Source organism: Mchenga conophoros, linkage group LG1, assembly GCF_057382185.1.
Source record: "Mchenga conophoros isolate Kocher_MC1m ecotype Shallow Benthic linkage group LG1, M_conophoros_male_GT1.1, whole genome shotgun sequence".
Taxonomy (NCBI): Eukaryota; Metazoa; Chordata; class Actinopteri; order Cichliformes; family Cichlidae; genus Mchenga; species Mchenga conophoros.
The window spans coordinates 21,578,763-21,721,456 of NC_140526.1; the positions used below are offsets into that span (position 1 = coordinate 21,578,763).

Consider the following 142,694-nt stretch of genomic DNA (forward strand, 5'->3'; position numbering starts at 1 on the left):
AAAATGTAAACAAACTCTTTCGCGCCATATCAAAGAGGTGTTTTTCTTTAAAGGCTTCGGCCATGTGCCTTGTGGGATTTTGAGTTTCAAGACAGTCCGTTCACATCTAACAACGGCACAACGCCTCGCTTGTTCACTACGCTTCCCAGAATCCATGTCTTCCGGCGAGTACGCGAAGGGGTCAGCGATTGGTTGGAATCAGGTTCAAACCCAACGGCTGCACGCCTTATATGGTCATGTAAGCTCTGCGTTTTCATTCCGGTTTTTTATGCAAATGTATTCTAATGACCAGCTGTATGCAGTTGTAGTAAGAGCATGCGCAGTGCGGGAAAGGAACACGGCGAAGATTCAAAGTTTTTGTTCGGTAAGTGCAGTCTTATGTCTCTTCCACTGATATTACATTTATGAGATTTTATTTATTCGTTATGTACGTGAAGAGTAGCCGTAATGTGGTGCAGTGGTGACCTGACGTGTGCTTTTCCATATGTCACGCGCCAAACGTTTAAGACTAACAGTCTCGACAATGGGGATAACGTGGAAGTGAACGAGAGCGTGGCGTGGTGCTGGTAGCGAAGTAGGCTAGCTGGAATGCTAAGGGCTAACAACAATGAACCATATTTGGCGCTCTAGCGGGCAAAAGTTTGAATTTAAAGGGAAGGATGTGTTCGTTGCAACTTTTTGCATTTTGTTAAAATTTCAGTGACATTCACTAAATGCAATGAGTTGATAAGTATGACTTATTTAGAGATGCGCATTTTAACGAATAGCACGGTAGCTTTTTGTTTGTTCACTTCAGAAAGCGCCGCTTACAGCCCGCTTTTTGTTTCGGATTCCCAGCGCACACCAATCTCCTGATAAACAACGTGTAATCGCTCGCAATCTCACTTTGTTAACGTTTGCTAGATAGTAAAATATATAATCCATGCAGTGATGTTTGGAAAAGTGGTATTAATGCCTGCTACCGAGTGTAAAACGCTGCTCGTGTGACGTCCCCACGTTAACCGAGCTGTGCTTGAAAGTTTAAGATCCCGACTCGGACCCGCATCCGCGTGGATGATCCTCAGATCTTCTTTATGTGATAAGACGATCGATAACATGGCGATATAGCGTGCGTTTAGTGTTCGTGCTGTCTTGTTTTTGTTTTGTTTTTTTGGTGTTCCCGTGACTTGACTTTAAATTCCTCAACGTTACGGCTTTAGCCAAATGTAGTTGGGCATTTTCAGATGTTTGCGCACTATTAGTTTTATGTTTCGATTAGTTTAAAAAAAGTGATTTCTTGCAGGATTTATTATAATTGTGAGGTTGTGGACGGGTTTTCCTAGATCTGTATGTGTGCGCGTGTAGGGACCGCCCCCTTTTAGCAGTAGAAAGCACAACTGTCTGCAGACATCCACGGTGCTTAGAAAAGGTGGGACTGGGACAATTACCGATCGTGTGCTCATATTTTTATTCCTCCTTCCGTTTTCAGGATTTTAACCCTAACACCGACCAAGAAATAGACTATGTTTGGCTTTCACAAGTCAAAGATCTACAGGAGTAACGAAGGCTGTTGCATCTGCAAGACCAAGTCCTCCAGTTCTCGATTCACAGACAGCAGTCGATATGAGGAGACATTCAGGCTGTGTTTTGGGTAAGAGCTCGCATTTATTCATATTGAATTATCTGTGCATTCGTTTTTTGAGTTTTTTTTTTTCTTTTTTGCATACTTTATTAATGACTCATGTATTTTATTTTTTTTTTATGTGTGTGTGTATATATATATATATTTTTTTTTTTGTGTATTTTTTTCTTTCTTTGAAGGCTCTCTGAGGATCGTGTTGGAGACATCTGCAACGCCTGTGTCTTACTGGTGAAAAGGTGGAAAAAGCTGCCTCTTGGCTCCAAAAAAAATTGGAACCATGTAAGTTATATCCACTTATTGGTACTGTTAGTGCATATTTGTCCCATTCAATGGACTGCTGACTTGTTGTGTCTAACCTAATTCAGGTGGTGGATGCAAGAGCAGGTCCAGGCTTTAAGGTGACAAAACCCAAGAAGATAAAAAATGGAGATGGGAAGAAGAAAAGCAAGCTAAAGAAGCTGCACAAGTTCAAGAGACAGAGTGAGTCATTTTAAAAACATTAAACCGTGATCTATTCTTAGTAATCTTGACAGATGCAGAATACATTTTTCTTAGCCCTCAAACAACTGATTTTAAACACTTTAGCTGCAGCTCATTCTCACTGTCCATCAGTCTTGGGTTTGTTATGTTTGTCTTCTCTGGCTAATTAAAAGCAACTGCTAGCATCATCTGGTGGCTGTTTGGGTTAGGGCACGCTGTTTAGCTTCAGGCTCATCTCAGGGCTGAAAGTTAATTAGAATTAATTGCCAATTTGGGTGCTGGATAAATGTCATTCACTGATCAAATTTTATTTAAAAACTAATAATAATATAATCATGTGTAACTGTGTAGTAGGACAAAAAAAGCAAATTCATTCCTCTAAAATCCAAAAAGTGATGACTTGCTGTCAAAAACAGTCATTGAACCATGAAGTGTAAAAGTTTTGATCAGTTTTAGAAATGGTGGCTAACTTTCTGCTAAATAAGTGATCGGTTAAATTACTGTCTTAAAATATTTAGAATTCAACAGAACCTTACCAAACAAATGTAAATATGATAATATTTAATATATTCCCTTTTCCTAAGCAGACTCTGATGCACACAGCACGACCTCCAGCGTGTCTCCTGCCCAGTCTCCCAGTTACAGCAACCAGTCAGATGATGGCTCAGACATAGAGTCCAAGCAAAGACGCTCAGCTCCCTCTATCTTCTCCTTCTTGGACCGTTCCTACTGGAAAAGGCAAGCTACTCGTTGACTACACTGAAGAAAAAAAATTTATATCTTTTTCAAAACGGAAAAAAAGATTAAGCATTGTTTAAGTAACTTTTCACCTTTTAACTTTTTAGACAAAAGGTGTGCTGTGGGATTGTCTACAAGGGTCGGTTTGGAGAGGTGATTATTGATCCCCGGCTTTTCAAGCCCTGCTGCAGTTCCAAAAAACAGAAGACACTGACATCGCCCACGCAAGTGGCCACACACTTGCCGGACACACAACACCCAGAAGACATAAAAGAAACCTGGTGAATGCTATTGTTGTTGTTGAATTTCCCTGTTGGGGTTATCCATGGCATCCACCTGGATTTGTCTCCAGTGGTAGACCTCTCATTTCTGCTCCTCCTCTTTCCCATAGACAGTTATGTAGACCTTTTTTCCTTTGTAATATTCCTTTTTATATAGGTATTTTTTAAGATTTTTTGTAAAGAATTGATTTTTCTTACTTTCCTTCCTTTTTATTTTTTTATAGAAAGCACAAATGGGGAAAAAAAACCTTAAGGGCATTAGTGTTATTTATAGGATGAGGAGACAAATTTTGCTAAAGCTCTGCTTTTGACTCTGGATTATAATTTTTGTTTTTATGACATGATCATCCTTCTGTAAATACTTTGTCACCTTTTTTATACATATCAGGATTGTTTTGTTTTTCATTAGTTGTCAAATTGTGTGTAAATGAAAGACACCAGCTTTTTTGTGAGTGGCGTGACTTCAACATTTTGCTATGTTTTGTCTATTAGTGCAAATGAATCTTTGAATTTTTGTTTTATTTTTTATTTTTAATACAAAAATGGCTTTTTCCTGACACCGGGGATCACTAGTATAACTGTTCTTTATCGATTTAATGATCTTTTAATATGTGTATATAGATGAGAACACGTAATCTTTGGACATGTATACAGCTTTAGCATGCCACAAGTTTGAAACACTCCATTTTAAATTTGTTCAGCAGTGTGTGCACATTAACTGATAGATGTGGTTCGACCATGCATGCAGTACATCCCTGTTTGTTGCTTTTTGATTTTGTTTTTTAGTGGATTTTGTAAATACAATATTTTGGCTGTTGGAACATCGAAACTTTTTTTTTTTAAACAATAACAGGAATAGAAAACCACTACGTCTGTTTAAAAAAAGAAAATGCTTTTGTGTGTCCCAACATTGTTAAAACATGTACTTTAACAACAAGAAGAAAAGAACGGGCTTTTTTACCACATGTTCACATTGTTCACATCTCTTTGATCATATACATTTCTCTAAACACAACAGTGAGCAGCAACATTCCTCCTCCTGTGTGATTCATCTTTTGAAGTTGCTTTACATTTTAGCTCCCATTATCACCATTCAAAAAAATTGCTTTTAATGAAATGTGTTTGTCATGGCTGCGACTGTCAAAGTTCAAACTATGCAGACGTTTTGAATGTGAGAAGTGCTCTGGGGCCGTCCGTCGCTTTTGCTACTTCAGGTGTAAAGCGATGGATCCTTGCTCAACCAAAATTGGCTTGTGAAAAGCATCCATTATTTTAGCAATAATGTTGCATTTTTTTTCTAATTGTCCTAAGTCATTGTCTCACAATCATTCTTGTCTTTGTCATGTCAAAAATAATGCTCAGATTGCAGTTTTTTGCCATACTGTCTCAAATTAATACTGCAGTGATAACGGTTGCTTTTTTTTTGTTTTTTTTACATAATTATAAGTGGTCTCAAACTAAAAGAATTGACAGGCAATGCTCTGTAAAGTTGCTTAATATATTATCTTCTGCGGCAGGGTTGTTAAATGCTGAACATGTTTATGATTCTTATTAAAAGGAGAAATGCTGCTTCCTTTTAAGCTGGAAAATAAGCTTTTTTTTTTTTTGTCCTTAGGGAGTTGCCATATTTTTTAAGAGGTACATTTTGGGATATCAGATGTGCCTTAAAGAATTATTTGATCTTTCCGTTATGGTTCTTATGTAATTTATGTTTATTTATTACAAAAACTTTTGTAACTGAAATTTTTAGATAATTGGTGTAGAGCCTTTCAGAAAATTTGTGCGCTTCCTTTGAACATGCAATGTATGTTTTGTTTTGTTTTTTTATACTGTACCACAAAGTAGTTCTGTATTACAATAAAAAAAAAATAGAAAAAAAAATAGCGGCCTGTCATATTTTTCTGCACCAGCAGGTGGTGGAAAAGAGCTACATTAACGCTGATGGAGCTTTTGGTCCCTTTGCTGTTTGCAGGGGTTAAAGGTGTTCCTGTTTATTGGCTAGATTGGGATTTCACTTATATTGCACAACTGGAGTTGCATTTTGATAATTGAACCTAAGTCACAGTAGGGAAAACTGCGGCTGTAAAAATCAGTATGGTGCAATCTTAGCAAATTCTACCATCGTTAGCTTATTTGTCCGATGGTAAAAGCTCATAAATGCATGTAAACGTCGATACTAAGCTAACAGCCCTGCTGAAGCAAGTGTACGTACTCCACTCTTACTCAGGTCTGTAGCTTTCACAACAACGCCTGACTTTAAAGTTAACTATTTATTTGACTGGTAAACAAGGCGTCTTTCGTGTAGCGATTATCAATTAGAACTAAAATCGTTCGTTGCCTAGCAACCACGCTTTTTTAATTAACGTTCGCTTCCAGGAGTAGCTAGTTAGCTAATATTTAGCTTAATGCACTCGTAGTATATATACACACAGTAGTGCACGTAAAACATTACAACGGCAGTGAAAAAAGCCTGTAAGTATTTTAAAACTTAAGTCAACTTAAAGTTTAAACAAGACTTGGTGTGTCCCTAACAAAAACGCATATGGCAACACAGAGTTTCCCCGGTGACATCTGGTTTGCTATCTGACATGTAAACTCTTATGTTATGTCATATATTTTATATTACATATGTAAAAATTGAGAGAACTTAATATGCAGCTGAGTCCACACTGGAAGCGATTCAAACCGATAAGGCCACTAGAGATCATTGAAAGGCAAAGACATTAAGCGACTCCGGGCGAAACACCGAAGTGGGTGGGACTTCGGGACAAACATTTTTTATTTCAAATCCCAGGCGAGCAGTAAGGCGACTACTGATGAGAATGTAGAATATTGTTGATTGACACATGACCTTGTAGCATATTTACCACTAGGTTACCTCTAACCAGAGCCCATGAGTAAGTAATTCCAACTGCTCTGCCTCTAGCGTATTTATTAGAGGGTTACCGAGGCAACCGGCGCCTGGAACGACCACAGGTCGTCATTTTCGAAACGATGCCCTACGAGTAAATCGCTTTCAGCTAAGCAACAGTCACTGTCGACTGTCGCTCGCCTCCGTGCTACCATACACAGACACCAAACGCTGTTTAGACTTTAAAGCCACTCAAAGGAGCTTGTAAATTAGCATTTACCATAACACTTCCGGGCATTTCTTTTTTTCAAAATAGAAGCCTCTGCAGCGCGCTGCCGTTGTGATGCTTGTTACACACACTTGACGCTTCCGCTTTTCTTTGGCTTCCCTCTATTGACTCAACCCTGCTTCAAAAGCGTTTTTTCCATTCTCACGTGCTCGCGCGCGCACGCACGCTCTTATTCTCACTCACTCACTCCTTTCTCTTCTCAAAAGCGCCTTGTGAAGCGGATTGACAGGCTAGAATGAAAATGAGGCGGACGCTCGCTCGCGACTTCAGTGCGTACGCGTCCTTTTGAGAAAGACCTCTAAAGTTGGATCATATCACCATGGGAGCTGTTTGGGCTGCAAGGGACTTTTGTTTGTTTTTGCTCCTGTTAAATAGTCGCCAAAGCGCAGCGCTTCCAGAGTTTCGAGGTGGGACTGTAGTGAGTGTGTGTGTGTTGTCTTTTGCAGTCGTGGAGACTTTACGCACGCTTTTCCCAGGAGTGCGCTCCATGTCGTTTCACCAGCAGCGACTTTTAGCATTTTCTCCTAATTCCTAACAACTTTGTATTATAGGAAAAAACAGCACTGCCGTGGCAGGTTGCGCGCTCTGTGTACATAAACGTTTCCAAAAAGTTTTGTTTTTTGGCATGTTGTTAACATTCAGGTTTTCACAGGACTCCCCCCCCCCCCCCCCCCCCCCATTTCGACTCATACTCTTTTATTTCGTTTTTATCAGTTAAATCTGAATTTTCCGGCTTCATTCTCACAAATATGTCGCCTTTTTGTTAATTTTCTAACGTGTTTTTGATGATAATGCATTCCTGTAGATCCATGCGCAGAGGGAAGTGATGGCTGTCACATTGACGCTATTTGTCAAACGACCCAAGACTCTTATAAGTGCACGTGTAAAGCAGGTTTTAAAGGCGATGGAAAACAGTGTGAAGGTAAGCATTGTGTAAATGTTTAGCCACAGATTTCTTTTCTTCCTGTTGCAGCCACACCTTGTTCTAATTGTTCAGAGCCTAAGATGTTTTAGCATTTTTAGCTTTTTCTCCCCACCCCAACCTTTATGTGTTGTTTGTTTCTCAGATATTGATGAATGTGACCTGGAGTACAATGGGGGTTGTGTGCATGAGTGCAACAACACACCAGGCAATTATCGCTGCACTTGTTATGATGGGTTTCATTTGGCACATGATGGACATAACTGTCTAGGTAAGATTAGCTTTAAACTAAATAAGCAATCTTTCATGGTAGACAGGGAGCTTGTGTCCTCAGCTGTGTAAACTCATGCTTTATAAAACGCTGAAGACGGTCTGTGTTGGTTTATGTAAGTGAATACCTCCCACCTGAAGCATTGTAAGTTGTTTACTCGTGTGATCGATTCACTGTCCTGTAGATGTGGATGAATGCCAGTTCAACAACGGTGGGTGCCAGCACACTTGTGTCAACACAATGGGCAGCTACGAGTGCCGCTGCAAAGAGGGCTTCTTCCTCAGCGACAACCAGCACACGTGCATCCACCGCTCTGTTGGTGAGTATATGTAACACAAAGTTTGAAATAGTCGCTAACTCATCTACAAAAGATTGTGTGTTTGTGGATGCCTGTGTATTGTGTAAAACTAGTAAAAAAGAAAGAGAGAGAAAGATGTGGCAGATTCTCCAAGAGACTGATGACACAATGAGGGGTGACAGGTTCAAGCTGGCTCCTGTCACTGAGCTTTCATCTGAAACAGCAACATGCTGTGGGAAAAAGGATCTCTGTGTCCCTCAGAACAAAATAAGTCAATAACTGCAACACTCTGGTCTATGCGGTCTGTGTCACAGATTAGTCTGAAGCGCCTTTGTTTCGTCTCCTTCACTGAAGTCGACTCAAATGTGACTACTTTCCACTCCATCGGGTCTTGACAACCCTTTTATATCCCAGTGGACCTATCCGCTCAGCTGTGACCCGTCCATATAAATGCTGCTACAAATCACCATTGAATATGTTGTTTTGTTTTTTGTTGTTTGGAGGTTTTTTTGGGGAATGAACTTTAGATTCTTGTTCCCTCTGTAGATGTGCTAAGAATAACGCAGCAGTGGATGTTTTTGGCTTGTGTAGGGGCGTGAGAACAATCAGTGTCTTTCAAGTTTCCAGACTAATCTCTCAGTATGTGCGCCTTTGTGTGTAGCTGGTCAGTCACTGTAGGAGAGTTTCATTGTGTACCTCTCTCCCTCTTTCTATCCAGAGGGCCTCAACTGTATGAATAAGGAGCACGGCTGCGCCCACATCTGCAAGGAGACATCCAAAGGGGGTGTGGCCTGTGAGTGCCGTCCAGGCTTTGAGCTGGCCAAGAACCAGAGAGACTGCATCTGTACGTGCACGCTAACACTCGCAAGTGCATCGGGCTTCTTATGTTGAACTGATTATTTGCATTAGTAGTTGCATGTTGTTTACCTTACAGTGACTTGTAACCATGGCAATGGAGGCTGCCAGCACATCTGCGAGGACACTGAGAACGGCTCCATATGCAGGTGTCACAGCAGGTACACTCTGCAGCCTGACAGGAGCTCATGTGTAGGTAAGCAGGCTGACACTGAGGTGAGACGAGGAATGCAAAACAGTGAGCACGATGTTGTAGTGAAAGAAATGCTGGGATACACATCATTTTTTTTTATGATTGATATGTTATTGAATTTTGGAGGAAGAGAGGACAGTATATGCCCGTGCATACAAACTGTATATACGTTGTTGTTGTTTTTTAAAAAAGCATGCTTAGGATCAGGTGAGCAGGTGGTAGGTGTACATGCATAAAAAGGAGGTGAGACAAAAATTTATCTCCATGAGCTGTTAATATGGTGAAGATATCTTTGTCATTCCAATCCTGCCTGGTAAAGATAATGTTTCCCACTCCATAGCCAGCCATCCAGCAAGCACATTAGACCACTCTGTCATCTAAAACACATCACATCAAATATCCTCTACTATCTTTAATGTCCTCACATCATTTTCCAACCAGCGTGCAAGGTTGCTAAGTGACATTGCAACATTTTTCCAAAGATGCCAAATAATAAGCCCATCCTAATGGTTCAGCCTTAAAAAAATATGGCGTTTTGAAAGCAGTCATACTCTAAGTGTCAACTGACCCAATAATAAAATAACGCTGTAGGCTAGATGAACTTTTTTTATGACTTAATTGGAGTCATGCTTTCAAATCTAGATGATGTTTACAGCATTTTAAAGCTTTAACAAAGAAACACAAAACATGTATACAATGTTTTAACCTGATGATAATTGTTTTTACATACATATATATACTCATTTATGTTCAGTATGTAGCAAAATGGATCTAGATTTCAGCCCAGGGTGGGCGAAGTCCAGGAGCTGCCTACACTATTTTTTTTTTTCTTCTTGCGTTACGAGGAGGCTACCCTTACGAATGGATGAAATTAGAGGATCCCTCTTTCTCTCTATCAGTTCTCCTGTTAGGCAGCGTGCATTTTTCCACACAGCAGTTGTAAAGGATAAGGATCAGCCGTCAGATAGCGTGTAATATCTCTCCTTCCAAGCCAGCTGTGTGTGTGAGGTCTGGGCGTGTCACTGCGACGTTGTCTCCGTGATTCACTTTTCTGATCTGCCGTGTTATCTGACACACACCAAGCCACCACAAGCTGAACATCTCAAGTGTCAAAACACATCTGCGCCCTGATGGCTGGCATAAACACTCACTGAGGATAACAGTAAAGCATTACTCTGGTTTTGTGTGTCACAGAGCGAGATGAAGCCACCACAGAGTCCTTGGACCACAATGCCACGTCCTTTACAGAGGTGGACAAGCGGGTCAAACGAAGGCTGTTAATGGGTAATAATAAGACTCCCCCAGTTTTGAATTTGTGTGGGTTTTTTTGGGTTTTTTGGTTGTTGTTTTTTTACGTGTGAAGCTTCCAGGAAGCCCTCAGGAGTGGGGAGAGGAGTTTATTTCTAGCAAACTGATACATTCCTCAGTCTTTTGAGCAAACTGTGAAATGGCTGCATGCTCACTTTCTCACCGCCGATCTCACTTGAAATATACACGTATGTGACAGTGTGGTACATTTCACATTTTCCTTCCATTTGGAAAGGAAAGCATGTGAATCTTTTCTTCTATGTTGAGTATTCATCAGTTGTGTGATTCTGTGTCACTCAATACATGTAAAACATTGTGTGATTGGTACTTTATTAGGTATGCAGTCTCATCCGGTGAGACTGTACGGGTCAGCCCTAATCCAAACATCTCAGTGACGTTAGACGCACAATATTGTTAAATTCTGCACGTTAATTTAACCTTTTAAATCAGTGGACGAAATTGTTTAAAGGGTACTTTACAGGAAATCGTTTTATTCTGCTAAGTTCTAGTATTTTGTCACAAATGGAAAGCACAGCATTCCCCACTAGGAGAAAGGTCTTTTGCATGCAGTGATAAGACGTGTTGCATTTTTAGAAACTTGCGCCGTGAACAATGGCGGCTGCGACTGCACCTGCAAAGACACATCCACCGGCGTGCGCTGCAGCTGCCCCGCTGGCTTCACGCTTCAGCCAGATGGGAAGACGTGCAAAGGTCAGACTGCCGTCTTCACAACGAGGGATAGTATCTTAATACGCTAACAAACCTGCATGTGAAAATGTGTTCTTAGAATCTCACTTGTTTCACCCGCAGATATCGATGAATGTGAGGTCAACAACGGCGGCTGCGATCACTCCTGCAAGAACACCATCGGCAGCTTTGAGTGCAACTGCAGAAAAGGTTTTAAGCTGCTGACAGACGAACGCTCCTGTCAAGGTAGACGTGGCTCCTGAACTGCAGGAGCAGTAACAGGAACTTGCATGAACGAGATAATGATGACATTTACAACATCTCTCTCTTGTTTCCTTTTTTTTTTTTTTTTTTTTTTTTTTTAATCACTGAGTGAATTTAGATTTTTCTTTTTTACAAAAAGAAAATTAGGATCATGTTGAATTTTTCTGAGTTTTTCAGACTTCTACATCATTAGTGTGATTTTATTCAACTTGAATTACTTGACAATTATTTCATGGTTCAGGCTTTAAAGAGTTGAATACATCAGGGAGCATGTAAACCCTTTTTCTGGGGTTTACTTTTGTTTACCTTTTTTTGCATCAGAGTTTGGCATGATTGATGACAATGATTTCTTTTTTAGAAGTCGTTTCTATGAAAAGCTAGTATTTTTGCTTTTGTTTTTTTAATCTGCTGTAGTGTAATGTACCTGTCGCACTTCACTGAGTAGGAAAATGGTCGTCATTAGATGGGGAAATTCCTGCTGGCGAAGATTGTAACTGACTGCCCTGCTATTATGTCATCTGCCTGATTTTGATTACAGATATAGACGAATGCTTCTTCGAGCGCACATGTGATCACACCTGTGTGAACTCCCCGGGTGGTTTTCAGTGTCTGTGCAACAAAGGCTATACCATGTATGGACTGGCCCACTGTGGAGGTGAGACTAAGTTGGGTGGAGGGCACTACACATAACAAGTTCAGCATAACACACAAGTGCTTGATGCATTTAAATGTTTTATTTGATTAAGCACATAGATGTGAGTGGTTGCTCACTGGCGTTTTTGGAAATCGATCTCTGAAATGATAAAGAGTAACTTTTTTTCCCCATTTTTTTTTTTTTTTTTCCCCATCCCAGATATAAATGAATGCAGTGTGAACAATGCCGGTTGCGAGCATGGCTGTGAGAACACCGTGGGTGGATTTGAATGCTTTTGCCGTCCCGGCTATAAGCTACATTGGAACAAAAAGGACTGCATCGGTAGGTTAGCACCTGTCTCTGAATGACAAGCAGGTCTGTTATTGTCACGTCTCAATGGAAATTGTGCAGTGATGAAGTGTGACAGCAAACACCTTTGTGGACAAAAACAGGAGATACTTTGAGTTGTTCTTTATTTATTTATTTGTTTACTCTTTAATTTTCTTGTGCTTGAGTAATCCATCCAAAATGCTACAAAGCTGTCAGGATTTTGGACTTTCTGTGCTTCTTCATCTTCATGTGCATCTTCCTCCTTCCTGCTTTTGAACATGTTTGAGTTTTGTTGTGGTTTTTATCTAGCGGCTGAGGGTTTATCACCTGCACAGCCCCCATCTAAACCTACTTTGAACTGTAGCAAGCAGGAGGGAGGGGATCGCTGCTTTCTGACCTGCCAGTCTCAAGTACACATCAGCAGCGGTGAGTTGGTTGAGCCAGATCTCTGTATAGTGTGAGCTGCGATAAACCGGTGTGTTGGTTTAATAACTGAGCAATTTTTTGGCTACGTTATATATCATCTGTCATGCAATCAGTCTTTATTTGTATGGACATCTTTCATGCAAGTTCGTGCAGTTCACAGCGCTTCACAGATGACTAACCAGTAGATAATGAGAACAAAGAGTGATAAAGCAAAGCAAATAATATGCAATAATATGTGATATATATAATAAATTAAAAAGAGAACAAAAACATTAAGAAATAGACGATAAAATGACCTATAAATAGATTAGAAGCACCTAAAAAAAAAATTGAGAAAGATATGACATTAAAGATAAAAAAATAATGAAATGAAATACTAATAAACTAAGAATATCCAAATAAAATAAAGCTGCATAAAAAGACAGCATGTATGTGGAATATACATTAATGGTCTTATCATTGGGTGGTGCTGTGGTCAGCACTGTCGCCTCACAGTGAGTTCTCTCTGGGTACTCTGGCTTCTTCCCACAGTCCAAGAACATGCATGGGTACATCTCTCTGTGTTGGCCCTGCGATAGGCTGATGACCTGTCCAAGGTGTACCGCAGCTCTCACCCTATGACAGCTGGGATAGGTTCCCTGAATTAGATAAATTGATGGTTTGTCTCTTTCATAGTTTATTTTTATCATATTGCCCTCTTCAGTTTACTTGTTGACTCTCTGCGGACCCCAAGAAAAGTACTTGTTGCTGTGGTAACAGCTAACTGGGGGTGTGAATAAAATTTTTTTAACAAGAGCTACTTGCTGATATGAAGCAGATGGCTGGTGTTGGGCTGTCAGAGTGAAGCAGCTGCAAAACATGTCAACTAATCCAGCAGGATTAGCACTGCTACAAGTCCCACATTTAAATCAGGATATTTTGACAATTGCAGGTTCACAGGTTAGTTAGAGAGAGATAAAAAGGACCAGGGTGGATTGGTGAAGAAGCTTATGATACATCAAGGATGCTTTTTGTATATTATGTCTTCAAACAGCACAATTCAGTCAGGTGGAAGTGCAACTAGTCAGTAAGCTCAACAGTTGTAGATTTAATTGAGTGAAAAGTCTGTTGACGGACTTCATGTTCATACATGCTGCCTGTCTTTTGTCTTAGTTGTTTTTTTGGCCCTTACTTTTGTCAGTGTCGGTCCCTGTGTCACGGCCTCGTGTGTTTTCAGGGACGGAGGATTCCTACACAGTGACCTGTGGAATGCCTCTGCCCTGCTTGGCTGACGCACAAAAGAACAACAGTGGCTCATATTGCTTAGGCAAGTACAGGACATCGCAGATTTACATCTTTTTTTTTCCGCTCTGCCAAAGAAAACAGTAACACAGGAACAGGTAGGTCACGCTTTACTTGTCTTCACTTGATAACGATATTTTCTGTCCCCCTGTCGTGCAGGTCGAGAAACGGCCAGCCTTGCCCGCATTAAGACAACGGCCACTTTTAAGTCTGGCACCGCAAGGTGCAACTTAAAACGAAGTCAGGAGAAACTCAGGGAGAGCCTAAACTCAGCGCGCTCAGGTACAGCGCCACGCCGACTCAAAGCACAAGACTTAGAGTTATATCGTCTTTATGTTGCTGGTTAAAAAACATTTTGGGTTTACCGAAAACTGCCAACATCTAAAGACTCTGAAGCAGACCTTAAAGATGCTTCAAAGAAAACCAAAAACCAAGAGCAAATGTGAAAGAAATTTGTGGGGAAAGTGATGTGGTTTTGAGTGTCTTCCACATCTCAGCACAGCACTTTGTCTGCCAGTGACAGGGAGGATGTAATTGGCCACAGGATGCCTTTCAGTTGTGTGTGACCTAGCTATCAATCAAACACGATTCTGATTGTAGGATTATTTTGCTTCTACAAAAGGGGCTCAGCATGGTACATCCCTCACAGACACTGAAAGGAAACCAACATCTCATTGCCATTGCATCCCCTTTGTTCTATTAGCTTTTCACTGTGCATGACCAAAGATTATTGTATGTGATTAATGTTTCCTGTCTGTTAACAACTGTGCAATTTTTCTCTTTGTTGTGCTTGCTGGGGGTTTGTTGTGTCCCATGTTCACAGAAAGGAAGTTTCTCTTCACTGAAAATGTCCAGTTCAGCTACGTGAGCCTGCGCTGCACCTCATCCGGACAGAGAATGCGTAGCCGCCATGGCAGGAAGGCCGGCGAGGAGGACGGCTCCTCAATCACTGCTGAGTTTGAGCTGGATGTGAACCTAGAGGAGGTAACAGGTTGGTCTCTCTGTGGTTTCTGCTTGGCTGCCCGCCTGTCTATCTGCGACCTGTGATTATGATTCTTAAATCTGTCTTTCGCCGCTCTGTTTGTCACTAAACAAACCAAGCTGTGTAAAAGTATCTCCTGTTTTGACTTGGCTCTGGTGATGGGCTCTAGATTTGGGGCAAAGGGTGTTTTTGTTTAATTTCCTTGATTTCTGCGTTAGCGGTGTGAAGTAAGCTTATGGGAATCTAGGCATGAAATCGTAGGTTATTGCAGGTGAACAATAGGAAATCTTGCTTTGGAAACTCTTGCAGTATCGAGTGCTTTTCTCAGCAGAGGGTTGTGACGTGAACTGCGCACGCCGCCGTTCAGAGAAGAGGCTCAGGAAGACCATCAGGACCCTGCGGAAGTCCATCAACCGGGAGCAGTTCCACCTCCACTTTGCCGGAGCAGACTACAATCTATCCAGGAGTCCGAGCCAGCTGGCAGAGCTGCCAGGACACTGCATAGCAGGACAGATGCTCTTGGGCAGAAAATGTGGTGAGTTGAGTTTATGTGTGTAGTGTTTATTCACTGTAGAAATCCTGTTAACGAGCAGAGCACAAACAGTTAATCCAGGCAAAACTTCTACTGGAAACGTTAATGCTTTTCATCTTTCCCACCGCTTTGTTTTTTGAGGCAGCAGCACTTGTGAGCATACCCCATACACACAGTAGACCCATAGTCATGGCTTTAAGTAATTGAATTGGCCCAAGCCAGTGAGATATATTTAGACAGGCGGGTTTAATGATTGGATTTGGAGCAGGTGTGGGCCAGATGAATGCCATATTTGGTTTGCAGACATTCTGTAATGAGCAAGTTGGAGGGGGAAAGCGAGCTTGTGTGGAAGAACAGAGAAGCTGTTGTTGGCCCTCCAAGCTGCGAGATCTTCCAGCATCTCCATGGGATAAAAGTGTAACGTTAGGGCTGATGGCAGGTCTCCTGCTGCCTCTTGCTTGAATTTTATATACAACCTGCGCTGGAGAAAAATGCTCTTTAAATAGGGCTGTCGATGGTGGAGAGCTCAAGGCAGGCTTGTGTTTTCTCTGGCGGCTGCAACTGTATGCCCCTATTTTCAGGCCTCACAATGTGTTGGCTGCGTGCTGGACATCTTCTCAGTATCAGCGAGGGGAAACTGGTGCCTTTCCTCCTAAATTGTGATGTCTAAATATTTATTCAGGCAGTATGCGCTTTGTTCAATATATGCGTCAGTGTTGAGGATGTTTTAACTTAATGTAGGCCCAGATCTTTATCCCCAGATCTCAGGAATATGGCTGATGGCCAAAAACATGTGTCAAACTATAGCCGCTCTGTAGTTTCATGAGATAATGTCTGTTGAGGGAAAGTCATAAGTTTTGCTTTCCATTCATCTCCCTGTAATTTTTTTTTCTTTGGTCTCATCATTAACATTTAAGCTACGTCTGCTGTTAAGCTTTCCTGACATGATTTATTTCACATCTTAAGTGTCTTTATTCCTTCCGTCCCCCGCTTTGCTTTCAGGTCAACATTAGGCAGTCTATTGGTTGTGGCAAGGGTGTAGACATGTAATTTGGGAGAGGAGGGAAAAAGGAGAGGGGGGCTCTGAAAGGCATTCTTCTTAACCTCCAGCTCTTTAAAGGAGCTATATTTTTCCCTCCTCCCCCATCTTTTGCTCTGGCTTAGTTTGGAGTGCAGTTTAGTCCTTTTCAATTTGCCCACTCCATTGAAAACCCCATTTGAAGCTCATTCTCACTCCTTGAGAAGAACACAGTCTTCTGTGGATTTGAAGAAAACACTGTGCACAGTTTAAAGCGTGGCAGCTCCTCCTCCTCTGTGCTGTGTTTGGGTTATTGGTTGAAGTAACGTTTATATTCCGGGACATTGGTTCAGTTTAAATAACTTGTGATGTTAGCTTATTAATAACATGATCATTTTGAGTCTAAAATTTATTTCAACTCTACATTATTTATGTGCAGGAAAACAACCAAAGCATACATAAGAGGCTTCATGTGAACGTGTCCACGGGTCCACATGTTCTCACATCCATGTGAGTGTCGCAGTGAACTTGTTTGTGTGTTTGTTTTAACGTTGGAGATGTTTAGGAAGTGCTGTTGATTCAAGCTGGCACTTTAAGTGCTGTCCCCCCCCCCACTACCCTTGCACCCCAGCTGGGGGCCACTTTGCATGACCCCTAGCCACTAAACTGCTAAAGAGAATTGACTTCACCCACACCATGGGAATCAATTAGCATCAGCTGTTTGGGCCCCTGCTTGATGGGCGCGAGCAGTGATTGGACCAAGTAGAATGGGGGGATTCAGAAACCTGACCTCTTTTATTGGGTTCAGCTCCTTACTACTGTGATACCATAGTGTTTTCCTATGTCATCAAGTAGGCAAAAACCAGGGACTTGAATAGAGGTGAAAGGTCTTTTAAACCTCTTTGGGGCCATCAATTCGAGAACTCTATAGAACCGTTCTTTGCATTTGAAAGACTTCAAGTTTTTCTTTCTTTCCTCTTTTTCACTCTCACTGTCTCTTCCCTCACAGCTTCCCTCTGTCAAATAAAAGCTGTTAGAGGACAATGCAGTGATGGCTCCTTGTGGTCTTTTAGAATAAACAAAAGGCTTCAAAAATGAGCTGCTCTTGATAGAATTACATTTTCTTTCTCCCAACGAAAACCTAACAGTCTACAGAGCCACGTATAATGGATCTGTGTGAAAGCTTTTGTGTGTCGAGCTCTCTCTGATATTGGTTGTTTTCTTTCAGCCCGGTTGAAGGCTACATATGAGGCACGTTTTGCTCGAAAGTCTCAGGAGTTTAATTGATTTATTCTTGTGTGAGCTCAGCTTTAGTTTTCAAGTGAAGTTCTTACGGCTATCAGACAGACACAGTAATTGCCAAATTAATTACAGGCATCAGTCTGAATGGGAGGAACCAAAGCAAAACAGTGTTTTAGCCCCTTTAATCAAGTGTTTGCGCTTTTATACGATAAAAGGGAAGCTCTCCCTTTGATTTGCGGCTGTGATTGCTTTTAAAAGAGCTGAGGGTGCTTACGTTGGCATTTAAAGTTCCTCTCTGATGCACAGCCATGTTGTGTCAAGTATTAAGACAGGTGTAGGTGTGGATGCAGTAAAGGCAGCACTGGGAGAGGCTGTTGTTCTTTTGTCCCCATGATTTTGTTTTTGCATGGCTGTTTTAGGTTGGTTTGCAAATGTACTTTAATGGCATTTGGACTTTTAATGTGTGTGTTTCATGCAGTCCAAAGCAAATAAAATTCATAACTTCAGATCAGTTTATTTGTATAGCTCATTTAGGCACAGCAAACACTGAACAAAGTGCAAAACAATCATGTAAAACAGATCAATAAAGATAAATGTTAAACAGACAAATAAAAGTTGACTTAAAGGGAATAACCAACAATAAGGGAATGTAATTGAAAAGCAAAAGTTTACAAGAAGACACAGTTAAAATGAGACTTGAACCTGAAACCTGCAATAGTTACACTGTGTTAATGTAATGCACAAGCATTTTCATAGCTGACATCTTATCATACAGTTGTAGCTAAGATAAATGTACTTATCTCTCCTTTAGGCATCATGTAGGTTATCCTTTGTTAGTATCAAGCCGTACTCTGTTTAGTGACACAAATCTGACATTTGAATCCAGTGGGCATATTTCACAAACATTTTACGAACATGCTCTTCTACTGTTTTCTATTTGAAGACTCTAGAACTTTATATAGGCATCACAACAGCATCACTACTTTACATGATGCAGTCCTGATATGTTACCTGCACGTTGTTCACATCTGATTGTGTGGTGCCATATAAAGATGGCCTGTAACCATACAGCCTAATGCACCACTCTCTGGTACAATAATCTACACTGAGCTCAGTGATACCTTTAAGATGGCAGGAAAACGCTGTCAACAGATAGATAATTGTTCAGGCTCAGCTGCCTTCTTAAAGCTGGCGCTCACTGCTCTTTACTGTGTTTATCCAGTTCAAGTATTTACATGATCCTCTTTGATTACACTTGAGAGGCAGCTGTGATCTGGGTTTCTTTAATGGTCTCATCATTCACTGTAGCTGCGGTGTTTATTGTGTACATCTACGCTGTGGTTAGGACTGCTTGATTGTGTGTAACCACGGGGCAATCTGCTATATTTGTTGATTCATGTCTGCTTATCGCATTGTTCTTTTTTTACCCACACACTCTTATGGTGTGGTTATTTGTCCATGAGCGCCACCTGACCTGATCTGTCTACTAAATTGACTTTAATTACAAGTTCAAACGTTAACGTCTGTTTTGGATGGCTTATCTTTAAGTGTTTGTTTTTAGTTTTTGCGGAAATGTTCCATCATCCTCAAACAGTTACATTTGTTTGTAATTGACTCTATATCACAGAATTACTGTCTGAAAAATATTTCTGTGTGTTTAGTATTCAAAAAATATGACTTTTCCCCCTCAACTTAGCATAGCACAAAGATAAAACTGTCAGCACATGCTTAGCAACTCTTTGGAGAAACTTTGTAGGCCGACATTTGCTTTATGTGCACTAGAGACGGGCATGCAACAGTGTCTCGCTACAAGTATGTCACAGAACGGCTAAACTTTAATCTTTCTTGATGTCCTTTTCCATCTGTGTCTTAGTGAGCTGCGGTGTTGGGACCTACTACGATGGCGATCAGGGACGGTGTTTGTCGTGTCCAGCTGGAACGTATCAGGACGAGGAGGGACAGATGTCCTGTGAGGTGTGTCCTACACCTCAAGGAAGAGAAGTCTCCAAAGTGGTGGGAGCTCGAAACATTTCAGAGTGTGGAGGTAAAACACCATATTTTAACATTTAAAAAACATCAAACAATAAAATTTTATAGTGTATTATAAACTGGTTTGTCTTAATTCTTTATGATGTGTCCTTTAAACATACTTTACTGCAGGCAACTTGACATTTAATGTCTTGTGTGTTGACTTTGTATGTGTTGAAATCCTGGAGATGTCACAAGACAGGAACCTACCACGAGGGCTATTTTAAGTGCTTTGGAAGATTTCTGAGTGTCTGTCTGTGGACAGATTTTGATCATGTGCTATCAAAACTTTACAGGTGCCAAGTTTCAAATTAAAGACAGGTTCAGAAATCTGTGTTTTCCAAGTTTTCACAGATTGACTGATCCTACAGCCAAATGTTAATGCTAATTTTTAATTTTACAAGCAGTTAAAATGGTCAAATCAACTCACCCAAGCACCCATACAGTGCTTTTATCTGTAGCTAAGCACTTTCTAACATTCACACACACTCAATTCTGTATGTTACCCAAGAATGCTTCAGCATGCAGGCAGGAGTCGAGGATTGTTTCACCAACTTTCTGATTGGTAGATGACCTGCTCTACCACCTGAGCCAGTATTAATCTGGTTTGTGCAAAAACTAGTCACCTTTAGGGCTCAGAAAGCAGGTCACAAATAAATAAATAGTAAATTCTCTTTTTTACTTTATGGTGACATGTAAATGCCAAGCAACTGTCAAACGTAAAGCCCAGGGGCCAGAATCAGCCTGCCAAAGACTGACCCACTGCGCAGCTTTGGAGAGTGTGAAGGAAGGGATGAATTTTAGACTTTTAACTGCATTTAAAAAAAAAATGTTTTTCAGCTTTCCCTACTGACACAGACCCCTCTCATAGCCAGTCTTACTGCACCAAATTAAAAAACAAATAAATAAACAATGAAAAAAGAGATTGTGTGTTATTTAACTACCTACTAAAAAATGTATGATATTTTATAGATATTTATATCAAATAAATAATCCAAAAAAAGCAACAGCCGCAGAAAATTAAATATAAAGTTGTGAAGGTACAAAGGAAGCAGTGGTGCCTCGATAAAGATCTCGTTGGCAGTTGTTTTGCTTTGTGTAAATCTGAAGAAGCTTGAATATGAATTAACTTCTTTCAGTCCTGAATAAAAAGCTCAAGGAGCCACCATGTTTTGTTCTCCTCCTGTGCTGTTATCAGAGTCACATCTCGCCTGACAGACTAAACAAGACGAGCTATCACACATCCACTTTGTACTAGTCACCCAGGAGTTACACGCAGTGAGAGGTGGAGATGTAACACAGCATTTTTTCCATTAGTATTTTCTTAAGTTTTGCTAAATAAAAGTAAAGCAAAGTTGTTGTTGTTGTTTTTTTGTTTTTTTTTTAAGTGGACAGAGCATTTCCTGCTTCTAACAGTGTGAACTGACCCTGCGTGTGTGTGTGTGTGTGTGTGTGTGTGTGTGTGTGTGTGTTTTTGTGTGTGTGTGTGTGTGTTCAGGTCAGTGTTCCCCTGGTCAGCACTCCCACGATGGCTTCATCCCCTGCCAGCTCTGTCCACCTGGAACGTACCAACCAGAGGTGGGGCGCACCTCCTGCTTCCCCTGTGGAGGGGACCTGGGCACCCGGCGCATCGGGGCTGTCTCATTTCAGGAGTGTGAGACCAAAGGTATGAAAGATTTTAGTTATGTCACTGGATATAAAACCTAATAACGTCTGCCTGGTATATTTTAGCTTTCGCTTTAGTTTAGCTTTAATATAAACGAAGGGTTTAAATGGTTCTTTTGGAGCCGAGAACGTTTATGAAAGCCTGCCAGACTTGTGAAATAAAGTGAACCATCTGTTGTTTTGGGGATTTGAAGTCTTTTTTTTTTTGTGACTTCAAAACACTGTGTAGCATTTGCAGGTGTTGATAGGGACTCTGCTGCCCTCTGCAGCTGTTGTATGGTTTTTACCAAGCACAGAGAGTTTCCGTTCTAACTCAAGCGCAGAGTTTTTTGTTGTTGTGTTTTGTTTTTTTTATGTATAACGTTTTAACTGAAGATTTTTCAGGTATAATGTAGGATACGATTTTTTTGTACCCCGAATGTTGGTGGCATTAAATCAGCTAACAGCTCTCTATCGCTGGCCTTTGCTCCTGCAGTGCAGTGCTCTCCAGGACATTACTACAACACCAGCACACACCGCTGCATTCGCTGCCCAATGGGCACATATCAAGGGGATTTTGGTCAGAACTACTGTGTCACCTGCCCTGGAAACACCACCACCGACTATGATGGTTCCACTAACATCATGCAGTGCAAAAGTATGTATATCTGTAGGGGGTGGGGCAGGGTTTTAGTTTCCAATATTAGAATTCCATTTGAGATATTTTTAATTTTTGTGTCACTTACAGACCGACGATGTGGAGGAGAGCTCGGGGATTTTACAGGTTACATCGAATCTCCCAACTACCCGGGAAACTATCCTGCGAATATCGAGTGCACTTGGATCATTAACCCTCCCCCCAAACGCAGGATCCTTATTGTTGTCCCTGAAATCTACCTGCCTATTGAGGATGAATGTGGAGACTACTTGGTGATGAGAAAAAGCGGTGAGTTCTACTGTGTTTGTGCCATTTAACTAACAAATAAAATATAACACAGGGGTTTTAGGTTGGATTTGCTTTGGTTTGGGCTCAAGTTACGATTATGATCCTTTTTTTAAAACGCTATAATCCTCAGAAGTTATGAAAACAAGTGTCTGCTTACAATATAGTCTGTGTGTACAGAGCAGGATGAATCGGCACAGTGGTAGAAAAACATCTCTTAATGTCATAAGAGTGGTTTTCATATTCATCAGTAGTTACGTATTAAGGCCTTTCCTCTGTGCTTCTCACAGCTCTCCCCAACTCTGTGACGACCTACGAGACGTGTCAGACGTACGAACGTCCCATTGCCTTCACCTCCCGCTCCAAGAGGCTTTGGATACAGTTCAGGTCCAATGAGGGAAACAGCGGCAAAGGCTTCCAGGTTCCATATGTGACATATGATGGTGAGATGGTTTGTCTTGGAAATAAGATTAATACTGTAATTCCATGTAAGTTCACAACCTGGTCCCACCAAACCAGCGCACACTATATTGTGTCTCTCATTTTTCCAATATAAATGATTGAAATCCTCATTTTCATTCAGCATTTATCTTTCAGAAGCAGAGCAAAGTGTTTTCATTTCATTCATGCAGCATTTGGCCTGGCAGGAATCTTTTTCTTTTTTTCTTTTTTTTAATGGCCCAGAAGAGACGATGTGTGCTGGGTGCCATTACGACCCATAGTTATTTGAAATTGGTACATGGTGTCCTCCCTGAGGATTATCAGAAACAACTTGGAAAAAGATGTCTGTGGGTTTTTGTCCCTTGTTTTTGGGGGGTGGGGTGTAACGAATACTGTGTGCCTCATTCGTTTAAGAGGAAAAAAAAAAATCTGCCCCTGCCTGTAGAAACTGCGGTTTCCATTAAGTCTTCTGTAGGGTTCTACATTTGTTTTATTGTTTGTTTGTTTTTTGAACAATCCCTTTTAAATTTGATGAATTGAGAAAGAATAAACCGATGATACCTCTGAATATTGTTTAAATCTAGTTTGTTTTTTCTTACTAAGCTATTTATGAACGTTATTTGTTTCAGAGGACTACCAAGAGTTGATAGAAGACATCGTCAGAGATGGAAGATTATATGCTTCAGAGCATCACCAGGAAATACTTAAGGTATCAGGATTTTATAATTATATTATACAAATGTTTAACAGGGAGCACTGTGGTCTCCAGCCTGAGTAGGTCTAAAATACCTAAAACCTTTAGTGTAAGCTGTATATATTTACATTTATCCATTACTTTCATCTTTTAAAGCATTGCATTCCTGACTTACTAACCTGCTCATTAAGAGTTTTAGCTGTTTTATCTCATGGGCTATTTTCAGCTGACCATTTAGACTTTATTTGACAAAGATCAGCTGGCCAGTTTTGACTCCTCACTGTGTTAGTGGTTTGGCTCCAGTGACCATGTAGCACCCTCTTTTGGGAACAAGTAGAAATACAGAGTACCGCTCACATGAACCCATAAGAGCCCCGACCCATTTTATTGTCAAGAAAACTGTGAGAGAGTAAGTGTTGAAACTTTAATAGGAACTTCCCTCTGTGTGTAAAGGGACAGTGACACCTGTGTCACTGTGGTTTCCTATGTGTAAAAATTACATACTGTAAGTCTGTGAAGGTTCTCAGTCATCCAGGTCATCGTAGTCTAAGGAGCTTGGAAAGAAAAGCATCTGGACTTCTTTAAGTTGCTTGAAGACGTTTCACCTCTCATCCGAGAAGCTTCTTCAGTTCTAAGGTCAAATGGTGGAGAGTCCCAGATATAAACCTAGTGGGAGTAACCCCCTAAAGAGGGACAAAGGACCCCCTGATGATCCTCTACTTAATCACATGTCCAAAATGTGAACATTTTGGACAGAGAGGACAGACGGTTTGAATAGAGGAGTGAAAGAAGCCATCTATGTCCACTGTGAGCGACCATCTTTGAACAGAGGCGCTGGTTTACGACACCAACTCTCTGCCATCTATAATCCAGTTTTGAGATTCCTTCCCAGACACCTTAACGCCCACTCACACCCTGGGCCATCTGACCTCAGGAAATCACATGAAAGGGTGGGGCCAGGTTTCACAATGAGCTCCCCCGAAACCGTGGCTGATTGTTACCTACACCCATTTTCACACCTTGGCTCATGTGATTAGGTAGAGGATCATCGGGGGGGTCCTTTGTCCCTCTTTGGGGGGAAACTCCCACTAGGTTTATATCTGGGACTCTCCACCATTTGACCCTTAGAACTGAAGAAACTTCTCGGATGAGAGGTGAAACGTCTTCAAGCAACTTAAAGAAGTCCAGGCGCTTTTCTTTCCAAGCTCCTTAGACTACATACTGTAAGGAATTCTTTTGGATAACACACTTCTTTTTTTTTTTTCCCCCCCTCAGGACAAGAAGCTCATGAAGGCACTGTTTGACGTGCTGGCTCACCCACAAAACTTCTTCAATTATACAGCGCAAGACTCGAGAGAAATGTTCCCCAAATCCTTCATTCGCTTCCTGCGGTCCAAAGTCCTGAGGTTCCTTCGTCCTTAAAAAAATAAATAAAAAGTTGCCACAAGGTTCCAGGATTTTTTCATAATAAGCTTAAATTAGAAACTGGACCCTCTTATGTGTTTTATCAATTGACCCCTGCGCATTCTAAGGTTACGTGTTGGACAAGAGGACCGCACCTGATGAAACGATCCCAATGGAAAAGTGAAATTTTTAACTGAGGAAGTGGTACAAACCACAGATCTATATGGGCTTCCTCGGAGAGGAATTAGGAGATCTCATTTGGAAAATACTTCTAACAGCAGATGAATGACATTATACGGCCCTTTAAATTTTAAAGTTGGGATTTAAATTCCAAATTGGGTATTGGAATGTTGAGAAATACTGTGCATGGCGGCATTATGGGACTCTTTAATTGCATTTGGATGAAAAACAAATATGATAGACGAACAGATATATGCTGAATGTCAGTAACACTGTATATAGGTTTAGGTTTAACATTTAGTTTTTTAACATGGCCTGCACAGGTAGGCATGAAATACTGACAGAAATACTGCAAAAATGTCAGGAACAAATAGCGCACACAAGTTTTCTTGGGGAAATTAGCACTGCAAAAGAAGTAGCCCTGCCACAAAAGCAATTATTCTGATGAATGTCTTGTATATGATGTAAAAAGTTTTAGGTGAAACGCTAATGTTTTGTAGCAGCTACATACACTTTAATGGTATAGCATGGCTGCGTTTGCTGTTGGCTCACGTATTTGGTCTTCTAAGGTGTCTGGATGAGCACTGCTGTTCTTTAAACAATACTTTTCCTTTCCAAAACTAGTCACAAGACAATGACTGCTTCAGCTAGGTCACTAGCAACCAAAGACAACGAATTACTCTGCAGAGAAACGGAACAATTTGTGATGCCATGAATACATGAAAAGTTCTGTAAAATAGAAGTAAACTATATTTACCTCTCCTAGATGAAACAAGTATGTATATTTTTATGATTTTGTACATCGAATGTGCTGTAAATAAAGACCGGAAACTGATTTCCACCACTTTCAACCACTTTTTCTCATTTCTGTACAAGTTCATGTGTTTGTATATGTTTAACACCTCCAGAGGAATAATAAAGTTGGTCTTTATTAAGTATTATTATTATTATTATTGAGTTAGTAGGTAGAACTTTTGAGATAAAATGCTTGCAAGAAAAAAACATGATTATTTTATCAAAAATGATATGGAGACAGGGATAAACTAGAGTAATTAGAGTAACAAGGTTGCACATAATTTGGATTTATCTTGGATAATAAAAGATGTTTCATCACTGAAAAAAAACCCCCAATCTTCCATAGTTATAAAGGCCATTTTACAGTTGCAGGACATTTTCTATCAACCCCATGAATTCGAAAAGAATCTATATGAAAAAAGTGGTTCGAAAATATTTATAATGAAAAATAGTTCTTGAGCACAAGTGTAAATGCTAAAAAAGATAAAATTATAAAGAAATTATAAAAATAAATGGTCGATTTGTTTATTTATCTTAGCGTTTTAATTGAGTTGAGATTTTATGTATATAGCGCCAAAACACAATGCACTTTAGAATGTAAGGTAAGTAATGATAATACCTACAATGATAATATAATAATTGTCTTCCAAGAAGAATGACCCGCCTGGTGTTCCCCGGACCAGAGTTTGATACACCTGCTCTTTACCAGCTTGTCTAACCGAAGGGTGCGTTCGATTTATCTTCACGTGACGTGGCGGAGCAGGGGGGTGGCTTACTGGGCTTAAGCCCGGGTTGTTTTTTCAGAAGCCCGGGGTCTTTTGGAGTGTAATTTTTTCATAGTTAGATGCCTGGCTGACAACTGTATAAAGCAAAAAACTACACACAATATTCGAAGCACATAGTGCACACTGTGGGAATTTACAACTGTGCATAAATCCCCCCTAATATTGGTATGATCCGAGCTCAGGCACTAAGCGGGGCGGGGCAGCTGCTGCCTACGAGTGCGCTGTTGGAGAAACGGAGCTAGGCAGACAGAGGAGAACTGAAGTATAACCAGGTACCAAAGCAAATCATTCGTACTGTACAAATAATGTAAATATGACGGTGTATCACGAAAGATTGATATCAAACTGATCACTTGAAGAGAAAGTAACGTAATATGGACCCATATTACGTTACTTTCTCTTCAAGTGAATCAACAAATGGCGAAATGAAAAGCCGAACAACAACAATGCTGTTTCTTTAGAGAGTCTTAGCTTACATGTGTGTTTATTTCATATTTTCAGTTGTTACCCTCCATGGCTAAATAAATCGGATTCAGTAATGTACTGATATACAAGAATGGACATAAGGAGCTTCTTTCAAAGAAAAAACTCTGGTAGTATTTTATATATTATGCTTTGTATGTTGTTCAGTATATTTCTATGCAAAACAAGAGGAATTTCAATACACAGCAGTATATTCACAGTTGAAACCAGATATTTACATACACTTTATGGAAAACACAAGAACATTTTTTTTTACTGTACAACGTCAATTTAGAGTAACCTTTTGAATTAGTTAAATGTCAGAATAAAGAGAGACAGAGCTGTCTATTTTTTATCACTTTCATCAAATTTAGGATTACATATACACTAAGTTTATTGTTAATTAATAAGAAAACTCCAGACATTCCATTCTGAGCTGAAGAAGCTTCTGATAGGTTAGTAGAGTCCATGTGAGTAAATTGGTGGCACAGCTGTGGATGCATATAAGGCAAAACACAGAGCCTGTTTCTTTGAAATGGGAAAATCCAGAGATGTCAACCAAAACACCAGGAAAAGAACTGTGGAGCTCCATAAGTGTGGCTCAAGTTTGAATACAATTTGGTGCCATTTACAATTAAGAAATACAGATAGTTTCTCTCTTTACTCTTAAAGTTAACAAATATGTTTTTTATATTTATCAATCTAAAAAAATAAACATTTAGTCTGATTTGTCTGTTACAATTAAAAAAGTGTTTGTGTTTTGATCTGAAGAGTGTGTGTAAATATCTGGTTTCAACTGTATATTTGATGATTGTCAGCACAAAGAGGGAGAGAGAGGAACAGAGAGGGAGATGGAGAATGAGGACAGAACAGAGATGGAACAAGAGCAGGTGAGACACATGTTAGTCAAATGGTTGTTTACCAAAAGTATCACTGTATCATAGGTACTCATGTATCTCGTACCTAGTGTTTCTTTTTAGGTTTACTATTTTTCAAATTCTACATTTATTAAGTTATGCAGGCTTGTTTGCACAACAAGGCTAAATAATTATATAAAAAATCCCACATGCATACTACCCTTTAGGGCTAAGCCCCCGGGTGTTTCAAATGTCTGGCTCCGCCTCTGTTCACGTCCTTAGCAGTTCAGTTTACTTTTATTGTTTTTTTTTTGTTTGTTTGTTTTTTTTGTAGAAATATAACCCAATTAATTGAAAGTAACTGGTTTAAATGTTGGATAATATTTCGAACAACCTTTGATGGGCGACAAACAAGCAGCTATTTGGCATTATCTGAAATGTCCCGCCCGCCGGACATCGTTTATTATGTCTTTAACCAAGCACAGCCCGCTCAGTACTGTGTGCGGAAGACAACCGCCATTTCCGGAAATTACAAGTCAGCTGCTAGGAAGCTGACGATTGTTGCTGTTTAGTTAGCTTGATGGCTAATCTTGTCAGTTGTTAGGGTTTGCTTCACACTGCTGGAGCTGTTCGTGGAAACATTTGGACCTGTGTTGTTAACGAGCTGCACTCCTGTAAACATGAAGTGGGTGTTTTTTCTCGAGGCTCTCCTCCTGGCTTGTTTTGTGCTGCTGAGCCAAGTGACAGCGAAGGTAAGGCTGACGTTAGCAGACTTAGCTAGTTATGTGGAGGAAATGGTGATGATGGCTGGATGAAATGAAATGCCTTTTTCTTTCAATCTCCTCTAAACGATGACTTGTCGCTGTGGGTTTGACAGTTGGATGTCAGAAAAGTTAACTAATGCGCGAATGTGGCTGCTATGTTTGCTGCTTGATGGTGAGGATGTAGAACAGAAAAAAGAGGCTATTTATCCCGAAGTTGGCAAGTTCCTGTGTTAACAGCGGCCAAAACATTAAACATAAAGCTGGATAAAATAAATTACGACAGGACGAAAGGGGTCAGTAAAGTAGGAGCACAGTTAAATAGAGAAAAGTGAAGGAGTTAAGTATCTAAATAAAATAATGACACTCCATCTAAAAAAAAAAAAGTGAGTAAAAACCAAAGATGCAGGTATTGTCACGTGACTGTACTGAATGCGTGTGACATCTGTAACCTGTATCGACATAACTATAATAATCAGTGTTATGGTTGAGTAAGCAGGTTCAACAAACTGTGTCTGACCATAAAGTCCAAGTTGATTACCTCTCACACGGGCAACTCTTGAGTTTTAAGTTCGAGAAAGCCAGAGTTCAGCTGCCTGAGTTTGTTCACCCCAGAGTTTAATTGCTTCAATGCAGGCTCTCCATTTGAATCCATCTATCTTAAAAACAGCATCGCGGCATTTTATTCAGCATCGTCCACTCAGTCATCATTTACTCAGATTTACTTTTCATTAACAGATCAATCCTAACAAACACACTCCTGGTTTTACTAATTTGATGGCTGATAGAAGCTGTTATTAAATGAAAATTAAAAAAATTAAAAAGAGACAAGCAACATCCTTCTGCCATGTTATGGGTGTTGATGTTGTATAGTCTGTCCATCAGAGGGCACTAAACATCTTCCCTGTTGGCAACACTGATTGAAACGGCACAAACACAACAATCAGCTAATCTGAGCAGAGCTGGGCAGAATGTAAACGAGTAAATTAATAACCACACGAAAAAATGTTAATGAATCTGTTTATGTTTTCTTTGTCTGAAAGAAAAGGAAATAATCCGATATATCAGAATGTCAGATTATTAAATGAACAAATATAAATATTGGGCTTAAATATCCTCTAAGTTTATTTTGGGATGATGTAAAGTGTAAAGTGTAAAGTGTTTAGTTAGTCCCCATAGGGAAATAGTTCCTCTGCATTTAACCTATTCACCCAGTGAAGCAGTGGGCAGCCACCAGTGCAGCGCCCGGGGACCAGTGTGTAGGGACGGTACCTTGCTCAGGGGTACCTCAGGGTAGCCGTTCAGTGGAGTCGAACCCCCGACCTTCCGATCATGGGGCCACCACTCTACCTACTGAGCTATCCCTGCCCGATTATTATGATTTGCATAATAATGAATTAATTGCATAATTGCATACTAATGAAATGTGTAGGCTTTTGTGTACCATATATTGTGCAAATGTGTTTGACAAACAAAAAAATGAACATTTGCCGTCTCTGTTGCAGAATTCAGAGGACATCCGCTGTAAATGCATCTGTCCGCCGTACCGAGAAGTCGAGGGTCAAATCTACAAACAAAATGTCTCTCTTAAGGACTGGTATGCTAACAAATCCGTCGCTGTGTTTCTCTCAATGATGCAAGTTGTCCTTGGTCTGTTTAGCTGAAAAGCTGAAAGCTTGTTAATTTTAATGTTTCGTCAGCAACTGTCTCCACGTGGTTGATCCCATGCCAGTGGACGGGAAAGATGTGGAGGCGTACTGTTTACGCTGTGAGTGTAAATATGAAGAGAGGAGCTCGGGGACCATTAAGGTAAATTCAAGTTAGATCAAAGAGTCGTGGTTGTTTTTTCTTTGCTGTGACGCAGGGCTGTATCTAATGATTGAGTTTTAGTTTTATAGTCTTATTGTACTTTTATTGTGACGCCTCTCTTTTGTCTAAAGCAAAATGCAAAAATGAAAAACAGCCAGCCTATCATGTGACTCATGCTGTGTGTGACTTAATGGATTATTGTTCAGCTTAGAGGACATCTGATTGTTTCAGTGACTTTTTTTTTCTTTCTTCTAAACCAGGAAACGAGCAATCCCACAGTAATTGTTTCTTATTTTCAGTTTACCATCATAATGTACCTGTCCATTTTGGGTCTGCTGCTGCTCTACATGGTCTACCTGACTCTCCTGGAGCCCATGTTGAAGAGGCGCCTGTTTGGGCACTCGCAGCTTATACAGAGCGACGATGATGTTGGGGTATGTGGTCCCTTTAATTTTACAGCACTCCACCTGAGAGCATTGTTGTATAGTTTCTTTTCACTGCTGCTGCGCCACTCTTCTGCTCCTTTTATGAGGATTTTTATGTGGACCCATTGGCCGAAATGTCACATGGGAGTCATCCTTTGTAGGTAAACTTTAAAAGTTTACAAGTGCCTCTGTTAATTTTCAAACCCTTTTTTGGTGCTGTGCTGTGCTGAAAATGCCTCAAGTGAATCTGATCGCATGTTTCAAGCAAAGACTGGAGAACACGGTAGTTACTACAATCGCAGGCAAACACGGGAGCAGGGAGGATCTAAAACAAGCTGTAACTACCTTCTGTTCACAACATAGTTAAAAGAAAGCTGATGACAGCTGCTACATTACTGATGGTGAAATCGTGATTATTTATAAGAACATGGGTATGACAAAGATCTGGGACAGGAAGTGTGGTTGTGGTGCAGTGGGTGAGAACACAACCTATGATGTGAAAAAGTAGTGGTGAAGCTTTAGGTTTCCTGCTGCTGCAGATTCACGTGAAAATAATTTAATTTGTGAAATATGAGTTGACCCTTACTGTAACATACTCACAGGAAATGCAGTGTATGGGTCAGTAAGCTTAGCACTTACTGCTATCGTTCATCAGGACGAGCTGATGCTCATTTTCTGCATTTTTTCCACTGTGGAAACGATTAAAATGAACGAAGAGCTTCACTCGGCAGGAAGGAAACGAATTCCTCAGAGAGATGACCAACTCCTGTCAATATTCCCAGCTGTTTACCAACTGATACCACAGGAGACATAAAATCAGATCAGAGTTATTCACAAATTGATGGAAACAGGCTGATTATGTTGTTATTTTTAAATAAGATAAAGATATTTTGGTTTTAGTCGTCCTCACCATCAAAATCTGTGAGCTCAAACATTGTCTGATGCCACCAGGTGTCACCTAATTGACATGACTGAAAGGATTCCCACTTTAACGTGTCAGTTTTCAAAGTCAAACATTGGTCTGTTTATTACATTTGTTCATGCTGCTCGCTTGCTGCACAGTGAACAATCAGCCTGAGTTTGTGTTTTCATTAATCTGTACTTTTTAAAAGCCAGAACACACTCATATGCAGTATCAAGTAGGAGAAAGAAACAAAAAGGAAACAGTTCAGTAGATTCCTGACTTCTTGCTGTTTTCTCTTTTTAATTATTTAATAAAAAGGCACTGTGAAAATGCTCAAATTTCTTCGTAAGAGCAGACAGTTTGGTTGTTTTAATTTAATTTCCAGTCTGAAAGACTGTTTAGAGAAAAAAGCAGTGACTACCTTTGACTGTGGGAGGTGGGTGCAAAGCAGTCTCACTGTGTTTCACTGGCAAAGTTTAGGCAAGAAGAATTGTGGTGTTTGTCTTATACTGTACAAAAAGCTAATGCTGCCACTAAAAGTTTAAGATTTGTCAGTATATTGTTTTTCTGGTGAATAAGCTGACAACAAACAGCTGAGGTGCTGCGTTGTCTTGTTTATCCCAAAGCTTGTAGTCAAAATTCAGACCACATGTTTCTCCTGTGCTCTAACATGAATTAGATGAAGAAAAAAAAAAATTTGCAAGCAAAACCAATAAAAGCGGAAGGACTCCTGCAACATTAATTATAGAGGAAATGGTGGGCTTGTAATGTTTAGTGCTCGATACAGAGAGACTGTCTGACTAAAGCTCTTGCTTTTAGTCAGACAGGGCTTTCCCTTTCCCATCCTCACAACATAATCCCATAGCCATTTTTTACTTAAATAATATCCAGTAAAGAAGATTATTATAGTTGACTAAAACTAAACTAACATCTGGATACATTTTAGCTAACTACACTAGACTTTTTAAAAGAAAAAAAGATTTTGTGAACTCTGAAAACTAAAATAAAGTTTTAGTAAATTATAAAGTTTTAGGGTTTAGTTTTAGTGTTTGTTAGTTTAGTAAAATTTCATTACAACTTGCCTTATGAGGCGTTTATGGACATGTTTATTGGGACTCATGGTGTCTTACAAGACTGTTAATTAACTTCTTTCCAAAAGTTTTGTTTTACTTGTACTGATTTTCTAAATCTTGCCTCTGACACATTGCCGCCATGCAACAATTTAAAAGCCTTAAACTAGCAGTGAAACTTATAAAACGAAACATTTTCAAACAATAAAAACCAAAACTGAAATCAGAAAATCCACTCTGGACACCAACAGAAACCAAACTGAATTAAAAACAATCAAAATAAAGTAAATGTGAAAGGAAACTAGAAAATACAAAGCTATAACAACACTCCACCGGAGACTAGGCTTTTGTTAATTTAAATGATTCTCACTGCTAACCCGGCTTGAGCAGCTGTCAGCATACATACATCCCAAACAGAACAGAGGACATCTACATGTGTGTTAACTGTGTTGTTTTTATTAGTTGTTGTTGTTTTCAAGACGGTCATTAAAATGTACATTTGAGTCTTAAAAAGAACTACCGAGACGCTCGTGTTTGACGTACATCAGACTTTTTAATCTCACTGTGTTAACTTTGCTTTCAGGACCAGCAGCCGTTCGCCAACGCTCACAACGTGCTGTCCCGGTCACACTCTCGATCCAACGTCCTGAACAAAGTGGAGCATGCCCAGCAGCGCTGGAGGAGGCAGGTCCAGGAACAGAGGAAATCTGTGTTTGACCGCCATGTTGTTCTCAGTTAAAAACCGTGATTAAGTAAATGGTGGAGCAAAAAAACAACAATAACAGAAAAACACTGTGACAGACGCCCTCCAATTATATCGCTTCGTTTCTCTCATTTCTGAATCAAATCTAAACGTGTGTGGTGCATCAGAGGTGGACATAGGTAAGAAATCATTCCCGGCTCTGGTTTAGTCTGCAGGCAACACACGAGGTTACTCTGAATTAATTTCTTGCACAGTTTAAATACACAGACCTAAAACACAATTTATTCTTTGACTAATGAATCTGAGCTAAGAGTCCTCTTAGTCCAAAGAAGTCTGATTACACTTGATTTCTGAACAAAACATCCAGATGTTGGTCATAACTGGCTGTTACCTTGTTGGCATTTAGCGGGGTCGATAGTTTCCACCCTAAAACAAACACGATCACTGCTCTCACCATGGGAGCAAAAAGGAAAAAAAAAATCATGTAAAATACTCCTGCTTTAAAAATGCATGTTTTATAAATAAATCTTTTCTAAATGTGTTTACGATCCTTCCTTCCTACCATGATTATTAATGTCTCATAACTGGTGTGAAATTAATCATTTTAATGAACTGAATTAAATTTGGTAACTGAACAAGTAGTTTCCCTGAACCTTGTTGCAGAAATCAATGTGATTTCCTCTCGATGTCATAATGAACTTACAGTAGCTGTGCTATTGGTTATCGGCTGTTAGTGGCCCTTTAAAATCTGTGCCCTCTCCAACTGCCTAAATGTAGCGTCACGTCTTTTGGTTTAGCAGGTTTTTTGGGGGTTTTAAACGCTTGGTCAAACAACAGGCAGGGTTTCTGTGACAGAATTTATTTTGTGTATAGTTTGTGTGAGTACATGGGCAGAGTGGATGAACTGCCATCGCTGGGAGACATTTGAAAGTGTTCTTAACTATTGTATATGTGGTACCTTTAACTTTGAAATAAAGTTCTGTAATATTTCTGATTCTTGCACTTGTAATCTGTTCGTTACATTGGTCCCAGGTCAGCCCTGAGAAAACACGTTTAACTACTAGTTTGTTGTCATTTATTACGATTTATATATTTGGGGGTTTTTTGTTTTTGTTTTTTTGAGCTGACTGATATGCTGCAGAGGTCCCAGGACAAAGATAAAATACCAACTTACTTTAGAACAAAGACGATCATTGTATCTACACCAGAATCCTGCCCGGGTTCAGGTCATGTTTGTCACATGTTAATCACAAAAGAGCCACAAAAAAGCAGGAACCATATGAGGCTCCTCATCATTTTAGCTTTTATTTCAACATACGTGTTAATAAACAATACAACTGGTAACCAAGTCATCACAAAGAGGGGGCGTTTGTAGATATGAGGTTGGAGGAAAGCTTGATTTAGGGCTTTGGTGATGGCATAAATTGATGCAGAGCTGACGCGGAAGCATAATTCTCATGTAACCCTGTAACACTGGTACTTATAACACCCAACAGCATCAGATGACAGCATGGATAGGACCAAGAGAAGTTTTTATTCATATATATATGTATATATGTATCTATATCAACTGACTGAGTATGTTTACATCAGGTACTTTATTTTAGTTATGCAACTTGTGCACTATTAAGCTGCCTGATTTGGATTACAGGTTTTGCTCAAGTAAAACGTCTTAATAATAGCTCAGCCCCCCGCCCCCGACTTCTCAAAACACAAAATTATGTTTAGATGTTGTAAGAGGGTGTGAATCATGTCAGATTTTCTACACCAGATTTCTGCACTGATTTTTGGTTGTGATTAAATATTCAGATTTCCTGTAGCCCCCCCCCCCCCCCCCCCCCCCCCCCCCTCCGCGAGCTTTGTTCTTGGTCTCCTGTGGCAAAAACGAGGCAAGAATCCTGGAAACACCCCGGTCTCAAAGTTAGTTGGGAAGCCTCCCTTCAGTGACAGCGTGTATACGATTTTTCTAAACTCTGACAATCACTTTAAATCGTTTAAATCCACAAGTCAACCAAACTAAGAAAAACAATAGATAAAAAAAAAAAGGAGAAACCTTTCTGCTTGAATGCATTTCTGGGAACCGTGGAGACAAACATCTCCCAAACTTTGACATGTTAGTAATCCAGCCTTAAATACCTCGTTTTTTTTTTTTAAAGTGTTCTTTTGTCTGGTGCTTTTCTGGCTTAGTAAATCTCTGTTTTCATAACTTGTCCTCTCTGTGTTGGCAACAGTTTTTCTACCAATGGAAAAATACTAATTTGGGATTCAGCTTGGTCAATAAAAAAAACTCGACAGGCATTTTCTTCTTCTTCTTTTACTTCTCATCTTGACATAGTAACCCATTAAGTTACCGTGTCATGATGAAAATTTGGATTTCGCAGAGAAAAGTCCCATACAAGCATTCAAACCAGTTAAATTGCAGATGTTTGATAACTCCAACCATCTTCTTTTCATTTAACTCAGTGATTTCCATACAGCTACGTCATCGTTTCCTGTGCAGTCCGCTTTTCCTTTTTTCCCTTCTCTCTCTGCATGCAGTTCTACCGAGAAGACTATTTTCCCCAGTAAAAAAAAAAAAAAGCAGTTTTCAAGCTGCACACATACACACACACACACAGAGAGAGAGAGCGACACGGGCTCTGTGCAAGAATGGATCAGTGACCTAACTGAGCTCCAAGAAAGACAGTCAGGTAGGCTTTGTTTCTTTGTTTTACCTCCTTAAATGTTCTTTGTATAGAAATCTAACCAAACTTTCCTTTTTTAAAAGTAAGCTGTAGTTTTTGCAGCAGATTTAGAGAGTTTCTGTGAAGAAAAACAGCTGACCGGAACGATACCTTAGTCATTTTTGATATAATTAAGGTGTGTGACTCAAAAAAAAGTTCGCAGATAGTGATTTAGATCGATGTCAGATGATAACTTCAGTGTTTAATGTTTATGTGGGAAAGTAGCTCTTCTCAGTTTTACTGTTGCACTTGCATCGACGAGCCTACAGGGGTCGCCTCAGACTTTGAATTTGATCCAGTGCAGAATCGATGGCTTTTACATCCATCTGTGTTTATTTTATTTCATGCCCCAACAAGCTCCCGTTCAATTTTTTAAATGACTTTCCCAGGTATTTGTCAAACCTGTCCCTACTAATACACACACACACACACACACACACACACACACACACAGTCATGTTTCCATATCTCCACAATACATTACACTGACTTACATTCATTTTGCTGTTGTTACCTCAAGCCAAGTCTTCTTAAAATGCCAGATCCTCGGAATGAGATGGTTATGTCAACATAAATATTATATGTATATACATATGTGCATACTCAGTATATGAAATGTTACCCCGTATCGCTGCATTCAAGGTTTCTGATTCAGTTCGGACTGATGTTGTGGCTGCTGTGTGGTCAGAAGCTGAAATGCCATGAGATAAAGGAATGTCCTTGTACTAAACTGTTCTGCTTGCTGCTCCGCCAGCACATCATGTTGTGAAAGCTGCAGCTATTCAGAGCATTTTTAGAAACAATAACATCTTATTGTTACTTTGACTGAGAGAACAAGAAAAGTTTTGTGCTTCGGTTAAACATCCCCCCCTCGATAATCAAAGAGTGATCATGGTTACTCATAGACTGCAATCCCCCTTTTCCCCTTGAAGCAGGGATGTGAAACTCATTTTACATGCGTCCCATTTTGATCTTGTGCTGAGACCTTTACACCGACACCAGGTGTTTAACTAAGCATTTAATCCCTGTGATATCTTGATATAAAATAAAAATAAAATAAATAAGTGCATTTCTACATGATCAATGTGTAAAATTAAGACAATTACTAAGACACTGCCCAGATTGTCTTGTAGTTTTTGTTGATTGATGAATTTTGTTTTCAACTGAAATTTCTATAGTAGACAGTAAACAGCAACTTTTCTGTCATTTAATTGTTTAAATGTGTCTTAACTACTTATTAAAGGGCGAATGGCTGTGGGGGATGTCTTTCAGAAATAAAACCTTTAAAAATACAGTTAAAAGAAAAAATATTTATGCCCTCTTTCATATTTTCCAAAACCGCTCAGTGGGCCGGATTACAGTTTTTCCTGGGCCAATTCTTGCCCCCAAACCTCATGTTTGACACCCCTTTCTTAAAGGGTCTTCTATAACACAGAACCAGCTGATAACTGTTATTTACTGTAACCCTCAAGGTGGCTGATACTACCTAGCTTTTCTAAGGTGAACGATGGACTGATCCTAACAGCCACAGTACCATTTGGCCTTTTTTGCATTCAAACATGTGCGAATACAAAGAAAAGTAAGTGAGAGTCTCTTGAGAGTGATGTCAGATACAGTTAAAAGAGACACTTCCAGCCCATTTCTTCACTTCTTTCGAAGTGAAGAGGCTGTGTCAACTCGACAAGTTGCATCTTCTCCCTCTGTGCTGTCAGGCTGCATCTCAGGGTGTTGAAAAGACACGTCAACTTAATCGGGAAGTTAAAGAGCTGCCTTGGGTCCTTTTCTGAAACTCAATATGGTGTTTATTACACTATTTAGGGGATAATTGTGCTGTGACTTTGACTTCTTGTCCTCTCTTCTCATTGAAACTTCAGGAAGGAAAAAGAAAGGCTTAGTAATGATTTTCTCTCTGGCGTGTCAGTGGCCAAAGTCTCACAGAGATGAGGCGTAATCGTATCTGTTGTTCATGTTGGATGAGATTACTGCTTATTCCCTCATGAGTGCAGCTCCAGGAGGTGTGTAACGAATGAATACGATGTCTGCTGTCAGAGCTCTGTGGTTAGTCCCGAAACTGAAGTTGAAGGGATTCACATAAAGTTTTAGAAATCTGTCTTAATTGGGATTCCTTTCCTGTCTGGTAAAATTTCATGTATGCTCGTGAGTCTGTGCTTTGATGCTCCCGTGTCCTGTGAGAAGAGGATGTGGCTTTTAATGAGAAGTCCAGATGCCACTGTGATCAGTGGAACAATGAATTCCACATTATGTTGTGGTGAAAATAAAAAAAAAATCCCACAAAAAGCTGTTAGTGCCTAAGTCTTTTGTGCTGAAAATGTGCGGATTTGAAGTGTTTTCAGGAAGGACGATCTTTATGAGACCTTGAAAGGATTTGACGGGGTCTCTGTAAGAAAAGCTGCACAGTCACTGATCTGTAGGCTTCCTGCTGACTTCATGTAATGAACCGCGATCACGGATGTCTGAGTTTTGTGACTTCCTCTCTCTTCCCAGGCTTGTGGGATGATAAGACACCCCAAGAGACTGAAAGGAGAATGTTTATGGGTGCTCCTTCAGTGTTTGGGGCAGAAATGTACAGACAGATAACCATGGATGACAAAGGGAACTCTCTTGTGAAATAGTTGGAAACGGTTTTCTCTGAACTTCCATCAACTTCTGCCAAAAGAACAAAACATATATTAGAAATTCCTTTATTTGTGTCCAGTGCAAACCTTTTTTAATTGGATGCGAGACCTCACCATAACACCGCACTACAGGCTGAAATGAGTGTGTCTTTCACTTGTTTATAAATGACTGATGTAACTTTTACTGATGTAACACCTGGCTTTAAAAAAAAATAAATCACTGCCCTTAGGCTTAAAGCATCACCCGTGAGTCTGATTTGGTGTCTCCTGCCAGGTCTCTCCTCTGTTACACCTGGAACCACACCCACAAGTGATGACATGGGATCTTGGAGTGCACCTGCGTATCTGTGCAACAAGGTTAAAGGTAGAGGTCAGGAATGAAACAGATTTTCAGGGATTCTTAGTCATCTTTTTTGCTTTTAAGTGAACATTACAAAGTGATATCACGCTATACTCTTACTTCACTTGCAATAGGTATTCTGAATGGGGGTTTTCTTTAGAAAAGCACAGTTGTTTTCATCATGAGGTGGTCAGAGATGGATGATTAATAGAATCAGTCATCACAAATCTGATGATTTTTTTATAGGTCTGCGTAGGGTTGAAAAAACACCCAAATTTTAGTAAACTGTAACTGTTCTGCATATGGTGCTACTCAATAAATAAAGCTCATTAACTTAAAAGTTGAATTTATCATGTTACTGTAACTAAAAACTGTTGTTCTGATTAATAGAAGCAGTAACTTTGGTTAGCTGAGTGTCTGAAGGGGGGACACGATGGTGAGAAGGTCCCAGACCAGAGTCCAGTCTGGGGGCCTTTCTGTGTGATGTTCCCATGGGAACAGCTACTCCAGTTTCCTTTAACAGTCCAAAGTCACGCATGGAGTTAGGTTAACTGGTGATTCTAAGTTGGCTGTAGCTGTAAGTGTGAGTAGTTGTCTGTCTCTTTGTGGTAGACTGGTTATCCAGGGTGCACATCCTGCATCTCGCCCTACGGCGGCCGGGATAGGCTCCAGGGCCTCCTGCAACTCAGAATTTGATAAGCTGAAGAACAAGATGGGTGGATCTGTGCATTTCCTTTTAATGTGAAGGTGACTAAAAAGAGATGATTTTTGTTCCAAGTCTCATTTCTTGCACATCGTTTCCTCCACCCTGGGGTGTACTCTCCCTTCAGGGAACAGCACAGTCCTGGTGCACAGCTGGCTTTAGAGGACACCGCTGGAGTCTCTAGTTTGAGGAACAGACGCTTGGCAGTTTTTATTAAACAGGACCTGTAAGAACCAGATTGTGCTTTGAGTCATCACGAAGCATTTTGAGCTAAAAGTTAGAAAAGGTGCCTTAAAAATAACGTGTTTGACTGACTTTGAATGCACTCTGGTGAAGCTGCTGGAGGACAAATGAATAACATGAGGAGTCTTCATGTGTGTACGCACTTTAATGGTGAACATGTCATAAGGGATCTTTTTCTATCATTAATGAAACGCTATTATACGGCCAACATGCATTTGCACATGTGGGCAACACTCGGTCAGTGTTTCCCATTCACTTTGGACATATGAATGGCATCTTTGTGTGTGCTGTGGAGCATTTTTCAGCATGACAATGCCCAGCAGCCAGCTCTGGCAGCGCGGATTCGTCCCATCAGCAGCCCTCGGCTCCTGAATATTCATCCACGCTCCTCAACTCGTCCTGACAATAAACAAGAGGCCAGAGGCTTGAATGCCTGGGTGGGGAGGGGAGGAGGGCAAAGGGGCAGAAGGAAGGGAGGCGGAGGGGGGGGGGCAAATCCCGGCAAAAGTGGGGGGCAAACAACCCGTTTCCAAGGTAACAAGCCCAGCCTCTGTACTCTGCAGCAGTCTGTGAGAGAAAGGAGAGGGGAGGCAGGAGGGCTTTTTCCTTTTTTCCTCCTTTTCTTTTTTTCTGGTCGGTTTTAGTTGGAAAGACATGAGTCGCAGTTTATTGAGAAGGGCAGGTATCCGGCAGAGCCAGCCAAAGTTTTTCACCGTGTAGACGAACGGGATCTGTGCGTCGCAAAGGGATTATAATCTCAAAATACCAGCAGCCATGGATGTGAGGGGAAACTCGGAGGTAAAAGCCGTCTGCTTTTTTTTTTTTAAACAAACAAAAATTTCCCGACGAGCTACGGCAGGAAGTTTAATTTGTCACAAAGCAGCTAGTGGGACAAAGCAGGGGTGGAAAATAACTTTTTAAAAAGTTGCAAGGTGCGTTAAAGTGTCTCCATGTGACCATATTTGGTCAATGGCATGCTGAACGATGAAGTGCAGTCATCGGCAGACTGCTTTGCTTTCACCCCCCCGACAGCTGACCCTTTGAATGAAGAAAAATGTCCCAGCGGATGCAGGCAGTAACTCTGCGGGCTTTGTAATTAGTTATTATCGGTCAAACATCCCTAAAGTCAAACCAGCAGATAAGTAAGAAAACAGCACAAGACTCCAGATCACACGACTCTGAACTGAGCACCCTGTGTCCTTTTTCCTGCTGGAGTTCAGGCTTATGGTGAGGGGGGTGACTTCTGTTGTTTTGGCCAGGGAAGGGTAAAAACCCAAATACTTTTTAAAACATGCATTCTGCGTATTTTAACCTTTACACTCTTGTGCATGTGCAGTTTTATCTGTTAACGCTTTTTGCGCCACACATTTGGAGATCATTTGCATTTCGTGTGATGTAGCAGTCCTTAAAAAGTATCATTAATCACACCTCTGTGGGTTAAAATGATCATGTACGTGTTTTCAGCTCTACTTCTTAGTTTGGAGCCTTTAATTTAACTTCTTCTGACCTGGCTTTGGCGCAGATGCAGGTCCAGGGTTGGTTTATTTTTTTATTTTTTTGTGATTCTCTGAAACATGTGCATTTACTTACTTGGATAAAGGGGGAAAATCTGGCCCATGTATCACAATTGTTTCAGGCAATTTAAACTTCTAAAAGCACCTTTTTTTTTTAGAACAACGCTGGGAAAAGAGTGTTTTCACTACACTGAGGTTTGTGTAGGTTAAGTATGGAGAGCTGTGTGGCTGTCTTTCTTGAATGTTTTGGTTCCTGAATATGAGTTTTCTTAACAGATTACAGCCTAAATCCTTATGATCTTATCTCACTCACCATAATGCAAACCCTATGGCTGTGAGCGGTTTTCTTTAAGCTTTCTTTTTCCTCCCTTAAAAAAGCCTTTCCATTGTGCAGATCAAACAATGACCTTCCCCTCTCACTGGATGGGACTGTCAACACAAAGCTATTGAGGAAGTTCTTCTCTGTTCTCCATTCACTCTAACAGGAGTGCGTCTAGCCTAAACGGGCCGTTGTTCACTCAACATCACAATCAAGAGTTGTTTTTGTCTTCAAGATAGGTTCATTGGGATTTACTGAGAATCGTGAGGGTCTGAGGTTGTAGTTTTCCTCACCGTCATGCTAAAGCGATCCTCAACCACATTTCTTCAGATCTGGGGGGTGTATTTCTCCAACATGCGGTTTTGACAGATTTCCTAGTCATAAATCTGCAGATCACAAGACCATCTCCCTTAGCTTCCCTCAAACAGCCACAGAAGTCACAAAGCTTCTTTTGAAAGCAAGCTTTTCATTGCCTTTCATGAAAGCATTTAATCTTATGTGACTATATCTACGCAGAAAGGAGACATATGATGCCGGTGCCTTTGGCTCGCCTGTGACTGTTTTAACCAATTCAGCTCTCACATTCACGTGGCTTAAAAACACAGCAGATGTCACACCTGTGGAGAGAGCACAGAACAATAAGGTGTGTGTTTCTTTCTAGGATTATAAACACTGATCTCATCGATCTGCTGTCACTCAGCTAAGAAACTATATTAACCTTGCTTTCCGCCGTGGGATTTTAGTTCATTGAAGGTCATGCTATGCTGACTTAATATTAACTTTCAGGCATACAGTATTACCCACTGATTTAGGTCTAAGGCACACTCTTAGTCATACTGTTTGTCACCATGCTGCGGCCTCAACATACAAACTAGATTTATTGGCATCCCAATGTTTTACTTTAGTACATTTTACTTCCACCTTCTATCCTTGATATGAGTGTTTGAGAGCCTGCCTGACCTCTCATTAGCTCATGAAGTAAAGCAAAACATATCACTTTCTTTCTGTACTGGACAATAACCCGTGAATTGTGATGGATCATGAGTGGGATGAGCTGCTATATCACTGGTGTTCTGGTTTTCACAAGCGCTGGTGTTAGGTTGATCAGTACCTCATATGATGCTCTATTCATGGTGCTTTGTTAGTAGACTACATTCACAGCAGCAGTTCTGTTGTCAAAAATTTGTCTGGCTAACACTGATTGCAAGACCTTCAGAGCTGCCAGCTATGGACCTCTTTTACAGCGTAACGTAGTGACACTCACCGTTCCATGTGCCAAACCAAAGATGCCATCGTGATTCATTTATATTAGTCGTCTTTCCTCTGGGGCTGCCCAGAATTGCACAGTGTAAAACTGCCTTAAGCTTAATCCCTTTTGCATTTACCAAAAGAAATCTACGACTGGTGTGTCTTAAGGTTTACTAGGAAGTTTCTCAAGCTCTCTCCAGCTGCAGTGCCAACACGACTACACTTCCTCTCACCCACTCACAGTGCCTCTGGTTCAATAGTGCTTTTTTCTTTTTTCTCATTAAAGATGACAAGTGCAGGATTTCCACAAAGCTTTAGAAAGACTTTGGTTACAGCCTTTTTCTGTTTGTCTTTTAATAAAAATCCAAAATATTTTTCAAGCTATTTCATGTGAAGTAAAAATTAAGCCTCAAGCTACTGTGTAACTTGACCTCTATATGTAACCGTTTATAAGCGCCCCCCTGGGCTGTATAGTTAATGGGTCGTAATGTTTTAATAGGATTTTGCATGCCATGTCAGGGTAACAAAACATCATCATGTAGACGTTATCATGCCGTAAGACGTCCTGACTATATTTATTCGAGGGGCTACATTTGTCATGTATAGTTGCGTGCTGAGATACGAGCAGCGCTCGGGTTGGATGTCTGGAGTACACACACTCTCAGCTGTGTTTTCATTTCTTAAACACTTGTCACAACCTGTTGATACTCAGAATAAATGGTGCAAGCGCTGCATTTACAAAGCCTCCTTATAAAGTAGACAGCCTATAATCTTTAATGAATTGCTAGTGAATTTGGCTCGGAGCATAATTTTCCCAGTGCCATTAATCAGCACATATTGACTTGAGTTTCCAGATTATTGAACTCAAAACAGCTAAAGCCGAGGAACGTCTTTATCTGTCTCAGTCATCACATGCGTAATGACTCCCCTAATGAGATCACGTCCAGTTATATTAATTAACTCACTGGCTACTTTAAGTCAAGAGTGCTAATGCCAGTGTAATCAATGGGAGCCCAGTTGTTTTCTTCAGGATTTGTTCATCAGCGAAGCCTAAAAAAAGGGGGTAATTTGATCCACATATTTTAAGTGCTCCACAAACAGCTCATATTTGTTCTGTTTCTAACTAAAACTGTGCGGTGAAGTTCGGGGAAACATCACATTTATGGCCAAAAGAATCCAGTGCCAGCTGTTCTTAAGTTTTTATAACTAGTGATGGGAAAAGAAAGTGTATGAACAGTGGAAACTGGGTTATGAATGAGTGGTCATGCTGCTGGCCCTCGTCCAACATGGGAGAAAATAAAGAAATCCATATAGCTTGTTATGAACTGTTTCATGTAAGAACTGCTTTCTTTTGGCTGTCTGTTAGTAATTGGGTAACATTACGGTTCAGCCGAGGATGGGCGGCTGATTAGTGATTAGTGTCACGCTGTCAGTAGACTGAGTCTCCCGTGGTGGGCAGATGAACATTTGCTCACGCAGAGTGATAGTCTCGGTCGGTGTGTATTGGTAAAAAACAAGGTTTGTGGATTTATTGAGCAACAGGGCTGTGATTTCTGGAAAGAGACACTGCTGCAGAATATTTTAAATGCACTTTTTTGGTTCTTTGAGTACTACAAGGAAAGAACCCTTGAAGTTATACATCTCTACAGCTGAGATCTCCAAAACTGCGCAACACCGTGAAACAGTCTTTAGAAAAATGAGATTTCTAGACTCGACTGTTCCTTTAATTTGCATAAAACTGATAGATTCTGAGAAATGACTCATAGGAGAACAAATGAACCACGCAGGTATTAGTAAAGCTAATCTCTTTCTCTGTTTACTTAAGCTTTAAGAATTTGGCAAACAAGAGCACATTTTGTGTCCTTGGAAAAGTCAAAGACTTTTCTGTTGGAGGTCAGCTTTGTGACAGATTCACCCCACCCCCCCCACCTCCCCGCTGCAGCTCAGATGGACATAAGCCTGTTTTCCACATGCCTGCCTCTGCAGCTGTGCATGCTCATATCTAGGTTATACAGAAGGGGTTTTCATCTTTTCCACAAGGAGAAAATATGCCATGATTGCCCTGAAAAAAAAAAACAGAGATAAAAAAAGAAGTATTGGTTCCACCTGGACAATCGAGCTACAGTGGCAGCATGGCAAAACATGTGGTAGTGTAATTATATAGGTATGGGTATGTGCAACTGCCAGTAGCACTGACCTTGGTGGGTTTCTTTTACATAGACAGATAGAGGCCGTTAGAGTCTCAAATGGGTCTCCAGAGAGTCTCACTATGAACACAATGCACATATATACTTCAGGTTTTCAGTTTCAGATGGGAATTTTTGCTTTCCCATCATGGTTGGCTTATAAAATGCCTAAAAACAATCTTTACATGTAGTGAAAATGATTTTATGTGTATTCATCCTGTTGAATATCAAATCCTGGGTGCCCTTCTGAAAATATGTATCTGTACCTCAACTCCCACGCTGCTCTGCTGACATGATTCGGCTCAAATTGGCTCAACGGACTTTGTCCGCTGGGGACAAAACTGGTCTTTCAGGAGGTACTGAAACAATGGTGTGGATCAGTGTGTGGGCTTTTGCACTCATGTCTGCCAGCAAGTTGTGACGTCTGGAAAGAGTTGAGAATTCGCAGAGATTTTCACCCTTCCTTTCCCCATTTGTTTTTGGCTGCCTGTGAGCTCTGCAGTGGTTTGAAAAACCTTGAAGTCAGGTTGCTGATCAGCAGAAATAGAGAACCGGGTCAACCAGAAAAGCAGAGAAACAAGAGGCAGGCAGCTCTGTTTATGAAAGCTGTTGTGTCTGCTGCTTCTGATGCATATTTTTAAAGTTTGCCAGTCTTGATAATAACATGAAAATGTTACGTAAAGTTAAGCGGTTCCGTGAAGATTGCTCTTAGCCAGGTGCGTATTTGTGTAGCCTTACACTGAATGAGAACAAAGGTTTTGGCTTTGACTCCAGGTGTTTCTGCCCCTCTGCTGTGCTTCCTTTCACCCTCTGAGAACAGACTTTAATATTTTGAATGCAGCCAAGGTCTGACGGATAATGCAAATATTAGCACATTCCTGCAAGTTGCGGGGAGAACTATGTATCAGATAATATGTCAAAAGTGACAGTGCCAAGGACATGTGGACTCTCTTTAAAAGACACACACACACATAGACTACAGACTGATAAAAGACTTACTTTTTAACCATCTCTCCCTCTCAAGGACACACTGAGCACAAAGAGCTCTTTTATTCCAGGCCAAACAGTCTAATGGAGACACTGTCATGGTCCCATTTCATCAATATGCTCCTGTTGCTGGGGGAACATATGCGTCATTGATATGTAATCGCATAATACTTCTGGACATGAACATGACAGAACCAGGAAAAACCCTGAAATGGCAAAGCTAGCTAATTAAGACGATGGTGTTGAATATCCAAAAGTGACACGTTGGCTTACAGGATTTGTTTTTATGCCAGAGGCAAAAACAGCCAGATAGTTTTTAATCTCTGCGTTGAGGTTGAAGTAAAGGGATTAAGAAGTAGCGCTTAAAAAAGAAAATAAGGAAGAAAAACTTTTAGCTGACTAAGTCTGGATGTTTTGCTAAGCTAAGATTTGAAAGAAGAGGAAACAGGCCAGTTGCTTGGAAATGCGGATATGTGTTAGTCGACATGGTTAGGCGAGACAATAGTGTAAATAAAGGATGGATGTGCTAGCGGCATTTTGGGTGTAGACAAAATGCCAAACTCATAGGACTTGTTTTTTTAAGCAGGACGTGACCATATATAGGATGAACCTGGGGAGTTAGCTTACACTAGCCTAACTAGCTAGAAGAGTGCATTGTGGTTCAGTGTGTTGTAAAACAGGATGATAAGTTGGCTAGCGACAAACAGACAAAATGTATTGGTCACAGAAACCAAACAATGTGACTTTGAGTGCACTGGGTGTTGTTAGTTTCAGGGTGTTGATCTTCAAAAATGGCTGATCACACCAAGAAGCAAACTCACCCACAACAGGCCCATGGGAATACTCTTCACCATAAAGAAGACTTACAGTCATCGTATCATCTGCATATTGGGAATCCAGATGTGGCCGGATTGAATTAAAAGATGAAGAAAAGTCAGTAAATAGGAGCAGAGCATGGGCTTTGGCCCTTTCCAGACGACGATACAGGAAATTTATTCAACCACGGCTTCATCTTCAACGCCCCTACAAGGCCTGTATGCAAATTGCAGTGGATCATTATGCTCCATCTCCTGCAGAATCTCCTTTCTGTTGAGCTTTTCAAAAGACTTCATCACTAGAGATGTTAAAGTCCAGTCCCTGAACTTTTATTAGTCTTATTAAATTTAAATAATTTTCCACCCATGTTTACTTGGTTTAAGTTGGCATTTCAAACCTAATTGAGGCCTAATATTAAATTAAAAAAAACAAAACAAAAAATGACGCTGTAATGAGCCCATGATACAGTGTTACAGTAAGAAAAGGACTTCACATTGAAAAGCTGACTGGAGCCCTCAGCCTCTCGGCCTGGGGCTCGGTCACTCTGGCACAGCTGGCTGCCGGCGGAGCTCACGGGCACGTCACTGCAACCCCCCCTGGCTTCTGCTTCGCGGCTGCTGAGTGACCTCTCATCTGGGGCTCTCCTTAACTCTTTCTGGGACAGTGGTGCGGCTGCCCCTCTGTTGGTCTTCCTTGGTCTCTTGTGTTCTGAGGGCCTCTGGATGTCTGGAGTTTTGATCTCCTCCATACCTGCTTCATGCCCTGGAGGACGGGGCTGTGGCCCCCCACACCCTCTAGCAGATCCTTTTTGGCTCCTACCTCAAAGCACACTGTGCGCTGTCGATCTTATGTGCTGCACTATAATGTTTAATATTTAGTATTTACTGTTATATTCCCATAGATCATCGTGATTTTGTTTATTATGTTGCTCTTTTTTTTCCCTTCTGCTTCTTCTCTCTTTTTTCTTTCTCAACAGGTGATCCAGGTGATCGATATATGTATTTTTTTGTCTGCTTATTTTGTTGGTTTTTGTTTTTTGCCCTTTACCCCTGTCCCTCTTCCCCGCTGTTTTTCTTTCCCTCTTTCTTTCTCCCCTTTCTTTTCCCCAGTCAAATCTGTCCCGTATTTAGCAAGTAAAAATGAAATAAAATAAACAATAAAAAAAAGGTGAGTCAAATAGACCAATACGGCAAGGCTGGGATGGTCCATTTGGTAAAGTAAATCCGTTGGGCATCTTTCTTCGCCTTTAGACAATAATTCTGATGGCAAAAGAGCCAAATGGGACAAGCAAAAAAAAGAAAAGAAAAAAAAGCTGACTGGTAACTTGGTTACAAGTTACAATTAAAATATTATTACTTAAAAAAAACTATTTTAATGGTATACAGCTTTTAAATGAACCTTTATCTTGTCAGTTGTCAGTTATGCACCGCTTCATAGGAAAAATTGGAAAAAAGATGAATAACAGTACAAACTCTTGTCTAGTCATCCAGCTCAAGGCTATTTAGCTTAATGGTTAATGCTGCTTCTTACTGGGGTTTGTGAGATTGTTCGGTTTCCCCTCTGCAGAGAGCTCGATTAAGATAGTTTGCAGGCTGGTTCAGGCCTACATGTGATCTTTAGACTGCTGCTTTATTCAGCAGTTCCACACTCTCCTTTTGCCTTATGTTTGACACCCCTGATGTAATGCTGTGTTCCAGATACCTCGGAATTCAGATGTTGGAGAACGTTCAGGAAAAGGCACGGGAAAACAAGATTTGTTTTGATTCTTAGCAAGATAGAGGCATTCAAGTGTAGCTAGCAATACAACATAATACTTATTTTATTGAGCTTAAAAATACCGCTACAGTATATTCATGGATAGAGCCTCAGTGTCAGTCACTGCTCTGCGTATGGATTATTTAGTGAGTCACGGATACAGAACAGTGCCATTAGAGAAAAGTTTTACCGTTTTACTCCTGTTTACGTTCAGTACCGCTATCTTGAGTTGCTATCTTGGGATTGCTAGGGCTGCTCTGACGTGTCAGGTTGGAAATCCTAGTTGAGGGGACATTCCAGATTGAAATTCCTAATTGGAACTTGGAAGTTAAGAGTTCAACTTATTCAGGAATGCACTACAAACGTCAGGGTTAGTCAAGTCAGCTTTGTTTTGTGTTATGTTGCTTAATGACAAATTTGCCCCATTTTCATTATCAGACTTCCTCCATCCTCACATATCCAAGTTCCTCCTAACAAACCCTTTAGAAAGAAACATCTGAAAAAGCAAGACGGGGACGTGTGGGTGAAAAGAGTGGACACGGAGGGAGAAAGATGGAGACAGAAGAATTGTGTTTTTACAACAACAGGACAGCAACCTCAGGCTAAAGTGTGCCTTTTTGTGTCCTGCCTCCAAACCCCGTAAAACCCCAAAGATTTTAACACTCTGCGATGTCAAGTGTTTCGTCAGTTGTTGACCGTTAGCTTGCCCTTGGCTCTGACATCTCAAGAGAAAAGTTGTATTGAATGTGGTTGAATGCACTTTAAAGGTACTCTAGAGCTTTCTTAGAAGTGGTTGTTTACAGCCAGTAATTTTGTGTAGAGAGATGGTATCAGACCTCAGGAAGTCAGTTGGCTAACGCCTTGGTGTTTACACTGAAATGTCCATCTTGGGCCTCTGTGACCCATTTCTGTGATTATAGCTTTCTGAGTCCAAAAAAAATGAAAACAATAAATTTACACAGATTAAAATTGATTCTAAGTTAGCTACATAAGGTAATAATGATGTTAAAGAAATTATTTCTGCGCTTCTTTAAGGTGTTAGAGATCAAATCAGAGAGAAGAGAGTGGAGTGAATATCATCTCCAAACTCACCATATTTTAATCAGGTATAAATCATATTTACACAGCTGCCAGTGTCTCTGGATTCATGCTTCCTAATTTAACTTAGTCAAATTTTGAATAAGATGAAAGATTTTATTTCTCAAGTTCTCTGAATGTTTTTCTCAACGTCCCTTTTTTTCCTGTCAAGCATGATTTCTTACATTTTTATCGTTGTTTAGTCCATCGTGAATCAGTCTAGATAGTTACACGCGTATTAGGATAGTCTTCGATGCCGGACATGTGATTTGTAGAAATCATTTGAGAATTTCTCTAATTTTAGATCAAACAGCATGTTGATTGATGACTCTGTCTCTCTCCGAGGCATGTGAGTGGATGCTTATGATGAATCTTACGTAACTATTTGGATGACAGGAAATAGATGCAACTTTCTACATTTTCCCTCCTATTTTGGGACTAATGTTCTGTTTTTACTTTGAGCTCTGCGGTTTTATGGTTCACAGAGGAGCAGCAGCACTGGCGGAGTCGTATACAGGACAAGGCAAAATCGTTCTTTGTGTTGGATGAAAATAACGATGCATGCCTCGTCGTTCTAGCCCAGTCCACAATCCACAGGAAATAGCTGACAGCAGGAATGCTCCCTCTCTCTTCTCATCTGTCTCTATAGGAATCAGCTCCACTACTGGTTGGCTGGCTTCTTCATACAACAGCTTCCTGTAAACAAGTCATGCTGCCAAGCACCCTCCTATCCTCCAACTCTGATCTCTAGGGATCTCCATTTGACCTCCTCATGCACCAGAACAATTGCTTTGAGCCTTTTTGAAAGGTTCATTGCTGCACTTTCAGGGGCACTGGCCCTCAGTTTGAAGGGAGGCTTTAACTAACTGCTTTGACAAACCTGAGTAAATGTTTTAGGAAGAACGACTTAACAGTTTCAGTGCTACATCAGCGTTTCATAGTGTTATAAAGAGAGGGTTGTTTAGGATGAAAACAATTACACGCTCAATAGTATTTTCATTGCTATGTTCTTTTCACTTATTTTAGACGTGAAAGGTGGTAAATATGTTTGTGTGATACCAGACATACTGCTTGAGTATGAGCCATTGATTACAATTAGGCAAAGCATGAAGAGCATATGGAAAGATTAGGATGTGGGTTAAAATAGCAGACTCTGAATGTCTGTTGTGTACTGTGGGTAATCCATAGCCCGTAAGACTCTTGCAGAGACCTTGGTTGGAATCTGCCCGGGCCTATCTGCCGTGTGGCTTCCTCTGCTCTGTCTCACAGCTTTCCTGTCCTAGCATAATAATAACTAAAGAGCCCCACTCCTTCCCCAAAAATAGACCTATAGTATTATGTGTACAATATGGTGAGTAAGCAATTAGCACTTTATTTGCTAAGAGGGTTTGCCTACCCATCTATCCACCCTGACCTCCACCCTATGCACAACAGATGGGTTTCAAATATGAGTTTAAGCGTTATGAGAGTCTTTAAATATTAACTTTGTTTTAAAAAAAATCTGTATTCTTTTCAATTCTAGAAATAAGTAAGCTAAATTAGTTTTCTGGACTTTGTTTGAACTCAACCTTTAATGTTAGTATCAGCAGAGTAGCACATGTGAATATATGTATTTATATATGATTCATAATGTTTATAAAGAGCTTGCTAAATAGAAGTTTAGCTTTTTCTTTGGCAGCACTGTATACCCGTATGCTTTGATTCCGAAAGGAAATTTTTCTAGGCGTAAAAACCCCACAGCTGTGCCGGGAGCTCCGGGGCTTCTCCAGCACAATACTGTCTACATACTCTGTCAGTTATGCCACTTACGTTCAGTTTATTGAAAGTCATCTGCAGTGTTTACACTGGAGATTCAAGATGGCAGATGGGGTGAAATGGAAAACTCTGTAGGATTTCTTTATTAGCCCGAACTGTGAAAAGTTGTCAGATGCAATAGTAGTAAAGCTATCATTGATGGGGGATAATAGTAACAGCTGCTGTTTCAAAACCTTGCATTGACACATTGATACTACAGTTATATAGACCCATAACCACAACAGATGAAAGAACTGCTATGTTGTATCTGTTTATTCATTTGTTTTTGGCTGCACATGTACATGAGAGGTGCTGTATCAGTAGAGTTAGTGTTGCCTTCTGTTAGCTTTGTGTTTTGTTATGTGGCTCCTTAGTGTAGTGGTTAATATGCTCACTTAGCAAAAGATCTCTGGCTTGAGACCGGCAGGGGACACAAGTCCCTGGGAGGGTTGCAGCAGGACCAGTATGAAAATTTGCAGAGTCATCTGACGTGGCGACTCCTTGGGAATAAGAGAGCAACTAAAATAAGCTTTTTAGCTCTATGATTCTATATCCTGAAAATATTCACGACAAATACAAACAATATAAATGGTTTAATATTCCGTATAAAACCCATGTTTAAATGTTTGATATCCCTGTGTTGTAGGTGAGCGGGTGGTTTGCAGACGAACATGACTGCCAACAAGAGTTCAAAGGCTGCACCTCGTGCTGCAGGAGGTAAAGCTCCTCGGGACGTCCCTGACAGGTCAGTGACATGTTGGACAGGGTGGGCTTGGGTATGTGCATTTCAGGGAGCATTAAGTGGTTTCAAAGTGACCAAATGACTTGACTTGAAAGACAAACAAATCCACTGCTCGAATTTATCCATATTTTCCTATTTGTTTCACTCATGGAAAAAAAACAACTAATGATTGTCAGTCATGATAAGGCTTCCAAAGCTTTTGCAAGTATGATCCTGTTTCCTGGACAAGTGCCCCATTCAGCCCTGAACTGAATACTGAGCTGAAACGTGTGTCAGCATGTCGAGAAGTGACAGTGACATACTGCGGGAAAACTCATTTACAAATGCTTTGTAAAATATAATTCTTTATGATCCTGTCAAATTTGTCAAAAGCCCCTCTGAGTCACATTTCCTGTCACATCAAATAAAATGTGTCGTATTTCATATGTTGATAAATTGAAATATATAGAATTCAAATATTTTCAGTATTGCAGCAAATAAATGGCTGCACATGCATACTTTTAACAAACCTAATAAATAATAAATCAGCTTTATTATCTCCTGATTTGTTGCATTCTTCTTTTTCTTCATGTGCTGAAGAGACTGTAGAAATAATATTTTATAAATGCCTTTAAGCAGTGTGACAAAAAAACCACCACACGTGGTCTTTAAGTAAATGTACAAAAAGAGATTAAAAAAAACAAACAACTGGCATGTTTTCATGTCAGTTCATGAATTTATATGATACTGTGGTCTAAATTTAAACATTAGAAAAAGAAATACATTTTTAAGGTATCCTGAAAATTGGACATATTTGAAGAACGACCCTTTTGTCTTTGTTGAAGCTGTTACACGACTCTGCCATAGCTGATTTTAAACAGCATTTTTTTTTTAAATCCATGGTTTCTATTATTCTTATATAGTTAATGATTCCCAGGGATGTTGCTGATTTCTATTCCTTTTCTCATTTTTCATTCTGATGAAGCAAGACACACAGAAGAGAGCATTTCTTACATAGAATTATAATGTAACCTAATGGAGCTGGTTTCTGTAGCTGCTCATTTCAATCAGGCCTAATGCAAATGGAAAACCACATAAAGCATAATTTGTGGTACTGCATCGAATCCCCGGTGCAGTGTGTGACATTCCTTGTGTTTATACTTATGTGCTGATGTGGCTGCATCCTTAATTCATGAGTGAAACTGAGTAAGTCTTGAACAACAGAGAGGAGAACATTTGCAGACTTTTGAGTGCGAGCACAAATTAAAATGAGAGAAATATCGTATGTCTGTACTGTTAAGCTAAATACATTCACAACAGAGGGATTCTTCTTGTGCTAATCTAATATACTGAATGTTTATTACTATCAAACAAATCCAGCACAGTTGAGGTGGTGTTGCTGGGATTTCTATGAGGGTACAAGTCTCAGTGGGTACTTAGGATTTAAATCAGTGTCATAAATCTAGTATAACAAATTTTAGGTATTACTGTGTACACACTGTTCTCCATAGTAAACATTCGCAACTAGTCATTGTAAGTAAAACACTGATCGCAGTAGCACAAAGCTTTCTCATCATCCCCCTTGCACCCCATTTGTCCATTTAACCTGCGTCTCTTAATAAAAGTATTTGTTATTATTGGCAGCTGGTAGTCCTCAGGGACTCGTCTTACACAAGACTCTTTAAGATCATATTTAAAGCTCGTGAGATGCAGCCAGATGTTTTAACAGATGGAGAAGATTTATGTGCTATTCAATGGATTCTCACTGACGTATGAAATTAACCAAGGATAAATTTCTAGGACAAATTATGCTTGTGCTTAACTGTGAAGCCCCAGGAGGGGAGCATTTTAATATGCAACAGCACATGGGCAAAGTCTCGATTAAAATGAGTTGAAACTGGAAACTTGTCCAAATACAGGATCTTCGTCTGATGTTGTACTCTGAATGGACATGGACCTGCAAGACTACAGTGAAGACTACTACACTGTTTTCATTGGTACACATTTGCCATATTTAGGTGTTACGCACTGATAATTGACAGAGAGCTGGTAAAGTCGGCACATGCGGAGCTATAAGTTTAGGGAACAGGCTGAATTCTCCATCCTGGTCAGTAACGGGAAGTGGCTTGTGGTTGGAATGCCCTGGAAGCCTGAGTAAGAGCCAGAGGCCAGGTTGTGACTGGCATTCAGCTCTTTGTAGAGTACTGTATGTGTGGCCAGTCCATCTGAAGCTGACTAAACTGGGCTTATTTTTACAACTCTTAAAGCACCCAAAGCCTTGAATAGGCAAAAATCTGATAGAAAAGGTGAAGCTCAGCACAACGTTTTGACTATCTAATTTAGAGGTCTTCAAAGTCAGACTACAGGTCAGTTGGTTTTCTAATATTATTCTTATACTCGTATTATTTTATGTTTACAACTGAAATAATATGAAGCTGTCAAGTGGCGTGTGAAGACAGGAAGTTTTCACAGGATTCTGTGCAGACCTGTGAAAGCTAAGTACACCCTCACTGTTTTGATAGGAAAGAAGAGAGTAAATAACAACCAGGTGCTGATAATCAAATGCACTTGAAAAACTGATCATCAGCAAGTGTGAACACCGTTATAAAAGCAGATGTTTCTGCAGCCTCCTGGTCTGGAGCCTTGGGGTGTGTGTTTACACAATACCACAATCTCTGGAACATTGTGCTTTGATCAGAAAAGACCAAAGTAGAGATGTTTAGCTATAACACACAGCTCCATGTTTGGTGAAAATCCAAACAAAGCACGGTGGGGGATTGGTGATGATTTTGGCGCATTCTGCAGCGACAGGACCTGGGCACCTTGCAGTCACTGAGTCATCCATGAACTCCTGTGCATACCAAAGTATTCTAGAGTTAAACGTGAAGCCATCTGTTGGACAGCTAAAGCTTGGCCCAAATTAAGTCATGCAACTGCGCAAGGATCCCAAACACAGCAGCAAATTGACAATAGAATGGCTGAAAAAGAATAAAATCAAGGGTTACAATGACCTCAGCCTGAATGAAATGCTGTGGGACGAGAGCTGTGCATACGATGCACACATGATTAATAGTGGGTCAACAAGCACCTCCTGGGACTTTCTCCACTAGGGTTTAAATACCTGGGACATCTTTTCGTGTTAGAACTGAAAAAGCCTCTTGGATGAGGGGTGAAAATCAGTTCAGACATGTCAGAGTGAAGACACAGCAGTTTGTGCACAATTATGCTGCGTTCTCTCTTTAAGATGTTCTGAAAGCCCAGCATGAAGCCAGCGTGAGTGTTTTCTCCCAGATCATCTTGTTTTTGCTTGTTTACTGTCACATTGTGGAATCATTGTTAGGCATTGTTGAGTGTTTGGTCTGGTTGCTACTAAAACATTCCAGTTGATACTTAGCTTCAGAGATGCTGTTCCCTCACTAGGTTCCTGTGGCAGACGTAGTCCTTGGCAGAATTTATGATCGGAGTTTTGCCAGGAAAGCAGTAGGAATTTAATTTCCCAGACAAATTCTTTTCAACAGCTCCCCACTGAAACACTGCAACACATGCTGACTGCTGATTAACATCAGTGCTTTAAAAGGATTGTATTCATGAAACCATGGGGTCTATTTGGCTTTTTTTTTTGGTTTGGGAAATAGGTGCAGACATAATGTGCAAGCATACATGGGAATACAATATATATGACAAAAACAGAGGTTTTATATTTCCAACAATCTTGAAAGTCAGTGTTTGGTATGATAACCTTTATTCTTCAACATAGGCAAGGTTTCTTGTAATTTCTTTCAGTTGTCCTCAGGAATAGTTCTCCAGGCTTCTTGAAGGACATTCAAAGCTCATCTTTGTATTTTGCTGCCGTTTTTCTGTTCTCTGTCAAGATGACTCCACATTGCTTCATTAATGTAGAGGTCCGGGCTCTGGGGAGGCCAATTTATCCAGATATTCTTATACTACACCGGCAGTGGGTTTGGGTTCATTGTCATGCTGAAAAATGGATCCTTTGCCAGACAGATGCTTCCATTTGGTGGCTCAAAATCTGATGGTACTTTTTTGCATTCATTACTATTCAGTCAATTTTGAGAAGATCCCCAACCTGTAAGACTTGTTGCCTCTTGTTTTCAGTCCAGTTCTTGTGTATGGCATACCCCAGCCTTTTCTGGCTGTTTACCTTCATTAAGAATTCTTTAATTGACGGCCATCCCTCTACTGAGACCATTTCTGGTGAGGCTTTGCTGAACAGTAGATGAATCAACTGAAGGGCCAGATGTATCGCTCAGGTCCTGTGTTAGGCCTTTGATGGATTTTTTCCTTATTTCTTCAGCACATGACTTTGAGATACTGTTCATCTGTTGTTGTTTTTTTAGGACTGCTGCTTCTTTTGTCCTCCAGTTGCCAAGTTTCCTCAATTTTTTTAGGAAAATACACAGCATGCTGAGAAATGCAAGTTTGTGGCTAAAAGCTCTCTGGGAATCCCCTTGTTGGTGTATAAATACTATTTTATATTTGTCAAACTGTAATTGTTGGTATTTTTTGTTGACTCAACTAAAGAAATGGGAACAAATGATGTGTTTTTGTGACAGGCTGCTTGTAACAATGTGCCTAAAGACACAATATAAAATTGGTTGTTTACTAAGTTTTCTCTTAGGTGTAGTCATAACATTCTTGAGTTAGGTGCGTTCTTTATGCTTGAATGATTCACAGGTCAGTGTTAAGTAGCTTAACAAAATAAAAGCATTTTTCTGAAAGTTGTTAGGTACAAGGACTGGAAAAAAGTAACCAATGTCCACAGGAAAAATTAAAAAGACCTCAAGAAAGCCTGGAGAGCTATCACTCAAGACCACTTTAAAAGTTCCCAGAATGTCCGGATCATTGGAAACAAAATATGAGGCAATGAGGGGTGGCTCGAGGCTTTTGGACAGTGCCCCCCCAAAAATAAAACTGCACCATGTCATGTTATAGCCCCGTTATATTCATCCTTTAATAAAAATCTAAAAATGTGATCCCCTCAGTGTTGTAGCAGTTGTCCCCGCACTGTAGAAAATGGAATAATAAGAATAAAAAGGACAGTTTTTTTTCAAAGAAAGTTGAAATTCTTTTTAAACATTGCAGCCATTGCAGATTACACTAGCCATAAACCTCACTTTGTTTTTGCATTACTACTGCAGTTTTTTCGGAAACCACCTAATATAGGTAGTTTCCCTTAGGTAGTATCATCGCTGGCATAGCATACATACATTTTCACTGCCATGCAGATGACACCAGCCTTTATCTATCCATGAAGCCAGATAATACACACCAATTGCAGGAACTGCAGGAATGTCTTAAAGACATAAAGACCTGGATGACCTCTAATTTTCTGCTTCTAAATTCAGATAAAACTGAGGTTTCTGTACTCAGCCCTAAAAATCTTGGAAATGCAATTTTTACCAGATCTTACTCTGGATGGCATTACCTCGGCCTCCTGTAACACTGTGAGGAACCTTGGAGTCATTTTTGACCAGCACATGTCCTTCAATGCATATATTAAACAAATATGTAGGACTGCTTTCTTTTTTTTGCGCAGTATCTCTAAAATTTGAAATGTCCTGTCTCAGACTGACGCTGAAAATGTATTTATTACTTCTAGGCTGGACTACTGTAATTCATTATTATCAGGGTGTCCTAAAAACTCCCTTCATTGGCTTCCTGTTGAATCCAGAAGTGAACTCAAAATCCTGCTCCTCACATACAAGGTCTTAAATATTCAGGCCCCATCTTATCTCAATGACCTTGTAGTACCATATCACCCTATTAGAGCACTTCGCTCTCGCTCTGCAGGCCTACTTTGTTGTTCCTAGAGTATTTAAAAGTAGAATGGGAGGCAGAGCCTTCAGTTTTCAGGCCCCTCTTCTGTGGAACCAGCTTTAAGTTTGGATTCGGGAGACAGACACTATCTCTACTTTTAAGATTAGGCTTCAAACTTTCATTTTTGCTAAAGCATATAGTTAGGGCTGGACCAGGTGACCCTGAATCCTCCCTTAGTTATGCTGCAATAGGTGTAGGCTGCTGGGGGATTCCCATGATGCATTAAGTATTTCTTCTTCATTCACCATTCCCACCCAGTACGTGTTAATATAGACCTCTCTGCATTGAATCACATTTGTTATTAATCTGTGGCTCTCTCCCACAGCAGGTCTTTTATCCCGTCTTCCTTCTCTCACCCCAACCGGTCGCGGCAGATGGCCGCCCCTCCCTGATACTGGTTCTGCTGGAGGTTTCTTCCTGTTTAAAGGGAGTTTTTCCTTCCCACTGTTGCCAATGTGCTTGCACATAGGGGGTTTTCTCTGTATGTATTATCGTAGGATCTACAGGGTCTGTTGTTGTGATTTGGCGCTGTAAACAAAATGGAATTGAATTGAATTAAATTAAATTGAATAGGGGCTGCTTATCCTCATATATTAAAACATGAGAATTACTGTAAATTGTGAAGGACCAGATGTCAGTGGGATCCTGCTTTTAAAGGACTATAGAATCATATTTGGTCATATTTCCTTTGTCTCCACTGACATTTCAGCCTTATGATGAAAATAGTGTTAGCGTTATTAATCATTCAGTTTACTCCAGAGTAACTCTGGAAACTACCATTAAAACTCTGCAGATGTGAGGTCATGTCTTCATTTCTCATACAGTACACCTTCAAAGCAAGTAAGATGAGATGCATCCTCCATGGCTTCAGCAACCAAGCCCCCAGCTTTTGTATAAGTTTCTCCACCCTGGAGTAGGAAGAGTGAAACCAGGGATGGGCAGATAGGCGTGAAGTCGGATCTGTCCCAACCTGCATTGTTGGATCATAGTCCACAGCCCTCAGCTTCCTCCTCCCATAGCTCTTGTTATTCTAACCATGGCTATGACATCAGATCTTCCCAACACTTCACTTTCACAAGAGTTAGTCACCTTTCAGCTCATGACAAAGCTCCTGATGTGCTATGAGTGGTAGGTTAAACTGCTGTTAAGTGGAAAATTTGGCACTCTGTGGAAATCTTAAAGCGGGTGAGCACCGTGAGAAAAGGTGTGTGTGTGTGATAGTGTGTGTGAGGTAAACGGTTGCAGAGTCTGCAGTAAGTGCGAGAACACAGTAGCACCTAGTACCACTTAGCTGCAAGGATCAGCAAAAGTTTTGTGCACCTGAGCGGAGCAGCGAGACTTTCACAGGTAAGATAAATCTCGCTTGGCATGCTCCTTTCTGTGTGAGGTCCAAACTGATTCTCCTCAAGTTTTTTTTGATTATGTGGAAAAATCTGCAGTGGCGTTTTAATGTAGTCTGTATTTCCTTTGGCCTGTATTTGAATCCCGCGCTGCCAAAGACAGAATACTTTAGTGTGGTTATTCTAAATACGTGGCTCAGGTTTTCATGCTGTCTTTGATCTCGGAAATGATTTCAAATCTTTCGGCTGATTCTTTACAGTTTTCTCCCATCTGTTCCACATTTGCACGCGGACTTGTTGGCACCTTTTATGACACTGGTTTGTTACCATCTGTCAGTCTGAAATATTTTTTTTAAATGTAAATTTTCTTCACACCTCTCTCCGCCTTGTTTCAGGTGCCAGTCTACATCACCGTGTCCTGCTCTCTCTGCCAGCCAGCGGCAGAGCCAGCAGCCGCTCCTCAGCGACAGTGAGAACTCTGGCAAGCAGAGCAGGTACGTCAGAACTGACGGCAGGTTTCTGCTACGCGGTGGATGGAATAACAAGACAGCTAGCCTGTGCAGCGGTGCATCTCTCCCAAGTGAGCCTGACTGCCAGGGGCGTCTAACCAAGTCAAAGAGCATCAGCTGCCTGGAGAACAGGCTTTCCATCTACAAGCCTCCAGCTCAAACCAAGTCCTGTCAGGAAAGTCAGGGCGCCCAGGAGCAGAAGGAGAAACAAGGGGATCTCGCTCCAGGAGATGGACTTAATGGTAGGACACTGAGCTGGAGCACGCTCTCACTGGGACCTTCCTCTTACCAAGGCCACAAGCGCGCCCTCTCTCTCACCTCTTCAGCAACAGGTGTCCCTCCTGCCACAATCCGCAAGAAGATCTCAGAATGGGAGTGCAGAAGGGTGTCTCTGCCTAGGATGAGCTTGTGTCTGGACAAAAGAGGAGGGGAGCGCATAGGGAGTAGCGAGGGCTGCCCGAGCCTGCTGTCTTCTCCCTGCAGCGAGAAGACTTTTGACTTTAAGGGGGTTCGCAGGATGAGCACGGCATTCTCTGAATGCTCCTTCACAGAGACGGAGGAGGAGGAAGGATTTCCAGACAAAAACGGACGTTTCCAGAAAAGGATCGGCAAGACAGACTCTACGGGACCGTTCGTGCGCTCCCTGTCTACTCGCAAAGAGACGTCAGCGGTCCTCAACAGGATACAAAAGATCGAGCAAGCCCTTAAGGAGAATCCCAGCCCACCCCCTCCACGTTACCTGAGTAACTGCTACGCGCCGGATAAGACGAGACAAAAGTCTTTTGTGATAGGGGACGACCTGGACAGCACATGTACCAGTAAGCGCAGCAGCATTTGTTCAGTGAACACTGAACCGGACACCGCTTTGGTGCCCGACAAGCTCTCTAAACTCAGACAAAGGTTTAGTGTGAGCTCAGCCAGGTCCGAGAGCCCAGAACCACCGAGCCAAAAGAACTCTGTTAGCACACCAGTCAACCCCTTACCTAAACCCAAACGCACTTTTGAATACGACGCCAATCGAGACCAGAAGGGTGCATCGTCGACCAATGGACTACCTCCAGACAGAGCCTCTGAGTCTCCGCCGCCGCTGCCCTCGACCCCTGCACCCAGCACGACACGAACGGCAAAGACCGAAGGAAGTGCCCCCATCAGAATCCGGGACAGGTGAGGCAGGAAACTTGTACATTACCACACAATACGATGCTTTATTATTACAGTCTGGAGTTTTGAGTGAACAGGACGAACCACTTTAAAACAGGAAGTTTTTGAAGGGCTAGGGAGAAAGTATGAAACCTGGCATGCACTTACAGTGTAATAAAAACGTAATATTTTGTGGATCTTGCATATTCCAACTACATGCATACCACATGTAACATCCCCAGAAATATTTTAAAAAGCATCTTGGAGCTATACAGGTAGTTTACAGATTTTGAATTAACTGCACATTTACCATTCCCAGTCTGTACATTAATAAACTCTGCAAACTTGACAGTTTAAATGACAAACTTCTGTGGTATGTTATAATTTGGCATTGGACCTAGTTTCTGGCTTCATCTCCTTTAAGAGGATAACTCATCAAACATGTTTGACTGCCTTGTGAGAAATTAGGCTTGTTCATTATGGCTAATTGCTTCGCTGATGATGAAGCTCAACAGGCTTCTCATCAGTGTGTCCGTTTGCAAGGTTGCTGCACGTCCTGAGTTTGTTTTAGCTCTTGAATCAGCTGTTAAGGTTGCCACTGAAAAATAATACTTTGACAGAGGATTTGAAATGCCAGATCCTATCCAGAAATGTATGCAGGCCCATAAAAAAGGTCTGCTCCTATAACTCTTTCATAATCCTCTTTATCAGAAGTCCTCAGTTGTTTTTTGTGAGCGTCGGGCCTGTCCAGATCATCCCCGTGTGTGAAACGGGCATGAAATCCTTAAACATTCATCCCTGTGACTCTGTGTTTAACATTCCTGTGGTTCAAGCAATTTCAGACCGAGCTTATAGCCACAAGCTGTCGATGGCGCGACTTGAACGTACTGTAGATCCCTGCGCCGATGTAGCTCCGCTAACAGTTTGTGCAGTGCTTCGACATGTGGCATGTGCTTTACACTGTGCAGACAACACGCAGGAATAGTAAGATATCTGCATGTTTACTTTGGACTTATCTAGAATTTTTCGGTGATCGGAGCATGATCCTTTTATTTCAACATTAATTCTTCTGATTTAGGGTTTTTTTAAAGGACAAACGCTGACTTTAATGCGCTTATCAGCACTAGGAGTGTTTTAACCACCTGTTTCTGTTCTTCCAGATGACAAGTAGTGCATTTTAGAAGTAGGGCCAGCTGTCTGGATTATATTTTAATACAACCTGCACTTTTTCTGTCCTCTATCACGTGTTGACATGCTCTGAGTAAGACACTGGCTCGTGTTGACTTGTCCTCCTTGTAATTTTGCCTCAGCACCTTGGTCTGTTTCAAATTGTTTATCTTCTTCTAGAGAGTCGTGTGAGTCGGAGGATGCTGCCAGCTTGCCGTCTTCATATCCGTCCTCGCCCACGGAGAATGGCGCACTGACCACAGACGCACGGAGCCGACCCAATTCCAAAAGCACTTTAGAGGAGAATGCCTATGAGGACATAGTAGGTAAGCACACTGGCTCAGTACACTGTAAACAAGACAAGATGTAAACATTAACTGATCTTCAGATCGTTGATCTGTAATTTGTATTACTGTATAAGTCACCTTTCAAAGTAAGACATACAACATTTTTCTGGTTCTTGTGTCTTGAATTTGCATTTATTTTTCATGTTTTCTATTCCTCTGTGATAGTAAACTGAATATTTTTGTATTTTGAACTTATGTTGAGACAACAAAAGGCAATTTATACGCAATCTTGGTCTTTAGGGAAGTTGTCCATGGTAATTTTTTTTTACAACAGGTGTCTGGTTACATATGAATTATGAAGGAAATACAAATTTGTTGTAAGAGTAATGTGACAGCTGAGGCATTAATTATAATCTTCAAATCGGTTTGCTCCAAACATATAATGATACAGGTACTATAAAGGAAATCAAAGGCAAGGACACCCAAATCATGTGAAAAAGTTTTAGCTCCACTAGTTACACTTGTTGGCCACTTTATTAGGTACACCTGCTTAACCGCTCATTTACGCGAATATATAATCAGCCAATCACGTGAGAGCAACTCGATGCATTTAGATCTGTAGACATAGCCAAGACAATCTGCTCAAGTTCAAATTGAGCATCAGAATGGAGATAAAAGGTGATTTAAGTGACTCTGAACGAGGCGCGGTTGCCGGTGCCAGACGGGCTGGTCTGAGTTTTTGACAAACTGCTGACCTACTGGGATTTCCCACACAACCATCTCTATGATTTACAGAGAGTGGTCCGAAAAAGACAAAAATATCCAGTGAGCAGCAGTTCTCTGTGTGAAAATGCCTTCTTGATGCCAAAAATCAGAGAAGATTTTTGTCCAGACTGTTTTAATTTGACAGGAATGTAACAGAAATTTATATATAACCGCATCTCTGAATACACAGCACATTGAACCTTGAAGCAGATGGGCTACAGCAGCAGAAGACCAGGCTGGGAACCACTCCTGTCAGCTAATAACAGGAAACTAAGGATACAGTTGGCACAGGCTCGCTAAAATTGGGCAATAGAAAAGTGGAAAAATGGTTCTTGGTATAATGATTCTAAATGTCTGCTGCTGCATTCAGATGGTAGGCTCACAATTTGGCATAAACAACATGAAAGCATGGATCCACCCTGCCTTGGATCAATTCAGGCTGCTTCTGGTGATGTAATGTGTGGGGGATATTTTCTTGGCACACTTTGGACCTCTTAGGCTACGTTCACACTGCAGGTCTTAATGCTCAATTAAAGCGGCCCGCATGCGCAAAAGAAGACGTCACACACAACGCACTCTGTTTAGACCCAGAGCAAACAATATTGTTTGACTGATGGTCCTTAAAATAAAGACTTCGGACTTTATGTTTCCCAATTTTTGCTTTAAGTTATGATAAGTAATGATCCTTATTGCTGTTTTAGAGAGGAGCTGTGCTTCAAAGGATAGTTGCAGATTTCTGTCAGAATCTGCAGATTATACAGTACAAATAAAATGTTCACGTTGTCTTCCCAACAGTTTCACTAACATCTACACTGGATGGACAGGAAGCGTTCACGATGTCTTCTCGAGCGCTGATAATTGGCGTCTGTCTTGTGTCAGTGACGTAAAAGACGGATTTAATGCGACATGACCGTTCAAACAGCAGTTGCTTTCTAAAACATCAGATATGTATCGGATTCAGTACCACATACGAAAGTGACCCAGATCGGATTTGAAAATATGGGATTTGTGCCGTTCACACTGTCATACCATGATCGGATATGGGTCGCATAGGGTCAAAAAAATCGGATTTGATGCGCTTTCGCCTGCAGTGTGAACGTAGCCTTAGTATCAACAGAGCAAGACAGTCTACTGGAGTATTGATGCTGACCGTGGTTGCTTCCAGCAGGATAACTCACCATGTCACAAAACTCAAATCCCCTCAATCTGGTTTCTTGAATGTGAAAATGAGTTCACCGTACTCAAATTCCCCTCACACTCACCAGATCTCAATCCAAAAGAGCACCTTTGGGATGGGGTGGAACGGGAGATTCATGTGTGGCCGATAAATTTGCCGCAAATGTGTGATACTGTCATGTGAATATGGAATAAAATCTCAGAGAAATGTTTCCAGCACCTTGTTGACTCTATCACATGAAGAATTAAGGCAGGTCTGAAGGTGAAAGAGGCTCCAAACTCGTACTGGCAAGGTGTACCTAATAAAGTGGGTGCTGAATGCATATCATTAGTCTGATTGTAACAGAAGCTTTGGCAGACAAAGTCGGATGTTTATTATTATTATTATTATGTTTTAGTGACTCTTAAAGTTGTAATAAGCATGGTGGCCCGCCCCCTTTTCGCTTTTGCTTCATGTAGAAATGTGTGGGGTGTGGAAAACAAATCCCACTGTGGGAGCAGTCAGTGAGCACTGAGCCTGAAAATAAGATTAATGGATAACATGTGGCTGCACGGGTTGAATTTTATTGTAGAGATCGACTGGGTATCTGCATTTTCACTCTGCTATCCGGCATCAGCAGGGCGAAGAGGAGCAGTGGGAACTCCCACAGTGAAATGCCTTTATTGATGCAGATAGATGTAATCAGTAATCAGTAAGTGGCAGTTCACCAAATGTTAGAGTAAGGATGGAATTTTTTGTGTGGTCACAGATTTGCTTTTTAAAAAAATTGCTAAGCATCATTTTCTTACATTTTCATGAAGCGTTTCTCGCCGGAGAGAAGTCAAATCATTGGTTTGTTGTCTGAGATGATTTGTGTATGAAATGCTGGACGCGTCGAGGAGCCAAAATTCCTTTCCACTAGCAAATGACCCCAGGCCCTTTGCCCAGTTCAGCTGCCAACTCCCTCGGTACATATTTAATGCAGTGAAAATGTGTCAGTGCGATGTGCAAGCTCATGATGAAACTTGTGCAAAAAACAAAAAAAACCCAAAAAAATCCCCAAACAGTTTACACACTCTGCAATATTTTTATTATAAACGCTCAGTGATGACTAAATAAGGGTAGGATGTTTTAAATATACAAGCATAACCATTTTTTCCCAGTCAGTGCACTTCTTCTTCTCCTTCTTCTTCTGTTTTTTTTCTTTTTTTCTTTTTGGCTGAGGATGTGCAGCGGTCTGAGATAGAGCGTCAAGGCATGACGGATTTTCATGTGACTCGCAACAAAGCTCCTATTGTTCATCCGGCACTGTGAGGGTGAGAGTTTGCGGGTTGGAGACGCACTTTTCCCGATCTTTGCCTGTTCTCGACAGAGATGTTGTCTTCGAGTTGAAGTGCTCAAACAAAAGCTTTCAAACTAAAGTTTCATTTGAGAAGCAGCCACGCTGGTAGGAAATGAGGGTTTTTGTGTATCTTATTACACGGTACAGCCATCTTTTACAAAGAACAACAACCTCCCGTATATTCTCTGAACTCAACAAGTAAGCGTGTACGGAAAGAAACAGGAAAAAAACCCTTTTGCTGATGTTTAGATTATATATATATATATATATATAGTCTAGGTCTCCCATAATGTGTTTCATATTTGCTCATGACACGTTTTTCTCTTTGCTATTTGTAATTATAAAAATCAAATGCAAAGCAAGCTGACATTAAAGCTGCTTTCAGACGAAACAATTTCTGGGGAGTACCTGTGGGTAAGTACCCACTGGGGATGTCCCTGTGTTCCAAATTCCTTCCAAGCCTTTATTCTGATTGTATTCGCCCCTCAACAAACTCTTGAGGCTGATGTAATGCAGGCCAGTGGTTGGTAGCTCAGCGTCACCTCTTGTTGTGGTCAGCGTCTTCATTTTCTCCCCACATTGCTGCATGGGGTGGATGCCCACTAGCAAACCGAAGGGAACTGTGAGTGCAGAGTTTTATATTTAATCAAGATTGCATCTTATTTCCCTTTATTAAAGTCTGGACTCCATCTCATCTTTAAGAGTTGCTCTCTAAATAGCTACATTCAGATTTTTAGCCAATTACAGTATACCTGCATCACTCAAAGTTCCTCTTAACCTGAGGAAGTACCCTGGTAACGCTGGCTAGAAAAAAGACCCTATAAAACAAAGTGCTGCGATGGTTCCCAGATGTGAGGTCTCTTTTTCATGTCGGATGAAAATACATGAACACTGACTATGCAAGAAATGAAAAGAATTAAATAAATAAATAAATGTTTTTCTTTCCCATGAGAACTTTGACTTCTTTGACTTTCTTGGAAGGACGCCCACTCACTTGTTGTCAGTTGGCACTTGTGCTTGATGTTAGGTGTTTATCTTAAGATCGCTGGCCTTTTTTGACCTGCGCTACAGTGTTACTACGATTGCATGATATATTGTGACATCAGGGAACCGTATAAGTGCTTTTAACCAGTGTAGCTGATAAATGGTGTGCCGGTGATTGATCTGTTTACAAGCTGATGAATCACACCCTTTGCACCACTGACACAATGATTCAGCTGTCTGCTCTTACCCCACTGCGAATGAATGAATCTGGGCGACTGTCTGCTACGTGTAACGAGCGATTAAACAGATGCACCTTAGACACATAAAGCAAGCTGTAATTTTGTTATGGTGCCTGAAATACTGTACATTCTGCCACAAAACGTCGCGGGCGTGGTCACGGGAGAGACTGTCTTCGTGACGGAGGCGCTGTACGGTTTGCGGTCCTGCCAGAGGTTCTTCTATAGCGTCCGTCCCTGATGTAGTTTTGTTTCAGTGGTTGAGCATTGGTACAAGATCGCCACTTTAGAGGGTAAATTGATCCTGACATTGTTGGTGTAGTTTGCTCTGAGCCTCGCCCTGCCCAGAGCGTCTATTGTGCGTGTGTACAATCACAGTGTGCAGCTGAGGTGTGTCCCCTCCCTGCGTAATGCTGCGTGTCTGGGAGTGTGTTAGGGAGAGATCCTGATGTTTGTAATCAGAGCAGCAGATTAGTACCCTCCAGTGCATGAGCAGCTATAGAGACATATGATTTTCCCAGCAGGCTCTCATTACAGTATAGCTTCGGTTTAATGGCGCAGCGGCACAATGTGGGGTCAGACTGAGCCCTCTGATTCTGCCCCGCAGCTTTAATGATGCACATAAAAATAACTCCACTCAACTAATTGACTGCATGACACAACATAACGCCCCGAAGCTCCCCATCCAGTGTACATTGTCTGTGCATGGATGTGTGTGTCCAGGTTAAATCATTAACCTAAAAATAGGTAACTGAACAAAGCTATGCAAGCATTTTTTTTAAGTTAGGTGCTTAAAAAACTCTCATTGTTGGAGGGTTCACCGGGTTTTCCTTTAAAACACAGCTACCAGATGCACTTCTGTTGCCAGATAACACTGATTTTCTTTCTTTTAAAAGTTCCCTTCATGCATTTCGACGCCATCTGGCTCTGTTTTTTGTTCTTCGCCGTGGTTTCTTCTCTTTCTCACAACCTTTTTCAGACCCTGCCAAAAAGCTATTCTCAGAGCACATGTCTGAATAGACACGGACTGTGGTGTTACACAAGTTCTGTCTTTATTGAAGTTGGTCCCCTGCCAGGTGACATCAGCGAGACCCATGCTATGCTCTGTAATGTTCATGCTCTTTGCTTTCCTGCCATCATTTAGTGACTGAAGGACAACTATGGAGCGGTAGCAAAATCTATGCTTATTGCAGGCCTAAAATAATTTGCCAAATGAGACCTGAACTCTTGTTTGTCAGATGCCTTATTAGATTGTCTTATGCAAAAAACAAACATAAAATGATATACTTAGCTGATGTATACTTGAAAGAACCAGTGGTTATTGGAAAGGTCTTTGTGGAACTCATGATGTACTCTTCTTTTGCTCTCTCACTACAGTTTGCATATCTGGACAGTGACTCAGTTGGGAATTAACTTGAGTCGGCTGTGAATGTCCTTTGACTTACCTTTCATCACTCATCCCTTTTTGAAATAACCTAGGGAGGCTTTCTTGGACCTCTGACACCTTTAATCGCCTTCTATTTACCCTCTTTGACCCCTCGGCCTCATCTGTCCTCTCTCAGAAACGGCCTGCTTACACAAACTGTTGCCAGCTGTACTTCTATCGTGAACACTCACTTTATTCCCACAGAGAAGGAGAATCCATATGAGGACGTCGACCTGAAGCGGCGGAGTTTGGGCCGTACGTCTCGTCTGTTGGAGAACAACCGCTCTTGGTCCGTCATGGACAGGAAGCTGAACTCTCCGCCTCAGGTAACCCTTTCGGGGTGTCACGGATGAAACCTGGATAACGTCTTTTAAAGAATCTCACACCTCATTTGAGTCACTCCAGGAAACAGCTTGACGTGTTTAGACCTTGCGATGTTTACAGAAAGGGCCATCTGCTGATTTAGTCTGCTCACTTCATTGCCAGGCACATGCCTCACACTATGTAAAGTAGAAGGGACAAAAGGGGTACATGTGGTAACAACAAGCATTGTTTAACGCTGCTGTAAACACTGTTTGAACCGCTACTTTTGATAGAGAAGTCCATCAGAGAAGTCAGTCATTTCCAGAGTAGCGCTGAGAAGATGACAAACGTTTCAAGTTATCACATGTACAGGAAAAACCCCTGCTTTGAAGATGGACATGCTTTTTTAAGTTGTTCCTTTGAACGCCACTCCCTGTGACTGCTTCACAATAAATCGTATTCTCCTGCTTAAATGCTTTAATGTTTTGTTTGCATTGACACTAACACATTAAAGCATTGTGGCCCACATACGGACCGGTGCAACTGACCTTTCTGTCAGTGCAAAGCTATTAATCTACACATTTAATTCCTGGTATATTTTAATAAAAGAAAAATAAGTGCAATTTAAAAAATAAATGTTATTGTTATGTTATTGTAGGGTCAACTTAAAATATAAAGTGCCTTAAGGGAACTGTTGTTGTGATTTGGTCTTATATAAATAAAACTGAATTGAATTACTTGTCAGTTTTTCTACATAATAAAGAAACGTTGTTATAGTAAATGAAAAAATAAAATCAGTCAGCACCACACTGGGTTCAAATTGTAAGAAAACACTGTTACAATTACTGAAAATGTTCTTGTAGCTCATTGCACAGACTGTCCTGTAATTATTAAACAGAAAATAAAATAAAATAACAATCTTGTTAATTGACAGAATATGTCCTTTTCCCCCTTTGTACTCTGAAACCACCATTAAAATGACAGATTTCTATGAAAAAATGGAAATTTCTGTCATTGAAGTCCAAAATTCAGGCTCTTTCCAAAGCTGTCGAGCAGGCCATATTAGAGGCCAATTCTGGCCCCCGGGCCTTATGTTGGACACCTCTTTATGACAGGAAATGAAAAACTAGGAAGGCAGATCACTGCGCAATGTAACTGAGATATAAAGATATTGCTTAAAGCTAAGTGTTATTACAAGTGAATGAAAGGTACCAAACCTGCTGCTTTCTTTTCTCTGTAACTAGCTGCCTTCCAAGCCCAGCAGTCAGTCCCTTCACTTGCCTGCTCCGAGCGACAGGAAAAGCCATCGGATGTCGCAGCTGACCAAACGCTACAGCCACGACGAAATGCTGCTTCTCCCCCAGATTGGTGTATCGCCCTCACCTTGCGGCCTGCTGGATGATAGCCTCTGTAGCACAACCGATACCCTGCCCTCACACAGGCACTGGAGGATCCCCAAGGTACACACTGCGAAATTGTACAAAAACACCTACACTAAGTCCTCGCAGAGCTCCGACCGTGTTCACTCTGTGTTCCCGCTTCACAGGCCATCTCAGGTTTCAGTCAGAGTCAGTGGAGCTCTGGATCACTTGTAATTCCACAGTTTGGAATAGATGTTTTAAGATAGAGTGCCTTGGTGCGTGTAATCACTGTTTAAATTTGCCTTTTTCTCAAGAACTCCCCTTAATGCCTTTCTGTTGTATTTGTCTGCACCCTTTAACACACATGTACTGTATTTCACACTGTTAGCTTTGGCCGTGCACATCTCTGCTTCCTATACTTAGGCTCAAGAGAAACAAAACCTTAAGTTCCTGATAGAATTTCCTCCTTCCTCCGTCTACAGCTGGTCCAGAGGATCAACTCCATTTACTGCACTAAACGTGGGAAGAAGAGGTTGAAGAAGCTTTCCATGTCCAATGTTGAGACTGCATCTCTGAGAGGTATTGCTTCTCTATATTCCCCTTCATCTTCTGGCCAGATAAGCGAGTAAATATTTGTATCTCAGCCACCCACGTAGCGTTCCCTCTGTGTCCCTTTTGTGACATAAACACATGTTTGTGAAGAAGCACCCTGACCCATAAAGACCCCTTTTCTCTGTGTGTCTCCAGACGACAACAGCGAGAGCGAGAGCGACTCGGACGACAGGTTCAAAGGTTAGCGAGCGCACATTTTTCAGATACCTTCTGTTTAATTGACTGACCTGCTGTAGCCTCAGATTTCATTCTCTACAAAAAAACTGACAATTTTGCGTGTATTATGTTTCTCAGCTCACACCCAGAGGTTATTAAAGTTACAGTCCATCCTGCGACGAGCCCCGAGCTATCGAACGCTGGAGCTGCAGCTCATCGAGTGGCAGGAGAGAGAACTCTTTGAGTACTTTGTGGTTGTTTCTCTGAAAAAGAAACCCACCAAGAACTCCTACTCCCCAGAGGTCACCTACCAATTCCCCAAGGTAAAAGCCGCAACTGGGTCCTGCTGCTGGTCACCTCTGACAACTTTTACGTGGGGCGTAGCAAGAACGCAGAGAGTGCAAATTGCTTTGAAACAAAGCAAACAAGCAAAGAAATTGAAAAAAAAAATCAAGTCTATCGTGTCAGTGACCATAAAATTCCTTAACCGACGTCACTAGGTTTTTAGAAATCACAAACTGTGCACAGATATGTCACCACTGAATGGTTTCCAAAGCATAAATAGTTCAGAACCTCCTGAGTGTTATTATTACGTGACTTATAAAAGCAGTTACTGCAATGATATTATTCTTACTATTAAAAGATCTTGTAGAGGGTTTCTAAAATTTCCCCCCATTTTGAGCCTTGAAACACTTTTTTCACATTTGACCCTGCAGGCTGTTTGAAGTTGTGCGGGTTATTACAGCTTATAAATTAAAGCCCTGTAGGTCTGTTTATAATTTAAAATAACCAGGATCCATTCACGCCACAGGAAAAACCCTGAAAGAGTATTTCTCTAATTACTTCTCAGCTGACGTGTACACTGGGAGAAGTTAATCTCACACGGCCAGAGAGCACTCTCTGTGTAGTTGAATTAGAGAGGACATGAGGGAGTTTAACCTTGAACAGGAGAAAAGTTAGTCTGGTCATTTGTAGGTCATCCATGGGGGATTTTAATAAAGGATGACAGAGTTATGTGAAGGAGGATGAGCTGACTGGAATACTCTCCTCACCTCACAGCTGGATAGGCCCACCAAGCAGATGAGGGAGGCAGAACAGAGGCTCAAAGCCATTCCCCAGTTCTGTTTCCCAGATGCCAAAGACTGGAGTCCGGTCTCAGAGTACAGCAGGTACGTCCAGCAGTCTTCCACACAGTGTCAAATTCCTTTCCTTTCCTGTCTGTTGGGCAACAGAAAAAACAGAAACTATAGAAATTTCACATCCACCTCACCCTCTAAGGCGAGGTTTAGGTTTTCCTCTGCTGAATACCTCAGCTTCTGAAATGACGTCTCATGCATGTTAAAAGTTTTTCCATTTGGCTCCGTTCTCTAAAAGGTGGATTTTTACTAAACCCAAAGCCACAGTGGACGTTATAACTGATAATAAATGATACTGTACTTTATTTAATCAACAACAATATAATAATGATGATAATCTTTCACACACCTCCACCCTATTATCTGTGCACTCCACCTGCTGCACCGTTTGAATGTATAACCATGCCAGGCCCAATACAATCATGCTCTGTTTTATCACAAGTATCTGCCGTTGTGTTCACGACTCTGTGTCTTTGCGTTGCTCCTCATGTGCATATATTTGTTTTTGGCCTCAGCGAGACCTTCTCCTTCATGTTGACTGGGGAGGACGGCAGCAGGAGGTTTGGGTACTGCAGGCGCCTGCTGGTAAGCCGCTGTTCATCTCCCTGTTCACACCCCGCTGAGCCCCTGTTTGTTGTGACAGACGCTTTTATTTGAACACTCGGTGTAGTTTCCTGTGGCGCTGCTGATGTGACCGTGTGCTTTGTCCGAAAAGGAAAGAAATCGCTAAGAATAATAATGTCAAAAATAAAACATGAAAAACTAAACAGGGTGTGAAACGCTTGAAAAAATAGATGCGGACAAAGATTATCGCACTTACTGTTACAGCAGCTGAGCAGCATGTGTGTGTGCCCAGTAAATACTTTAAATAGTGTTAGCAGAGCAACAAACACCCAAACTACACAGGTGAGATTTCAGTGGCTACAAAATACAGTAATTGAATAAGTATATGTTTAATGAAATGTGTAGCTCTGTTGCATTTTAAATTGAATACACTTGGGAAGAAATATTGCCTTAAAAGATAGAACGCAGTCATAAAAAGCCCATGAAAATGTTGTAAAATATAATAATTGAAGATAAAAACCCAGTTAGAATAGAATAGAATAGAATTCAACTTTATTGTCATTGCACATGCACAGGAACAGAGCAACGAAATGCAGTTTGCATCCATCCAGAAGTGCTTTAGTGATATAGATATATTACAATATATATTAGCAATAGTATAGATATGTAAGTATATTACAGAAATGGGTCTATTCAATTCAATGAGTCTAGGACTGACTCATTGAATTTAACAACGGTTTCTCGAGCGAGGCAAGACAAAAAGAAACCATGAAAAATCCAAACATTGTCATTCTGGAGCATTTCCTCTCCGTAATTAGGCTGGCGAATGCTTTGAAGTGTTTCGTTGAGCCTCCCATTTAGCTTGCGGGTGGAGAGCATGACTGTGTGGGATTCTGCTAATGTGCTGGCGATTTTTGTTTGCCTTTAAAAACGAAAGGGAAAAAAAGCGTGCACGCAGCATGCACGGTCTCAGACGCTTACCAGGAGCGTGTGTGCTGTTTAGATTTCTTGGTAAATTTTAGATCAGCAAAGTGTTTTCTTATGCATGATCCGCTTTGTTGATCTGAGATTGTTTTTGATGGAAGCAGGTTTTAATGACGGTTGACAGAGACAGATAGGGAGATGGGGAAGAGAGGTGAGCTGCTCTCCTCCAGTAATTTTGTTTCCTCCCCGCTGTCTGTCCAGCAGTTGGCAGCAGGCGAGCATTCCTGAGGACTTGAATCAAGCTCCACATAGTTGATTTAATCATCCATTTGGAAAGGCAGAGGAGAAACTAGAGGAGAAAATTGTATTCCTAATATGGACAAGTGGATTCGTCTGTGTGGCCTGTGTTCATTTGTGTCCGTGTTTTTAAGTGTCTGTGCCCCCGGTGTTTCTATTTGAGCGCACAGAGGACAGCAGATAGGATCAGACAGAGCAGATAAACCACCTATGTTTATCCGCATGAAAGACTTTCACCTCAGATGACAGATTGAGTCAAAGACTTCACATACAACATTTAAGCAACTTATCTTCACGTTATCATCCGTGTAGTTTTATGGTCCCTTTATGTATTTGTAATTATATACAGTAGTGTTTGGAAGTCTTTAATCGCCCCTTGTTGGATTACTCGTAGAGGTTCTTACTCAGGGGAGGCCAATCGTGACTGATTATGTTAAGTCGTGTGTTTTTCTATCCAGGTATGCAGCGTGTTTAGGATCATTGCTTGACAGATCAAAATCTGATGGTACTTTTCTGTCCTTTTGTAATTAATTCCAGCAACACCGCTGGCTGAAGTGCAGCCCAAAACCATGACAGAGCCACGGCTGCTTTTTAAATTTAGTTATTTTTGGCGTTTTCTTTAATAGAATGAACTAAAGAAATGTGAACAAATGTTTTTGTGTTTTTGTGACAGGCTGCAAGTAACAAAATGTCTAAAGTTGATTCTTTGTTTTCTATGATGTGAGGACACAACACTGGTGCATCCCTTGAGTTTAGGTTCCTTGTTTATGCGTGAATGATTCATAGGTCAGTGTTAAGTGTCTTAACAAGCAAAAACAAATATTCCTGTGAAGATCATCAGGTACAAGGACTGGGCTCAAAACAGCCAAGAAACCCTCAAGAACTATTGCTCAAGACCACTTTAAAAAATGTGTTTCCTTGGAAGTAAAATATAAAGAAAAGAGGTGTCACTCCAGACTTTTGGACAGCACTGGGTATAGGGCTACCTTGCTAAGCCCTTTCTTCAAGTGCATTTATAGTTATCATTTTTTTAAAGGATATCTCTGAATGGGTCTCTTCTGGTAAAGAGTTTATTCTTTTTTCTCTTGCAGCCGACTGGGAAAGGACCTCGCCTTCCTGAGGTGTACTGTGTCATCAGCAGGCTGGGCTGTTTTGACTTGTTCTCTACAGTGAGTTCAGTCTTGTCCTCTAGCCACACACACAGTAAATGCACACACACACACACACACACACACACACACACACACACACACACACACAAAAAGCCAAATTTCTGCATGCGGTGCTGTAGCTGTGGTTAACCTGTCTCATAGCTGAAGGAAATGACTTTCAGCAGACCTTGTGCCGAACGCTTGTTTGTCAGTAAGGCTTGTTTCAGCTTCTTTTCCTTTTTTTGTAACCCTCTGATTTCCCAGAGTAATTGTTTCTCTTGCTTTTTTCTCACTGGTGCTAACGCAGAACAGAGCAGTCACTCTGTGTGACTCTTTCAGCCTTATCTGATTCCTTTATTATTTCAACCCAGACTGTTGAATGTTTTAAGGATATGGTGCATATATATATAGTTGCCCAATGAGACTGCAGTAACTGAGTAAAAGTAGAATAACTTCCCCATATTGATGAAGTATTCACACACTATCAGTATGGGTGTGTGCCTTTAATTTGTACTGGTGTTTACTTACTAGAGCCAAACTTTAACTAGTTTTGGATCCTGTGATATTTAAGCACCCTTAGCAGATGCCCAAAGAGAGCAAGAGAATGCCTGCGATGTTTCAAATGTAAATTAGATTTATTAAAAAAAAAGTTATCATGATAAAGAAGGAGGTCAGTGTTTGCTTTCAGAGGAAGCTGTATGTGTGTGAAGAGAGAGCAACAGGGTTGGTATCATATGACCTCCAAAATGAGCGATTCCCCAATCAACTTTCCAGACAGGAGGCAGCTTGGACCAAAACAGGCAGACAGGCACACTGGGTGGAATTTTCCTCACACAAAGGCATGGAAATAGATGCCTTTGCTATTTTTCAAAACAGAAAATGAGAGCTAGACAACCATGAGCGCTTAAAGCCACAACAGTATGTTTCCATTAATTGTCAACATCCTCTTTTCAGATCCTGGATGAGGTAGAGAGACGGAGAGGCATCTCAGCAGCTCTGGTCTATCCCTTCATGAGGAGTCTGATGGAGTCCCCTTTTCCCGCTCCAGGGAAGATTATCAAAGTAAAAACCTTCCTTCCCGGTGCAGGAAATGAGGTCAGAGCTACAGGCACAGGCACAACAAAACACAACTGCTTTTTGTTTACGACCGTTAGCTCAGTACACTTTGGCAAAGTGCACTCAGTAAATCAGACTCACGCTTTCTGTGATCACTCAGGTCATTGAGTTGAGGCGGCCCACCGATTCCCGACTGGAGCACGTGGACTTTGAAAGTCTGTTCAAGTGTCTCAGCGTGCGGCAGGTGATTCGCGTCTTTGCCTCGCTGCTGCTGGAGCGGAGAGTCATCTTCGTGGCTGATAAACTCAGGTAAGTGTTCGAGTTAAAGAATTGGTCTGCAAAGTTGACCTGTGCAACCATATGTGCATACTTTATATTTGCATATACAAAAAGTATCTCATTGGATGGGTAATTTCAGACATTTTGTTTCTTTCCCAGTAGAATTTGTTTCAAATTCTCCTGGAAATTTTTTAAAAACAACACCAAAATTTCAGATTTCAGCCTCAAGACTCAGACTTCATCCTTCATTTTCTATATAGATGCATCTCTCTAGTGTAGCGGTTAACACGTTTGCCTCACACACACAAACATGATCCCTGGTTTGAGACCAGACACAAAGTTCTGATGAAAAATGAGGGAGCTGCTGAAAGACGTTTTACTTATACTGTGATTATATTGGCAACTGAAATGGGAACACACTTGTGTTCTTTCAGTGTGGGCTATAACAGGCATTTTCCCTCTGTGCCTTTACAAAAGGCTGTATATAAAAGAAAGAGTGCCTTAAACAAACAGCCGTCTGGGTACATTGAAATCTGTGGGAAAAGACAAGTCAGCTCCTGTGCTTCGTGACCTCAGCAAAAAGTGTTCCTGAGTTTATGGTCTAGTTTCAAATCTTTTTTTTATACTTATTTTCCCAGTTGTGTTAGATTTATTAAAGTGGCTCAAGATGGACATGTGCATGGAGGGATAGTGGATATATTGGAAAAAGGATGGAGCTGCCAGCCAGAAGGGAAAGAGGAACAATACAGAGGAGGTTCATGGATGTTATCATGGTCCTGGGCCATGTGGGCCCAGTATTCTTAGTTTTCATGTATTTTTGTATTTTGTTCTTTATTTAGGCCATGCTTCCTGGGTTGATCTGTTACGTTGTTCCTTATGTGTTTTCCCTTCGTGACTCTTACCCCCTGTGTGCCCCTCTGTGTATTTATGAGCCCTCGTCTCTCTTTGTGCTTTATTCTATGTTTTCCCCAGCCCGTTATGTCTGCGTTCTCCCCGTGCTCTCTCTCCTCCTGTTTGAACCTCTGTGTACTTCCTGCTTTACTTTGCCCATCTCCCATCAGTGTTACGTCCACTCCTGCCGTGTCTTGTTATGATTATCAGTGTCACCTGTGTTCCCCGTGTGCATCCACTTCCCCTGATCTTCCCTCATGTGTATTTAGTCTCTGTGTTTCGTACAGTCTGTGTCGCGTCGTCTGTGTTCCCACCCTCCGTGTTCCCATGCCCGGTCTATTATATTCCAAGTCATAGCCTTACCTTAGTTTATTCCCAGTTTAGGTTTCTGTTTAGTTATTGCTCTTGTGCTGCCCTTATTCTGGTTTGCTTCTGTTGTATTCATCAGCCACAATAAAAGGCTCGCTTTTGTTTAAGTCCACTTCCTTATCACTCGTGTCTGCACCTGAGTCCTCCACGCACTTTCCACTCGGTCCGTCACAGCAGACCGTGACAGATGTAATGAAGGAGGACATGCAGATGGTTGGTGTGACAGAGAGGGATGCTAGGGACAAATCATCCACTGTGGCGACTCATAAAGGGGAGCAGCCGAAAGGAAAAAAGTTTGGCCTAAGAGGCCCTGACAGACTGGTTTGGTTTTCCTTGCCTCCTTGCCATCTCAAATCAAAAAGTAGTTTAAGGATAGTTGGAAAGAAGCTTGCGTTCCTGAGTGCAGCGCACAACAAGAGATCACTTACATCAGCCGCGTGACCACTCAGTAAGCTGTGAATCTATATTAAATTAAATTCTCAATTTGTTCCAATCTGTGCGATGACACATCACACTCACTCTGAAGAGGAACTTGCAGGATAAGTGCCGTTTAGTGTCCAATCTGTTGTATCTAGAAAATTTCAGGGCTGCCTTAGTCTCATGCGGCCTATTGGAATCCCTCTTCTAAACACAGAGACGTGTAATAGCAGGGTTATGCTGTGGATTTGCCAACTGAAGCCTGACAGATGCACGTGTAACAGTTTCACTCTGATGTCTGATGTTTGGTAAGTATAAGAAAAAGTCAAGCAGGAGTGGAGTTTTGATATCAGAGGTGTAACGGGTCGCTTTCAAAGGAGAGGTAAAATGTGAAGTCTCCAAGGACTCAGTGTCCTCTTCTTACACAAAAGAGAGGGGTACTTTAAGAGCATTGGAGTCAAGGGTGGAGTGGGAGGAGATTTGAGTGGAGAAGTAATCTCTTCATGTATCAGAGCCCAGTTTAAACAAACATCAGTGGGGGCAGTGACTGCGAGGGGAAGGAATGCACTTCCTGTGTGTGCAACTCTGCCCTCTGTGATCTGTGGCTCAACTGTCACCATTTGACTTACGATGTCACGTTCACTCCCTACGTACAAGTGACCTCGCGCTCTGCGTCCCCGGAGAAAATTTGTCTGAGCTGCTCATTAGCGGAGCTGATAGCATCGAGGAGTCATAGGGTGGGAATCACAAAGTGACTCGAGATAGAGTATTATTATGATATGTTAGCAAATAGCAGTCAATGTTGATAGATCTTTGTAATATCTAGCTCAAGTGATAAACAAAGCATACTGATGGTTTCCAGAGAATAGAGTCTTATACCTTCTGGTGATCCTCAGACATTTCCAAACATCAAGTTTACATTTATAATTTTTGACAACTCTTAGATGGATTGTCATGAACTTTTGTGAAGCTGCTCTTGTCCCCTCAGGGTTATTTGAACTTTGGTGACCAGGTGTCTTTTTATTTACCACCATCTAAAGGTTAAATTTCCAGATTTCTTCTTGTTTTTCTTTTTGCACGTTTCTCACACTTACATGTTTCAGTTCATTAGACAAAGTTTAATATCAGTCAGCAATAACCAGATAAATACAAAATGCAGTTTTTAAATGATGATTGAATTTATTAATGGAAAAAAGCTATCCAAAACTACCTGGCCCTATATGTAAACGTAATTACCCTACTAACTGGTTGCGCCACCTTTGGCAGCAAGAACTGCAGTCAAGCAATTGCAATAGCTGGCAATGAGTTTTACACACTGCTGTGGAGAAATTTTGGCCCACTCTTTTTTTGCACAATTGTTGTAATTTAGCCACATTGGAGGGATTTTGAGCATGAACGGCTTGTTTAAGGTCATACCGAAACATGTAAATCCTAATAAATTCCGGGTTTTGGAGTGACCACTCCAAAACCTTTGTTGGTTTTGTTTTGAGTTTTTTTGGACCCTTTCAGAGGTGAACTTGCTGGTGTGTTTTAGATTATTGTTCTGCATAAACTGAGTGTGCTTGATCTTCAAAATACAAACTGATGGCCGGACATTCTGCTTCAGGATTTTCTGGTAGAGCGCAGAATTCATGGTTCCATTAATAATGGAAAGTCGTCCAGGTCCTGAAGCAGGAAAGCGACTCCATCAAACTACCACCACCATGTTTGACTGTTGGTATGATCATCTTTTTATCAAGTGCTGTTGGTTTTACAGCAGATGTAATGCAACTCAAGATCATCGAGGATGATCCAGAGGATTTTTTTTGAGACAAGTCTTTGTGTTCTTTTCGGTCAGCAGTGGTTTTCACCTGGGAACTCTCTCATAGATGCCATTTTTGTCCAGTCTCTTTCTTATTGTTGAATCATGAACTCTGACCTTAACTGAAGCAAGTGAGGCCTGCAGTTCTTTAGATGTTCCTCTGGTTCTTTTGTGACCTCCAGGATGACTCGTCAATGCGTTCTTGGACTAACTTCAGTAGGACAGCCACTCCTGGGAAGGTTCATCTCTGTTCCAAGTTTTCTCCATTTGTGGATAATGGCTCTCACTGTGATTCGTTGGAAATCCCTTTTGTCTGATTTATTGCTTTTTGAGATCTTTTAGCTGCCTAAAGGATCTCTCAGTTATCAAGCCTGGATAAGGCAAGTGAAATTTAACTCAAACAAGAATGCAAAAAACTAAGAAATCAGAAAGGGGGCAAAAACTTTTATGACACTGTACCTAATTATTAAAAGCTCCAAAATATAAACTGAAGTATAATACCCACTTCAGATTTATTCCCAAATTTAAATAACTGAGAAGCAGAAGGTCAGTTAAAATGTAAAGAAAGGAGACATAAAACTTACACAAAACAAAAATAACATACACAACGTTTAATAAGGCAGCGTTCTCGACAGATTCCTCTTAATGTTTGATCTGCTCAAACCAGTCCATGTTTAATGTCTATGGTTTTATGCATGTGTATATGCAGTGCTCCAGTCTTTTTATTTAATTTTAAAACATGATCTCTGTGCAGCTTTAATGACTCATGTGATAAAAGAGCTACACCCTCTCCGTCTCTGGCACATAATCCATAGCAGACCGTGATATATGTTTCTTTCCCCTCAAATGTATACCCAAGACACGAAGGAACCGAGAGGAAAAGCTATTTTAGGCAATAGCTGCGTTCAATCAAGTCTTGTAAAAATGAACCGAGAGCTTTGCTGCTATTTCCAGAAATTTTGCTCCTTCTACACAAAAGTCTGAAAAGACAAAGTCATTCACCCTCTGATGCCTGTAAAAACTAGTTGGATGTCTAATCACAGACACTCAGCATTAGCTGTGCTGCTCTGTAATTGCTTTACTCAAGTGACCTGCAGATGTTGAATGAATTTTGTCAGTCCTGCAGGCTTATGTAAACAGTCACTGTCAGCCCTCAGGGTAGAGCTGAGAACGGTTACCAAATTAAATGTCTGGATTTATTGTTAAACATAAGCAGAGAAATACTCCTGCTGTATATTAGATTACAGATATTAATAATATGGTAATATGATTCTGTGCAGCTGCGCATAAATATATTTAATTAAAATAACTAACAATGCATTTTTGTGCAAATGAAAAAATTACATTAAACCTGCAATTTTTTAATGGCCAGTTTTTAGATACACCAGGCACAAATTTCTCTCCATGCACTGATAATAAACATGAGGGCAAATTCCAAATCGTACTTGTATCATTTTAATTTGATTTGTCACTTTATACACTTATCAGTGTATGTCTGAAAGAGCTGCGTAAGAGTAATTGAGCGGGCAGCGAAGAAGAGAAAAGAATTTAATGAAATATGAGAAGTCTGGCTTTTAGAGAAAACAGTGAAAAGAGGAGGGAACTGTGAAGGGAAACAAAACAATAGCTGAAAGCCTTTCTCACTGCCATGGTGAATTAATCAAGCTCACTTTTCTGTGGTGCAGCAGGCTGTTTGTGTTTCTGCATAGAGCCGTTCCTGTGTCCTCTTACAGTAAAACTACACGATTGAAAAAAATATTAAAAAATCACGTATGAGGTGTCGTGTTTTTGGTTTTGCACTAAATTGCCTGAAAGTGAACTGCAGCCGTGGAGCTTGCCAACATGTTTTGCAGCTGCAGATCTGCAATATTATGATCAATGTGGTGACTGTAGCGCTCAGACAGGTAGAATTATTGCTGTTGCTGTAGGCATTTTCAAATCAGCAGGTACTGCAGCGTGCTTGTTTCATTTAGTCCACGGTTGCTCTCAGACGCTTTCTCTGGCATGTTCTGCAGAGCTGGTACAAAGCCAAAACCACTTTTAGCAACTCATACGCTTTCCCATGTGGTATTCAACTCATCAACGCACTGTAAATATGTGAAATGTTTCAGTGGAGAAAGATGTGGCTATTACATGAGTCTGACCAGCTGATTTTTACATCAGTGAGCATATGTAACGGAAGACACCTGCACACTTACATTTGCTCTCCAGACAGCCTTGATTAAACTCGGATGTTATTGTGGTTTTAATAAGAACATGTATGGAGTTTTCCATCAGGGGGCCATTTCTCAGTGTAAAATAGTTTGTGCTGTTTGACTGAGACCGTGGCTGGAGACCCTTGTGCACAGGAAGTGAGGGAAAACCATTTGTGGGGCTAAAGGAGCAAGCAGAGAACATTCTGCTAAAAGGATAAAAATACACCACTGGGAGCTTTCCCTTGCTATACAGTTCTGCATGTACTCTGTTGCGACTTCGTGTGACTTCTAGGTGTTATTAGGGGCTTTGAAGGAGGCCTAACACTGAGGAGTGGTTTTGTGGATCAGCTGGCAAGTGACAGCTGTGGTTTGGTCTTCTACAGACCTGTCTGTGGAATTCATCTTGCCAAACCGTCCTAAGACTGGTTGATACAACACAGAGCTGCAAAGCATGTGATGATACAGCCGTGCCTCTCTTTTTCTTGAATACTGAAGTTTATCCTACTCTTCTTCTGGGCTTCACATACTAAGCCTCCCGATCCCATGTTTCCTGGAGTATCTGCCAATTCATTGTCACACACATTAAACCAGGCCCAGCAGACCCATGAGAGCTAATATGTGAGGATTAGCTCCCAAACCTCAACACACAACAGCTCTGAACAGACTTTATCTCTGTTGAACTCTCGGGATCTTTTTTTTCTCTTCTTTTCTTGAGAGTGGCATCATAAATTGAAACATAGATGTATTCCATCAAATTAAATGAGTCAAATTAATTTCTGTGGTGTAGTTTTTATTAGTAAAAAGGTATAGACCCTGTGCACAAGAAAATGCTAACTTCCTGGTTTGAGACCGGATGTGGGGTTGTACATTTCCGGTATTTTTTATTAATCCTTTATTTATCCAGGTAAAAAATCTCATTGAGATTAAAAATCTCATTTCCAAGAGAGACCTGGCATCATAGCAACAAAAGTCACATACCACATAGGTATATAACATTTAAAACAAATACAATATCCCATACAAACATGTGTAAAATATACAATAACAGATCAAATTAAGAGTACATTTAAAAACAATCAGCAAGTAGCTTTACTTTGCGGTCAATCGCTACTGCGAAGACATACTCCAAAATCATGTCCAAAACTCGAAAACGGAAAGATCGCGTTAAGTTACAAAGAGCAGAAGGTGGAAACACTCACCACTGTTGTGTCATAAAAAATCTAATGATCAATTTTGACGTTTAAAGAGTTTAGATCGATCAATTGTTTACATCACTCAACACAAGCAGAACTGCATTACAGAATCAGAAGACACATCGTCCACATTCAGAAGCACATCTCTGTATAGTGACAGTTCTTATGATTTAAACAGGCAAATGTTCAGCATTCAAACTACAGGTGAAGAATAGTCAAGCCAGATGTTTCCCATTATGTCGATATCAGGTAGTGAAGTACACACCTACACAGCATGTTAACAAACCGTGAAAAAAAGCAAAAAATGAAAAATTGCTGAACGATTGCTGGTAACGGTTTCTATACATTAGTATTTACGAAGGGTATGTTGTGACTTACCTTCAAAATTACAGCAGTACTGTATGTCCACGAAACGTTTTGCACCGTCAAAAAATAAAATTGGCTACTTGATTTCACCTATCGCTGGTTATTTTTAGAACATAACACCCGCGATAAACGAGGGACCGGTATTTACAGTTACTGAGAAATATAACATTTGAATCCCTTTTCTCTTTTGCTCTGAGGCGCGGGGGAAAAAATATCGACAAGTTGATGAACATCATTTACAGATATATTGGGTAAATGCCCAATCAGAATCAGAATCAGAATCAGAATACTTTATTGATCCCTGGGGGAAATTATTTTTTGTTACAGTGCTCCATTTTAAACCAACATTAAGACAAGACAGACAATACACTAACTAAGAATAGTACAATATATACATATACAATATATACAATATATATATACAATATATACATATATATACATACATACATACATAAGTCACTCATAAAGACATCTATAGAAATGTAAATCGCCGCTTGATTCATTCACTTGCTTAACTTGTTTTGGACAGTAAACAGGGTGCGAATAGGACACCGGAAACAAAGCTCCCCACAGGGGTTTCCGCACCGGAAGTAGCATGTGCTAACGTGCACGTAGTCTATTAAACTATGGAAATTCATGTATATTTACATATGTTTACGTCAGCAAGTTTATTGACACACACTTTGTTGCTTTGGGTGTCATTGAATGGCAAAAACCGATTTTTTTTGTGCTCTTGTATCTACGTTAGGGTAACTCATGTAATTTCTAACATGTTCTCAATAATGCTAAATGCTAACCTATGCCTTCTTACTTTGTACATAGGCTGCATATAAAAGCTGGACATGCCTACTGTGATGTCACCCACGTGCTTTTGGACTTTAATAAAGGGTGGAAGTTATCAGCAAAGCAAGCTAGCAAGCATGGTTAGGCCTCAGTCACACAGGCCTAGAGACTGGGTAACCACCATATGGTAACGATCAGTCACGACAGAAAAAACAAGTGTGTCACAGTAAAATAGACCCCCTTTTACACAGGCCTACAGAGTGGTCGGTTTGCCTAGCAACCAGTGAAGTGTGTATTCTGTCACTGGTTGGTGAGTGGTTTCTGAAGGTTTCTGGGAATCGCAGAGAGGGCCATGGTACTTTAGTGAAAAACCTCCTTGCAGTTACCTCGGTCACTAGCAGACTGCCCTTATTGCAGTTTGCATGGTAGATGCCAAATTGTCCGCAAACACTTGGAAACTATTTTCAAGCAAGAGTTAAACTGAATAGTGTTACGCAAAACAGAAACGGTTAGTGTCCTGAGGGTGGTCAAGGCAAATTGTTTGCAACCAAATCTACCACAAGGAGGTTTTTGGCACACCATGCTCTTTGTAACCAGTTTCACCTAGACTCAGCCAGCAGCCTCTAGCAGTCACTCACTGTCCGAGGCCTTAGAAAGCTACATCTATAAACTTTAGAGATGCAATGCTAAGACACGGGTACTTACTAGTTAGCGTTAACAGATAAATAAAATACTACAATTTTACTCCTCAAAACTGAAGCACTAAACTTCTTGAATGATCTGGAATGAACACATAGTAGTATTAGTCATGATATTTAATTCAAAATGGTCCAAAAGGCACCTGCAACACAAACACGGGCAAGAAGTCCAGTTCAGTGACTCAAATTTGTGAGCGAAGCCTAGCAGGAGTGCTAGAGCTATATCATCAGAGTATGATTCAAATAGGCTGGACTGTTAACTTTAACAAAGTCCAAATGCAGTACAGTTGTTATGAAGGGGGAAACTATCCACAGAGACCAAAAATATTTTTGTACAAAGCTGTAAAATTGCTTAAGAATGCAGTTTAGTTGGAAATTTTACCACAAGCGTCTGTGACGACTTGTCTCAAGTGGACACTCCAAGAACTGCAGTTTTTTCCACCTCCGACTTGGATTATTTGTCAGTTACTTCATTTTGATTTGTAGGGTTAAATTTCCTAATTAGCACTAGAAAGTACAGAAAGTACATCTGAGACAGAAGTACTGCTAGTTTTATACTTCTGATGGTCACAAACCAAAGAATTTTAATTCATTCAGTTGTTTTAAAAAGATTTCCTCCTCTTCCTGATCTTCCTCCCCTCAACCCCAACCGGTCACAGCAGATGACTGAGGTTTTTTCCTGTTATAAGGGGGTTTTTCCTTCCCACTATTAACAAGTGGTTGCTCAAAGAGGGTTGTTTGTTTTCTCTCTATTACTGAAAGGTGTTACCTTGACATGACTTTCTGTGATTTGGTGCTACATAAATGAAATTGAATTCAGTGGAATTTCATATTTAGAATAAAGTGGCACTGACCGACTTTGTGGCAATGTTGATGTCATAGCTAAAAAAGCCATATAAAGGCCTATAATCTTATCTGGTACCACCAATTTTGAGTGGCTAAAATCCAGCTTCTGTACTTATCTACACTGTACCAAGGAAAAAATATGGCTTTACTGTTTAACTCAAACTGTTTTATTTTTTACATTCTACTATTCTTTACCAATCAATGTATATGGAGGCCAAAAAGCATTTTTTTCTTCTTATTTTATGACCTGCGTATGCCTGAAGCTTTGGTCTAGATCAAACGGGAATGTCCCACTCGTTCTCCAGAGTTGAGTGGCAACCTCTGGTAGTGCGGAGTGTTTTCGTTGCAAGTTCATTTTCTCCCAGGAGTATGCGGTCGGGGAATGAGTGTAATTGATCCTTTTTGGTATCAGTGGTGTGCAGGGCTGTGTGTAGCCTGTGGCGAAGGTTTTCGGAGATCTGTGCCCCATCACTCCCTGTTGGAACTCGTCAAACCCAGGAGACGGGATCTGTTAGGAATTATCAAGCCCACCTCAGGCAAATGGAAATCAGACTGGCCAAAGCAAAGCTGCAAGTGCTTCATGTTGTGAGTGAAATGTAAAAAAAAAAAAAAAAGAAAGGTTGAATGCTGTGGTTATTGTAGCCTTTGGGTTTCTCTGATGTAATTTTATTTTACCCTGTCTAGAAAACATTTTAATCTTGTCAATTTGACTCATGGGAAGTTCAGAAAAAAAATCTCTGGCAGACATGTAGCTGGAATGGATATTGTGGAAAAAAAAGCTGTGGGAGTTTGTCAGTTTTCTCTGTATATTGCTCAGTAAAGTTTCTCTGCGCTGAAACAGACATAGGTCACATAAAAGGGAGGAACTTTTGTTTGCTGTACTGCTGTTGATGAAATGTATATATCTCAGATAACGTGCGTCATATACCATGTTTGATCACTGGTCTCGGTCTTGAGCTATACTGATTTAGTGGTTTGTGTGTGTGTGTGTGTGTGTGTGTGTGTGTGTGTGTGTGTGTGTGTGTGTGAGAGAGAGAGAGAGAGAGAGAGAGAGAGATTGGACCCACAGTTTATTTTCACTCTCTTTGTGTACATGGACTGGACAGTATGTAGAAGACTGAGGGGAGTCTGGAGGGGGGGCGGGGTCAGCCACTGTCAACAAGCGACGGATCGTGAGAAAGACGTGCTGCTATTTGTGAGCTTCATGTTATACCACAGCTGTCGAAGTTAAACCGAGCTGCTGCGTTTTGTTATTGCGTCAACAAGACCCCAGCTTAACCATAGCAACATGTCAGAGTCACGCCACCCCTGCAGACAGAGTGGGGCAATCTCAAAATAATGCAGTTTGTGGGGTTACGGTTCCTCGTTGTGGTCTATAGTAAATGGTGTTAACTGTTGGCGCGAGAAGTGGAAGTGCAATAAATTAAGGCATTAATTTTTCCAGAAGCTGTGATAATAAGCTCTGATAACGTAAAAACTTTGGGGGGAAAGAAAAGAAAAACAAGTGTATTTGTGGAAGCTCAAGAACAGTCTGTTGGATCTGGCTGCACCTTAGAAGAGCTGCAGGAAGAACAAAGAGTCCGAATACTTAGCTGTACTGTTATGGCTCATTTAAAGGCAACAGTTTCAGGGAAAAGAGGATCAAATAGTCATTTAACTTGGAGAATTGGAGTGTAGTGATGGAAATACATCGGCTGTGCTCCAATAGTTTGGAATGTGGCCCCAGTTAGTGATTTAGTAGTAATGATTTTCCAAACATTGCATTTTAAAGAAGAATATAACGTTCAACTTAGCATGACCACAGCAGGTGGTGCTTTTTGAGTAAATGCTTGACTGCACAACCCTTTCAGCGTTTTATACTCCCTGTTTCAAGCTTGTCTGAATTAATCTGGTTAAACATGATTGATGTGTTTGCCTTCCTCTTTGTCTCCCATCATCAGCACCCTGTCCAGCTGCATGCATGCTGTGGTGGCGCTCCTCTACCCCTTCTCCTGGCAACACACCTTTATCCCGGTGCTGCCAGGCTCCATGCTGGATATCGTCTGCTGTCCCACTCCGTTCCTGGTGGGGCTGCTCTCCAGCTCGATGCCTAAACTCAAAGAGCTGCCTGTAGAAGAGGTGAGTACATTGTATTTAGACCATGAATTTTTCAATTTTCATGTTGATGTCAGCGATGTGTAAATGTTGCTGCGTAGAGTCCTGAATGTAAGGGATTTGGATGACATGTTTGGATGACATGTTAAAACAGTACAGATTCACAGTAATTCCATTATGACCTGGCAACTGTGGCTGTTTCTCTTTCTGTCTCCGTTTTTATTATACTAGGGAACGAGCCAGGTGACGTCCAAATGATGAATTTACCCAGCCGGGGTAAATTAGTTGATCAGTAAAAATAATGGTTACAGGTTTTAGACCAAGTCTTTCTACAAAACAGAATCTTGGTGAAGTGAAGTGTGGCAAGACTTTACTACACTGGTCTGTATCACACATGGCTCAATGTGGATGGACGGATGGCATCTGTGCTCTCCATCTGATTCTTTCTTTCGTATAAAATAAATATTTTGGCAGTAGAAGCCGCGTGAAATGAAATGGCCATTAGTTTGTTACAAAAGTGTTACTACACCCAGTTTTTCCCCAGCGTGGGCCACATTAATGTATCAAACTGAGAAGCGACCATGTTAATCAGAGTTAAGACTGACCCAATAACGAGTTGTTCGCGATACCAGAAACCTGTTTCTGTCACTCTTCCAGTTTGTGATTCATTCATTGCGACATTTGTCCAAAGTACGTTTACATCTAACATTGTGCTGTAGCATGTAGCTTTGACCATTTTATGTACAGTGGACTTTAAAGTTAAATAATTCATCAAAGAGTTCTCATGTGTGCTAATCAAATAATGATATCCTCCTTTTCTCTTTTTTAGGCTTTAATGGTCGACCTGGGAACTGACCGCTTCATTAGACAGGTTGGTCTAATGGCATTTAAAAAGAAAACCATTAGCATTAGCATGAGCAGTGACCACTGTGCCCCAAGTGGTAATGTAAAGATAATGGCAAATTTCCTTTAACACCCTACATGTTGTTCAGTCGTTTGCTCAAAAACATTAATTGGCATTTCTTATTTCTGGAACAATATATTAATAAGTAAAAGCAGCTTTAATTGTGACTTAACTCAGAAAAATTTAATAATTATAATAAAAGTTCAAAACTCAGGATAGGAATGTAATGACTAGATGAAGTAATGAAGCACACAGAGGTGATCTGTCCCAAGAAAAAAGCCAATAATGCATAGGTGAACTACATCTGACAACAATGAGGGTGTGAAAAGAACAAAGGCAGGAAGTAAAAATATAGCCACATTAGGAAGAAAAAAAGCAACAAAATAACACAGGAAGTGACGGAAAGAGAGACATAGAACATACCTTCCTAGGCAAACAGGAAGACAGAGAGGAATGCAGAAAGCAGGACAACAGTAAAGAAATAGAGAAAAAAAACTAAGAGGAACCGCAGAGATCATTCCTGGGTATCCTGGTTTTCTGTGGCAACATGTAATTGTGGTGAAACATCTGTCACAGCAAAATGTCTCAATAATGTGCGTACACAGCAGTAACTAACTCAAGTTAGCAGATAAGAGCTATCATGAGTAAGGGACAAAAACAAACAAACCAAAAAAAACCCTGACTGTATCAGGTCGAGTAGGAAGATCGAAACATTTCTTATTCCAAAAATTAGACAGTCATGCTCGTAAAAGGTTGCAGAGCATCGTCTCCACGCCACTGTTGTTCATCTGTAGTAACTGCAGCACTTTCAACTGTCTGTAGATGGATGACGAGGCATCGCTGTTGCCGCGGAAACTTCAAGCAGCTCTCGAGCAAGCGCTGGAGCAGAGGAATGACATCATCACTCAGGACTCTGACAGCGAGTCAGACGAAGGTGAATAAGCGACTGAACATCTCTCGGTTTAACGCGGCAGATGTTCTTCTTGTTAATTAGGGCGACAGGGAGCGCGGTCTACAAGTCTGTGAAACTGGCTGGGAAATGACGTCTTCTGTTCTGCTGACAGTGAGTCATGAAAGGCTCATCTTTGAGATGAGCTAATGCTGTTTCTGGTGGTAGTAGTGTACATTTCAAGCTGACTGGAGCATAAGTGCAGTTGTTTCTAATGTGTCAATGTCTCTATGTGTAGCTCCCATGTGCCCTCGCAGTCAGGATTCCCGGTTTTCACCCAGGAGGCCAGGTTTTGACTCCTGGTGTGGAAATGAGGCTTTTATCAAGGAATCATGAATGGCTTACCTGTAATGGGCTGTCACAACATGCTTTACGGCACAGAAACAAAGAGAATTTTGACATAATAAGGCCAAATCATTTGTGTTTTTTTAAGGCTACTTCAGACAGTCTTATCTCTGCTTTCCAAATTCCCCTCCAAGACCAACAGCTAACACTCTGTGTGGTTATGTTACATGTGCCAAGTGCCACTCATAACCAGTTCTCACTAGTCCAGAAAGCCAATACACTTGTGCAACCCACAGTATAGCCTCATTGGACTGTAGGTGAAGGGGAAAATGAAACTACAACTACAACAATTAGCTTTCTTGTGCTAATATTAGTGGAAAGTAATAAAAAACAATAACAACACGAGTAATCAAGAAAAGAAATAAGTAAAAAATATTGACCTGTGGTAAACTAGCCTTGAATGACAGTTGTAGCTCTGGGTGCTCTGATGGGCAGGATTTCAGGTTTTTCCTGCAGTGTCATTGTGCTTCACTTGACATCTTCTGACATAGGATAAGCACAAAGCTGTCACATCATTATTGTTATGTCTCAATTTTGTCGTTAACATGACTGAGGTTTGGTCTTTATTCGACAACTTTACTTTGCAAGCACAGCAAAATTCTTGAACTTCAAGGTTTAACAAAAGCTGTGGGCCTATTTTATCGATTAACGCCTTCGTTTTTATCCCCCACAGAGTATAACTCGCTGAACAGCCTGGTGTCGGAGGCGTTCATCCGCTTCTTCCTGGAGACTATTGGACATTACTCCCTGTTTATCACTCAGAATGAGCGTGGGGAGCGCATTTTCCAAAGAGAGGCCTTCCGCAAATCAGTGGCATCGAAGAGCATCCGACGTTTCCTGGGAGTCTTCATGGAGTCTCAGATGTTTGCAGGGTTCATCCAAGACCGGGAGCTCAGAAAGACACGAGCTAAAGGTAGACTGCTGTTCTCTGAGTGTCAGCTGGGTCTATGAATGCTCTTTCTTCCTTAAAACATTTCATGAGAAAGCTGTTTGCTTTTCTTTGTGCATTTCCACCCCTGCATTCCTAGTGCTCTCTGTGCAGAAGAAAGCATTGCACTTACACTGACCTCTAGTGGCTGAAGGTTTTTCAACAGCATGCTTTCTCACTGAATCAAAGCAGCTCCCTGAAGTATTGATGTTTCATATTCTCGTTCTTTACCCTTCCTTTTCCTTTTTTTTTAAAAGAAAAATCTCTGCTGTTGTGTTGACAGGTCTGTTTGAGCAGCGGGTAGATCAATATTTGGAGGAGCTGCCAGACACAGAGCAGAGTGGAGTCAACAAGTTCCTCAGAGGCCTTGGTGAGTTCAGAAGCAGACATATTTTAGGAGCTGGAAAGTTATAAACAGAAATATCAAATATTTATTCTGCATATGCTAATGTCATCTGAACAGGCAGAGCTACACAGCAGCTTTTACCAAACCTCTGCACAGTTTCACTCTCACTTTATTTTTTATTGTAAATATCTCACATGACACGAGCTAGCTGTGATAGGCTTCACCAATAAGAACTTAAACATGGATGTTTGCCAGAAATCAGATTTTTTTTTATACCGAATATTCGTGGCTTCGTTTTACACGGCTTAATAGATTCATGTATTTTATTTCCAGGAAGTAAAATGAAGTTTCTCCACAAAAAGAACTGAGGAGACGACCTGATCTTTCAAGTCTCTGCGTCAAGACGACTCCCATTTTCATACTTTGTTTTGTTTTAAATGTTCTAAAAGCATGTACATATTATTTCACTGTAAGCTGTGATGCTCTTCAGCCTATGTTTATAGTATGAGATAGCAATAGCAGGACGGTACACAGCATGTGAGTCGTAGAGTAACCACTGATGTCTAGTCGTGCTTGTGAAGAGTGTTATCGGAGTTTGTGAGTGTATGTGACTTGAAATGGGTTGCAGGAGGGCGTAGATGTACAGATATGTTTTCCTTTTTGCATTATTTTACGACAGTGTTTTTCTCTGTTTGACCTAAAGCTTATTCAAAAACTGTACATGCAATACAATGAAGAAGATGGTTTGAACTCTTCCTGGAGATTTTTACAGTCTTTTATTAAAAGTGATCATTAAAATTGTTTCAGTGTCCAAGTGTAAGCATTGAACTTAAACTTTATTCTATTCTTTATTCTTTAACCTTATTAAACTGTATTCGTTCATTATCAAAACAAGGCCCAAAGCAGTACAGACTTCCCAGTCAGACATAGACATATATTTCACATTTTGCCTGATGATGAAAACTCACCTCCTTTTATCGCTGACATCTCAATGACAGCCTCTCCCAAAGCTGTGTATTAGGTTGGTAAGATCCCAAAAGGCGCAGTAGTCTAACACCGGCTACCACATGCTGCTGGTAACCTAATTACGTCTGTGCACATCACTCCGGTGGCTGTCGCTGCCACGCTGTTATTAGCTCTCCTAACTGAGCGGCTCGCTGTTGATTCCAGGTGCCGTGGTGCTTTTCTCCTGCCAGTGTCTTTATCGCAGTTAAGAGTGACATTTGATGTGAAGTGGTCGTGCAGAGACTTTCGGATAAAGAGCTGGCCATGAAAGAATTTTTTTGCTTGAGCAAAAGTTGTGAAATCAAGTTATAATAACAGTGAACCTACAATTATGCTTTCAGAATGTAGTAAATACAACAACAACAACAACAATCTTTATTTATAGAGCACATTTAAAAGCCTTGGGCATACCAAAGTGCTTTACATAAAACAATAAAAGGTTCAAACATTGATAACGGATAAAAAAAAATAAAAAATAACGAGTTATGTTCATAGATAAAAGCTACCAATAAGAATGACTACAGCACATGGGTAATAGCAAGATAAAAGCTGTACCACCATAATAAAAGACACCAATAGAAAGATAGGAGGGAATTAATACAAGAGGTCAATAGGTCACAGCAACCAAACAAACAAATACACACAAGTACTAGTATTTAATATTTTACTGTGGAATATTATCATTCATAGGTGTAATAACTGGGAGTTTTAAAATCCCCCAGTCCAGCTGACATTACAGCTTCTTACCACTTTAACTTCCTGTGACCTGAGATTGTATTTTGATTTCTTCTAGTTAACTTCTGTAAACTTCCTCTTTGAACAGGAAGTTTACGTAAAAAGAAAAAAGAAGTATCTCCTCATATGAGGATATTGGTTTTCTTTTACAGCGTAGCACAATAAAGTCAAAGCTGCTTAACACAGCATGCAACACTTAATAAACCGAATGAAACCCAAAATATGTCAGGAAGTTAAATGTTGCAGCTGAATCCAACTCTTAGGTTGGTGGCTCTGTTACTTAAACATCTTTTTATTTTTAAACAGATTTTTCCTAATATTCATCTGAAATATGTCTAGGAAAAAAGTAAAAGGTGCAATAATTTCCTTTAAAATTGATTGCAGCTACAGTGGCATAAAGACATACTCAAAAAAAGTATCAAATTTAAAAATCAAGTAAAAGTATAAGGTCCTAAAACCACCAACATACTGCTAAAATTATGGCTGTACTTTAACTTGCGGACACCAAGGATATGTGCTGCTACATTGCCCACATCAGCAGGGCAAATGGGGTAAACTGGCCAAGTGGCTGCAGTAAAACGGTCCTGCAGATTATAGTATCAATAATTCAAGACCAGGAAAGGATGAGTGTGTAGAGTGATGCCTTAAATTGGGAATATACCTGCTACTTCTTTAAGCTGTCTAAGAAAAATGTTTTAATGTTCTATTTGTGACCATTATGAACGCCGGCTTCACTCGCTTGACTGATTTAAAAAAGAAATATTTGAATGTTTTCACTGCTTTAATAATAAAGTATTCCATATCTTTATTTTATTTTAACTAGATGACTTTTAAAGTCATACATGTTCCTGATGTTGATGTTTGATGTGAGTGTTGAGATTTTAAATGAACCATTCACATGTCCGCTGAATTTCTGTACATTTAGTCAGGCACTAAAGTCATCTATGATTTTCAGATGCTTGCTTGATTTTAAAACGCTATCATGTTTTATAATGATAATGCACAACACTTTAAAAAAACATAGTTACAAAACGCTTCAGAGACCAAACACAATTAAACTATGAATTCCAGCTAATCTCCGAAATTTAACAGCTGAAATGATGCTGCAGTAACTCGGCGATAAAATGCGTAATATTTTATCACTGTTGCACCTTTTTTTTTTTACTCAGAAATTGACACACGATTCCCGTTTTCAGAAAAATGTGGAGTTTTAAATTTTGGTCACGTTGATGATTTGTTTGTAATTTTGTAATTACGTGTTTATACATAATTTTGCATTTAAGTTTCGAAAGGTATTACACGTTAATATTTTGTATCGCTCAGTGACGGTGGGCTCTAATTGTAAACTTGCAGTCTTCTCGCCAAGTGTCACACTTCAGCCTTGAGAAACGTCAGAAGTATTGCAGGACTATAAAATCTCACGATTAACTGCGAGACTTGGAATCTCCAAAATTTTGTCCGGGCCAAAGAGCGACATCCGAAGGGGGATCAACACTCGGAGATGCTCGGGTCAAGGTAAAAGAAAAAAAGAAAAAGAAAGGATAAACTCTCTTTGTGCAGACGCAGGGCACAAGATGTGATGGGCAGGCTGACAGAAGCGGAGTTTCTCGGCAGACAGTCTCGTTTCCTCCGGACCAAAAACAACACTGTGACATCCTCACACGCGCGCACACTGATGTTTACCTGACAGGATGTTTTGCACGAGCCGTGCGCTTCGTGAGGGGATTTAATTTGTACACAGGCACAGTTTGTAGCTGCTTAGTGGTGGAAAGTATCCGTGTGTTTACTTTGTGTTTGCGTGCTGTCCTTCTCTGTGTTGTGGATTGCACCATGATGCCATGATAGGGGCGGAATCTCATGCGCACTTTCTAAAAAATAATATCACGCTCAGTGATGCGCTGGCTGCTGATGCAGAGGCAGGCTGTGGATGAAGGGGCAGGTACTCTGCGATGTCTCTGACGTGCTTGCTGTTGTTATTTGAAGAAGCTTTAATAAGGTGCTGACAGCACATCCATAAACAGATGGAACAGGTAGCCGAACGCGTAATACGCCAGAAGGAAAATCACAGGAAATCCCGAATTCCCACAGCCTTATGCAGTGGGCTAATACAAAAACTACACATTACTGTTCACGCTTAATGTAAGTTTCCCACAAGGGTTGGGTGCTATTCAGATACGGATGTGCTGTTTTACATTGTTTACAGTTCAGTCATAATGTAACCTAAACACTAAACAGGTATTCATTGCAATAATTTGATGAACTTGTATTTATTATTAAGCTAAAACTAATTTTTTTAACGCCTCGATAAGATAAAGAGGGTAAAAAATTGATTCTTTCACAATTATACACCCCATGACTTAGTGGTGTGCAGAAACTTTTTGTTTGTTTAGTTTGTGGCATGTCCTGTGACTTGACTCACATAAAATAACTTCTGCACGGCTCTGGATTTCATATAGGCCAATTTCATTTTAGAGGCCACTGGCTGTGATGAACTTCTCGATATGTTTTTCCTCTTATTTATTGCGTGAATTGAGCTCCTTATTCTGTAAGTTTTGCTATGAATATTATATTAATATTATACTTTTTTCAGTGAAGTTTAATTTCAAATGTTTTCTTTTGCTTCAATGTAAAGAAATGTAGTTTAATGTAAATCCAAATTAGCATTTGAGAAGCCTGCTAGAGGACCGCAGCTCCCAGCATCCTTAGTGCTGCAGAGCTGCAGCACCCTATAGTTAACAAATTTTAATACAATATTATTTTATGTTTTGCATATATATTATTATATATTAATGTTGTAGCATGTACTACTATAAATGAAATGCAGTGGTTAACCTATCGTGCTGTGCAAAATTCTCGAGCTACCCTTCCTTTCTTTATATTTTGGTAGGAAAATGGGAAATAGGTGCAATGATTTATTGAAACACATGCAAAAAAAAAAAAAAGCAAAAAACTGAGCTTTTACAATTTCAACAAGCTTGAAAGTCAATATTTGGCATGACCACCTTTCTTTTTCAACACAGTCTGAACTCTCTTAGGGACGATTTCTTGTAATTTAGTGTAATTACAATTCCTTTAGTGTTCAGGAATAGTTTTACAGGTTTCATAAGGATTGAAGATTCAAAGCTTCTCTTTGGATGTTGGCTGCCTTTTGTTTCATTCTCTGTCAAGATGATCTCACACTGCTGTTGTTGAGGCTCGGGCTCTGGGGAGGCCAGTCCATGACTGACAGTGTTCAGTCGTATGTTTTTCTATCCAGGTATGCTCAAAGGGTTTGCATTGTCATCCTGAGCTACGAAGCTGTTGCCAATCAGATGGTACTGCATGGTGGTTTAAAATCTGATGGTACTTTTCTGCATTCATAATCCCATCAAATCTGACAGAGCCTTCACTGTGTTTTACAGATGGCTCTAGACACTCACTGTAGTAAGTCTCTCTTGATCTCCACTATGCCTATTGACAATATTTGGACTATAAATTTCAAATTTCATCACTCCATAAGACCTGTTGCCACTGATTTTCAGCACAGTTTTGTATAATTTGGTATACCTCATTCATTTCTCCCTGTTTTCCTTTCTTAAAAATGACATGCTTCTACTGAGCTCATTTCTGATGAGGCTTTGCTTTGCTGGATATTTTCCTGTTTCTTAAGGACATGACTTTCAGATACTGTTCATCTGCTGTAGATTTTATGGTTTTTGCCAGTTTTTTGGCTAATAGCTGTTTGAGAATCACCTTGTTGGTTCTTTGCTAAGTTGCCTGTTATGTAAACACAACACAGGTTCACCCCTTGAGGGGTGGTTCAGGAGTTTTGCACAGAACACTTAATTACAGACTACCTGTAATATCAACAGTACTGCCAGTGTAATGACGAACTGGGAATTTTTACTGTGCAGCTTTATGAGTCTTTTGCTAGTTCAGTGTTTTTGGATTTATGGCTTACATGCTGAGGCTGAACCGATGTCAGTAATATTACATTTGAATATTAAATTGTGTTGTTGGCACATGTGGAAAGTAGTTTATTAAGAAGGTAGCCATTGCAGCTAAAGAGCAATAATATGTGAGAGTTGTTCGTCTGCCTGCTTATTCTGCCCCCTGGTGACAAAAAAATTATAAACACCCCTTTAAAATAAATAACACTGAAAATAAATGTCATGTTATTTTATAGCCTATCAGCTATACCGGTTCAACTAGCCCACATTCAAAAGATAAACATGATGTGGAAAATATGTGTTTAAGACTTGTTTCTATCTTTAAATTAAATTGAGTTAGAAGGTCGGGATGTTTTTGTCACATGTGATGCCTTTTGTGAAGGAAGACTTTGTGCTTGATTAACATCTGATGAGTGAAAAGTGAAGACGTTTCTTTCCTGTTCATGGATTTGGTAACAGTGAGTTGTTTGAAGGGAGGAATAGTAAAACAGCATGATAATTTCAGAGTGGTTGAAGATAATCCCGCTTTCTCTGTGACCTCATCACCTCAGTGTTAATAGATGTTACTCGGGAGGTGCTTTCAAGGGAGAGATCATAGCGCAGGTTTCTATAATTGTGACGTCTCCGGAGATGGTATGCGTATCTAGTGCCAGCTTAGCAGAGCAGGGAAGCTGGCGGGAGGTTTCAACGTGAGCGATAAACGCTGTGCAGGTTGCAGAGAAAGCGAGTGCGCAGTTTGAAAATGCTACAGAGCTGAGTGAACGAGACACAGGGTGCACCACGACTGGCTAATTGTGTTTCAAATTGGGTCTTTGAGTTCACAATGGGGAATGGGATTGCTCTGAGCTCCCCCGCTGAAGTATCCAAGGATGAGAAAGTTGTCAGATTTTTAGGTCAGACTGTAAAGGGTTGTTGTTAGGCAGATTTTCTCATAGGTCCAGATGCCACATTGGTTTAATTCAAAGCTTCTGGGTATTTGATGTGGAACTATTTTAAGTTTTGGTTGGTTTAAGCAGTAACCTCTTCTTTGGTTTCGTTTCTCTGCTTTTACACTATCTTGCAACTGTATCTTTGAAAGACATGCAAGTGTTATATTTATATTTTCTGTGTTCACATCTGTACTTCTTTACTTTCATTTTACAGTGCTCTGTTCATTTTAACGTCCTGATTGATTTTGTAGTTTTAGAAGGAATAGCAGGAGTGCATCCTAGTCCCATCAGAGCCTGACCCCGTTTCCGTGAGCTACGTTAGAGTGTAGCCCCTCTGGGACTTGTCCCCTCCTCGTGCTGACGAAGGGAAGAAGGCCACAGCTGGCCCATCCTAGCCCAGCTCAACTTAGCCTGACAAAACCTCAGCCTTGCATCACCTAATCCTGCCTGCTGCAAAGAACCTAAAGGTGCTTGCATTACAATTTCTCCTTCCCTGCTCATTGTAGGTCACTTGGTCTTCCTTCCTTTAATTTGGAAAGGCTTCCGGGGATATTTTGCCCTACAAAAAATAATTATGTTATCTCCCTAATTCCCAATTATTATGCACAGGCTTATTTAAGAAAAAGGATTAGATTTTCCCTCCCTTTTTTTTTGTTGGCTGCACCAGCGAGCAGTGAATGAATATGAAAATGACACTTCTCTCCTCGTCTGCAGTGAGGGGTCCTACACTTGGATGATCTGGGGGAGGAGAGAGCACAGTGAGCCTGTCATGTAAGCCGCCTCCTTTGGGGCCACCTCTCGGTGTACACTGCTTCCTGCCTCAGGTAGAAGCCTCAGTGTTTCTGCTGCTGAGGCGTCAGGCAGTTCTCTTTCTCCCTCTCCTCTTCACTCCCTCCCGCTGAGAAGGCAACACATCCTCTCGCAAAGCACGGAAATGGAGAAGGTAAGTTGTCGCATTTTTGAATCTTGTTTCCTATCTTTAATTTCTTTTTTGACACAACAGGAAATTATATTTCTTTCATGTGGCATTTTGTGCACCGTGCACTTTCTGTATAAAGCTGGCATGTTTCTTATGTTTGTGTTGCCCTCTTCTCAACCCAAAAGTCTTGTTAGATGTTTGGAATACTCCTACTGTTGTCTCTGGACTAGAGTTTCAAAAGCGGATTTTATCCCAGAGGTGCTGTTCACGGCTCCAAAATTAGGCAGGATCAACTATAGATGACAAATGTCCTGACAAGGATACATTAATAAAAGTGAAAGTGCTTTGTTCTTATAGGTTCTGTGCTTTTATTTTGAAACTAAAGACGACATAAACAAGAGAGAGCATTTGAACATTTTATTGATGAAAACCAGCTTTTTTAGATTTCAGTGTTAGATATTTTATTGTGTTAGATAATCTCTTGGTTGGGTACTTATATTTATCCACACGAGTCGCTCTACAAAGACTCTCGGAGGCATTTGCAAGCATGCAAACGCATAACAGCTCCTTAAAGTGTGATTCCACCTTAAATGAAGCAGCAGCACAATTTTTTCTGACATGTCATGTGCCACCCCATCTTTTTAACACATTGTCATGTGTTTGTGTATTCGTTGTATGACTTAAGGCAAAGTTTCTCTTTCAGAGCTGCTCAGAGTGCACAGAGCCGACTCTTGCACAGAGTCTGTGTACGCTCTGCAACAAGTGGTTGTGTTACCAGTGCACAGATGTGCACCAGCATCTGAGAACCCCCAACACTTCCCAGTACATGGAATCACACCAGCAACAGAGGCCCAGTGCCACCCAGTTCCCAGAACTGCACCAGAGGGGCTCCAGCTCCCTGCCTCCTACTGGACAAGGCAAGACATTAGTTTGATTTGTTGGCTTTACAGACTTGTATAACACATTATTATATAGTTAGCAGGACTGGTGTCTTTTTGCAATGATTAATGCATGATAGCTGCATGTATTTCTATGCACCTGTCTTTAACACGTGTCTCAGTGCTCGGATGATTTCATTTTTGCTAATATTAGTGTTTTGCTATTTTAAGCCCATCGCGTATGTTTGGCAGCTTTGTTGCCAGCTGCTTTTGCACAAGTTGTCAAATCATAATGAGCACGTCCCAGACAGCATTATTGTGATGTGGGAGGGTTAGCATTTGGTTTGTGTACTTGTGAGAAAAACCGTGTGACAGCGCTGATAGACAGGATGTGGTCAGTCAGATCAGGCTGATGCACACAAGGTGATGCTCAGCTCTCTACCACAGAGATCTCTGATGATCTGCAGGCAGGAGGGGGGTTGGCTGAGGTGAGCCGGCCACCAGAGAGCAGTAGGGTACGTTTATTAGCATTATCCAGCTAATGTTAGATGGATTTTCTGTGCGCCAAAAGCTTCTTATATAGCGAGAGAGGTACAGGTGAGAAGCACTTTAGAGCGTGTGTATTAAAAGTGAGATGTTGCTAATGGTACTTCAAAAGCCAGTTGGACAGCAGCTGAAACACTGACATCTTTGTCACTAAACACTTTAACACATACAGTTGCAACCTCAGCTTCCTTCGGGTGCCACAACATTATTTTGGTGTTAAAGTGTAGCACTAGGTCAGCTTTAATAATGCTTGTCAACAAAACTGGTAACAGTTTTCTTCAGTTTTCTTCAGTTTCTTTTCATGTATGTTTAACGCAACAGTAAGAGCACTGACTGACTTTTATTTTCAACATTTAAAAAAAAAGAAAAAGAATCCAGGTATAAGGTACAAGTAGAATTTATATTCAGACCATTAGCTAGCAGGAGAATAAACAACTTAAAGAACTGAGGCTTGGTCTGGTCAGCATGGCACTTTAGAGGCGACTTCTAAGGATTTACAGCTCTTTAAGTATTTCACATCAGCATATCTGTCCTATACTGATGACATTAAAAGACACTTTGGAATAATAAAAAGTGTTCATAACTTATCAAGAAGACAGTTAGAGGCTGTCATGTGATCCTGCATGCCATTTGAGCAAACTTTGAGCAAACAGGCTGATGACACTGCAAGTCTTTCTTTTCTTCTAATGTGTTTACTTTAATGCTGCGTGCTGTGGGCCTGACTGTGAACTGCCTGTTGACTGCTGCTCTGCCCCCCTCCCCCTCCTCTCTCTGTATGTCGTTCAGGCCCGGGGTCGTATCCTTGGTCCCTCCTCATGTGCCACTCTCACAGACAGGAGCCCTTGGAGCTTTTTTGCGAGTCATGTGACCTTCTGTGCTGTAGCAGCTGTCACCTGTCCTCCCACAAAAACCACAGGTCAGTCCTCAGATGCACAGCACAAGGACACTGCCGAGAAGGGCTAACCACAGGTTAAAAAAAAACTTCCTGTGAGCAGTAACACTCTTTAACTGCCTTGTCAGTTTTATCATCTATATCTGCATACACTACCCTTGGCCAGCCTAACATTCATTAAGTATTCATACCTTTTTGTTTTCTGTGATGTTAGAAAGCAGGAGGTGCTGCGAAGGTCACCTGCATAATGTCTTGTCCTCGGGGGAAACAAATTCAATTCTGGTGTTCGTCATGCTCAAAGAATAAATTAGTGAACTTTCTGGTGGATGCTGTGATCTCTCATGTGTTTAGGGTGGTGCAGATCGGAAAGGCCCTACAGGATCAGCAGTGGCTGTTTGAGAGTCTGATGGTTCAGGTGGAGGAGAAGAGGTCTGCAGTGGAGAACAGCGCTAAACAAATAGAGGAGAGGTTGGTTTTCATCCACACTGTCATTAAAATCCAATTTCTGAGCAACTTTGCCCACAAATGGTGGGTTAGGGAGGGACTGAGACATTTGCCCCCTTTCTGTCTTTCCAGGCTTCACGGAGTGAAGATTGCACACAGGAAGGCAGAGAACCAGATTAAAATGGCAAAGATGATTATGATGAACGAGCTTAACAAACGAGCCAACCTATTAATAGAGCAACTGGAGGTAATTACTTTCTCTTTCCATCTAATCATCTTGCCGGCCACGAATCTACACGCAAAGAATCTGTAACTGCCACGATGCCGTCGCTAGCTCGTGATAAGCTGTCGCAGCTGCTTAAACCGACATCCCAGCACCTACATCTGTCAAAAGCTGTCTGTTGATTAACCTGCAGTCCAATCACAAGGCTTGCCTTCTGCAAGTAAGGACACAAAACTTCATGTTTACATTTGTTTTTTTTAATTTTCTGCAGAAGATTGCAGAGGGCTTCCAGCAGCGTCTGGAGGACCAGCTGCAAGGGGCAATAGAGATATGTGGCCAGCTGGACCATATTCAGAAGTTCATCACCTGGGCTATGACCCATCACTGCACAAGCCCGGTGCTCTTCAGCAGAGCTCTGGTATGCATATGAGACAGTTAACAGACGTCGTCCCGCACATGCACACGCACACACACAAAGTCCGGTCCTGTGAGAGAAGTGATAATTAATTTCTTGTAAAGTAGAACAACAAGTGTGAAGTCTCTTTTTATCGTCTTTGAAAAAGAAGCCACACATTTACATTTAAAGGGGAACTCCAGTTGTACTTGAAGGTCAGTTTGCTAGAGATTACTTTTTTTTTGAAGGAGCAGCCTGAGAAAATTGCTGAAGTTGTGTTGCTGGCTTTAGTTCAGCATGAGAAAGAAAGAAGGCTCCGTGTGCTCTGTACTGGCAGCCTGGAGTTTGACATTTACCCGTTAGGTGGGGTTTAAAAATAGAAAAGCTGCATGATAAGCAGTGCAGGATACACTGTTTTGGGAGATTCGCCTCTTTGTGGAAGTCCAAACTAAACCACTTAAGTGTTCTTTTAAACTTATTTTGCATCCATTTGTCTTTCTGGTCTCATGATTTGTATGGAGACACATCTGTCCACTGACTCTTTTGTCACGTAGTGGTGTAGTGGGCAGCTTGGGGCCTTGTGCATGGACCTCAAGCTGCCCACCGCATCACTTTTTCGCATTTGTCCCAGTCCAAATCATGCTCTTTGGGTTAACTGGTGCCTCTAAATCAGCTCATGGATGTGAATCAACTGGAAATCTGTCTTGAGTGTAGTCCACCTCTTGCCCTATCATAAAAACCTTTATATGAAGTCCACTTTAACAAGCATGTTTTATCCCTTGTGTTGATTTAGTTTATTATAAAAAACTGAATGACATATTTTTAGTGAAAGGAACAAAGGAAATGCATAATCATCTACAAATATATGCTGGAGTTTTCTTCCTGTTAAAAGGGAGTTTTTTCTTCCCATTGTCACCGAGTTCTTGCTCACAGCGGGTTGTCTGATTGTTGGGGTTTCCTCGCTATCATTTAATGGTCTTTACAATCTAAAGTGCCTTGAGGTGACTGTTGTTGTGATTTGACCCTAAATGAATAAAGTTGATCTTCCATCTTTTTCATATTTCCTTTCCTGCAGATTTCACTCCAGATGCAGCAGCTGCTTGAGGCGTCACACCACTCAGATTCTTGGAGTCCTGTGAAGATAAAATTCAACTGGGATGCTAGTTACTGGACGAAACAAATTTCCTGTTTAGGTAAAAATCAATCCGTTAATGCAAGAAGACTTTTTTTAAGAACATGTTTTTCTAGGAGAAACCTCCTCACTCAAAAAAAAAAAGTTAAGTAGGCACAAAAGGAACCGTAACTATGTATATCTGTTTGATAATTAATCAGCATTATTTTGATGCATGACATGTGAAATACTATCTCTGAAACCGGGCTCTCACTGTGACTCTGTTACTCTGCAGGTCAGCTGACTGTTGAGGGGGGAAACTGCGCTTATCCCCCAGGGTTGGCCTGCTCCAGTATTATGAGACCCCAGCCCATTACCTGCTTGACTCTGCCACCAGTGTTTCACAGAGGACGAGAGCCGGGCTGTGGGTACCAAGCCTGCTGTGAGCCTCAGATGTGCTGCCTTCATGGCATTCATTCGCAGCCAGATCTTCCCAGTCTGGACAAAAGCCAGCTGGACACCACACTTTATAACTCCAGCTGTGCTCAGCCGGCTCATATTTCTGCTTCCCAGCACCAGAACCAGCAGATCCAGAGGTTCTGGGACCAGGAGAGTTCCTTGCAGCGTCCTCCACCTGCATCACCTGTCCCAAACAGAAGGCACAATCAGCTCAGCCGCAGCCGAGCATCTGCATCTCAGCCACAAGCTGCTGACTCACAACCACATTCTCAGTCTAAGTCCTATCTTTCTCATCATCAACACCGCAAAGAAGTTCTTCCAAATACCCAGGCAGAGCGTGGGAGACCAAACCGGCGTCGGGGGAAGCTATCGACCAGCAGATCTCTGCAACAGGAGCTCAGCTACACGGCTCTGGAAAGGGATCCAATGAGTGAAGAGAACCGGGTGGAAACGCATCGTGTGGAGGAGACCTGTGGACAAATAGCGGTTGCTGAAAGGAGGGAGATGTTGGATCAAGAGCTACAACAGGGCAGGAGGGTGCAGAGTCCTGTCCAACAGCAGCAGCTGCTGCTGTGTTTATCAGGTGTGAGAAAAGAGCAAAAGAGGACCAACTCTGCACTGACCGTCAAAGACCACAGAGATGCCAGGGTGAGAAATTAAGCTAAAAATGGAACCTCACCAACAGAGGATATTGCAATATAATATATACCCATATGCACATGCATTAAAAAAAAGAGCTGAAGCTACAATATATTAAAAAAACAAGATGAAAAAGACAACAAACAAAAAATGTGTGTTAAAGCAAAAGATTATACAAATGAAACAGAAATCTCTTTGCTGTCGTGTCAGGAAGGGCGACCAACATAGAAATCTGCCAAATCAAACATGGCGACACCTTGAGAATAGCCGATCAGCTAAAAATAGCGTTTTATGTACAGTGTGCTTCTTGTACGCTCCTCGTTGTAACAAGAAAATTCTGCTTAAATCCAGCTTCATAAAGCTTCTTAAAAGCAGCAGAGTTGCGAACATTGTTTGACAGTTGGCCCTCAGATGAAAGCGAGGCATGCGGTGGGATTTTTGTGCACCTCAGCCTTCGGTTTTTCACTTCACACGTGGTTCTGCAAAGTTTCTAGAGGCTCAAGCGAAGTTTTTAACCCTGCTATGGTAAACCACACAAAGCTGTTTATATGTGCCTCTCAGAACCCGCTACTGTTTGGTCAAGCCTATTTCCTGTGAAAACAAAGACGTTCAAACACTTGCTTACACAAAGGCACCAAAGCCTGCATTAGAAATTGCTTAATGACGGGACGTTTAAGTCGAATGAAAAGCTCGGAGAGCCGCGATTTACGCGTTTTGAAAGGGCTATTGTATATTTTTAAAATATTGACATGTAGACGAGTGTTGGAGCGTTTGAGGCGGCATTCAGTTTTAATTAATATCCATTAACAATTGAAACCAAAAGCAACACTTTATATTAATGCCAGAATGATCACTTCCCACAGCTGACAGCTAGCCTCAAAAACAGATGGCGCAACAGAAAGCTGCTCTTGCTTTCAAAAAGAAGGGATGATGGGAAAACAAAAGAGCTGCTCTGACAATTATAGCCGAGCACTTCAATGCATGCTTAAATCCAGGAGCTCGCTGTTCATCATAATCACTCGTGATGCCAGGGGTTTTAGCAGCCGCATAATCGCCCTTCTTTAAAAATTCTCAAGATGGGTGATTACTACCACAAAGATATGTTATTTTTACATTTTCAAGTCACAGCATCTGAAAGTGATATAAAGCCACTTGGGCACAGTCATTTGTGTACTTAACCTGTCATTAATGAGTCGCTGAGGGAATAGTGTGAGCTGCCAGTTTTTTAGTTCTGGTTTGCACTGAGATAAATTCCCATACCCCTCCGTGATTCCAGAGAGAAGGATTATAGTCTATTTTCCTCTACAGCCTGAATCCTGCATACGTTTCCCAGGGGGCATAGATCAGGTGAGTGTTTTAATCGCATGATACTAAGGAGCATGTGCTTGGTGTCAGCCTGGCCTGAAAATGTGTGATGGTGTACCGGAAAAAGAGACACAAGCCAAAGTGTTTAAAAAAACCTTTTGGAAGACTTGGATCAGTAAACTGTAATATATGAGAGAAACTGTGAGAGTGGTGGCTTAATCAAAGGGCCACACTGTAGCTCTCGGGTTGAATTTACATATGATAATTGGTGTGATATCCAAAGCTTTCATTGCTCCAACAATAACACTAATATATTCAACATGTTTGTAAGGATTGAGGTGTTCCCTGAATAGGCTCTGAGTGATGTTTTTGTTCATTTGGTGTGTGCCCGTGTGTGTCCATCCACTTTTTTTTTTGTCTCCTTTCAGTTTTTAATGGCATGAACAGGTGCACCTGTGCATGCAAGGCTGCTTGAAACCCCAGCTCAGTTGTGTGTGTGGATATATTTATGTTTTTTGACAGAGATCCACATCCCTGGAGGTGACAGTGGCAGCCCACGAGTGTGTGTCTGATGTGCAGAATAGCAGCAGGCTGAGCACTGGCTCGGTGTGCTCGAGGAGGAAGAGGCGCTCCCAGAGCATCCCGACAGAACTGGCAGCCCCGTCCGCCAGCCCTTACGCCGAAAGGCCCACAGGATGGGCTCGTAGCCTAGAAGCGGGAGCTGCAAATAAGGTAACCCCGCATCAGAATATGATTGCACGTGGGGAGGCTGAGCTGTCAGGGAGAATAGGACTGATCACAGTTAGGAGGTGCACTCGCCACATGTGTGTTCAGCACTGTCATCTCTGGTGATACACAGTTCCACAATAAAAACTGTAACTCCAAAACTAACTAGAGGCGAAAACAATACCAAGATCCACTTTGCATCGATGGACTAAGATGCTCAGTTGTCACTAGGTTGCTGTTTTTCAAGCGCTTTTAAGAATTCATCTGCCATGTGAAGAAAGAGCAAAGCCTTCTGGAGGTGCAGAAAGAGCAGGATAAAAGGAATGCAGAGTTAGAAAGAAGTGAGCTTAGCACACCTGTGCACGTGTAAAGCCCACTTCTCATCTCTGCTTGAGCCTAGCAGCTTAGGCGAAATCAGCTGCTCTTGGCACGGTGCACCCACACCTCTGATTTGGTGCTATGCATATATTGGAGGTGCTCAATTTGATAAGGCGGGAGAATGAAAATGAGCAAGGGAGAAAGAATACAAAACGATGGTTCTGCTAAATCAGTTTTAATAGTTAAATTCCCAACGTCTGACAGAGAGTGCGATACTAAATCTGTGCAGTACTCTTGTAAAAAAGGAAAAAATAATAAAATCTGTGAGGCGTTTAGTTGAACAGTTTTCTCAGGAGATAAGCGAGGGAATGAGGAGCCCATTTTTCCAATCATTTTTGACAGTTTCTGTCATTTGAAAAATCGCGTGCTTGTAGAAACCTGCAGGAGCCATTATTTGGTTTAACAGCATATTTTGCTGCTGGAGTTAATGACTAAGATGGTGCTGGAGTTTTTTATTTCTTGATGGGGCAGGGATAGCTCAGTAGGTAAAGTGGTTGCCCCATGATCGGAAGGTCAGGGGTTTGAATCCCCTGAACGGCTACCCTGAGGTACCCCTGAGCAAGGTACTATCCCCACACGCTGCTCCCTGGTGGCTGCCCACTGTTTCACTGAGTGAATGGGTTAAATGCAGAGAAGAATTTCCCCATGGGGATCAATAAAAGTGTACATTATTAAAAGAGTTTTGCTTATTCTGATTTCAGTATTACGTGCTGGATCCCAGACAGAGGAGAGCATCAGATGGGGTGCTCTGTGTGGCCAAGGAAACTTCAACTGAACCTCCTTTAATGTCCTATAAGACAGAGCCAGGTGGTTGAAAACACTCAGAGATTTTTTTTTCTTACATAGTCAATAAAAAAAAAAACACCTCACATTTTCAACTGCTTGAATTCTTCATACTTTTTAGATCACCCCATCACTTACGTAAATGAAGAGATTGGTTTTGATGCCAACAAGAAATGCAGCTTCTCAAGTAACAGCAACAGCAGGTATGTATTGTCTTAAAAAAATGAAAGATCAGTCCATGCACAAATCATGAAAACAGCTTGTTAACCTATTTTTACATCCCTCTAAATTAATAGTGATGTTCAGAACGACTCTGCAAGGCCCAGGGTTCCAGTCATTTGCCTCGAGCGTCTCAAAATACTCGTGTCTCAGCTCCCACCACACGGACGAAGACAGAGTGACCCTCTACCTGCCAGTGGGACGGATAAGAGCGAAACCCTCCCTCAGGTGTGGTGCATTTGTTTCATTCAAAACAAGAAGGGAGATGTTTTAACCCTTTAAACCCTAACCCGTCACGGTTAGCATTTTTAGCAAGGGTGGGCAACTCCAAGCCTCGTGGACCGGTGTCCTGCAGGTTGTAGATCTCACCCTGGGTCAACACACTTGAATCAAATGATTAGTTCATTACCAGGCCTCTGGAGAACTTCACGACATGTTCAGGAGGTAATTTAGCCATTTAAATCAGCTGTGTTAGATCAAGGATACACATAAAACCTGTAGGACACTGGCCCTTGAGGCCTGGAGTTGCCCACCCCTGGTTTAAAGGGTAAATTAGGTTAGGGTTTAAAGAGTTAGAAGCACCATAGCAGGCATATAATTAGCTGTCACCACACCATTTATTTCATTTGTTTACTTGGTTATGGCTAAAGTGTGTTGGCTAGTAAGCTTTAGGGGTAATTTAGGATGACCCTGGCTAGCTGCTGTCCTCTGTAGTATTTATGCATGAGGGTTTTAAGAGATTAAACTGTAATATGAAAAAAATCCCTTCCTTTCTCTTCTCTGGTAAACACAGGGAATAACAGGAGAATCTGAGACTAGTGGGGCCACCCGCGTGCTTGCAGCACCAAAGCGACAAACTTGTAATGAGTCCACCGCACAATCAGACTGCAGCGACAGCAACATAGGGGTACCTGTTCCTCGTAAAGAATCCACACTGCTCTCCGCTGACTCTGAATATGTGGCACCAAGTTTCTATGAACTGGATCTGGATTCTGACTCTGATCCCAGGTCAGTGTCAGAGGAAGCAGTCATCTCTCAGGCTGATTCAGACCCACAGCTTGACTCAGATGCATCACCAGATTCTGACCCGAATGCACCGTCTTCATCTGAGGCTGAACTGGAGTGTAGAGCTGAGCAGAAGTCTGCAGAGATGGGGCTGTGTGGCGACTCAGAGCCAAGTCTGGAGTATGAGGCAGATCCAGAATCAGATGCGGGACCAGACGGCCGAGGGTTGGATGCAGATACAGAATCAGGTGATGCTGAAACGGAGTCCGACATCCAGCCTGTATACGACCCCACTTTTCAGGGCGAGACTGATTCTGACGTGGTCTCCGATCAGCCTCCAGACTCTCAGGGCTCTGTGGCATCTGAGCTCGATGTAGACTCTGAACCCGAGCTGACCACCGATGACCCGCAACCGCTTCGCTCTGACCTGGATGAGGAGATCGGTCCAGGTCAGAGGCCGCTCCTGATTGCAAATCCCGTTGTTCCCGGAGACACAGAGGAAGTCCAGACTGAGCAAGACAGCACAGAGTTGGAGAGTGAGGATTTTTGTGCCGTTTGTCTGATCGGAGGAGACCTGCTATGCTGTGATCGCTGTCCAAAAGTCTTCCACCTCTCTTGCCATATCCCCCCTTTGCCGACCTTCCCCTCGTAAGCTCACGTGAAATTTCAGCACAATCCTCACACCTCCTGTTAAACAGTTTACATAAAGCTGGTACTGCTAATCTAATGTGTCTTCCCTCATTCAGAGGTGACTGGGTGTGCACCCTGTGCAGAGATGTTCTACACCAAGGTGTCGAATACAACGGTGACAATGAGAGAGCATCTGGAGAAAATGCATCAGCAAATTTGCTATCTCCATGTGACCAGAAAGTAGGTCAATTCATAAGAACAAACTTATTTACAGCAGTCAATTTGATATGTTATAGAGGGTAACACAGCTGTCACTCATATTACCCGAGGGGGTTCATCTAAATGCTAAAAAAATCTCCATAAATATCATGACTAACGAGTATTTACGTACTTATCAAAATGGCTATAAAAAATGTATGTGGCAATAACTAATGTTTTTTTTAGTTTTTCTTTAACTGTGATCCTTCTCTTTCTGTCGCGCCAGTTTTCATTCATGTTTGGCTGAATCTTTGCAGAAATGTGAGCGGCTGACACTTCTGATCCTCAGTAACATCCTGAGTGCGCCATTCCAAGAGCCCGTCAGTCCACTCGTAAGCTAATCAACATTTTCTTACAGTAAAGTTAATTTATTTTTGCAGAATATATTTATGTTTTCATTATACTTACAGACACATAGTAGTTAAGAGTTTTACTACCAGTCTAAAGTTTCCCTCATGGGTTTTATATGTAACACAGCTCTGCTCACATTCAGTTTTTGCCCAAGTGAGTGAATCCTTAGAGCCTTAAAATTGTGCTGAATACATTTTCTTCTTCATAAAGTATTTACGAAGCTCATTTTATATGATATTTGAGGCATTCTATAATTGTCATTCATGCCTAAATCAGCTTACACTTATCTATTTATGCAACATTTCATTGTGCATTGTGTTTAAGCTGTTTTGTAACCCATAAACAAAACTTCAACAGAGAAACAGGTCACCTCCATGTTACCATATGCTATCAAAGGTCTTGAGTATCTAACTTAGTTTAAGACTGCGATGCAAGCATGCACCCTGTGCACAGGTAGAAGCACGTCTGTCACAATGATACATAATGGAGCTCATGCAACATTAATGTGATGCATTTTGAAGAGCAGAGTGCTCCTGAGATAATTAAATTGGAATTGGTTTTAGAGAACCAAAGTGGCTGGGGGGATAATATAAGAGTCTTAAATGCCACTGCTTTCTCACACAGGCACGCCATTACTACCAGATCATCAAGAGGCCAATGGACCTGTCTGTGATCAGGGCCAAGCTGAGCAAGGGGAATACCCAGTGTTACAGCTCACCTGATGAGTTTGTGGCCGACATGTATCTCATGTTCCGCAACTGTGCAAAGTTCAATTACGTAAGTTAAAAGTCTAAATTCTGCTTGTTTCTGTGTATATACATCAGTCTCGATATCATCACTGGTCACTACTTTACTATAATTACTGCCCCCCCCCGTCATTGCAGCCTGACTCTGAGGTGGCCCAAGCAGGCCGCAGCCTCGAGGCCTTCTTCACCTCCAACCTGAAGGAAGTTTTCCCAGGCAGAGTCTTCCCCATGGCTGAGGTGGATTCAGACAGCGATGAGTACGACGAGGCTTACAGGACCACTGAGAGCGGGTTCCCTTGGCCAGAGAGAAGAGAGCAGTGCCACAGGAAGAGGAAGAGGAGGCAGTCTCTCAAGTCGAGGAGGCATCATTTCTAATTAGAGCTTAATAGTGCGCAACCATGGCAGAAAACATGTTATTTCTGTTTATAAATATGCTGTTTTTTTTTCATTTAGCAGCCAGAGGGAATGCACCAGTGTTTCTAAAAGCAAGCCAACCTTGTGGTTTGCAGTGATATGACAGTACTGCCATCTGATGGCAGCTAAACATGCGAAAATAGGATTGAGAGTAGTAACTAATGCAGGAGTCATTATTATCCATGCAACTCATCGGAGGGGCTGAGTGCGAAAATGGAAATAAGTGAAGGTCACATTGTATAGGTTACGCAGTCATACCTCTGTGGATCTCGGTTTGTTGCTTCTACAGCCATGTAGTGAGGTGATGCTGTAATACTTCCTTTATCATGTCATATTTTGCCGGCTAAGCATATGCTCCTGATACACTGCACTGCTTGCTATTTTCTGCTAACATAAAATACCTTATATATCTTTCATCACATGCTTTTTTTGTACAGAGGATGCTGTAGTTGGATGCTTATTAATCGCACTTTGCATCTTTATTAAGTGGACTTTTTCAGGTCATCATAGCCCTGATTATACGCAGTACTCTGAAACTTTGTCGGTAAATTCTGTACTTACCATATTCACGAGTTTCCAAATCATTTATGCACGTGTCACTGTATAAACTTTTATTTTACTATATGAATGATTGCAGGCAATTAACATAGGTTTGATCATTGTTATAATTATGTGTGTCAGTAGCTTTTTTTGAAAAGCAGCAGCAAATTGTTTAGATTAGAGGAAGACAGGATGTGAGAGATCGTGGGCACCGTAAGCACTGTTAGAGCTCACCGGGGCATTTTTATTATTGGAGAATTTAATATCTGGAGCAAACAGTTCATGAAATGTAAAATTTCACATTTAGCTAACAGATAAGTTTGTGTATGTATATTGCAAATTATTTCTCTTGGAGCAAAATCTTCCACTCTTCTCTTATCGGGATGTCTCAGGCTTACTGAAAGTCTAAGGTGTTGTTATCTTTGATTACTGATGAGTATAAAAATGTACTTGCTGCTGTGTGTAGAGAATTACTGTCGAAAGGAAATGCATAATTTTATAAAAAAAACGCTGTAGCGCATTTCCTGTTTTTAACTATGCTGTACTTGGTTCCTGCAGCTTAATATACGCTTTGTGTGACTCATGGCGATGGATGTACAAAAGTAGCGAATGTATAGTATATGTAATGCTATTCCTTTTGACATCAGTAGATCTAATAGGCGTAAGGGGAAAACTGCCATAGTTGCTGTCACTGTTTCAAGAGAAATGTTGTCTTTTTTCCTTTTTTGTAACTGTAATTATAAATGCACAAATATTAATATCAATAAAACGCATTCATGAAAAAAAGCATGTTAGCATTCTTATTTAAGATACAGTACTGCAGAAAAGTCTGGAGTCCCCTGTCATTTCTTTATATTTTGCTTCCAAGGAGCCTGACTGTCTTGTAACTTTTATGGTGGTCTTGAGAGATAGTTCTTTTTTTGGACACTGGCCGCTTTTCTCCTCATTTTACATGTTTGCTAAGCCACTTAAAACTGACCTATGAATCATTTAAGCATAAAAAAGCACCTAACTCAAGGGTTAATCAGTGTTGTGTCTACACATAACAGATAACTTAGCAAAAAAACCCATTTAAATTGTATATTTAAGCACTTTGTTACTAGCAGCCTGTCAGAAAAACACATTTCCCCCTAATTTTATTTAGTTTGAGCTATAAAAGCAAAAAATAACGCAATTTAAAAGGCATAAAAAAGCAACAGCAAGGTGATTTCCAAAAAATGGGAAAGTGGAGGGGAAAAAAATCTACAGCAGATGAAAGCCGTGTTGTTTAGAAGAAATCCAGACACGAGACCTGTCTTATCTGAAACAGTCTCAGTGGAAGGGTGACTGTCAAGAAGTGGTTCTTAAGGAAGGGGAATGGGGAGAAAAGACGTATACAGGGACATATTACAAACTGCAAAGCAGGTTAAATGCTGGATCAAAACGAAGCAATGTTAACTTTATATCAAAATCCTGTCACTGCCATGTCACATACAGTCCGAGGTTATGGGTGTTTTATAGCTTCATTAATGGTGTGTGGAAGGGTGGTAAGAGTGCTCAGAATTACACAGCCGAAACTGCAAAAATATTCAGAAAAGACTCTTTTATTACTTCTAAAACCTTCGTGACATTTAAAATATTTGGTTGAATAATCTCTCAAACTGCTTTGATGCAACATAAAGTAGAGAGAGATTTTTTTGTGAGCGGACAGAAGTTTTAAGAATTAATCAGATGAGACTAAAGAACTAAAAATTGTGTAATTAGTCACACTTGTTTCCTTGAGATTTGACAGTCTTTTTGCTCTGAAGTAGTTTTTTTTTCTTCAAAGCAGCCACTATCATCGGCCTGTACCTATGATTGTAACCCAAACCTTCAGTTCAATCTGTCAAATGTAAGAAAGCAATCAGTCTAAAGGTTAGTAGCTCCTGGAAGCCTGCGAGCAGGGCAAAATGCACATCACCATGAGTTTTACGAGTTTCTTTTCACATTTGTTTTGAATATTCCCGAGTCATAAATCAGTTAGCATGCATCATTTGAAGTTTTATCTTTTAGTTTTACGTAATGAAATGCTTCTTAAAACCCATCGCTTCTTTGCCCTGATGTATGTAGAAGTGAGTCATGCAGACAGCACCGCCCACCTAGTCTGCACGGTTCTTAAAAGGCTCTTTCATGGCCACTTCAAACAGAACACCATCAGAACACATAGCATGTAATAATGAATCTGATTGTCTGGAGAGCATTAAAGAGAGAGAGGGAGAAGTAACTTGCTGGACTCTTTCGGCAGCACAGACGTGATGTAACCCTTCAACGTGGCCCAGGAGACATTGCTGGCTCCTGCCTCGCGTCACACAAACTGTGGAGAAAAAAAGTTGCGATGTTTTAATTGCATGTGAAAAAAAAACATTTAAAAAAGTTAAAAACAAAACAATCCTCATATTTAAAAGTAGAAGTTCAAGAGTTCTAAGTGTCATAGAATTCACTTAACATAGGATTTTCTGCATCAGGATATTTGTTTTAGTTTTAATCAGAAAATGGAAGGCGAGATTCATCGTAGGGATTTTAAGGGTTTCCTGGAGAGAGAAGGACATTTAACAGAAGCCCCCTGGTGATGCATTAAAGTGTTAGCGTTGTAAAAATAAAATAACAACCCCCCTCTTGGTGCAAGTTGCAGTTTGACTTCTGTGACTTTTGTAGTTTGCTGCAAAAAGCCTGTGCTTTAAGAACAAAGAAGAAAGTTCTGTTTTTACATTACACTGCTTATCCTCCTCTCGAGATCAGTCTGTTTTTTTTATTTTTAACCAACACACACACACAGCAATAATTGTTATATGTACACTATTTTGGTCAGGAGGCCTCTTGCTATGTTTTATTTGTGAACAAGGCTTGTGACCTTTCAGTCTTCAGTCTTCACGCAAAACATCACATGATAATAATGAGACACTTCTGTGACCTTTGGTGAACAATGAAAAGGGCAGACAGAAATGCAGTGAGAGAAAAACACGAGCTGGAAAGTGACGCAGGGAAGTTTGGAGTCTTTTAGTGCTGCAGGGGGCAGAGAGGGGATCTAAATTGTGTGCCTTGCTGAGGTTAACTGGCACGTTACACCTGGAAACATCTGCTGGCATTTTATAGTCTTGGTAACGTGCCTGTGTGTGTGTTAGCCATAGATTCTGTTTATGAGAACTCTGAAATTCAGAGCTGACAATTCCACAGACCTCACATCCACCTTAAGGAGTCTTTAAGGTTGGTGCATCTCAAGCATCGCTGGTGTAGTGGTATCATGCAAGATTCCCATTCTTGCGAGCTGGGTTCGATTCCCGGGCGATGCATTTTAAGGGTGGCGGTAGCTCACTTGGCAGAGTGAGTTGCGTACCAATTGGAAAATAAGGTCGATCAGTTCTCGACTCCTTCTCCTCATGCTGAAGTATCCTTGGGTAAGAAATCGAACTCTAAGCTTCCCCTGATGTGTCTGTATGTGCATTGACAAGAGTTTTGGAAAACTTAAGGTCGAGGTCACTGAGATTTGAACTGGTGTGAGCTTTTTAGTAGCACCTATGGTATTAATGTGAAAATCCTACATCACCTCGTTGAGGTAATGTGTTCACAAAGTGGGGTAACGGGTAAAAAGGCGCTTCACAAAAGGTGATGATAGATGTTTCTGAATGGGATGAAGCATAATTAGATGTGGTTTTATTGTGTGACACAAGCACATTTATCAAATCATCTGTTGTGCATAATAATCTTAGAGGTATAAATGTCCTGCCTTTGTTTTAGGCTGCTTGTCAGTATTGTGTTGCGTGACTTTTCTGCCAAATCCTTAAATTTTAGCACTAACTGAAGAGTGGTAGAGATTTTCACTGAGTTTTCACAGGGGACACCGGTGTTTGCGAGACAACTCACAGCATGTCTGAGCAGCTGGCACAGTGATAGGCTGTGTACACTGGAGAGAGGAAGAGGGACAGTTTTAACAGCTCACTTAGCTCTTGTAACATCATCAAGTTGGCTCCGCTGAGGAACAACGGGGCTGGAAAAGCAGATGAGCAAACACCAATCTCAACCTTTCTTTTCTGGAAAATTACTACATGTTTGTGCATTTATCTAATCTATCTGCTATGCTTCCCATCACAGATTAAATGTATGTAATGAAATATAAATACTCTAAATACTTTAGAGCACAGTGATGTGAGAATTATTTAGCCCTCTCTGGAATTAACAGAAAGAGTCTCACCTTCAGCTAACAAGAAATGACATTCATGTTTTTGACCACAAAAACAGCTGCTGTCATTCTATTCTAGAAAAAGAATAGGAAACAGTTAGTAAGCATTGAGCTATTTCTTCTACTTCTTCTTCTTCTTTTTGCTTTATAATGAGATATCATACTGTTAAAAATGCTCAAACATTCCTCAGAGATGTTGGTCCAGGCTGACATGACAGCATCATGCAGTTGCTGCTCATTTGTCAGCTGCACGTCCATGATGCAAATCTCTCGATGCACCACATCCCAAAGGTACTCTATTGGACTGAAGTATGGCAACTGTGGAGGCCACTTGAGCACGGTGTACCCACTGTTATATTCAAGAAACCAGCTTGATTTGAGTTAAGCTATGTGAGATGGTGTGTTATCCAGCTGGAAGCAGACTTTAATAGATGTATACACTATACATGGTCAGCAACAATACCCATGTATGATGTGCTGTTTAAAACTAGTTCTAAGATGGCCAAAGTGTGTCCTCACACTTTTTAAGACAGGACAGACGCATGCTTTCATGTTGCTTCTGACTCAACCGTCACAGCAGAAGTTTGACTCATTAGAACAGGCAACAATTTTCCAACAACCGTGCCACATTTAGAGTCACAGGCCTTGTGAAGCAGGGAAATACTGACTCCCTTTCTTTTACCATCGTATTCTCCCCAGCTGTTCTGCGGTGATTCTCCAACATTTTATTGGAGAGTGTGCTTCCATTGTCGTTATGTTGATATACTCATTAAACCAGTAATATTGTTATAGCATACAAAGATATATAATATATGACTCTCATGGGTTTTCCTTATTGTTTCTGTTGGCCCTAAACGAAATACACTATATCAGTTTAATGTGACTCAAGAAAACCTCCTTTACAGTCTGTTTCATATGGGTTTGGAATCAGCGATGTGCACATTTTACCACCACTCAGTGTTTATCTTACAGGCTGTAATAGAATGATGGTTTGCAGAAGGGTATAAAATTTCAATCTTCTTCTCTTCTGGCCTAAATTAATTAGCTTGTTTGCCCTCTCTGAGAAACCATGCACAGTAAATATAGTAATCTTTGTTCCATAATTTGACTAAGCTGGCATCATGCTGTGTTCACTGCCTCTCAGAGAGCTTTTTCATTTACTTTGCTTCACCCTCCACTTGTATTTATGCTACTGGCTAAGATTTGATTACTTTTAAAACAAACACTCATATTTTTCGACTTGTTTTTGTTCTAGATTATACTATAAAACAATGGTCACCGGGAGACAGTTTTCATCCAGTCACTTTGCCAAATGATTTACCGAGTTTCTCAGCAATTTTCACAATTTTTGCAGTTTGTGGACAATAAAGAAATCCATGCTTCTAAAAATTCATCGTTTTTGTAGTCTGATCAGTTGGTAGATGATATACTGCATTTGATCTTTGATGTGTCAAAGAGGAAGCTGCAGGTGTATCCTGAGGGAGCCTGTGAAGTGACCAAATGTCCTTCCTGTATGCCAAGAGTGCCCTGTGGCAGATCATTGAGGCCCAAGGGGAAAGCAGCACTGGGTCAGTGACCATACATGTAGTTGTTGGTGTTAGCTGTTACTGAAGCTGAGCTGGATGACTTACTTTCATGAACTAATGAGCCCCATTTCTTAAATCAGCCCATCAGTGTGAGGATCCATGTGGTATCATGTCAGCTATGGTCTGCATTCCAACACACTGATTTGGAGATTCCCTGCACAAAGTTCACTTATGTTTGTGGCCAGAAAGAGTAAATCTGAGCAGGAGCACAGGGATGAAGACACTTCTGACTCACACTGGATCTTAAAGCATTCCATTAACTGGGTAAATCAAATAACCTCTGTGTGCTTCCTTGCATGTTTATGTAAATTGTAAATGGATAAAGTAAACATACTGGGGATTTTATTTTACTGAATTATTTTGTAGGTTTGCAGCAGTTCAGTATATTACACATTTTAAACATCACAGAGGCAGTAAAAAAATAAAACAAAACTGTGAATGTGGACTTACTCAGTCACCTTAAGTGCTTGGGTTGCTGGTTACTGTGTAACTGCTTTATTCTTCCGTGGCACATTTATGGGCGTTCCAGTCTTCTTAGTGAGCAGCGAGCAGGACTGCTCAGCAGATATGCACAAGCTCAGAAAGAGTGCTGCCACTTCCAGGAGGTGTTTGGAGCAGAGAATTAGTTGGAGATATCCAAGCTTTTTACAAAGCTCATTTATCATGTGATGGTCCTTAAGCACTGTGTAGACTGTAGAGAATACAGTGGCTCCAAGTCCATGGCCAAAATGATCAATAATGCCTTAGATAAAAGGCAGAAGTCTGCCTAACGAAGGAAGTCAGTGGTTACTAATTACATGTTACCACACAAAACTGCTTATTGGATACTTCAAGCCTTTTGCACTCATCACCAGATATGTGGAACTAATCTGCTAAGCATTTCAGAATACCATCTTTATTCAAACATTTCAAATGACATTTTAAATGTAGTTGTTAAATTAGTTTGTTAAAATTCAGTAAAATTTACATTTTTAATTATTATTTCCAAACAGGAACAGTATGTGATAGAACTATGATTCCCTATCTTGATTTGTATTACAGCTGGATGTTAGGGGTATACACACTATTATTTTCTAACTTCTTGTAGCGATATCCTCTCAAATACATGATTTCTGTGGGTAGAAAATAGCTGCATTACATCAACATTCTTATATTTCTAAATGCAAGATAAAATGGGTGAACCTGGATCCAGCACAACTACAAATTATGAGTCTCACGAAGCCATTTGTGATTTCAGTGTAAAAGGAAATTAACACAAACAAACAACCTTCAAATAACATTTAAAAGAGTCAAATGAAAATCAACAGACACCAAAGGAAATGTCAAAAAATAAAACATGACTGTAGCTCTGAGTTTGGAGTAGATCTTTCTTTTTTTTCTGATGTGACAGGAACTCTGGCTCTATATATTAGTGTAGAAACCACATTGTGGTTGCAAGGCTGCACTAGTGTCAGGTTGTTGTGCTCGTGTTAACATCTGACTGAGTTAACAAGTCTCAGAGTTTAAGAAAAAGAAGTCTGTCTAAAGTTTGCTTTACTCACCACTTGTGTCTTTTAGGATCTTACTCTAAACAATAATTAATATAAATGTTTTCTTACTTATCTAAAATGATAAACATAATGTGAGATCATTTTCCCAAGGGGCCACACCAATACACCAAACTCAGTTCTGCTCAATTTTATTTCTTTATAAGCCTATTGGTGCGGCCCTCTATAACCAGTTCCAGTTCCAGGCATCCTGGGAAACATTAATTGCCCATCCCTGAATAATTATTCCAAAATGAATCTAAAACTCAAACTCACCAGACAAGCTCTCCATGTGTCCACTAGATGGAGACTAAGAACCAAGAAAAATTCAAGATGCCGCAAAGAAAAAACATGTCTCCTTATGCTTAAATATCCGGGTATGAATTGTTCTTTTGTTCTGTCAGGTTCATTATTAATAGGGTTCCTTTAAGCATCAGGTAAAAAAAAAAAATACTACTACTAGCCCCTGAAGCATTCGCTATTGACTCAGTGGAGTTTTAACTCCCTTTCTGTCCCTCTTGGCTTCCCGTAGTCGTTCGCCAAAAAAAAAAAAAAGTTTTCGCGTGAAGCACAACCTGCTGAATGAAAAATGTCTCATTCCAACAGGTAAGAAACTTTTGGTGAATTTTACAGCCGCAACACTGTACACACTGTACAGCCGTGCGTGTATGAGTGGGGTCACCTTTATTTAACGCTGTCTTCTCAAGAGGAAACGTTTTTGCAACCTCACGTTTCGTTGCCATGACAACGTGTAACCGTGGGAGACGTTACCTTATTAAAAAAGTCACTTTTTTTAAAGCTTTCTGCGCTGTTTTTATGCGAGGAGTAGCTGATTTTTTACATTACTAGATACCGAATGTCTCCCTGCCGTTTCTGGGATATCACAGTTATTATTATTATTATAATTATATAATATAATTATATATATAATTCTATAATTATATATATAATTATATAATTATTGTAGATTTCAACTAGCTATCGTTATTATCTAACTAGCACATTTGGTTACAAGCGTCAAGTGTTAGGATTGAGGCTCTGTGTTAGATTAACTGGCAGTATAATGACAGAGGTTACACACCGAGCAGGACAATAATTTAACATTCATTTTAATGACCCGGTTATTCAATACTTTAGAGTAGTCGATGTTGAATGCGTGTTTCATGCGGTTATAGTGACTATGTTTCTTGGCTCTTAACATTGTCCTCTTATTTTAAACCACCCGGCATTCCCTTTTAACTGCAGCCATTTTGACATGAAATAGTATTGTGTGCCAAAAAGTGATTACAGACGTTTCTGTGTGTTTTTTTTAAATGTCTAATGTCTGCTTATATTGGTAATTAGTAGTAGTAAACAGCATTTATGAATGGGTTCCATATAAAATAACGAAATGCCATGTTTTGTAAGTATCAAGGGCTGCTTAAAATATCTTTATAGAACTTTTATGTTATATTTGTTGAAATTTCTGCTGCCCTTTTGGTCAGATCTCTCTTTAAAAAAGACTTCTTTTTTTAGCTGGATATATAAAGTCACTTCGCAGTTTCTACTCGGCATTATCCATGTAAATGACCTGCTGAATTCTAATCGGTCAAACAACAATTTAAATGCTAGCACTTTTTTAGCAGGTGACATGAAACATAGATGCTACTAATAAGAAAAGCTTTAAATGATGTGATTAATAACACTTGTGTACTATTGTTGTCATATTGACTTATGTGAAACAGTCTGTGTAAAAGGGAGTAGTTTTAAGTGTCCTAAAACTTTATTTGGCCATAAAGAGGCCCACTGCTTCTTTTTTTTTTTAAAAACAGATGAATACTGTAGAAGCTGTTATGACATTAGTATTTGACAGGTGGGGCCATTTGTGTATTCCAATATGAATGTGACTTTTCTCCGGCTTCTCATCGATGTAAATTTGAGGTGTTCTTGTTTCTGCACTGGCCTACATTTTCCTACACGTCTGCCACCCTAGCTTCCCAAGGCTGAACCCAGCAAGGGCAGAGATTAGCTTTAACCAGGATTAAACCAATGAGAAAATTTGAATTTGTTGGCCCTTATCTCCTAGCAACATGTGGAGAGCCCTGAGCAAATGGCAGAATTTGATCTTTTGCTTCCTTTTGGCAAAGCGTGTTTTCTTGCCAATAGACACTTATCAAACATGACCATTGAACACAGCAGGATTTTTTTTTGAGGGGGGGGGGGCGGCTTTAAAATGATTTGTTTATAGGAAAGCTGCATGCATTTCTTGTTTGCAGTGAGGGAGCAGCAACTTAGTTGCACCTCCATTTTATTTGTCAGTCTTGTTGTCCATCAGCTGCCAGGTACAGTGTAATTTTACTGCTCTTTAGTTAGTCTGGTGTGTGCTTTAATGGCTTAATGTTGTTGGTGTAGTGCATTTAGACCAGAAGCTTTGATTATCTCTGCATAATATTAGGATTCACTCCATAACTTAGTAGATGGGATATTCGCATTCTAAACATGCAATTTCTTGCCTCATCAGGTAATGTAATTCCACGCTTCATTAGGACTGTGAAGTTTATCATTTGTCATCAAAGCCAAGCTGTCAATAAATGATTAAGTTTCACATGAGTAAAATGTAATATTGGGGCCCGAGCAAAACGGATGGCAGTGTACATTTTAATTGCAGTTAGGAAGATTTTGTTTTTGTTTGATTTTCAGGCGATATTTAAGCAGCTGCTCGTTACAGCTAGAGGCAGTCCCGCAGAGCTTGAGTCCAACTTATTCCTACAGTTTATGCAATTAAAGAAACATGAACTTCTAAAGGCCTCAAACAATAATTGAAATGTGTAACATGTTATTGGTCTGGGCAAACAGAGAGGGCTAAGTGTTTTTCTGTGTGCTTACCAACATTTTTCACTTACATGCAATCTCATCAACCTTTAGTATGCTACAGCTAATCTATACCAACTATTTCTAGTATTGGCTGACTACAGTTAATAGATAACTAAATCTGTTGTTTAGTCTATAAGATCACAAAAATCATTATGTATATCATTTCCCACAGCAAGGGGCTATTCTTGCTTTTTATGTTCAGCAGAGTCCTTGCTTCATATGATTGACACTGATGGGTTAGAAAAACTACATGTACATGATCATGAATAAATGAAAGAAGAGCTGTTTTAAGTAGAGAAAAGTAGGAAAAGGTTTTAAATGAACCCTTATGTGTCTTTTCTCTTTGCTTGTTATAGCATGCTTATATTTGGAAAACATTTGTATATTTAGTTAGTTATGTAAATAAGCTGAAATTGCTGTCTGACAGAATGATGGAGAGGTGGGACTGGTAGGGGCTTGACCTGGGGCTCTAATTACTACCTCCTGAACCTGGAGATGAGACCAAATTCAATATAAAAGGGTGTACTGATGTTTGCTCACCCGTCAGTGTGTCTGTGGTTGAAAACAGACTTGTTATTTGTGCCATCACTGCAATTCCTTCCTCACTGGCTCTAGTTAATAATTATGTGTATTTTCTTGGGTCAGTGCTATAGAGATTGGAAAGAAGATCCATACATAGATTTTGGTGGTACTCCAGCACTTTCTTAATCAAGTCAAGAAAAGGAAAATAAGGAGTCTAGCCTTCAGGGAGGTTTCAAAATTTCGCATTTTGTAAGTACTGATGTAGGGGTAGCTGGAAGGAAGACGTAGCCTTAATGGAAAACATTTTAGGTACACAGGTGGCACAGGGGCACACTTCTTCCCCACCACTGCAGAGTGGTTCAAATCCCAATTGTATTTCCAGCAATTTGGTCATGCAACAAACACAAGTGGCCATGCTTTGCAAGCCACTAAATGACCATGTCTTTGCCACTCCATTAGCAATTCTTCAGTGTTGTCAGTGGCTGTTTCACTAAAGAGCACAACCTCTCAGTGAATTTCCTCAATGGAGGCAATTTGTAGCTTTTGTCAGATGCATTTATGTTTTACATTTAAAAAAAATCTTGATGGGAGAGGTGGCGGTACAGTGCTTGTCTTTACTTTAATTCTCTTCGGTTCTTTTCTTTGCTCCTTTAAGGCCCTTAGTTTGGGTTTGTATTGTTGAATTGTTTTTGACTTTAAGTTTAAAAAAACAAACAGATTTAAGTAAGTCATGCATTTCAATTGAATTGTTAGAATCACAGGTATAGATATTCTAGATAGGCACACAAGGCTTAAAGCAATTCAAGACCTGTGTCTGTGACCCTTTTAAGGTCAGACCTCTCACCCTAACCTGAACATGAACTTGATATCCTATTTCCTTTGCATCAGAGATCTGGGGCCAAGGACCAGTCACCTCTGTCTGGGAGATACCTGAGGAGCTGAGACCCTCCTCCAGTCTCCTCAAGTCCTCAGTGATACACTCATCACATGCTGCTGTCTCCACAAATGAGCTATGATTGAGGTGACTGGAATTTCCAGAGGCTGTCACAATCATTTTGATTGGAAAATAGACAGGAGAAAATGGGAGAGACAGGCCTGTTATGAGAGCCCTGTCAGGGCTAAAATAATGCATCAGAGTGAAGAGGTTAAAGACACCACTTCCTTGTTAATAATTAATTGCTGTGCGTGTGGTGGATCCACTTCATCGCTCCCAGTCATCACTTGATAATTGCTTTACATTTAATTTGGCTTTAGAGACTGTTTTTCAAGCTGGGTAAATTGTGCTTAAAGTGAATATGGGCTCAGACAGAGACAAGAGTTTTGGTCATAAACCATAAACCAGAAAAAAAGGCGACAACTTAGACTGGGAGAAGTAAAGTTTTAGTAATTCTGTACACTATTTGAACACCAGACTTTTGGAATTAAAGTCATTAGGAAACTTTTAAAAATGTCTACAGCATTAGTAGCTGAAGCTTAAAAAATAAACGTAATCGTTGACACTTGCTTGAAACTAGCAGTGATAATTTCTTGCGTTGGAGAATATTTATGTGTCTCTCAGCATTTCCTTATTTTTAAGCCTTCTTACCACGACACATGTAATGCCTTAGGGTTTAGAAACATGGTTGCCAAGGATTGATTGGGCTGTAATGATTAGGAATGATGGCAAACTGGATCATGAAGGAAAGCTATTACTTTTCTTGACTGACTAGAAGATGAAAAATAATCTTGTTATGATGTTGGGATTTTAAGATAAAACAATATAAAAATCACTTTGCTTTTTTTATTTGTTTTAGAAAAACCTGCTGTAATACCAATATTTGACAAATTTGACAGATTTTAGTATTTTAAAAAAATTGATTAGCCAAAGGATTACAGCTGCTCGTCAGTTAAGAATGAATTTTTTTTATACGCATGCCAATTCAAGAAAGATTATGACTGCCTTCTCCTTCCTTCTGTAGATGACAAAAGGAGATGTTAGTGGACTAGATATGAACCTGAAGTCTGTGCGGACCAGTAGATGCACGTCGGAGAGGAATGTGCTAGATATGCGGCTGAAAAATGATGGAGACATCAGGGTATGTTGATCCTGTAACACGATCCCACTGACAAAGTAAAACCTAGTCTTTGATGACGTCTGTTTTACACACTATGTGCAGCATTAGAAAACCAAACTCCACTTTGCTGCTGTATAGCCTCCTTCATTGGTTAATTTCACTGCTCACTTTTCTAAATCCAAAGCAGCCAGTGCTCAGTCTTGCGTGCACACAGATAACAATCAAGTTAATTAGACCTGAGATTGAGCGAACTGCAGCAGCAACTTAATCATTTGTAACTTGATTAAAAATACTATATTCTGCGGCTCCAGAGACTGGTGTGTTTTTTTTTTCCTTCAGAGGGCTTCACAACTTTGCAATTCAGGTCTTAAGTTAGGACATAATGTTTTTGAAAAACAACAGTGAAATGATCCTGAGGTCTTCAACACCTGCTCGGGGGAAATCCTCTGCTGTATATGACTGACGGTGAACAGATGGATATTACAAATGTATTAATGTTTTCTAGTATTTTTGTGCCCATAGGAAATTTATAAATTTGAAAATAAATTGGGTCAAGGTGCCTTTGGAGTTGTTTATGAAGCCACCCACATAGAGACACAGACAAAATGGGCCATTAAGACGTTTTGCAGACCACCGGTGAGTGTGTTTGGCATCCCTCGAGGAAGCCTGTTTTTTAATGTGTTTAAAAAGTTGCACTAATAAGGGAAGTTTATATTTGGAGGGTAACAAATCCAGCTGTGATTTGACTTTCTGTTGCATTAGGCAGGAAGTTCGAAAGTAGAAATGGTGGATAACGAAATAAACCTTCTCAAACAAATGAATCATGCGCACATAATACATCTTGAGGCAGTCTACCGCTCGACCACGGTAAGCGTTGCTATCCTTTAAATCACAAACTCAAAATTAGCATAATTAAGTGAGTGGGTGAATGTAATGCATGTAACATATCACTGTGTCTATTGCTGCATGCCGCTCTGCATAAATATTACTGATGAACACACAAATTGACTGTATAGTAAGATGCATTTATCTTCTCGTTTCTAGATGATTTATTTGGTTACTGAGCTGTGCAAAGGGGGTGATCTGAGGGAGCTGTTGCAGCGGAAAAAGTTCTTCACAGAGGACGAGACGAGGGATATAATCTGTAGTTTAGCTGATGCTGTTGTGCACCTTCATAAAAGAGGTAACGTCATTTTCTAGATTGATCTAATCTATGCTAATTATACTGTCAAAAATGTAGTTCAGCCTGTGTTTTGAATGAATTGTGCTTCAGTTAATTTATACTGGTGCTATAATGCCATTATTGTATTCAAATTGTTTTTGCCCTCAATGATGTGATATTCCTTGCCATTAGGGCTTTCAGTCACTGTAGCAAGGTGTCTTATTTTGATAAAATGGCAGTAATGCCCAGCTGCCAGGAAATAAACATTTTAATTAAACCATTTATTTGGAAATGCTGTTTCCCCTTTGGTAAAATCTGAGGTTAGAGGTAATTTAGGACAGTTCTTGGTAATGAGGCATCATTTCATGTGGCTAATGACTAATGTAGAACAAACTAGGGAACAATACTAATTAACAGGAGTTTTTCACATGGAAAGTCCTTTTGTGGTGGTGTTCTTCGGCTTCATTTTTATTAATGATAGTAATGAGAATGAGCTCTCCAGAAACCTTTCTTTGTCAAATGACAAGTTGCATAACTTGGCTTAAATTTGTAGATCACATTTTTTCTGACGCCCCTTAATGTACCATCGGCACATTAAGGGGCGTCCACACAGGAAGTGATTCGCTTGTCGCTAGCGGACATACCAGGCTCTGATTGTCTAGGAAACACTCTAGTGCAGGGGTGGGCAATTATTGCTCCCCATGGGCCACATGAGAAACTGGGACTGTTGGGGTGGGCCACGCCAATAAGCTTCTGAAGATATAAAGTTAATATTGAGCAGAGTTTAGTTCATCTAACGGAGAGATTTCGCAGGTCTTTCCTCCCCACTGCTGTCAGACTCCATAATAAAGACTTTAACTGATCAAGCACACACATCCATACATATGCAATAATACTAAGTGCAATAATCCTTTCTGTCATCGTTGTATTTTTACTCAGTTGTATATAGTATTTGTATTTGTATTCTATTTTTATCTTATTGTATATTTATTTTATTTTATTCTACTGTATATAGTATTTTATTCTATTCTGTACAGTTGTGTACTGTATTTATTCTTATTGTATTCTAATTTTTGCCTCATAACTTTTGCACTGTCCACTTCCTGCTGTGACAAAACAAATTTCCCACGTGTGGGACTAATAAAGGTTATCTTATCTTATCTTATCCTATCTTATCTTATCTTATCTTATCTTATCTTATCTTATTGGTGCGACTGTCCAAAACTGTCCCAGTTTCTCATGTTGCCCCTTGGAAAAAGTAATTGCCCACTGCCTGCCTCGAATGAATTACCCCTCATATGTCAGTCAGTGGTATGCTTCTGTCTTATTGGTAGTCTCCTCAATCACTCGCTTTGAAGCTGAGAAAATTTTAACAAATAAGCTGCCCACTTCACCTCAGCAGTGGTCTCTGGTTCCCGCATCACTGGTAGTTGCTTGCTGTGTGGATCTGTGAACTGTATTGTTCCTTATTGTTCTTATTCCTTAATGGAATTAAATGCACCAAACCTTATATTGTGTAGTTTATAGTTCGAAATTAATTTCTTTGCACTAGTATTTCATTAAGTAACTAGAAAAAAAGCAGAACTAAGTAGTGTATTTAACAACTGGTACTTCTGTTTTAGTGTGTGTATAATTGTTACGTAACTGAAAAAAGAAATTGAGAGTTCAGGTGACAGAAAGCACTTTAAAGAAAAATAATTACCATACCAAAAAAATGTTAAATAGACAAAAGAAAAAAAAACATTTTCAGGTGTTTGTTTTGGGCACATCATTTGTTCTAACTTACCTTTCACACACCATCAGCACTGTTGCATTGTATAATTGGTTGCTTCAAATAGTGCACTGAATAGGACTGCCCAGGGCAAATTGTATTTTTCCTCCTGCCTTCCCTCTCTGTGCTAAGTTAACAAGGCCCTTCAGCCTGGTCTGCTGTAAGCAGGAAAAACATAACTGTGTTAGCATGTATGGAACATGTAATTTATTCTAGTGACTGACCATAAAGTTATACCTTGATGAAAGGCTACATATGTATTTTTCTCTTGTTCGCTTCTTCAATTCTTGGCTTATAATTCAACACAAGAAGTCAAAATATTAACATAAAGGTTTTGTCATGTTCCACTGGCCCAACCCATGAATCTGCTTAGTTAAGTTAGTATTTATAACTCCCTTTGGGGACATTTGCCCCCTGCTTTACTAGCATTAACTACTTAGAAAATGCAGGTAACCTCCAAAATGCAGCCACATTTTTGTTTTTGCCTTTTGCACAGGTAATATTACAATAATTATGTTGGGATTGATGTTTTATCTATGACTCATGAAAAGTTAAATAGTTATCACTGGTCTCATCATTAAGCAACCACTGGTCTACTTCTAATTTAAAAAAAAAATTGATTGAGATATTTATTGCAGCACCTAATCCTGTAAATATATATAAAAATATTTGAAGCTTTTATGTCCGTGTAAAATTTCCTGTTTCTTCACATCCTACAGATATTGTACACAGGGACTTGAAACTTGAGAACATTCTTGTGAAAAATTCTCCTGATAAGGATGGTGACAAAATCGATGTCAAGGTAAAATGTTGAACCAAACTGAGAGCTTTCCATAAATGCATCTTATCCATTCTCTGCCACACTGAGAAAAAGCCTCAAATAGGCGCCTTCTCCTCGCCCACTGTCTCCTCTATAGTTAGTAAAGGCTTTAAATACTATCTCATTATGATAGTCTCCCTCTGGTCTTCCTTTATAGTCCACCTTTACAAATGGAGTCTAAACTGCGTCTTTAAACAGATGACATGCTGAGCACAGCATGTTGCTTGTATTGATGGCGAGCCAGACAAAGCAGATACCTGGTGTATGAGTTAAAACAAGGCCAGGATTGTCTTTGTCTTTGGCTGCACATACACTAACACACTTATAGTACATGTTGTTAGAAAGTTTTGTCATAGCAGAGCATAAATTGTTTTTCAGAGTAGTTTCTTTTTTTAAAACTTTGCAAGTATTGCGATTTTTTTTTCCCCTAGAAAAATTCTGTATAGTGTCGGCTTGTATTGATGTTACTTGCCTAGCTCCTTACTGAAGCACCTTTAACAAAGAATCTAATATGGATTTTGTCAGCATGACTGAATCATGTTTATTTGTGACACCTTTTTCCTAAGTGCTGTTCTCCACCTAGGTGGCAGACTTTGGATTATCGGTGAAGACAGGTGGTGTCGGGATCGAAAACATAATGACACACGCCTGTGGGACCCTTATCTATATGGGTAAGATATTTGGATCTTCTGCAGCATGCTAGTTGACCAACACGATGACAGTGCGGATGAACAGAGTAGCAGAGATCACTCCTGTTTTTGATTCTACCACTGAGGGCGCCAAAGTATTTTTATGACATTTTTAAGTTTAAATACAGACTGCAAAATTCATAAATGGACTGTAAAATGCTGTTTTTGTTTTTATATAAAAAGTATATTGTTAAATGTTATGACTAAATATGCTATTATATACTTATATCTACAATGCAGTGTAAAAGCTATTAGTCCTTGTGAAAAAACCAGTAAAGTGGTCATGCTTTCAAAAGTAATATTTATCTTTTAACTTAACGGGATACAAACTCTACAGGCAGATTTTCACTTTAACTGTTTGTAAAAGTTGGAATAAAGTTATTGCCAGTCTTTCAGTGAATTTATGCTTCCTCAGCTGCCACTTTCTCTTTGGTAATCCTTGACTTACTCTGTGATACTAAGATCAGCGTTTTCTGGGATTGTGTCCCTTCATTCCTTTTATTATCAAAGATATTAGGAGAATTTTTATCTTTAGAACTTTGGTTGTACGTTTGAGGTACTCAGTCTGGGACAAATTAAATTTATTCTTGATGATGTTTAATGCCAGGACTTCTCAGGTCCTTGTTAACACTCAGACGACTAAACCGCCTCCTCTTGGAGCCAAATATTTCAGGTTATGACTTGTCCCAAAGCACCTGCTCTTCCATTTCTGTACCCCACATCTCGTGTTTTTCTGCATACGTGAGTTAACTTGGCTTTGTCTTTACATCAGAGGATTGGCTATTTGGCTGGAAGTCTTCCATGACGACAATGCTGGAAAATCCTCAGATTGTAATGTTAACTTAATGCATCAATTGTTTGCTGCACTCTATTTCCTTGGCTTGCCTCTTTGTTTTGAACCGTAACCGTTTCTGTGTGGTTCTACAGATGATCTTGGACTACACGTCCAGAAAAACCTGTTTGCCACAAAATGTTGGCCTGTGAGAGACCAAGCATTGCAGGCTGACCACCTTCTGTCTTCCTGCTGAGGCTCATTTTGTTTCACGGTTAAAGATTTTTAGCTCGAACTGTCACTGTTTCAGAATCCTTACCTTTTTATTATGTCAGGGTATCAGCCACTTTAATCCTTCCTACACAGCTGTTTCTGTTACAGTTAATGGTTTTGGTTTAGCCACGTTAATGATTTGATTCATTAGCACCTGTTTGGTATAATTGTTCAATTATGTGCTGGGCTATATGCCTGCAAATTCCTTCTGTCATTTTGTTACTTTCTCAGCATATAAATATGTCTCTGGAGTGTTTCATGGTTGCACAAAGGATGTTTTGTAGATCCAGCATATAATTTAAAATACATTACAAAAGATATAAATCATTATATATTAAAAATATATAATAATATATTCAAAAGATGAGCCTCCTCCACCTTTATGTATTCATCTCTAACTTTTATGGCTCATTACTACCTCTAACTGTGGTTTTGCACTTTCACCTTGTGTGTCACTCAGCTTGCATGTGTATGTGTCCTTGCAAATATGGTGACAAAACATAACACACACATTATTATAGTGTTAACTTATTGAAATGGGGCTCAGCAGCGCTGCTGGTGCTAAAAAACATCATTTAACAAAGTGGTTTTCCACCACAAATTTCTGTAGCTCATGCAGACCAAGTCATACATTTGTGCATTTTTGTGTTGTTGCCAGCCCCTGAAATGATGAGCGGTCGAGGTTATACCCAGTGGTGCGACGTGTGGAGCATAGGAGTCATTATGTATATGTTGTAAGTAGGCGCACACGTACTATTTTTATACATGTACACGATTCATGAGTGCACATGTCTGAGGTATGTGTCCCTGTAGACTGTGTGGAGAACCTCCATTTGTCTCCAAAACAAGGAAAAACCTACTTAAGAAGATAATGAACACTGGAGTCAAATTTTCTCAACCCATCTGGGCCTCAGTCAGTGATGCAGGTAACACTTCATGATCTTAATCACATTCTTATGGTAATATAAAGTAGCAGCGCAAATGCTTCATATGTGCAGTTTTACTGGGCAGGTTGGTATTACGAACACTCACTGATCGTCTTGAGTCTGTCTCAACAGCTAAAAATCTTTTGACTTGCCTACTGAAGGTGGACCCCGCATACCGAATGTCTGCTAATCAGCTACTAGAGAACCCCTGGATTACAGTAAGGCACTTTCAGCATTCATGAACTTCAGATAAGTCGCATGAAGAGCTCTTATAGTGCGCTTTGTCAAACAGGGTGACTCTACTATGCCTGTTGTACCACCCAATGTGCTGGAGATGATGCGTCAGTACCTGGAGCAGGAAGAAAGTAATAATGAAGATTAAATTAAATCTTCCAAGTCATCACTTGATCATTTTGATTTTGATTTGATCACTTTATTAGTACTGTTGCTATCATTTGATAAGCTGTAGTTTAATATGCTGATTACTATATTTGAGTTCTCCTGATATATAATTGAGCAGACATGCAGGTCACAGTATAAATGGATCTGGAAAAGTTGCCAAATAAGGCCAAGGCAGTGATATTGACTTAGTAATGTAATATTTAAATGTGAGGCATTTGTTTTCATTTAGCATAGACTATAAAGAAACAGATGACAGTGATAAACCAAAGGCATGTGAATCTACCTAATGTAGATGTTGCTAAAAAAACTTCCAAAACAGGAAATAAGACTTCAGAAGTTTCACCCTTCATCACTTCTGAGGCAAACCTGGACTCAGTCCCGGTCCACCCGGCATTTTCAGCAGAAACTAACAGCAACTGCATGAGACACAGCAGCTCTGACATATCTTCCACATCCACTAAACTGGTAATGTGTTTCTCTTTAGCACAGCTCTCTCAACATTTTCACATTACTTGCCTATGTATGTGTTTTAGGACCCCAAATGTGTGTTTCTTAAGGTCTCTTATTATCTACTTAAGTGCTATATGTGATTAATGTAGGTTTTGTATCACTCACTATTAAACACCCCACTTTCCCCTTTTGGCAATTATTGGGTTTTATCTTGAGTCATCGCTGTAGGTTTATGATCAGCACAACAGAGTTACAGAGTTGTTAGATTTCATCTGTATTATATCATAATGGCTGGAGTGATGTGTTTGTCACATGCTTGCTTTACTCTGATTTCCCACCCAAAAAAATTTCCCTGGTTCCTTAAAAGTTTTCTTTTAAATATAAAAACATTTTAGAAGCACTCATACACAGTTTTAAAAGTTACTGTAATGTCGTCAGTGTCTTGATTTCTTTTTATTCCTGTTAGCAATTAATACTGCTAATAATTCACATAAATTGAGTCTCAGTGTGTGTGTGTGTGTGTGTGTGTGTGTGTTTGTGTGTGTGTGTGTGTTTGTGTGTGTGTGTGTTTGTGTGTGTGTGTGTGTGTGTGTGTGTGTGTGTGTGTGTGTGTGTGTGTGTGTGTGTGTGTCAAAGGTTTAAAATGAAACAAGACAAACCTGAATTTTCCTTTAAACTACCTCTTTATAGGCCATTATGTGTGGTCATGAAGTCCATGTTTCGTGTTTTCCCTGTGGTTATCATAGGACGGTGGAATAAAGACTAAAGAAAGCAGTGGCAGTCTTCAGCAGGACAAACAAATAAACAGCTCTGACACCCCAGCACAGCCAGCAACCACACAGGTCTGTTGAATCTCCTACATCCTATGTTTTTTGGTTAATTTAAAGTTTTCTTTAGTGTGTATTTTCAGCAGCATACATGTCTAATCTAAAATGTCAGTTTACAAATGTCTACTGATTTACCGTTTGGATTTAAAAAAAAGAAGGTTTTTTTATAGCTAAATTTCTGTATATTGGCTTTCATGTTTAACTACCACTAGATGGTGCCAGATTCACCTCTTAAAGATGTTAGAAGATGTTAATAAAGGTGTAGCCATGCAGCTGTTTTTTTTATATGGGTGTCATAGTTAATTATGTTATGTAAGATTAATATGAGTCTTATGCCTGCAGTCTCATGCTCTTGTTAAACTCTCCACACAGCCGAGTGCAAAGCAGCGTAGGCCTACAGACAAGAAGGACCTCAGTTCAGGACAGAAACAATCCCCCAAACTCAAGTAAGGCAGACGACCAGAGACTTTCTACCCCCAGTAAAGTACAACTGGTCCCTGCAAACCACCAGCTAGCTCCAAGACTGAAAACCATTTAGAATAAAACTAAAAAATGAGCCATATCCCATTATAAAACATGAAGAGAGAGAAAAACAAAAACAAACCTGGCCTTTTGTGGCTGTGTTGGACATACATTTATTGTTTTGTTTTTCATTCTGTTATTTAATTGAGATCTCTTATTTAACAGTAATGTGAATGTAAATACTAGGAATGGTGCAGCCTTTTTGTGATGGCCGGACACTAAGCAGCAAACACAGTGTCACATAACTGTGAAAATAGTACAAAGAGGCCGAAAACCACTGCAGCTGATTCAGCTTCAGTTTCAGCTTCAGGACTGCCGTGTGCCAAAAGAAAGAGACTCCGTCTGAGATAATCTCCCACATGGGGAGAAACTCCTGGAGAAATTATTTGTATTAAATAGCCAATTGTTTTAGAACATCAAACAGCTAACATAAAGACTCATGCATTTCTATAGTTGCTGCCAAATGTGGAGCCTGAATGAGTCTGATGTGTAACACTGATACTTTTAGCTTACAGCAACAACAAGGTTAGGTAAGATTTTGATGTTTTATCTTGACATCTCTCTCTTCCCTAAGTCTTCATTTTAGTTGTTGTAAACTGTTTAGGTATAAATTTTTGTCTTTTTTTTTTTTTTTTTTTAATTTGTCACTTTTCTTTTAGGTTATTTGCTTTATAAATAGGAGAGAAAACACTCGTGCAGATTACTGGATATTATTTAAAAAACAACAAACAAAAAAAGAGTGAGCAATAGGGATTTTCTTTCTTTCTGTTCTGACCTCTCAATTCCAAAACGTCCGATATGCAGTGACTGCACCCTCTCAGTGTCAAAACAGAAAAACTGTCACACAGGCTGGTTACGCTCCATCTGAATGCAGAGGATTGGGACTGGGGGCAGCCACGGGTCTAATCTCGTTTGGAGGCCATTGAAAGCAGTAGGAGCTACTTTGAGGGCACTGCCATTCAAGCACAGGTTTTTCCGCTGCAGAGAGAATAATCCCCAGCATAGATACAACATTAAAGTATCCAAGCATAACACACAGAGGGTGAATTTCAAATCCACCCATTTGCATCTTGAAGTGAATGAGTGCCAACAATGGGGCCCCGTTTTCATGCACAGGCTCTGTGTTTTAGTGTGTATGTGTAAATGTAGTTTGCACTTTTTCTTGAATGAGTGGACTCTTTTTTTTTTTAAGTCAAATTTTATCCAGGCAGACATTCTACAGTAATCTCAGGTGATGTTCCCTAACATAGTGAATAGATATGCAAATGAGATGTGAATTATTTTTGATTAAAGCTGCTTGCCAAAAGGACTGGGTGATTCCTGAAAACATGATTTTTGTTTACTCACTGCTTTGAACAGCAGATGGTAGCTGGTAGTGAGTTGTTGAATTGATTCTGAAATAATTCCCTGAAGTTAATCTGACACAGGGTGTCGTCCCTGAAGCTACCTAGTTTTGTGCATGAAGCTCTGTAATTAGAATTGATTGCTTGAGCCACTGCCCATTAAAACTGTGACACCCATGTGATGTGGCACTAATTAATATGTTGTATGCTTATATCTGCGTGGTCCATAGAGGAAAAATAAATAAAATGTTCAGACATACTTCCGTTTGGGTTCTGCCTTATGATTGTGGTGATAAGTTGAGAAAAAGAGGACAGCAGTGGGGTGTGGATATTTGACGTACAGCAAGATATAGGAGTGCTTATATGTGTCTCCGGTTGGGACAAATTCTAACAGAGTGAAACTCATGTAGGACACATGGAAGAGTCATAACTATGTTGCTAAAGTCAGATGTTGTTAAAACACTGTCATGGTGTTTCAAGCAAACAGCAGCCTCCAGTTTCACTCCTTTTGCCAAAACAACAGAGCACAGAGGTGGGAGAGGAGGGGAAAGAATGAGAGGCTGTATGGTGGATAGGTTAGGGGCGTGAATTTGGGACAAAGCATGGAAGCAAAGGAAATTAGAAAATTCGTCGGGATGGAACGAGGGATGCGCCCCATGCCCCCCCTCATTCCCTCCAATCCTCCCCCACCCCTTTTCCCTCCAGCAGTGCTCCCGACAGATGGAAGTAAGAGTGGGTGGGTTGATGGGCTGGAGGGATTAAAACTCTGAAGCCCCATTTTTTTGGGGGGGAAACAGTGTCACTCCTGCAAAGGTGGGGTGCATAAGAGGCACTTGTGGCGAGTAGTTGTGTGACGTGTGCACGCTGGCTAATGTCAAAAGAGGCAAGGATTCTTCAAACACCCCTCCCCACCCCCTTCTTCATCCACCTTTCTCCATTGAGGAGTGTAGAGGGAGTTGCTCCAGGAGAGGAGGGGAGGGTTCATTTCAATAACCTTAATAGAGCTCCCTTTAATTAAGCCCGATACCTGCTGCTGACCCCCCCCACTCCCCAACACACACACACACACACCCTTCCATCCTCACCCCAACCCAACATCCTCACAATGCTGCTATGACATTGTGGTAATGAGGGAACACAGCTACAATGTCATGGAAATGTTGCAGAGACGTTATCTGCGGGAGCTCATCACACATGCCGATGTTCTCGATCCCCTTCAGTGTTTGCGATGTGTGCGGAGATGCGGCTGTATTACACCGCAGCGTACCTCCCCTCGTAAAATAACAGATACATATGGCCCGGATGGCGGGAGGATGCCATGATGCCTCTATTTCCACAGAAGAAGAGGGGAGGGGAAGTGCCGGCGTCAAGTAAACATTTGAAACAGATGGCAATTTCAAAGCATGCCTCATCAATCTTTGTTGACACTACCCCCTTTTTAAAACTACTCTTATTTGGGATATTTGCAATTATAATGCATACTGTAAGCTCATTTGAATATCAAATTAATTACTGAACACACTGGAGTAAATACCTCTTTTATAAGTCCTTGTTAAAAGTGAAAAGTTCTTCACTACGGTTGGATGGTGTGTTAATTTACAGTGATATCTAATCCCAAGTTACTTCACATAAAAGGCATTACTATACATATTTTAATGGGGAGGTGGTTGTTTTCCAAGCAATTTTCTGCTAGAGTACATTTTTAATTTATTCATATTTAATTTATTGGTCTCTGCATAACCGCTCAGTAAAACTAATCAACGCCATGTATGGCCCTCTTAAAGCCACATCTCTCTTTGGCAGGCAGACAGGCAAGCCTCTGCATTTGGATAAGCTCCCTTCTCTTGTGTACAGAGCTCGGTGAAATGCCCCGCATTCAGTCAAGCAGGCGGATGCCACCTCCAAGGAGACTCTTGGGTTCTCACAAACAACCTTTTAATCAGAAGGAAAAAAAGAGTGGAAAATGAAATATGTGCCCAGCCTTGAATGATCCAAAACACTGCAATTTCTGTGGATAGTGACCATCGTCTGCTGTCAGAATACAGTCCGCTGGGGACAATGCCTTTTCCCCTCTCTTTCTGTTACTTGTTGCCCTCAAACTCATCTGCCCTTGAATTGGTTTTATGGAGCTTTGGCAGTCATTTAGCACAGTATGACTGGAGTTCTTATCACCTGACTCCACTATACACTCCAAATATCTATCGACCCATTGACACACCTTGAGGAGGGATTCACACAACCTAACACATGGAAATGATTTCAATTAATTACCATTCCCCTTTGACAAGGCAGATGGGGGTGGGGTGGGGGGGGGACAAAGGAGCCCCAGACAACAGGAGCATTTCTCTGGTGTAATGTGGACCATGTGTAATGAGCAGCGGAAAGGTCATTTGACACATTTCTGCCAGAATGAATTCATTTATTTCAAGCACTTAATTCTGTAGTCACCTCATTGGTGCACGGCTTGGCAGTGCACTGAGAGGGTGCATTACCACAAGTGGAGGCTTAGCTTCCTCCCAACTGCTAGCGTTGACCACAGGTCTGTGGGAATGCCTGAAGAGCAGAGAGATAGTGAAATGGAGTGTGGGAGATCCAATCACCTCTTCCATCATACGAAAATCGCCTCCATCACCTTCAGCGTAATTGGAACATTCATTACAGTTCAGTAAAAATGCAGGTCGCCATTAGATGAGCAATTTAAAAGAAGGCTCCTGGAGAATGAGAGACTTCAAGGGTCACGTTACAGGGTCACAGTCAAGTAAATAATAGGAATTGGTCCCATGAGACTTGAAAAACCACAAAGCTCATGGTCACGCACCAAAATACAGCTCGGGAAAGGAGGCAGAAATTCAATCATCGGACGGAAAATAAAATGCCCCCTGCGCCCTCACAGCATTAAATAAATTACAATTAGAAAGGCAGACCGTAATTTGCTGTCTTAAATGCACTCTAACCTGAGGAGTTATGCGGCTGTGATGCTTGTGTGACAGCTGGCAGTGTGTTAATCACAAAGCACCCATTGAAGAGGTACAGTGATGGGAAAATTAGTTGTATTTTGTAGGTGCAAGGTATAAAAGGCTAGACTATAAAAGTTCAGAAGATTAACCAATTCAACAACTGCCGTTAACCTTTAACTAATGAAGTCATACTGAAAGTTTAAGAGAAGTTTTACTGGCGAGGATGTTACCTTCAGCTGCCACTAGAGGCCTCAGTCTGGCTGAAAGCACTACCACTGTGCTTTTTTACATTCCTCTAAAGGGAAATGGTTCACTGCAAGCAACAGCAGATACACTAGCCTGATCAAAGGAAGCATGTTTAATATGTTTAGGTTTTAAAACGGACTTGTTATTTATGTTCTGAAGGTTATTTTGTAAAACTTTGCTCTAAACAAAGAAATCACAACAATAGCTCACCGGATTACGGGCAGCGGTGCTTCACTAGCCGCAAACATGCCTAAAGTCACAACTGATAGCATCATTTTAGATTCTCTTTGAGAAATTTAAACCCTCTCACAACAAATCTGCTTATTTATTTCTTTGCAGAGCTCTCGCTAATGACCGTGTTTTTGCAGGAGAAAATGCTTCTACATTAAATATGAATAAACACATCATGATGAAACAATTAGGCAATGGTCCTAAGTGTTGCTGGTTTAAGTATCTGCATCACTAGAAAAAAAGAAATGGTAATAACAAAAACAAAGCTGAGGAGTTGTATTCGCTAATTAGCCTTACTTCTCAGGGAAAGAGGAAGTAATTAGTGAGTTTTGCATTGAGAAATCTCACGCAGTCCCCCCTCTCGTTAAGATGGAACCTTTGTGATTGATGAAATAAGATAATAATCGGTAGCGTGATCGCCTTATGGAAAGGGGTGGCCACAGGTTCATGATAAGATGACACACGGCCTCAGAGTCAGGAGCGCTCACGCAGCATATGGGCTGTGCTTTCCTCTCAGCCCTTTTACCACTTAGGAGGCAGATTGGACTTCTCACTCTCAGCTACTCCGCATTATTGTCCATTATCACACAGTGGTCCATGTGTAAGGTGACAGTGGTGCTCTGATGGAGAGGCGACGGGGGGACCTAGACTGCAATAACATATTATTAGCTTTTTTCACAGCTCCACTGGGCTGGATTTACACTGGATATCCAGAGACCTCTGAGGGCAGCTCACTGTCACAGCGGTGTCCACCAGCGGAGCAATTGCCAGAGCTACACAGGTGTGTGCGGACCAAATAGCCATGCACCCACGCAGGGCACAGATGGGCAATGTGTACACACGTGCGCGCACAAACACACACGCAAACGGTGTGCGTTAGTGTGTCTATAATCAGTGACAGGCCCTTTCCAATTAGCCTCGGTGTGCTGTCTTTCTTGCTGTTGTAAATAGTAGATGTTCTCCTTTTGTTCTGTAAACTGTAAACACATCTGCCATCGCTGTAGTGAGCCAATGCATAGATAGATAGCCACACCTTGAAGATAGATAAATAAATCAATGTATTTAAATTGATATGAGGGAGAGTGGCCCTCCCTATGAGGTGCTCTTGTCCTTGGTGATGTTAACAGTCTCCCTTGTGACTGATGCCTCTTGTCCCAGCCCTGTTTATAAAACAGCCAGAACTTCGTTAAGGGACAATAACATCAGCCGAGCTCAATTATGGTGACATTTTGCTGACATGCAGATTGCCTCCCCTCAATCTTTTTTTTTTACGTAAAATACTGGTGTGCCAGTCACATATGGATGGATGAACTTTGGGAGAGTCGATGGTATCGATGAATCATAGATCATACAAGTCAACAAGAGTGACACCAGGAAAGTGAATTCATCGCACACGGAAAGTCAATGTGAAATTGTAATCATAATCAGACAAAATGAGTTATGTGTAATCAATAGCACAATTATGATAGTGAGTAGGACCTGTCCTTAGCAATACAGACAATATGTGCATTCAAAGAGGCTGTGTTCATTATAGCATTAACTTGTGTGGTGTGGACTTAAACTAGCATCTGTTGTCAGGAGTGAGATTTATGCTATCTGCACACTATCTCATGCACCATTTATGATGATAAAACGGGACCGATCATATTAGTCCTAATCAATATATCAGGGGCTCTTTGTGTAGTGTAAGGGAAGAAGAATTATATTGTCATGAATTGCTGGAGAGTATGGAAGTTACCAATTTTGAAATATCATAGAAGGAGTTTGTGCAGAGGGAGTACAATAAGGCTGCTAAATCCAGTGAGATGATGGTATTTGCCTGTCCTTTGGCGTGCCCTTAAATATTGGAAGGACTGCAAGGTGTTTCATGAGAGTGGCACATGGCGGCTCCATCTGATGTCGGTGGTCAAACAGTAATAAAAATAAGTAAAATAACCCCACACGTAATTAGTTTTTTAAAACTAGATTCTCAGTATATTTGGTTTGCTGTTTTTTTTTTATTTTTTATTTCTGCACACACTAAACACCTGGCCCAGGCCACAGGAACAGCTTCAAATATTCACGATGTATGCATCAAATCTGGGAATGACAGACAGATAGAGCATATATATATATATATATATATATATATATATATATATATATATATATATATATATATATATATATATATATATATATATATATATCAACATAAAAAACAGCTACAGCAATTAATGGCCCATAAAAATTGGGCCAGGGTACAGCCTAGACAAGTCTCTATCACAGGACTGACCCAGAGAGATAGACAACCATTCATACTCACATTCACACCTACAGCTAATTTAGAATTGCCAGTTAACTTAACCCCATGCATGTATTTGGACCAGGGGAGTAAAGCCAGAGTATTCAGAGAGAGCTCACCCCCAGTCAGCTGGTGGATTCAATAGATTCAGTGGTGGATTCCCACGACCTTCTTGCTGTGAGGCAACAATGCCGTCCACAGTTTAATTTCACATAGAATAACTTAAGGCCATTTAATGTGGTTTGACACCCGACCCACAGAGGTACTCAAACATTCAGGTTGAATGTGGCTAGATCAGTCAGCCTCGGGAAGTCATACTGGATGTAACAAGCAAAGGAATATACAAGATGCAATCTATCGACTAAAGCTGCAGCGAGCACAAAAATCCAGCGGATGTTCTGCAGAAGCTGATTGTTAGTCATCTTCAGCACCTCCAATCAAGATTTAAAGGAAAAAGGCAACACAGGTGGCGGGGGCATAAAAGTTTCCCGCTGTACATTTCATAGCATGTGATGATGTTTACATATGATTGCATGAATAGGCTTTCGCTCCTTCTGCCGCAGCTAGTGTGATTTCTTCATGGTGTTTGCAAAGACACTCCTGCAGCTGAGCAGAGTGTTTCAAACTTAGGGTCAGCCATCTCAGCGTTACCTCTTGTTGTACAAAGTGGTATTTGAACCGGCGAGGAGGCCAGTTCAAGTCGACCCACTCCCTTTACTGTACAAATTCAGCTCAAGAGCAAAGCCCTCTAGCTAGCAAAACTTCTGGTCAGATGAAATTCATTTTTCTAAGGAAGCTACAGAGCAGAAAACAACCTTTCCACTCTGCCATGGAGTTAACAGATGGCCTTTTCAGCCTGCTTCTGTTGCACTTTCCCTCTTTACATTTAATTTGAATTTTTAATCAAGTTTGAATTTAAGATGGTTAAAGTGAATCGTGGACTTCATTGGTGTTTTCTTGGTTTAATACCACTTGAGGTCAATGGGAGAATATCTCTTTTTCTGCTTTTGCAAACTGTATACGTTACACAATTTTCCCCAAGAATGAAATACTCAGCACTACCACCTGTATGTTAACTTCCTACATGATCTGACCATGTGGCACACAGAGCTCTGCTATCTGACCCAAACTCAGAAAGTCCTGACAAAGCTGCAGATCTAGTGGTGTTTTGCTCATTTTGAAATGTAATTCATGAAGAAATTTCTCCTCTGTTCTTGCTGACTGTGCCAATTTAGTGCATCCATCTGTGTCATGTGATGCAATTCAATATGCAAATGCCCATTGTGACAAGCAGAGAGACAGAGTGTAGTCAATATGATGCATTAGCCTGTTAGGTTAACAGTCAGTAATGGATGAAATGAAGCAAAAAGTAGCATAAAGCCTGAGGTATGCGGCAGTATAAGAAAAGTTAAATGCAAGTACGTGACATTGACTCGATATTTCCAAATCTTCAGATGTTCTTTGCTGAAATGTGATAACGTGTAGGTGATATTTCAAACCTCTTTCGTCATTGTAGTAAAAAAAAGTACATTATAATAAAAATGATGTTGATTTAGAGCAAATCATATGATTTACTGCACCCATAACCCATAAAAACATAGCGTACATGTCTGCAGAATCATACTCCCTCGCTTTCTCCCTCTCTCACGTGCATACAGTACACAACCAAAAACAAACACACAAAGGTTTATGCAACTCAAAGAGATACTAATGTATTTTCAAGCTCTCCCTTCCTCTCTTGCAACAATAAAACGCATTACATGTGACTCACATGATGCGACGCCCCACTTTTTTTCCCCTTCTAATAAATTCTCTGGAGAATAAGGCGGCCTCTGTCATCTTCATTAGAGGATGGCAGCTTTTCTTCCATCAAAAAGCTCATCTTAAGGATGTGTAAGCGCTTTGAATCACAAGCTGTAATTGCTGACCGATGGAAATACTCAAGGCTGTGCACAAACAGTCTTCACAGAGGCCTCATTTTCCATTATGTCGACTGGATTTGGCTACAAGGTTCAGTAATTTCACAAATCTGAGAGGTGTACACACTAAAATTCATCCTCCTCTCTTTTAGAAACTTTTTTCTTCATAATTTCCACACTGAACAACGGTCTGCGTTCCACCGCAGTTCAGTGTGTAACCCACTATTAGAGGGACAAAACATGAGCTCGACTGCATTAAATGAATGTAGTATCTATTAG

At 40.6% G+C, this 142,694-nt stretch overlaps 6 protein-coding genes and 1 non-coding gene across 12 annotated transcripts; all 7 read left to right on the top strand.

Moving 5' to 3' along the window:
* Window positions 1-223: 223 nt before the first annotated feature.
* On the top strand, window positions 224-5,001 carry sinhcafl (SIN3-HDAC complex associated factor, like). Its single transcript, XM_085269845.1, has 6 exons — window positions 224-364; window positions 1,469-1,630; window positions 1,801-1,900; window positions 1,987-2,101; window positions 2,689-2,839; window positions 2,947-5,001. The coding sequence occupies exons 2-6, from the start codon at window positions 1,503-1,505 to the stop codon at window positions 3,122-3,124; spliced, it is 672 nt and encodes a 223-aa protein (XP_085125971.1). The 5' UTR covers window positions 224-364; window positions 1,469-1,502; the 3' UTR covers window positions 3,125-5,001.
* A 70-nt stretch (window positions 5,002-5,071) lies between these two features.
* Window positions 5,072-25,688, top strand: scube2 (signal peptide, CUB domain, EGF-like 2). 3 transcript variants are annotated; one of them, XM_085269822.1, is made up of 23 exons: window positions 5,072-5,347; window positions 7,066-7,182; window positions 7,328-7,453; window positions 7,638-7,772; window positions 8,470-8,595; window positions 8,686-8,802; window positions 9,994-10,083; window positions 10,702-10,818; window positions 10,918-11,040; window positions 11,597-11,713; window positions 11,912-12,034; window positions 12,332-12,448; window positions 13,665-13,754; window positions 13,889-14,011; window positions 14,553-14,720; window positions 15,040-15,246; window positions 19,377-19,547; window positions 21,030-21,197; window positions 21,672-21,833; window positions 21,924-22,121; window positions 22,409-22,561; window positions 23,189-23,268; window positions 24,529-25,688. In XM_085269822.1, exons 1-23 carry the CDS (start codon window positions 5,278-5,280, stop codon window positions 24,673-24,675), a joined length of 3,045 nt encoding a protein of 1,014 aa, XP_085125948.1. In that variant the 5' UTR covers window positions 5,072-5,277; the 3' UTR covers window positions 24,676-25,688. The 3 variants fall into 3 exon arrangements, with proteins under 3 accessions (XP_085125948.1, XP_085125947.1, XP_085125946.1); XM_085269821.1 differs by lacking the exon at window positions 5,072-5,347 and adding an exon at window positions 6,212-6,667 and having other exon boundaries at window positions 15,043-15,246; XM_085269820.1 differs by lacking the exon at window positions 5,072-5,347 and adding an exon at window positions 6,213-6,667.
* Window positions 25,689-28,227: 2,539 nt separating this feature from the next.
* tmem9b (TMEM9 domain family, member B) lies at window positions 28,228-34,402 on the top strand. Its single transcript, XM_085269869.1, has 5 exons — window positions 28,228-28,488; window positions 30,003-30,094; window positions 30,198-30,306; window positions 30,606-30,740; window positions 33,289-34,402. Exons 1-5 carry the CDS (start codon window positions 28,417-28,419, stop codon window positions 33,442-33,444), a joined length of 564 nt encoding a protein of 187 aa, XP_085125995.1. The 5' UTR covers window positions 28,228-28,416; the 3' UTR covers window positions 33,445-34,402.
* Window positions 34,403-36,013: 1,611 nt separating this feature from the next.
* Window positions 36,014-92,428, top strand: dennd2b (DENN domain containing 2B). 2 transcript variants are annotated; one of them, XM_085269816.1, is made up of 20 exons: window positions 36,014-36,098; window positions 52,396-52,494; window positions 60,044-61,321; window positions 62,645-62,790; window positions 68,865-68,986; window positions 70,208-70,423; window positions 70,807-70,903; window positions 71,072-71,116; window positions 71,231-71,415; window positions 72,152-72,261; window positions 72,744-72,813; window positions 75,105-75,182; window positions 76,119-76,259; window positions 76,381-76,529; window positions 88,002-88,179; window positions 88,985-89,026; window positions 89,882-89,993; window positions 91,027-91,266; window positions 91,565-91,651; window positions 91,961-92,428. In XM_085269816.1, the coding sequence occupies exons 2-20, from the start codon at window positions 52,421-52,423 to the stop codon at window positions 91,993-91,995; spliced, it is 3,405 nt and encodes a 1,134-aa protein (XP_085125942.1). In that variant the 5' UTR covers window positions 36,014-36,098; window positions 52,396-52,420; the 3' UTR covers window positions 91,996-92,428. The 2 variants fall into 2 exon arrangements, with proteins under 2 accessions (XP_085125942.1, XP_085125941.1); XM_085269815.1 differs by lacking the exon at window positions 36,014-36,098 and adding an exon at window positions 40,610-40,851.
* A 2,316-nt stretch (window positions 92,429-94,744) lies between these two features.
* On the top strand, window positions 94,745-112,871 carry trim66 (tripartite motif containing 66). Of its 3 annotated transcripts, XM_085269812.1 has the most exons (20): window positions 94,750-94,882; window positions 98,477-98,692; window positions 98,940-99,168; window positions 99,848-100,061; window positions 101,355-101,484; window positions 101,812-101,928; window positions 102,037-102,151; window positions 102,399-102,545; window positions 103,597-103,714; window positions 103,928-104,739; window positions 106,039-106,077; window positions 106,558-106,767; window positions 107,841-107,946; window positions 108,044-108,125; window positions 108,219-108,369; window positions 108,935-109,794; window positions 109,893-110,016; window positions 110,292-110,366; window positions 111,010-111,162; window positions 111,270-112,871. In XM_085269812.1, exons 3-20 carry the CDS (start codon window positions 99,160-99,162, stop codon window positions 111,504-111,506), a joined length of 3,699 nt encoding a protein of 1,232 aa, XP_085125938.1. In that variant the 5' UTR covers window positions 94,750-94,882; window positions 98,477-98,692; window positions 98,940-99,159; the 3' UTR covers window positions 111,507-112,871. The 3 variants fall into 3 exon arrangements, with proteins under 3 accessions (XP_085125940.1, XP_085125938.1, XP_085125939.1); XM_085269813.1 differs by lacking the exon at window positions 98,477-98,692; XM_085269814.1 differs by lacking the exon at window positions 106,039-106,077 and having other exon boundaries at window positions 94,745-98,692.
* Window positions 112,872-115,322: 2,451 nt separating this feature from the next.
* Window positions 115,323-115,393, top strand: trnag-ccc (transfer RNA glycine (anticodon CCC)). Its single transcript has one exon. It is a non-coding gene; the product is annotated as a tRNA-Gly (tRNA).
* Window positions 115,394-119,852: 4,459 nt separating this feature from the next.
* Window positions 119,853-135,028, top strand: stk33 (serine/threonine kinase 33). Its single transcript, XM_085269835.1, has 15 exons — window positions 119,853-119,998; window positions 123,656-123,788; window positions 124,726-124,842; window positions 125,344-125,457; window positions 125,584-125,688; window positions 125,866-126,004; window positions 128,474-128,556; window positions 129,158-129,245; window positions 130,967-131,042; window positions 131,122-131,234; window positions 131,367-131,452; window positions 131,527-131,599; window positions 131,956-132,101; window positions 132,833-132,928; window positions 133,286-135,028. The coding sequence occupies exons 2-15, from the start codon at window positions 123,780-123,782 to the stop codon at window positions 133,361-133,363; spliced, it is 1,323 nt and encodes a 440-aa protein (XP_085125961.1). The 5' UTR covers window positions 119,853-119,998; window positions 123,656-123,779; the 3' UTR covers window positions 133,364-135,028.
* Window positions 135,029-142,694: the final 7,666 nt, after the last annotated feature.

Bases quoted from the DNA above. Each gene is read 5' to 3' on its own strand.
- sinhcafl (XM_085269845.1), top strand. From the start codon at position 1,503: ATGTTTGGCTTTCACAAGTCAAAGATCTACAGGAGTAACGAAGGCTGT. The intron at 1,901-1,986 runs GTAAGTTATATC...AACCTAATTCAG, and splicing joins CCAAAAAAAATTGGAACCAT to GTGGTGGATGCAAGAGCAGG. The intron at 2,102-2,688 runs GTGAGTCATTTT...TTTCCTAAGCAG, and splicing joins GCACAAGTTCAAGAGACAGA to ACTCTGATGCACACAGCACG.
- tmem9b (XM_085269869.1), top strand. From the start codon at position 28,417: ATGAAGTGGGTGTTTTTTCTCGAGGCTCTCCTCCTGGCTTGTTTTGTG. The intron at 28,489-30,002 runs GTAAGGCTGACG...TCTCTGTTGCAG, and splicing joins TGAGCCAAGTGACAGCGAAG to AATTCAGAGGACATCCGCTG. The intron at 30,741-33,288 runs GTATGTGGTCCC...CTTTGCTTTCAG, and splicing joins AGAGCGACGATGATGTTGGG to GACCAGCAGCCGTTCGCCAA.
- trim66 (XM_085269812.1), top strand. The intron at 101,929-102,036 runs GTTGGTTTTCAT...CTGTCTTTCCAG, and splicing joins GCTAAACAAATAGAGGAGAG to GCTTCACGGAGTGAAGATTG. The intron at 106,768-107,840 runs GTAACCCCGCAT...TTCTGATTTCAG, and splicing joins AAGCGGGAGCTGCAAATAAG to TATTACGTGCTGGATCCCAG.
- dennd2b (XM_085269816.1), top strand. From the start codon at position 52,421: ATGACTGCCAACAAGAGTTCAAAGGCTGCACCTCGTGCTGCAGGAGGT. The intron at 70,904-71,071 runs GTATTGCTTCTC...GTGTGTCTCCAG, and splicing joins TGAGACTGCATCTCTGAGAG to ACGACAACAGCGAGAGCGAG. The intron at 71,416-72,151 runs GTAAAAGCCGCA...CTCACCTCACAG, and splicing joins TCACCTACCAATTCCCCAAG to CTGGATAGGCCCACCAAGCA.
- stk33 (XM_085269835.1), top strand. The intron at 124,843-125,343 runs GTATGTTGATCC...TTGTGCCCATAG, and splicing joins AAAATGATGGAGACATCAGG to GAAATTTATAAATTTGAAAA. The intron at 132,102-132,832 runs GTAATGTGTTTC...TGGTTATCATAG, and splicing joins CTTCCACATCCACTAAACTG to GACGGTGGAATAAAGACTAA.
- scube2 (XM_085269820.1), top strand. From the start codon at position 6,580: ATGGGAGCTGTTTGGGCTGCAAGGGACTTTTGTTTGTTTTTGCTCCTG. The intron at 7,454-7,637 runs GTAAGATTAGCT...ACTGTCCTGTAG, and splicing joins TGATGGACATAACTGTCTAG to ATGTGGATGAATGCCAGTTC. The intron at 10,084-10,701 runs GTAATAATAAGA...TTGCATTTTTAG, and splicing joins CAAACGAAGGCTGTTAATGG to AAACTTGCGCCGTGAACAAT.